This window comes from Corvus kubaryi, unplaced genomic scaffold (assembly GCF_017639235.1).
Source record: "Corvus kubaryi isolate FWS band 111438036 unplaced genomic scaffold, C.kubaryi_AGA036_p1.0 37264, whole genome shotgun sequence".
Taxonomy (NCBI): domain Eukaryota; kingdom Metazoa; phylum Chordata; class Aves; order Passeriformes; family Corvidae; genus Corvus; species Corvus kubaryi.
In genome coordinates this window covers 535878-680056 of record NW_024581079.1, presented here as the reverse complement: position 1 = coordinate 680056, position 144179 = coordinate 535878, and the positions used below count along the sequence as shown (strand labels likewise).

Below are 144179 nucleotides of genomic sequence, written 5' to 3'. Positions count from 1 at the left end.
CCTACTTGTGCTGAAAGAATGAATCCTCCTACTTAGCTGATCTAAATGTGAGGCTTAACTTTGGCGGTGGGACACCTTGCACTGACTTGTGAAAAGCAGTTTGTTATCCATGGGAAGGTGAGGGCTGATCCTACTCACAGGGAGGAGTTACCTCCAAAGAGGACCCAAACAATAGACTTTTTTAAAAGATACTCTTTGCTAAATGAGTCTACACCAACCTTAATGTTATTTTCCAGGTAGAATATTCTGCCTGATCGGTATCACTGAAGACCTCAAAATGGATACGGCCGCTCTCTGGGAGTGCAGTACAGGAAGGATTTGTGCTGGTAAACTCCATGCACAAATGGCAGTTGCATAATTGTAAAACTCATCCTTCTTATTTTGCAGACCTGTGGTTGTTTCACTTGTCCTCCAAGTCATTGACAGGCCAGCTCTAGTAACCAGCTCTTTTTCAACGAGACCATGAAGCTTCAGCATGCAAGGTAAGAGATTTCAGATATTCTCCAGGAAAAGTAAATGATCAGTCAAGATGTGCTTCTCATATTTTAAGTGGAAATCTAAAGAAAACCTGAAGAGAAGTTCAGATTCTCTGAGTCTGAATATTCAAACTGACTGAATGGTATAAACAGTCCCAGTGTCAGAGACATAATTCTGAATAAGGGACCTGTCTTAAAACACACTTGGAGGCGATTCCTTAAAGACAGAGGAAACTTAAGCAGTTCAGAAACAAATAAAAAATGTACCTCACTGAGATTAACCAAGATTACTGATTGTTTTGCATTAGCAGAAAAGGATTGAAATCTAGGCTGGAAATCATAAGAAGAATCTGAAATCATAGAGGGGGGAGTTGAGACTGTCATTGCAGCTTGTAATCTGTAGTTAACAGGATGCTGGCAGAAGTCTATGAGCAAAAATTCCTGTGCTGAATGGTCATGGAGGTCAGTCTTAGAGGACCTAGGGGATGTTACCAAGGTGCTGTCATCCTAATGAGGCCTGTTTGTGGTATAAAATAGAGTACACACTCTTTTCTACAGATCTAAATTTATACAGCTCTAGTCACATCAAAGGAAGATTGGTCCGTAACCCTTCGGGTCTGGTCCTGTACACTGTGTGATAGCTCCTTTTTTCTAGTGGGCCATCCACTTCAGTCCATCTTTCTGGCTCTGAATAACCCTCACAGCTTTAGCACAGCAACACTGCATAAGGCAGGATCTACTAAAATTGGTTTTCTCAATTTTAGCAGTGCCCCTGGACAGGTTTCAGCTTCAGGATTGCCAGTTTGAAACACATGAATCTCACAGAAACATTAGTAGGGTACAGTCTCAAACCTGGTCTGCCAGTGTTGCCCTCCACAAGCTGGCACTGGGAGAACCACCCAGAAAAGATCAGTTCATTAAATAGGAACCAAGGGGGTAATGCCCCAAATGAGGGTTCAGTCGTGGGTTTAAGTTTAGGAGTATCAGAGATTGTGGTCAAGACACATATCCTTGTGTCCACAGAGGTGTGGAAGAACTTCAGGGCCACTGAAATAAACTTTGTCCTTCAACTCTCCCATCTATCTTGTGGGAAAAAGGAGACAATACCTCTCCAAAAGATTTTCAAATAATGAATTTGGGAAATAATTTCCAAAGCCCTGAACTAAAAAAGTCCCTGCCCTTGGGCTGCACAAAGGGCACTTTTTTCCCATAGTATTCTCTCCCCTCAAGTAGGAGCAGTAAGCAAATCCTCTTTAGCCAAGCCAGGTAAAGGTGAGGAAATGGTGATAGTTTTTGTATAAGGGAATCAGCATACTGTAACATCCAAAGTCTCAGGCTGGCATCTGTTCAATTACCTGGCTGCTTCTGGAGTCTTAGAAGAGCCTGGGAGAGCCTGAATTCCCTTCCTGCAGCTGCTAGCATGCTCCTGTTGCACGGTGGAGAAAATCATCTGTGGGCAGCAAACACAGTGAGGCTGAACCTCTAACATTGCTTATTAAGCCATGGGGTCAGGTGGATACAGGAGGGGAAGGGAAACAGGAGGCTGACTTGAACAATGTGAGCTGAAGTGAACTTGGAAAGGGAAATTTCATCTTTAATTTTGGGTCTTTAATCAAAGATGTAAGTAGACATATATGGAAGGTACTTGTAAATGGAGGGCAACACCTTTTTTAGCAAGTGAGACAAGTTTCTCAAAATCTGAGCATGAGTGTTCTTTCTGTCATTGCTGTTGAATCCCTTTTAATTTCACAGACTCTATAGTGTTCATCAGCCTTTGTAAAGACATAGCAATTCATGAAGCACTACTGGAATGATGGAGTCACTTCAGCCTAGCATTTTCTGATTAAAACCAGAAGAAGAAGCAGAACAGTCTGAGATTGGATTTTCTTGAGCAAGGGTGTTGCTGAAGCCAAATAAACACTCAAGACCCTAACAGGATTTTAAACAGAAAAACTCTGAACCAGAACAGCTTCATAGCTGTGAGATTTGATACTTTTCTGAACATCAGTAGCTTTGCCTTGGATTTCATCTTAGTACTGTGCTGCTTTCTATTGCCAGGTCACATTTCCTCAAAAAGTGTCCTCTAATTAGCTGCTCAGAACCCACTACATGATCCCAACTTAGTGTTAAAAGGAGCTTCAAGTACAATCTGTACAAATATGTGTTGGGATGGAACCCAAATTTATGTTCAGAAGTGCTGGTCTGTGAGAACAAATGGTTGCAATCAAGGAAGGACACGTTTCAAGACAAAAAAGTCTTGCTGTGGAACCTTAATTGTCCATGTATTTTTTCAATGCCTAAACACAGCTATATATGCTTGTGATTAATAATACTTTTTCTAGGAAGTTATTTGATTATTTATATTATTTGACTATTTAGAGAAATCACTGTATTCCTGGCAACTGTGCTATTCCCCTTCAAATCTATGTAAAACCAATTAATAGAAAACACATCATTAGAACAAAATGGGAACAGATGTGTTTCAGAGAGGCAGTGTGAAGATAGATCTCCATTATATTGCTTTCATTGGAAGGAGTTTTCGGGAAAAGAATAAATATGTGACTGAGAGTAATGACAGACGGTTAGGAAGAACTTAACTTGCCTTGGGAGGGGATAAGAGATAAGGACTGGTACAGGGAAGAAAGAAATGCATACATCACAGAGAAAATTGGCAGTTAGGAAGAGATAGGAAATTGAGATTTGCAACATCTAAGTGGATTTAGAGGAATAATGGACAAGGTGAACTGTAAAGAAGAGTTCCTGGAAATAAGGGTAGATTTCAGCTCTGGTTAGCAGTTGCTTTCCAAGCCTCAGAAGTAGCATGTGTCTGATGTTCAAAAGGCTGCAAATGATTGAGGTCGCTGCCTATCAAAACTGATCCATGTTAACCATACTAAACAGTCTACTGAAAGTCACTTAAAGCATATTCTAAATAAGCTAAAAGATTAAAGGAGACCTGTTGATTGGATCCTTGAATCTGAAAACTATTTGTAGTTCTGAAAATGAGTTGTGTTCAGCAGCCTGAACTTCTAGCTGGCTTACAACTACTTGTGTGGGAAGGCAGTGTCGTACCTCCCCTTTTCTGAATGCAAGAAAGTGCTTTAGTTTGTTTCTTTCAAGGTGGCACCTCAAGTGACCTCTACATACATGAAGTGGCTTTGTCAGGCTGAAAACCACCACATCTCCATTGCCATTCCATGTGTTCTCCCTGAATATACCTGTTTATGGGCTAAGAAAACTGCATGGGACAAAGTGCTAAACATGCGGTATTTGAAAGGATGTGCAGGAGTGCACATTTATCTTTTATTATCTCCCTTAAGCAGTCCTGTTCTTCAGAAGCTCTAACAGCCATCCATTATTCATCAGCTCTCTGTCTCCTCAGCTGATTGCCAAGCAGAGTTGTGATGTGGAACAGCAGCCTTGCAGAGTGTGAAGTGGGATGGATACTAGATTATGCAAGGGAATTATCTGTTCCAGTAAAGGTCTGGTTTCCAGGGCTTCTGACATAACTAAGCAGAAACAGTAAGTGCAAATGTAGGGACATAGTGTTATACCTGAACAGATTAAGATATTAATGCCATGAGTAACTCCTTCCTGTAGAACTAAGTCCAAGGCAGCTTTTGCTAAGGCATTCTAATGTGAACGAGCCTTCATCCTGGTTTGGAAACTGCCTCAACTGCTCAAAACACCAGGAGTTCCAGCCTATTTGACCTGAAGCTGGGTAGCTCCCAGAGCACAGGGTGGAGCAGATGTGCTGCCAGATGCTGGCTTTGTGTGCTGGAGGTGCCAGATCAGGGGATTTGCAAGAACCACCTGTCTACCCTTTGTCTTAAACTTAGCTAGCAAACATTCACCCTATAGCGCCAGTTGAAAATGCCTTTCTGGGAAAGAAAATGTAGGAATTATCTGGATCCCTTGGCCTGTATGTAAACACTTAAGGCTTTGGTACAGTGATTAATTTACCTACTTTCTGAGGATATCCCCATTCAGGGATGTGTAGTAGCCCTTCTAAACCCTTCCAGATTGGTTTCCCCATGATGATCACATAAACTTCTGCCTTACAAAGCAACCTACTCCAGTTCCTCTAGTTTTCTGTAGGGGAAGCCTAACACTTCAGGACCTTCCACCACACTTTTGCTATATGTGGGGCTTTAAACCCCAAGCATAAAAAAATTGATGTTCTGTGCATGTAATTTACCTTGTGTGCCTCAGGCATCAAATATCACATGTGGCAGATCAGCGATTGAAGTAATTGATAGTTTTGCAGGAGATTGGAAGAGCTGTAGGATGTATGATGTAATGAAACAATTTTGACTTTACTCAAGTTTTCAGCCTTGAAGCAAGAAGGGGCACCAAGACTGTGGTTAATTACAAAAATGAGTACTGTCTGTCAAAGTGTTTGAAGCCCGTGTCACACAGCTTTGTGGCATGAACTGTGATTAATATCAGGCTCACTTGATAGCCTTAGAACTTCCCACCACCCCTACAAACAATGCAGACTTGTTGTGCAGAAATTCATTTGTGTTTCAATGTTTGTAATAATGTGACTGGTATGAAAATAACACCACAAAGTAAAATAGCAAGAACAGGGATTAGCTATTTAAGGTCGAAATCTTTTGTTTTCTAGAGGTACATCGAGATCTTGCATAAGAGCCAATGATTTCTCTGGATAGTGCTCAAGCAGAATTGTATTTTTGATTATATAATCAACTCAGCCCTAAACAGCTATAACCACCTACTAAAATGGAAGTGTTTTATGAGAAATCAGCTGTAGCAGGAGACTTCAGAACATTTTAAAGCAAGTGGATTTTTTACCCCTTTTTTTAGCTGACCTGTTATTATAATAGTGCTTCCTTTGAGAGACCTTCTAGGCAAGGCTGTCAGCAATAGACTTCTTGGCTATGAGTGCACCAGGTCAACCTCTGTCGTCAGGGCAACAGGCAAGAAAAGTGCAAACAGATCAGACTGCCAATTCTTGCAAGCTGCAAATAACTCTTGGTTCTGCTTGTCAGCTTTACAGATCCTACATGGCTGCAGGATACTGTGCCAATAGCAATATAAAGGTATCTTGTTTCAAATACCTAATATGTGGATCAGACTGTAGGATGCCAACAAAGCTGGTTTACAAGGAAGGATGCTCCTTTCTTTTGTGCTGCTTGAACTTCATCACCCTGCTGTGATGCTTAATGAAATAGTTGTGCAAACTGTGAACGCTGATTTTTGTTATAAGCCAAATACCACAAAGAGTTCTGTGTTTTCAACCAGCTGTGAGCTGATAGCAGCCTTATCACACTCCATCTTTGGAGGCAGCTAAAGGACAATCCAAGCAGGCATTAATATAACATAACATAACATATTTATACTCATAAATAGGAATACGCTAAAACTCTCTACTGAATTAAACTCCTTAAACTGAATGGGATGGCCTAGCAGCAGCTAATTTGTGCCAGGACAAGGTTAGGACAGCTAAAGGGACCTGCACTTTGATTTAGATGCTGTGTTCACATACTGTGGCCAAAGTGTTTTAGGGACAGAAAAACCTCATGCTAAGCAACAAACAAGGAGGGCCTGAGGAGCTTGAAAGGACTTTCTCCTAAAGTTATTTTTGCAGATCTGTACAAGGCCAATATCTATGAAAATCATGAATGCTTGCAGCATACTTTGCTTGGCCTGCAGCAGATATGTCCAGTGGCAGTGAAATGGCAATCAAGACCCATAACACCCCAGAAAGCAAAATGCTACTTATGGGTGGAGGATATTACAGGGGTGCCACTCACTGTGAACTCTTCCAAGAAGAGCTTGAGAATGAGCTGAAGAAGCAATGTCTGAATGGTGCTTCACGGCTGAAATAAGCTGTATGCTGCAAAGTTCTGGTCCTGGCCTAGCCTAGCATCATAGGAGGTGCTCCATCAAATTCAGGGTTTTTTAGTTTATAGCAACAAGTGTAGATTTAATAGCAATATACTCAAGGTAAACTTGCATCATCAATATAAAAGGATACTCAGGTGAGGTGTCTGCAGCCTGAATCTCTCAGGTAGAGTGTGCTCTAAATTAAACCTGCCGTAGAGCACTCAGAAGGAGATAAATATTTACTACAGCAGGAGATCATTTTGGGATTTAAACCTAGCATCAAGTTCCCAACCAGCTGCACATACCTTGCAGGTCAGAACTGCTGAAGAGCTGATGAGTTCCCCAGCTGTTTGTGCACTAACAGTCTGTTGTTATTTACTTACAAGACAAGCATAATTTAAGATCTAGAAACCTATCCTTACCCTCTTTGCAACAAAACTCTGGGTGTTTGGCATGTTTTGTGAAAGCTGACAGCCAGTCCACCATGCAGTTCTTAGTTGCTACTTAAATATCTCTGCAGAGTATTGTGACTGAGTGCTTTTCAAAGGCAAGTAACATCCCCTCCTTCAGAGCATGATTCAAAGCCAGCTGAAATCAACACAGATAACCTGATTGGAGCTTTGCATCAGGCACCCTCTGCCATCCCAGATGGTATGAGGGAGAAATAGATGCAAACTGAGAGTTTTGAGCAGCTTTTCACATTTCTTTCTTGAAGATGCTAGGGAATAATTACAGTCTGAGACAACTTCTTTTTCTGTTTGATGTGGATTTAAAAAGAGCTTTTTATTAATGCAGCCTCCTGTCTAAGGGGCAGTGCAAAACTTCTTTATATTCTAGAAACCTGCCTATCCAAAGGATGTGTCTACATTCTCTAGTACCAGGAGACAACAACTGCAAAGAGGGGAACTCTGGTGATGCCTAAATATCTGAAAAGCTTATCCTATTCTGCAGAAGAGCTCGAGTTGATTCAGCATTTAATTTATAAGGTTAATTTGTCATACCTTGGTAACAAATTTTATTATGAGTGCCAGTAGTTAATCTTAGAAAATTTACAATCTGTTGAATGTAAAAATATTGCAGCACTGATATTTCCAGTGCAGGTGGAAACCTTGTGTCCTTGGCAGATACTATGACTTTACCATTGTGAAGCCATAAAATTAGGTATAGTGTATCCAGGCCAGTGATGGTATGTCTTTCTGGATCTTGGAAGTCAGAAAGTTTAAGTCAAATATTTAAAATAAGATCTACAGTTTATTTTACTGTTCTGTTTGATCACAGTGAGTGCCTTTTGTAGAATGCCAGAAGAGTCCCTTTGCTCTTTTATAGTATAAAGGCAAATGGAAATAGGAAAACTGGAAACCTAAAATGCAATAGATCATATTTCAGATTTTCCAACTCCAACATGTCGACTTTTAATATTTCAAATGAAGCACATTACCATCTTGCAAAAATAATATTGATAAATGTATTCAATTCAGGGTTAGTTTAGCCACAAACACGTTGATTGATTTTTCAGAAACATACTGGTGTGGTGGCAAGACCTTCTCCTATTCTTGAACAGTCATAGAAAATTCAGGTGTCTTCTATGATTGTTTACCCAAAGTTTGTCTATAAATATTAAAAATTCAGTATGATGAAGTCACAGTACAAAAACAATTTGAATTTTTTATGCATAAAAACCTACTGCAGTTTGTGCTTGACTAGTGTTGAATGAGACATGAGCTGAAATCCAGCTGTGGCTGTTGTGATTTTCATTCATTGTTAAGTTGCACGTCCAAATCAACCAATCCTCAAGGGTATGTCAGTCTATCCCAGCAAACCCCATTGCATTACACCTTCAAACGCTACCTGTGCAAAGGTGGCAAAAGCAGAGACTTTTTTTCTTTGGAATGTGGCCCCGTAAAGCACATGGCACGCAGTTAAAAACCCCCTGCAGCCCCGAGAACAACAGAAGATAGATGGTCATTTGAATCATAGCGAGCAACTGTCAGAACAGGAAAATGCTTAATGATTGCAGCAAATAGTTTGAATGTATTTGTATTTTAAATTTAGCAAGTCAAAGCAGATCCTGCCATTACACAGCTTTGGCTCCAGGAGCTGAGAACATTTCCAGATGAAGGAAGGACAATTATGGAATTGTTTAGGTTGGAAAAGCCACTCTGCCCCCAGCCTGTAGCTCTGCAGAGGCTTGCTGTGACCCAGGGGCAGGACCTGGTACTTCAGGTTATTGAACCTCGTGCCATTGGCCTGGGCTTATCAATCCAGGCTGTTCAGATCCCTCTGAAGAGCTTTCCTACCCTCCAGCAGGTGGACACTGAGCCAACTTGGAGTCATCTGCACGCTGACTGAGGGCTCGATCTTGTTTGGATCATGGGTAAAGATACTACACACAACTCACCCCAATACTGAGCCCTGGGGAACCCCATTTGTGACTGGCCCCAGCTGGATGTAACCATCCACTCTCTGGGCTTGGCCATCCAGCCAGTTTTTAGCCAGTGAAGAGTGCTGCTGTCCAAGCCAAGGGCTACCAGCTCCAGGAGCATGCTGTGGGAGTCAGTATCGAAGGTGCTACTGAAGTCCAGGGCAATATCCACAGCCTTTGCCTTATCCACTAAGTGGGTCTTCTTGTCAGAGAAGGAGATCAGGGAGACAGGCTCAACCTGCCTCTCATGAATCCACACTCTGTGGGCCTGATCCCCTGGCTGTCCCCTAGGTGCTGTCTGATGGCACCCAAGATGATCTGCTCCATAACATTCCCCAGCACCGAGATCAGACTGGCAGGACTAAAGTTCCTGGGATCATCCTTCTGACACTTCTCGTAGATGGGCATCATATTTGCTAACCTCCAGTCAACTGGGACCTTGCCAGTTAGCCAGCTCTGCTGGTAAATGATTGAATGCGGCTTGTCTGTGTTTTATCCCCGTGCACTATGAATGTGGTCTGTTGCCCTATTTTCCTCTGCTCTGGAAAGACATACGTCGTGAGACTGCAGGGAGCATCTCTGTCAGTATGGGCTGCACTTCCTGCTCAGCTGGGCAAGGCATTCCAAATCACCTAACACTGGCATCTGGGGGAAAAACACCAAAGCTCTATAAATTAAATATTTAAAGTGCATATTTATACTGAAGTGTTTGGCTTTACTGCCTGCCCACATGTTGTGTATCTGTTAAGGTTGCCTATAGATGCCACTTGAGGCAAGCTTACACTGTCCTATTTAGATGTTTTTTTCTCTCAGAACTGCAGTCTTGTTTCTGTTTGGGACTAAATGTAGTGGGAGGTCGAACAGAAAGCAGAACATTCTCACTTCACAAAGGTCAGGGCTGGAGCTGTGTTTGACTAGGGATATACAGAGTCTGTCATTTCAGTGGCTTGGATGTTGACTTGAAAGCAAACCTCTCTTAACGTTGATAGTCACTAAGGTCAGCATGTAATCTATCATTACAGAGTGACTGTTCTTTGTAATCATGCTATTTATCCTGAAGGACCTGGAAAGACATCTATACTTTACAATTCCTATCTCTCAGGAATTATAATCCCTTGCTGAAATTGCTTTCCTAGGAGAACTATCTTGTTGTTTTTTCTGGTCCCTGTTTTTGTTTTTTCCTCTCTCAGCCATGATCTTTTAGTGTCCTGCCTGATGAAATCAGTTCAAGGTAATTTCAGCCAACCCTCTACAGAACCTGTGTTCTGGATCAGCTCCCAGCTTTGTTTCCTTTTTATAGGCTGAAAATGCTGTGACTACCAACCAACTTGTGACAAAGCGGAACCTGTCAAAAGAGTTTTCCAGTGCTTTAGCATTTGAAAAATATTGCTTCCTAGGAAGAAAGTAGAAAAGAGGGCTATTAAAGCAGCAGAAATCTAGTCCCTGATAGTGCAATCTGTGCCTTTATCTGCTTCTCCAGATACTCCCTTTATATGATTCAGGGAAGAACCTGTGCCATTTGTATTCTTGTCATTGGTGTTGTGCTTCTTTTTGCAGAAAAAGGTAAGAGTGTCAGCCAAAACAATGTAGAAGCTTGAGCTCACCTCTGCAAAGCTCTTTAAGATGAGAAACTTCCTTCAGAGCAAATTAACTGATAGATGCAGAGTGGAAATCTCTCACTTATTTAGATCATCAGGTTGAGAGTATGTTTATTATTACATGGAATGATTGGCCAAGGGAGCACTAATGTCTCTGGCACTTGGAATCTGTGTTCAGTATTCCAGAACCCTGTGTGATCTTGGATGTACTGCAGTGGTGGTGAAGTTGTGAAGATGGTACTACAGAGAGGGAGCAATGAGGTACCTTCAGCCACATGCTCTTTACTATGTAGAGTGTGTGTGTATGTGCATAAATATATAGTGAAGAAAAATTTTAAACTAACTTACAAAACTAGTTAGAAACAGTTTTTTTCAAAATCTTTGATAAACCTTTGAAGTGAATTTCAGGTTGAAATTTTGTTTGGGTGTTTGCATTTATCGTCATGTCATCCAATTCCTAGTGAAGAAAAACAATGGAAAGAAAGAATTCAAAAAAGGAGAGAAAAAATAACAAACCAAATTGAATGTAAATTTGTATACATAAGTTTAGAAAGCACAATGTTCTTTGAAAAGCATGAAGGTTTTAACCAGATTGTGTGATTAAAAACTGGGTCAATCATTTTCATTAAAAATCTAGACATTTGGGCTAGTCCTGATTTTAGCATCAAGCATGTAAATATGCCATTAAGAAACACTTTCAGTCTAGCATTAGAATTTCCAGAAACAGTGCTTAAAAATCCTACTTTCCTGTAATTTGTGGTGAAAATCTTGCGACTGAGTTTTTTTTCATGGGCATTAAGGAGATGTTTGTGACAGTGAATTCCTGGACTGGCAGTTAGTGTGGAAAGCACAGGAAACATACTTAGCTCTTAAATAGATGCAGTTTAAATGTGTGATCTCTTCCCAAATCTTTTAAGGATTGAATTTTTTTTTTCCAATGACACTAAAAATAATAATAAAAATATTTATGGTTATCTACTGAAGTATATAGGAGTCTATTTGAATTGAGGAAGAAGCAGGGTAAGGGAAGGAATTCTGAGCAGAGATCACTAGTGTTGCCAAACACTTCACAAATGTGTTTATAAGCCAGGAAAGAAGGCTGCTTCTCTCAAGGCTAAGAGGAATGAATCACTGATGTGGGAGGTATAATGTCATCCAATAAAAGAGAAACTCTTCTCCTTTGCACCCGAGCCAGCTGCTTAAAAGGTTAAATAATACTTTCAGATACATTGGTGTGTTGCAAAGCAAGGCAAATCTCCTCAGCTCTTCATGTTCCACTACATCAGTCGCTGGTGTTTGTACAGGGCTTCACTCCCCTGGAAGGGATGTGTGATAGATGGAGCTAGGATTGCAATATATGGAGCAATCACTTAGAACTTCTGCTTAACCCATTCTCTTAGCTCTTCAGCATGCATATTCTCAAGTCAGGGCTGAATCCCCCGCAGTTGGTGACCTCCAGTTGCTAAGAAGACACTTACAATTTTACCTTCAGCATCGACAAGTCAAATCCATTAAGGCCAGTCACACTGCTGAATGAAGCACAATGTTGTCTAAGGTATCTCTCCCAGGATTTGGCACTTGGTAATTTTAGTCCTAAAGTGCTAAATTTTGCATTTTGATGTGAAAAAACCCCAAACCCCACATTTACCGATATTCTTCTGTTGGTTCTGGGTTCGAAGCACATGAAAGTATGTTTCCATCTCCAAAGCAAGAAGAATGTTTACATTTATAGCCGTTTCTTAGTTTCACCTTAAACACTAAATAAGCTGTAAAAAAGTTCTAGCAAAATGCTTTCATGCAACTGGAAACCCATAAATAATGTAATTTAGAAAGTCCTTGATTCTAATCCTTCTTCCTAGTGCTTGCTTAGGATTTCTCTAAGACTTGTCTTGAACCTTGAAAGGGAAGAACATGACATGGTCATGCTCATTTTTGTTACTGCCCTTCATAGAGGACTTCAGAGCTATTGTAAGGACTGGCAATCAAGCCCTTGCTCATTTCCTTGCTCGGAGCTTCTGTGTGGCTGCATTTTATTTTCAGGGCAGAATTTCCATTTGTCTGTTCTCTAACTTTTATATTTCAAGTTTTCACTTGTCCCATCATTTCTCAGACGCTGAATTGCCATCTTCAAGGGAGATTGAAATTAGTAAAGGTCTTGAGATTGTGAAATGTCCTGTAAAAGTGAAAAATGTGTTATGAATAAAAAAGCTTCAGTACAATGATGTTCCCAGCAGCAGCTCAGTTCTTTATTTGCACTGACAACCAGCTGTCTCTAGGAAAGGTGAGTGGCTGCCACTGGCGCAGTTGGACTGCTCCTTGGCTGGTATGTTTGTAGAAGGACAAATGAGCTAAAACAGGGTCATGGTTCTGAAGCTGGGAATGACAGAACAGGGCTCCTTTCCTCTCCCTTGCAATCTGGGCTCAGATACCAAGAAACTGAGTGCTTCTTCATTAGAACACTTCCAGCTAAGCTTTTCTGAAATTCAGCAGTGACAAACTCATTAGACCTAATGATATCCTATGTGAAAGCATTTGGTACTCAGAAAAAATTTGGACAAAAAGGGTGAAAGGAAATTTTCACTTGTCAGTCAGTCCAAATTTTTAGAGCATAAGCTGTCGGGTACTATCTCTTATATGCCATCCTAAATCTATATTCAGTGCTGGAACAGGATCTTCACTAGAGGCAGTAAGAGGTATTGGCCACTAAAAAGTCATATTATACTGCACTAGAAAATGTTATATGAGGAGCCCCTGATTTAAATGGGAGTAGATGAGCTTCCTTTTTTATTTACAGCACTGTAATTATGGAAAGCATTTTTTTTTTTTCAGACAGTTATAGAACTTCTACTAGTTCTTTTAGCATCCTGACCACCTATTGGCCATTGTACTCTTGGTATAATTACGATGTTACAGTGTACAACTGATTCATTCCAGCATAGTAGTTGGAAGGCAAATAAATTCTACTAAAAAATCCTCTGAATCTTCTCTGCTTTCATGAAGCATAGTGATCCACACGCAGAAAGCAGAGAAATAGAAATTCTAGATTTAATATGTTTTAGATTTTAAGCTCAAATTTTTTCACCTATTAAGAGTCATTTCATCAAGCTCTTTACCATAGTAAATTAGTTCTGCAAAACTCTTGACAGGGGATCAGTGATATACTTCGAAGCTGTACTGTTAGACTAGTGCTTTTTAACTTCCATAACTACTGTTTGTAAAGGAGAACTTTTTGAAGCTGTGCTCATTGAAGCCAAAATTATGGTCCAACATTGACTCAAAACAGTTCTTAACCCCACTTTTCTATCTCAGGCCTCAGAATTTTCTGGGCCTTCTTCATCTGCAGTCCAATTGTAGAAAATAACCATTAGGGTTAGATCTTTATCCTGATGTTTTTACCTGAACAAGCTTCTTCCAGATTATTAACCTGGCATAATGGATCAGCATACCATAATGGGCCCTAGGGCACATCCCACCAAGGCAATTGCAATACTGAGTGGTTGCAGTGCCCAGTTTTGCAAGGTGATGAATAGAAATAATATTCTGAAGAATGTGTGTACTTTGGATTCAGCACAAAGAATGTGTCTGGGAAACAGCCATTCTGTTGCTGGCAGTTTTGCACCTATTTCAAAGGGTATGAGAGTGTTGGTGTACGAGCTGTGTAACTTCAAGCAAGAAAAAGAAACCACTAGTGGTTTTTCTCAATATCCAGTCTTAATCAAAGGGTATTTTGGCAGATCTAGAAATGCTATTTCCTGTTTGGCTTCTCTCCAATGTTATTTCTAAGGACGGATGTGAGGAACTGAATTAAGATGAAGGGGTAACTATTCCAGTGGACTGCAACCACACAATACCAAAGCATTCTCAGTAAATCAATCCTCTTATTTAAACAAGGCATGTGAAGTGTTCTATCCACTCTCCTCGCAAACAGCACTGAAGCACTCTTTCCTGAATGGTAGCTGTACATTGAGACTCCTTGTTCTGAGCTCCAAATGCCCAGAATGGTTGGTAATCCATAGCTGTCCCTCTGAGTCCTCCTCCTTCAAACTACTTTTGGAAGTTAGTATTTGAGTACTCTACAATTTATTTTCAGCCTGTCTAGTTCTGCTCTAGATTTCTGAGTAGAACATTGGTGCTAACTAGTCAGAGTAAGCCAACAGTGCTGTCCCAAAGCTCAGGATGTCCAAAAGCACTGACTTACAACAGCTGATGGGGGGAAAACCACTTAGAAAATATGTCCAAAGAAAATATGGCAGATGAGTAACATAAAGGAGATCTAACATTGAGAGAAAATGTTCTGAAATACTGCACTGAAACAGCCTACTTCAAAAGACTAATCCCTTGAGGTGGGCTTTGTATGACAGATTATAAAAACTGGTTTTTAATGTATGTCTGGGAAACCAAAATACAGGAAATCAGATCAGTGGCTCAGAGCTGCCTTAGACTTTGCCCTTTGTGTGAGCTCTGCCTGGTTGTAGGTGTCCAGGACTTATTTTCTCTTTGTAATTGTCTGTAAATTGAAGAGATCCTGCTAGTTTTAGCCTGTATGCAAGCTTGTGCAGGGAAGTGTTGAGAGGAATGATGTTTAGCCAGGGCAGCTGCTGCACACATGTCCAGAACGTATCTAGCTGGTGTTGGTGGTTTCCAGACCCCTGAAATCCATTTGTGAGGTTACAGGGCTGCTACTTGTGGTGCTCATAACTCTTCAGTTTTGTCCAGACCAGTGGGAAAATGTCTGAAACACCTCATTTAGGGAGGACTTTTGTGAGTCTCTGTGTCAATGTCATTCACTCCTGTGAGAGCAAATAGTCTCCAGGTGGTTTTGCTGCAGTAGGCAGAGGAAGCAAACAGTCAGAAAGTGGGAAAACCCCATTGCTTTGCTGCTGCTGCAGGTAGTTCCAGGAGTGTCTTCAGACTGTGGAAAGAGTCCAAGGCTGGTGCAAAGCCTGTGTTCCAGCCATCTGTGTTGACTTTGGTCTCTCGAAGTTTTCACGTTAAGTCAATCCTGTGCGTGTGTCCAGCTGGGTTTGCAGCACCACAGTTTGCATCTAACACAATAAAGCACAGCCCATTTGCACTTGTGGCCTCTCTCCCTCACCCTTTGCATGACTGACCTCCCTGGCTCTGTGCTGCAAATGCTGGTTTACACAGATGATTGTGATTTGGTCTCCTGGAGCTTAGAGGCTCTTGGCTCACTGAAAGCTGTAGGCTCTGGTCTGCTGGGGGGTTACCTCACACTCCTCGGATAATGGCAGTGTTCTCTAGACCTTGTGGATCTCCTCATCCGTGGGAAGCTGTGAGTCAGAAGGCTAGAATCAGCTGCTGCTATGTCCCAGTGAGCTCTTGGCTGAATTCTAATGTACTACCATTAGGTCCATTTAATCAGTTTGATTTTTGGTTTTTTTTTTCTAGGAAACTTTGACTATCACGGAAAATCACTATTCCAAAGGGCTTTTCCTGCAGTAATTGTAAATCACTAGTAAATCAGTGAGAGGACTTCTGCCTTAAAGCAGATGTTATTTCTCCCTTGAAGTGTGCTTTTCAAAGCAGTCTACTGACATTTGTGTGATTTGATAGGTCCTGTGGACTCCAGAAAGATGAACGCCCCAGGCCAGGATACTGGTTGTTGCTTGTGAGTGGCACCATCACCCTGCAAAACTCAGATTGGATGGGACCTCTCTTCTAATGGGGCCTAAACACTTGATAAATAATTAAAATGGTGAGGTGGAAATACAGTGTCCTCATGATCAGTAGGTGCTTTGAGCAGCAGGAAATTAAGAGCCACTTAAAAGTTGCTGTTTTGCCTAAACAATGGTGGTAGCATTTGTCTTTAACAAGTAGTTGTTGAATAACTGTTATATCAGGATCACACACACATATAAATTGTTTTATCCCTCTTGCAGTCCTAGACTATTAACCTGAAATAAATGCACTATTGGAAAAAGCAAAAAACAAAAAAATTGCATTTAGTTTTGCATTGTCTGGGAAATGAACTTGCATATTCAGTGTTGAGTTTCTGATGACTTAAACTGTTACTGTGAGGCATGGAAAATTTTGTTTTTAAACTATAAATCCTATTTAAATTCCTTATTTGACATTGAATTTGGGTGAAGAATTTGAATTTTGGCTCCAATTCCAGAGATAATATTTTTACTGCCTTTTAATCTTCTTTATAGCTTAAAGAAAGATGTAAAAGTCTGATCATGGAACTGTTTGGGAACAACATATTGTCTTCCTGGCTGGTGGAGGTGGATATCCCTCCAAGCTCCCAGCTCATGGAGTGCCACAGAATGCTTTTGGCATTCACGTGGTAAAGGTGAAAAGGGCACATGGTGACCTGTGTGCAAAATGGAGAGACCCACAGAACTTCAAACACTTTGAATTACAGTGACATTAGAAAAATTTCAGTGAAGCAACTGTGTATTCTTCCAGGTGACTTCAGTAGCTTCTGCGTTGGTGGATGTATATTGTTGAATTCTTCAGCTTTTAAACTCTGTTTTAATGTTCATGCATCTGAATAACATCATTGGCACCACAGAACACAGCACATGGAATTGCAAGGCTTGTATTAACCATGCAGAGACATTCCCTAGTTTTTTTACATGAAACATCAGAGGAATAAAACCACTGCGTAAGTTAACCTGAAAAAGAAATAAGCAAAGGTTAATTTTTCCTAGGAGCGTATCTTTCTGAGGGAATGGAGAAGTACTGCACAAATCAGATTTTAACAAGACTGATAGTAAAATAGTTTTTCTTGAAACAAGGGTGAACAGTGCTCTTGTACTACCACAATACAGTGAGAAAAAAAAATAGTGAAAATGGCGTCTTTCCCTAAAGTACTGGCAGTTTTCCCTGTTCATATGGGGGAAAGGATTCTTTCAATGGTAGGATTTAGAAAACACTGATGTTTTTTAATTTATTATTTTTTATAAAGACAGTAAGAATTTCTTATGTGGTCAGTAGTAAGGTATCATAATTTCTGTCTCTCTGGGAGCTTAGATTTCTTTCTGTATGCTCGCATTCCACTATTCCTGCTAATGTGCTGTGCAGGAAGAATTACATTACATAGCTCTGCTGTGCAGCTGGGACTTCCTGGAGGTTTGCATTTTTAAGGTTTTCCCCATCATACCCTGCAACCAAGGCAGTAAATAAATCTTGCAGGTCACATACTGTAGAGCACATGGCATTTGTGGTGGGGGAGGAATTGCTATCTGTGCCCTGTGGAAGCCAGACTGTTCTGTGTGCCCCAGCACTGCTCAGTTCTGTACTCATTCCAGTGATCTTATTGACATCTCAGAATTTATCCTTGGGAATACTGCAGTGTAGTGGGAGGAAAATAAGATGCAGTTAGCAAACTGATAATTGAAAGTAATAAAAGCCTTAAGCAAATGCATAAAACTCTTCCCAATCATGGTATTTATGGGCCCAAACTGTTAGAGAGATATTTATAGGTTCGAAGGAAATACAAAGCATATGGTATTTTTATCCGGAAATATTCTTTCAATTATACCCTGCATGGGTCTCATAAACATCCCTCTTTCATCTAAAAATTCTTCAGTACATTAGGTAAGAAACATCATTCCATTTTTTAGGGGAACGTGGTAAACAAACATCTTGTTCTAACAGATGTTGAAGTGTCTTACAGATTTCAATCAGCAAAAGGAATATTCTATAAGTTTTGGCTCTGGCAGCTCAAAGTACTGCAGCTGTTAGGCCACACATCTTGTATTTTGCTCTTCTATTTGTTATATTGGAGAATGTGTACAATCAGCGTATTTTTTCCCGATTTTCATCTGTTGAGCATAAGCATTTTAATCTGCTTTTTATTTTTTCAGTGTGCTAAATCTCTCCTGCTTTGCAAATGTAGCAGGCTCATACCTTAATGCTTCCTCAAATATCTCTGTGCAAGAAATTTTTGAGAGCACCTTCTCCAGAGTTTCAGTCTCTGGAAACTGTGCTTATAGGAACTAGTCTGGTCTCTCCATTATGCATTGCTGTTTCAGTGCAATCCAGTGTTTACTAGGCAAGTGATCTCTAGAATCCACAACTGGGCTTTGACCTAAGCCTACTGGGAAGGAAGACACTCTAGGAATAGCTGTGAGTGTCAAGTCAAAAGGCAGTTTTATGCTTCATCTTGACTTTGAGTGAAGCCTGGTCCCAGCTAGCACAGCTGTTGTCTCTGTCGCTGCCTTTCCTGGAAGGAGGGATTAGAACTGGCTCACATCTGTCGCTTGGTTGGGAGTGGGAAATATTGTGCAACCTTTTGCTGAAGTGATGATTTCCTGAGGTGGGGTCCAAAAATTTTGTGCTTGTGTTCGTAATGGGTAGACAGGGAAGCAGACCTGGGTTTTTTATTGGTTTTTTTTCTTCTTTTATAATGCCTTCATGGATCTTGGAAAATTATACTTTGTCTGAGGAACTGTGCCTGCCAGGTTATTTCTGTACCTATCTTGGTCTTGCTGGAGCTGAACTGTAATGCAGTGCACACACTGTTTGAGCTGTTCAGTGGAAGCCAGCTCTCAGCTGGAACAGATGCGTTTGATGAGTGCCTAAGCATGTCACTATCAAACTTGTTTCAGATATTGCCATTTCTTAAGGAAAGTTCCCATCCAGCCTCACTTGCCATGACTGCACCTTGATTCCATCAGCCCCTCTTTTGGTAGAACACAAGTGAGTCCGTCAGGCAGGCCTCAGGTTAAATCGAAATCACCTATTTTTATTGTCTTATCTGTACTGGTCTTGTTGATTGCTGTTATTTGGAGGCATTGGGCACGCCTATCTCTGCCCAAGAGGGTTTGTAGGAGGATGTCAGCCCATGGGATGGCTAATGAAAGTTATGGCTTTGGTACTTGCCTCAGGCTTTAAAAACGCTTTATATAAGTTTCCTTCCCACATTTTCTGTCTTTTTTTCAGTTTTAGTGCTACCAATCTTCCATCTGTCTCCTGGTTTGACTTCAGTATTTATAGAACCCTTCTTATTCTGGGTCTTTGAAGTCACAGGATTTCCCTCAATGTCCTTCAGAATCCCTGTTGCCCATAAGGGTTGCATACAGTTAAAGCAAGTATCACAGGGTGTAACCCTTTTCTTCCTCAGCTCCTTCTCTTTGTTCAGTTTATTCCATGACATGCTGGAGAGAGAAGTGTCTACTTTGGAGTTGTTAATTTTTGTTGTTTGGTTTTAATTTTAAATTACAGCACCGTGTGAGTAGGTGAAAAATACAATTCTTCCCATCTTCTTGACTCTTACTGGATTCTTGTAGGGAAGATGAAATTTATTGGGATGTTTAATGGGTGTGTCTGTATGGCTACATCATAAGTGCGGATCATCTTGTGGCTCCCATTCAGAATCTCTTGGCATGGTACTTCTCTTTATTCAAAATGCAAACACCAGAGAAACAATATAATTGGATGGGAAAATATGTTCTCTTAGAGTCAGGGAGCACTAGAGGAGCTAATTTTCCTGATTCTCTGACACGCATCACTGATCACTGTATATAAATTATTCAGATGTTAAAAGGATCACAGTTGTAAATACGAAAGGAGTTTGTAGCAATAATCACAACAAACCAATGCTGCTAAATTACTGAAACAAATTATTCATGTCATCATCCTGCAATTTTTTCTGTTTGACCTTTAAACTCTGGAATATGCTTTGGGTGTAGAGCACTGTGGTAGGAGGGGAAGCCACAGCGATTGTGGCAGAGGTTCCTCTGTGGATTCTCACAAAACAGAGCAGCACAGTGGGCAGGAGGTATCAGCAGGGCTCCTGGCTCCTCACTAACCTGGGCACCAATGATATTTCTGCATCTTCCATTCTCCAAATGTGAACATTGCTTTAAAAGCATTTGAAGTGACTTTGGCAGAAGGTCACTGTTGAGCTTGAAGCCACACTGTTAAAACACGGCTGGAGTGACAAGGAAGAGTATAAAGGATACTCATGGGCTTATTGACCCTAGTGTGGAGTGGTGACAGGCATGTGACTGGTTGGACTTTAGTACTTTTTGCAGCCTTCCCTGTGGAACTGGTTTAGCTGGGACAAGGTTATCTGTCCAATGCTGTATGAAGCCCTGGCCCTCTGTCCCAGCTGCCTGCTCTGTGCTGTATGAGCTATGCAGAAGAGATTGTAGAGTCTGGCAGGAGATAGAAATATTGAGAGAAGAAGATTTTTTTTTTCTTTTTTTTTCCCCAAACAGGTAGGAGGACTCTGTGATGATCTTGGGATGCACTTGGAACTTCATAACACACAGGATAAAAGTCAAATTTTCTTCTAGATGTCTCCCTATGAATAATAAATTCATCCTCATAGCAGGTGAGAACCATCTTTCTTCCTTCATGCTTACAAAGACTGTACTGCTAAGTAGTGATGCAGCCCATTGTTTGACTTTTTCAGGTTGAAAAAGTCCCCTGTAGAGACAGTTTTGTGAAGCTGATGTCGATGGATGCAGTGTCAGCATTTCTGCTTTTACGTGTGAATTAGTGCTGTGGAAAACCAGGGAAGGGAATTACCGCTCACATTTGGCTGCTGCTGCTTCTGACAGGGCAGTGCCCGTGCAGTGCTGGCCCAGCCAACTGCCTTACAGGCTGTGCAGGGAGCAGGTGCTACCTTAAAAGGCCTGGCAGGATTCTTCTTCCAGATTTGATTACAGTAGCACCATCTTGGGAGATGTTATTTCATGTTTCTGACAGCCCACTGGGAAGCCTGGGAACTCCTGAGCTCTTTGTTGCGCTGTTTGTGGTTCACCTCATGAAGGCAAAACCTTAATAGGCTGAATGCCCACCTTAATTTAAAGCAGCAAATAACTAACACGGTTTCTAATGTTCATTTTGAGATAGGAGAAGTTCTTCACATTGAGAAACTGGGGAACAATATAAGCATCAGTGATTACCCTGTGTGTTCCAGAGAACTTTTTGCACTGAGAGAGCAGGAGTGCCATGTTAGGCCCTGGTGTAGGCTATTACCTCACATCAACTGCCACATCTTCTAGAGGTGTCAGAGAACTGTGAAACCACTTTTGGGAAAGAGGAACAATGTATTTAGGGGACCAACACTTGAAAAAATATTGCAATTTCAGCATCTGACTGGTTTCTAGATAATGAGAGATGACTTTTCTGCTCCACAAGAAGGCATCCACTGCTGCACTCCTCTATGGAAGGTGATAGGCTACCATCACCCTGATATCAAGCAACATGCAATTCTTGGTATAAAAAACAAGTCCTTGAAAAATCTCTTGTTCTTGCCAGTTTCCACTAAGTTATTCCCCCAGTGCAAGCACATGAAATATTGCCTTGGAATCTCACAGCCTTGCTTTGGTCAGTTTAAGTGAATAATGCAGCTACCTTGTGGCTGTGCATTATTTGTTTGGGGCAGGTGGACTAAGCAAATAACAAGTTTGTGTGAGCAAATCCCTCCTTGCTCTAACTTCAAAAACCTGTAGTGGTATTGCACCAAGTGTTGGCTTGACCCATTTTAATCTGAGAGCAGAACTCCTGCCAAATTTGAGGATAAGCATGACAAGCATTACACTGATTTATCAGAGTGAAAGGGGAGTTGCATTAGTGGTTTTGGAATTTATTGTAGTGCATAAATGGCATTTCCATCAGCAAAAAGATGAGAAAGTTGATTTATAACAGATAACTCCAATAATTTCTGAATTTCCATATTAATAGAAAAGTGGTACTTCCATTTTTGCTATTATCCACATATGTGCCATCTTCCTATAAATATGTAAATCTGGCAATTATCTGAGAACGACTTTATTTTCAAATTATACCATAGGAGATAATGAATGGATTTTTTTTTTTTTTACTATCATATTTTTAAGTGTTTTATTGGATCTGGACTACTGTATTGAAAGATAAACTCTATTTGGCAATGTTTGATATTGTATCTAAAACTAGATGGCTGCTAATTCGTTAATTTTCCTTTAACCAAAAGCACAGAACTGAGCCATACTCAGATTAGATGCTATTGATTTGTTTCCTTCTCTTTTGTGACTTTCAGGGTAACGTGCTGACTAGGAACTTGCAAAAGATATATTGCTCATGGAAAAGAAATTCATGTAAACAGTATTGATGGTGAATAAAACTAATGCTAAAACTCTACCTCAGCACCATTATGTGGTGACAGGGTAAATACCAACACCTGCACAAATGAGTCCTTCCATACATGTTAGTGGTTTAGGAATGTGGTAGTGCCAGCCATATGAAAGGAAAAAGCCTGGGAGTATCAGGCAGGACACATCAGAACTTGATGGATCGGACAGTACCTGGAAGAAGCAGCAGTGTCTGGGGTTCAAGTGGTTCAGAAGGAAAATTGCCCTGCTTAGGGGTTTGATTATGTGTAATCACACAGCTTTTAAACCCTGAGAAGTCTTGACATCGGAGTTGTCCTGTAGTTTTGGGACCGCCCACCAGAGATACTCAGCTGTTGCACATAACCACATGTCTCCTTTGAGTCATTCTTTAGTATTGACGCAATAAAAACCAGAGTGAAAGTTATGGATATGGGTTTATTTCCAGTGAAAAAGCAAGCTTTTCCCCCTATTACAAAAGCCATCAGAGCAGGTATCTGCTGATGGGGCTTTCCGCAAGGGAGGAGTTCTGAACCAAGTCAGCCAGTGAGAATTGGCCATGTGAAAGTTGTTCTTGTTTCTGTAAACCTGAGGAGTCATGGTTGTTTTAAATTGTGTATCTAGGAGCTTTCACGATGAGAAGGTAAAACTTCCTCCTAGATATCTCACTTTGATTTCTTTTGTAAGTGCAACGTTCAGTTCAGGGAAAATAGATTTCAGAGTAAAGCACCATTTACTGGGAGAAGCCTTTTTCCTTGGCAGCAAAACATCTTAAAAAATGTGCTTTCATTTGATCTTTCTCTTTCAGTTAGAGGTTAGACACTTTACACTGGCCTATATTTACATGGAAGATTAGCAGTCTGTGTATCACAGAATTGTTTCACTTGAAAAGTTGACATGTATGACATTATTCCATACCTTTTTCTCCATTTAAACATGAGAAATTTATGGTGAGGTCCTCGTGAGCTTTTCTCATTGCAAGCATTGCTGACAGATTAAGCGATGGTCCATTTCATATAACGCCTGTGTTGTGTGAATTGATAGGAGGAGAGCTGAGGCTTGGGGTTTAGTATACCTTGTGCAAATTTGGAGCAAGTGTCTTAACACTTGGCAGGGGGAAATATTTTTTGTAAATTTTCTGTGTCAAAAAAGGAATTTGTGTGCAGATATCAGCAGAGGCTGAGAGTGCAGTGTGGTGACTGGGATGGCTTTCATGGTGAAAAACATGGAGGAAATAGACCATTTGACTTGGACACTGTGTTAATAAGGAAAAGAGTTTAGAAAAGGATTTGGCATCTTTATGTGTATGAATGTAGTGATGGTCCAAAGTTAGTTACCAAAACACTGATTTTTTTTTTTTACCAGAGTGAAAGTGGTACCAATCTGAATGTTATGAAGATCTGGCTTTCTCAGAATGTTCTTTCTGCATCACTTGCAAGATCTATGCTTTGCTTTTTGTCTTTGTGCAGTTGAAAAATGACACACTCACTGAGCTGTGTTGTGCGGAAAAGCCACATATGGAATGTCAAGGACTGAAGCCACGCTCATTTACAGCACTGGCCACTCCAATCACCACAACGATTTCATCAGCCTCACTTCAGAAAACAAGTGATGTTTGACTTATCTGGGCAAATGATATTTCAGAGCTGGCTTCAGCAATCTTTCTGTGGCTTGACAGTTGGTCTGCAACACATGAAACAGAGTAAACACTCTTTCATATTTGAAATTCGAAGCAGGCACCTTGAAGCATACCTTGAATGTGCTTCTGTTCCATATAGAATTATAAGAGAAGATTGATTTTTTTAATGTTTCTATGGCATTCCTGTTAAAATGTAAACTCACTCTGGGGCACTGGGAAGTACAGAGCTTGGATGCAACAATAGTTACACAGTTCCAGAAATTTTTCTGCAGCTGATGTCCTGATATGTTTTTAAGGAGTCTGTCTTCCTCTCAAGCTCAGCCACTTTTTTAACCATCCATTAATATTTTCTATGCACCTGAATAACAGTGCATGGAAGTCATCTTTCCATCCTCTTCAACTGCGTTTTAATCAGGCTCAGGATATTTTTTCTGAGGAGCTGAGTTTCTCAGGTGTGAGGCATATGTTTTGTTCCACATAGAATGGTAGAACAAGTAAATTGGGAAAATGGGAGGATTATTGAATGCATTTGGTTTTCTGACATGTCATTGTCACTACCATGCATTTTGTTTTTTGCTGCCTTCCTCTTGAGATAAAAATGGGTTTAGTCCTTGAATTTATGAAGTTCGATTCTTCCTTTATGGATTCACAGCCTACAGACTTGGCCTTCGACTGGCTCCTCAAACAGAAGTGATTTGCATGTTTCTTTCATTTTCACTCTGCTGCAGAAACATCTGTCCACAGGCTGGTGACCTTACCTGAACTTAATTCCTTGGGTGCATGCAATGCTATTTCACCTGGCTTCATGGTAAGTTTTTCCTATGAGTCAGCACAAATTAGTTGATTTCCTTGGACTTCATTTAGGGATGATGGCATGGTGTGGGTAAAGGTAATAGGCCATGAGTTCTAGCTCTAAGAGTTTTTCCAGCTAGCATCTTAGGCTGAGGAAAAAGAACACTCACTAATTACCTGATAGCTTCAGTTTTCTCACTCATTTTAGTGGAATTCACATATTGCCACTCTGCTCAGTCAGACGTTTTGGCCTGAGAAGTTCCTTTCCTTTGAGAGCGATTAAATGTAGCTGTTTGGAAGGAGATGGGAAAGACTAAAGCAGCACTCTTCAATCTTTTTGCACACTGGGCAAACAGATCAGTATTCAAAGGGACTTCTCCATAGGTGCAGAGCTGCCCCTCTTCTGAAGCCAGCTTTTAAGCTCAGGGTGGAGCAGTGGGTCCCAGTTCACAGAGCCTGCAGAGCTCTGCCTTCCCTAAAGCTGCACTGCCAGTCAACATGTGAGGCTGGGACTCCAGAGATACGTCTGTGCGGCTGGACTTGAGACAGGGCTTGGTGGCTCCGTGCCAATGCTGGTGTTGCTGTGCTGCTCCTGATGGTAGTCAGCTCATGCAGTAGATTGTACAAAGTCACAGGCTGGGACAGGCGTTCAGGGAATTGCTGGAGAAAATGAAGGGTGAAAGGCAACAGTTGCTTAAGTGTGCTGTTTCAACAACTTGGCAGCTGGACATTGGCTTTCTCTGCAGAATTCATTAGAATGAAGCCTTTTTGTGCTAGCTGCAAATCTGGCCTGGTACACCTGTGGTTGATTTTCAACTTGAAACTAGAGAAAACATCCTAGAACCTAGGGCTCTCCCCCCTTATTGCCAGTGATTACACAGGCTTTTTGTTCCATGCCAGAGACCTGGAAGAGATTGCACTTGGGATGCATACAATTCAACTGGACATTGCTTTGTTGTGCTGGCCTTGCTGTTGATGCAAAGCTTTCTGCTTTTGTCCTCACATCTCTGGATTTACATTGGCTTCTGCTAATGAGACTTAAAAGGAATTAGAACTGACCTCAAATTAAGACTGGGCTGTTCCTGCAGAGCCATCCAAACTGTTTATTATATTGATCAGTTAAGCCCCATGAATTCCTCAAGTTAGTCAATGATGTGAACTGACAAGTTAAATTATTACAGTGAAAGCCCTGCTGTGCTAACTTAATTTATGTTGTAGGGCCTCAAACCAGATTTTTATCTGTGTGCTTCTTTGGGTTTTTTTTTTCTTTTCTTTAAGACTAAAGTGAGAATTTTCTTTTTGAAAAACAGGTTTGCTGTGAGGATAAATTATATCAAGTCAGTTGTCCACTGAAACTACAAATAATGCTGCTTTTATTTTAAATTCAATAATACAGGCATCTGGAGCTATAAACACTTTCTACAAGTTGTGTGGCCCTGGGAAGATACAGACAACTTGCATCTGTATTGTATTGTATTGTTACCTTACCTGACTTGATATATTCAAATTAGGGGCATGCTTTTGATGTGAATGAGAAATTGGAGAGGAAAGCCTCATATAGAAGAGACAAAAACCTTGTGGATTCTGATGGGTACAGCCTTGGGAAAGAAGAGGGAAAGAGCTTTCTGCAGTGCTGTGGTCAGGTCTCCATTCCTCACTCAGAGCATCAGGGCTCGGGGCCATGGAAATGCTGCTGGAGTGCTGTGCTTAGTCAGCCTGAAGTGTATGACACAGTTGTGTACTCACAAAGCAATGTCGAGGGAGGTTTGGTGTCATGGCAATGATGCTGATGACAGCCTGAAAGAGAGGAAAATGAAAAGGATTTTTGACTCTTTACTGTATACTTATAAGCGCCCTCAAGTGAGACAGCTTAAGGAAAAAAACTTTGCTGCCTTGAAGAAAAGGAGGAAGAACCAGTTTTGGCAGGTTTCCTTTGCATACAGCTTGCCCTGGTGTGTTACTGCATAATTTCTTCCTGCTGTTGTGTTCCATTTCCTTTGAACAAAGAAGTGACTTTTAAATGGTGCCTGTGAATGTATTTATGAGGAACTAGGGTTAAAAATAGTGATAAAAAAAAAAGTCTCTGAGCTGATAGTAGATTGTGGGCACTGGACTTGCTCTGTTTGGATAAGGAACAAAAGCTCCATCCATGCAACGTGCTCTCTTTGCAATCTTTACATGTGGGTTGAGCTGCAACAATCTGTGACTCTGGGCTAGGTGTTCATATTTGGGGATTGCTGGACCATGGCACACTGGCAGATAGATTCCAGTTATTCCAGGTATTCTAAACACTAAATATCCATTAATTATATGATTAATAGTACAGCCATTAGTAGTTGGGACTGACTTGCTTGACTCCTCATTGTGTTTTGGTTTCACTCCTTTCATATTTTTAAGGGTTTTATCAAAGAGATCTGCAACTTCATATTTAATTACTTAAATACTATTGTCTTGGCAAATGGCCTTTTCTAAAATGCAAATACCTAAAATTTGTGAAAGAGCAAGATTTTTAAGTTAAAGTATGAGTTGGTGATGCAGTTTTTAAAGAAACCTGGGAGTAAATCCTCGATTTTCACTTAACTGAATGGATATTTGTTTTTCTTTTTCAAGGACGTTGTCCTGCAGTGCAATCAACCTACTTACAGTCCTCTCCACATGCATCTCCATAGATGTAGTGTCCAGCCCTTCACTAACAGATGCCATGAAGCTGAAGTTCAGCAGGAAGGAACCTGCTGTCCCAGCTGCAAACCCACAGTGCCAGGCAGAAGAGCTGCTTGAACATGCTATACAAATATCAAAGTCTCTTAAAGTCGAGTGGATACTTTCTATTGCAGTCTTCCTAGTATATGCACCTTATTTTCCTGCGTTTTTTTTTTCTACTGCAATTATCTTAACTCAACAATATAGTTATCCCTGCTCATCATCTATATGCTGCCCTTTCAATGTTGTATTTGACTGCTGAGTTCTAAGAATTGGGCAGACTTAGTGCGTTTATACGGACTTACATTTCAAAGGTGTTGACATTTCTCGTGTTGAGAAAGGGTTGAGCCTTGAGGAGTAGGGCTATCAGCCTAGGCTCCACTGTCAGCTTTCAGCAAGGGTCCTCTGACTATTGCAGACTTGAGGGTTTGTGAGCTCTGAGAGCATCCTCTCACAGAGATGCTGGTTGCAGCCTGCTGCAGTCCAGGAGTGTTCAAGGTGCCTCCTGTAGGACCCCTGTTTATAGGGTCACAAGATGATTGGTTTTAGTCACAGTGAAATTCCACCCTGGCCACAATCCAGGCTGGTAATTACTGGTGTTTGCAAAGCTCCAACATCAATGTTTTCATGCCAGTCTGGTTACAGTTCAGGTAAGGAATGTTCCAGGGCTCTCAGGGTGTGACTGACTATTCCCACTCTCATCCCCCACCTTAGCCAGACACCAGGAGTTCCTGGTACAGTCAGTGCTGCTCCCACCTTATCCATGCAAGGGTTCCCAGTACAGTCATGGGCTGCTTCACCCCTGAACCCACTACACAAAGATCAAGGCCTGACAGAAATTCTTGAGATCATGGAGCAGATCATATAAAATTTTTCTTTAACCAAGGCAGAGTTCCTGCAGAGATATCTTTGTGTAGGGGCAACTTTCAAGGCAACTCTTTACGACAGTGAGCAGCATATGTAACCAAAAGTATCACCATTTATAGTGAGTCGTTGGCACTAAATGTAGAGCACTTATTTTACCACTTCTGGCTCATGCTGAGCTAAATTTGGAAGACAGAATAGGCAATTCCAGTTCTTATCATGGGTGCTGTGCTTTTTTTGGGTATCTGAACTGCCACATGTCCCTTTTTGCTTGAAAACTGTGGCTTTTGTGTTGTCTTTGTTTAGTTTTCTTCATTCCCCAGTTATTATCAGGGGTTCAGTGAATACTGTACATCACAGCCTGAAAGACACACACTGGAGTCTCTGGTCACACTTCCTCTTCTCTCTCCCTTTCAGAAATGTTACATGTTCCTTATGTTGCCCATAACCTCCCTCTTCCCAAGACACTGAGGCAAAGATCTTGAGCAGCATCTCCCTGACTGAATACCTCACTGACCCTGGGGTTTGTTCCTATCTCTTCATGTTCTGGGTGCTTAACTAACACATCTGGCTGTTCAGGACATCAATAGGGTGTCTCAGAGTAGGAGTTAAAACAGACTCCTGAAGGCCCCTTTCCAGTGATCTCTCTCCAAAGTGGATTTCTCCCAGAGGGAAGATTTCCTCTTGCCTATGAGGACATCTGCTCACCAAAAATTATTTGAACGAATCCTTGAAGGCTAGCACCTTTTAATTTACTTCAGCTGATGATTAAATTTGTGTTATTTCCAAAATATGCTTTGCTTCCGCATGCTCTCCTGCCGGCTGCATTCAGACACTTCCATGTCAGTGGATGATGTCTCTGGTCCTGCCAGTCACCTCTCATATCCTGCCTCACTGAGCCCTACCAGAACTGTGGCTAGTCTGGCTGTTGGGGAGCAGATGCCATGGCAGTAAAGATGCTGTGCTTTATTCTGTATTTTAATACTTGCTGTGAACAGGGCCCTGAGGGACTGCAAGTCCCAGTCAAGGATGAGCTACCTTCTGCCTTTCAGTGCCTTGCACATGAAAATAGCTGGACCAGAATGCCTAATGCTTTCTAAACTACCTCAGACTTGGACGTGCCTCAGGCACCAGTTTCAAGCCACAGAACTATCAGGACAAGCATCTCAGTGGCAATCACTCCTGCTCCTTCAGTCTGTTACTTTGCCTGCAGTGGGTTGGTTTGGGTTTCTGTGAGCACATTTCATTGACTAAAAATTGGTCCCTAAAAAAAAAAAAAAAAAAAAAAGAAGAAACTCTGGAGTGGGGCAGTGCACCAAACTCCTTGTGAGCTGATAGGACCCATTTATGCTGGGCCTTGCAGAGAGCACACATGTTGACAGAAGGTAGAACCTTTTAGTTCAGTCTCAGTTGTCATCACTGCATTTTACCTGTTTTCACTCTGAAGACTTCCTTGGAAAAATTCTTCCTCTGACTTTTGCAAGGGTGACTGCTAGAGGGCATTTTGAGACTCTCCTGCTGTGACAACTCCCTTCAACAGCCCCTTCATAAAACCAAAAGAACAAATGCATTGGAAAAGAGCTTGTTTTACCTGTTTCCTTTGAAAAGTTTGTAAATGTTACTTTTAGTGTTTAGCTCCTAAAGGTCAATTATTTCTTTTCTCTTATAAACAAAATTGGCCAGCTAGGGAGAACAGATGGTATAAAACTGGATATGGGACTTTGCCACTTCTCATTTGATGGCAGGACCTCCAGGCCACTGGTTAATAGCTTGCACCAGCAGTCTCTTCCTTCTGAACCCCAGCATTTGGCATCGAGCTATCTCACCGGTTCCCACTGCCCTGGTATTGCCTCTGCTGAGAACACTTGATAGAAATACCTGGAATTTACTTCTACATCTTTTTCCAGAGGCTCCTGCCATCTTTGAGGATTGTCAGTTGTGTTATTCCTTCTGACAGCTCTCCTTTATCCATCCTCAGTGGGCTGTTACAAGTTTGTTTCCCATGATAATCCTTTCTAGTGACATTTTGCATGCATATTATTTTCTCCAAAAGTTTGCGTGCAAATTTTCATGGTAGATTGAATCTCTGCAGCTGAATTGGTGCATTAAGCTGGGAAAGTAGAGTGTATAAGGAAAATGCACTCCTAGGAGTTGACTTTAACTGGTGTTATAACTGGGTGCTGCTGTCTTTCCATTCACAATTTACAATACAAATGTCTTTTGGTTCTGCAACCCTTAAACACATAGGAAGGAGACAACTAATTTGCATGGGTAATCTTACGAAAGCCATCTTTGTAATGAAGTGCAAACTGTGATTCCATCCACTGTCAGTGTATTATGCTACTTCAATAGGCTTTCATTTCATTACTAGAAGTCAAGATTCCCTTATTAAACTTTTCTATTAAAACAGAGGGAGAAGGAGCTTCCAAAGTCCACATTGCTTCTGCTATGTCACTTTTATTATAATGTAATGTACATAGACAAATAAGATATCCCATTGTATTTGCCTATGGGTGTTAAATATGCCCTTGAAACCAAAGGCAAAGTGAAGCATAATAAAAAATACCATAGCAAGACAGCCTGATGGCACAACTTCCATTATTGGCTCTGTGAAGCAAGGTATTGAAAACTGAAGGACTTTAGGAGGCTGAGAACATCCTTAGCAAACTGCCTATGGGTATAATCCATTCCTGGGCCATGAGCTGGGCTGAGTTCACTGAGATAAGCTAATAGCAAATCTCTCTCCACGGGTGAGCAGGCTGCTGTCAGCCATAACCTTGGGACAGAACTGCAGTACTTCAGGTTGCCTAGGAAGCTTTATCCTAAGACTTTCTGTACTTTGACAGCTTTAGGAGGAACGGGTATTTCGGGTATTTTGGTGGGACTGTGTTTATCTGCTGGAACAGATACTTCAGTGGTGATCTGGTCATTGCCTGAGGTGGTGTGCTGAACACTCCTGGTGCTCTTGGGAAACACTTGGGAGAAAGTTGGAATGGATATGTCAGGCAGACGGCTTAAAAATGGGAGAACAAGAAGAGAATATTTGCGATGCAGGACAATGCAGGTCAAATTCAAATAAGCTATAAAGATCCCTGTGTTTCTCTCTAGAACTGTGTGGAAAAGAACTGTTCTGTGCCAGGGGTGGGAATTACAAAATCTCTGAAGTTGGAATAAAATACAAATGATTTGAAGTGCCCACTGAAGGTGAATAGTGCTAGTGGCGGGACACCTGCTCCTTGGTACCTGGGAGCACGTGAATCAGTGCCCTTCCACATGGTGGGCTCTGCTAGAGATATGGATTCTTTTTTCATCCCATTTCACTATTCTTGGCTGATGACTAGTGATTAGGATTAGTGAGGTCCTTTCAAACATTTCTCCTGCCTTTCATATCTCTTAAGGAAGGTGGAACATCACATTCTTTTTTTCTTGTAATGTTTTACCTCCCCTGTGTTACTTCTTCTTAATAAAGCTAGTGCAATTAAAAGGTCATTATTTGATCTTTGTGGAGAATCTCTACTGTGCCATATTTCCTTGTGGCTGCCAGGAATGATCAGCCTCAAGTGACTGGAAGTTGGGCAAAGCTGAGGACAGACAATAGCAGAGATCCTGATGTGGATATTGTCGATCCAAGGCTTGAGATGCAGCTGGAATTTTCCCATAATGCAGAACAGAAGCACAGATATTTCCAAGGATGACAGAGTAGCTTGCTGGGGTTCTTGAAAATATTTTTCTGCTAAATGAACGTTCTGTCCTCTGTGGACTTGACTAAAAGAACAGATCATAATATATCCTAGAAGTAAAAAAATAAACTTCTTGAAGCCTGTTTGTCAGCAAAACTCTAGAAGCAGCAATTAAATATACTCTAAAATGTTGGGGGAAAACTCTAGACTTGCTGCTCATGACTGGACTTTAATTCATACTTTTTTTTCTATATTGAAGAGGTGGGACCTTTCCTAGATTGATTTTTTTCCATTCTAAATGTTATGGAATTATTAAGCAACTTTTGAGAGTGCACTAAATTTATGGCCATTATTTTCTAATGAATTCTGGTTGAACTGACAACTTTAATCAATTCTACCTTTCAGAAATATAAATAGGAAGGAGAAAGAAATAAATAATGTTTTGACCACAAGGCAATGCAGCATTTGGAAATGAAGCTTGAAATGTCCAACTAAGTTGCATTAATGAAATATCAGGCCTCAACTTTGTAACCCTGGTTGGGATGTCATGGAACCCAGTGCTGGCATGTGGAGGCTGTCTTGCAGATTTCCTTTAATCTTCCAAGCTGGCAGGGTATGAAAGATTAAAATGCTCTGGATCTACCAGACTTGCCACCTCTAGTTCAGGCTAGTTATTAATGTGCTATGTGAACAGCAATTCTTTATTAATTGTACTGCTGGCCAGTGATCAATGTGACAAGCTTAGCAAAGAGCACAGTTATTCATCAGAGAGTTGTCAAGTAGTAATTGCCCTCATATGCATTAGAATAAGGCAGTGTGAGAGTCAGAATGGGCAAGCTTTTAACCTTTTTTGGGGCAGGTGTCAACAAAATTAAAATCTGCTAAGGTACTAGTAAATAAATAAATTGGAAAGGCATTTATTTGCTCTGATACTATCACACCACTATAAAGCAAGACAAAGGGTCATACTTTAGCAGCATTTATATTTTTAAATGTTTTTTAAAGTGTTTTCAACAAATTCTCTTCTGTATACACTGTTATATGTTACACTTTTGTAAGGGCAGGCACAGGGTTTGCAGTTTTTTCCTTATAAAGAAAAATGGAATAGTTGAGATGTAATGTTGTAACTGTTCTTTAGACTATAAAATGTACAATTGTGCAACCATTGTTACAAGCAGAATTTATTTAGACCTGCAATGACATTCTTTCACCTTTTGTGGGAAAGCACATCAGTAATAAAATGTCAATGCTTTTCTTTCTGCAGAGGTGAAGACTTACACTTTTCACCAAAGACTGCTATTTTTGGGGTTGTCAGAAGCCCTGTGGAAGTGGCAAAGGTAAGGCTGAATGTGTAGTCTCTGTCCTGGTCCCTGCTGTACCTGACAGTATTAAACTTTCTCACATTATGTGTTGCCCCCATCATCCAAGATAACTGTATGCTTCAGCTGTGGTGCTTGCACAGGCTGTCTGCTGGGTGCAGTGCTGCTTTGCACATGTATGTGAGTAAGTGTCTTGCCTTATAACATCAATTGTCATGGAGCTTTGTACTTCAATTTATGTATAATACATGCACAGACAGGACTCATCTTTTAGAATGCACGCTATCTGCGTTTTGTTTTGCTTTTACTGTGCTTACTTTGTTTTCGTGAGTTCCTGTGAACCTATTGAACTGAAGATTTAGAGTGAACCTATCCCAGAAGTTAACGTTTCAGAATACAGCTGAGGCTAAACCTGGCTGTAAATGATAGTTTATTTATCATGCACCTTAGTGATGGTGTGTTAGGCTGGTTCTCTAGGCCTTCCATCTAACACATTTCAGATTGCTAAACTCAGTAGAAGAAATCACAGAATCCTAGAACGGGTTGGGTTGGAAGGGACCTTGAAGGTCTTGTTCCAACCCCTGCCATTGGAGATGGGGCAGCCACAGCTTCTCTGGGCAACCTCTGCCAGGATCTCACCACCCTTACAGTCAAGAATGTCTTCCAGTTATCTAACCTAAACCTTCTCTATTTCACTCTCCCTTGTCCTTTCTCTACATGCTCTTGTAAAAAGCTCCTCTCCATCTTTCTTGTTGGCTCCCTTCAGGTACCAAAGGCCACATTTGAAGCTTCCCAGATGGAACAATCCCAATTTTCTCAACCTTTCCTCATAGCAGGGAAGCAGGGTGTTCCACCCCTCCACTCGTCTTGGTAGCCTCCCTCATAATAATGGATTGAGGTCAGAGATGGGCCGATTGTGGAATAAAGTTAAGATTTGTTGAAAAATAGAGCACTTTGGTAGGAAAGGATGAGCAAAGGACAGCCAGTATTTAGGCTATTGAAAGGAAAGCTGACAATGTATATAGTTTAGACTTGCTCATGATAGTCCATAGCCTGTGTGATAATGAGACCTGTTCAGATTGGATTTCCTTGGCATTCAACAGCATTGTTTTTAATGATCTCATCTGGAATTTCTGCTTCTGCCTTGCTAGTCAAAATGATCTCATCTAAATACTGAGGAAAATGCTGATAGAGACCACTTTATCACACTCCTAATGCATGTTATCAAGATAAGAAATAAAATGTTCTGAAAGTAGGTATGAGAGATTCTTTGTCCAATTTCAAACCCACACAAATAGACAAGGGTGAAACCATTAGTGTGATCAGCTTAGAAAGAAAATGAGCAGTGAACATGAAGTGGGAGGAAGGAGAATTCATTTATGGAACACACTGAAGCATCAAGCAGAGGACTGTTTAGGCATTTCTGCTCTTTCTAGTAAAATGAGGCACAACTGCTGGAAACTGTCTCATGCTTTACAGTATAAGTGTATATTTTTATTGCACATGATACAAGGCAGCCAGTGTTTTATTACTTAAAGAACAAACTCAGACAAAAATCTTAATCCACGCATGTAGGAGGGCATTGTCAAGAAGAAATATTCTGAATGGCAGAATCTTGCAAAGACTCAACTCAGTGTATAAATTAGTAAAGCCTCATCTCAGCTTCCCCAGCACAAGTGTGAGCAGTGCTCAAGGCACGTAGTCATCACTGCAACCTGTGGCAAGACAATTAACTTGAAAAAAGTATTCCTTGCAAATTCTCTGCAATGTGTTTTTTCTAGCAACTCATTCAAATGCAACTTGGTTTAGCCAAATTCTGACATCCAGCCTTGAAACTCTTTGCCTCAATGCCTGAAAAATTTTGTTGACAGCCTTATAGTCTGCTTTGACAAGTGTCAGACCGGCTGCTACAGTTTCTCTTGTTCCCTGATTCCTCCTCATCACCATGTTTACCTACAGTTTTTGATACTCTGGCTAGTGTTGGTGTGGTCTTCAGAACACAGGAATTTAAGGCTGAGTATCCTGGCTTTTGTATGTCACAGTAAATTAGAGGATTTAAATCAGTGCAGTTCTAAAAATAAATGTTCCATTTATTATTAAAATAAATGAAATAGGAGAGTGAATTTGTTTCACCATTTGTTTTCTGTAGACAGGTTTTATTCTGTTCTCTATTGGGTTAAACCGGGGCCTTTGACCCTTGAATAATGGAGCAGTCATCAAAGAGAGAAGAGTTTTGAGGGATAAACATGGTAGCTTGATAGTAATGCCTGAGCAGTTAAAGCTTTCAAATCGACTGGTGCTGTTATCTGTTTTAATATTTCATGGAATGAGGGGGAGATTTTCATACCCTGTGGACAGAGGCAGACCCCAGCATGTTTGTGCTTGTGTTGTACAGGGATGCAAGCAGGGGTGAGGAAATGCTATGTCTGTATTCGAAATGTGCTGCCTTTCCTGAATAGCACAGAACTGTGCTGAGTACTGAAGGTGAACAAATCAAAACTAAGTGTATTTTTAAGAGTTAATCTTGTGTGTGTAATATCTGCACTGAAAGCCTCGTTTTTGGGCAGCTCCCTGCAGGCAGGAGATACAGAGCAAAATTCCTGTCTGATATTACACAGGAGATCATATTGAATTTATCATCCCTTTGCTCTGCTCTTTTGATCCTTAGATTTTCTTTAGCTAAAGGTTATGGCTTTTAATGATAAATTTAGATTCTATAATACATAGCTGGAGACACCAAGCAGTCAGAGCCTTGAGTACATACATGGGGATTACAAGGTAATATTTTTTCTGTCAGGATATTTTTGACTGTGTTTTTTTGTCCTGAGATAGAGACGAAAAATTCTCCAGGTACTGTTCTGTTCCTGGACATCAGGAATTGATAACATGCCCTTTGAATAGTGAGCCCCATCCAGACATGAGATGAAATTCAGGGCAGTCCAAGATGCTTCACTTAAAAAAATGAAACTCCTGAACTAAAGGTGGGGTGGAGAACTGAAGCCCTGAAAATGACAACTGTGTTTTATTTCTTCCCACCATGCACAGGTTGCAGCTATTTCAGTGTTCAGCGTCATGCCTGACCATTGTAGTGCTTGACATCAAATAACCTTCCAACCCAGTTGGAAAAAACCAGCATTTGATGGCATTTTCCTTCATAAGCAGAGGGAGCTTGGTAGGCCACCTGACCAGCTCTGGGTAAAGTTCAGCTAAGGGACTTTTGTATGATCTTTCAGTTGGAAAGCACAACAGAAGAGGAAAGGTTGTGTGCTGTCAGAAGTCCTGTGGGTCAGGCAAGACACCAAACAAGTGGCTGAATGTGTTAGTTGTAAAAGGTCAGATTTTGATCTGTTAATCTGATGTGAGTTAGAGTTTTTCATAAAATTAAATTCTTACAAACATCTTACTCAGTTTTCTTAATTACATGGAGTTTGAGGTATATTTGGTAAATATTTCTAAAGCAGTATCTGCTCAGATAGGCCCGATCCAAACAAACTGTCAGTTGCACTTCAAACCTTTTCCCTTAGTCTGCCTCCAATGTCTTTTGCAGTGTGGACTTAGTGTGACCCTCCAGGTGACAGCAACACATGGCATGGCTGTCCACAGCCATTCTGTCTGGCGTTCCCTCTTCTGTTTTCTTCTGCTAAGCTTCTTCATCTGTTGTTACTAAGAGTTTCAGGTTTGGAAGAATGGAACAGTCTCCAGGAACCTAGGAGAGTATGGGTTCATTCTGCCTCTAGTATTATACACACATGCTCCTATATGTGTGCTATATAGTTTGGCCAAAATCCAACTGGAACTCAATCAGCCTAGTGCCACAAAAGGCATTAAAAAGTAAATACATAGCAGCAAAAGGAGGGCTAAGGATAATCTCCCATCTTTATTGCATGCAGAGGAAAATATAGTGGCAAAGGATGAGGAAAAGGCTGAGATACTTAAAGCCTTCTTTGCCTCAGTGGTTAGTAGTAACTCCAGTTGTTGTCCAGGTACACAACTCCCCAAGAGGCAAGACAGGGACAGGGAGCAGAATGAAGCACCATAATCTGGGGGGGAATGCTCAGTGACTTCCCACACCACTTAGACACACACAAGTCTGTGGGGCCATCTGGCATTCTCCCAGGGGTACTGAGGCAGCTGGTGGGAGTGCTCACTGTCCATCATTTACCAGCAGTCTTGGCTACTGGGGAGGTCCTGGCTGACTGGAGGTGGGCAACTGTGATCCTTACCTACAAGAAGGGCCAGAAGGAGGCTCTGGGGAACTTCAGGCCCGTCAGCCTGACCTTGGTGTTGGGGCAGGCTGTTTAGTCTGGAGAAAAGGAGGCTCAGGGAGGACCTTACTGTTCTCTACAACTAGCTGAAGGCAGATTGTAATGAGGTGAGGGTTGGTCTCTTCTCCCAAAGAACAAGTGACAAGACAAAAGGAAACAGCCTCAAGTCGCACCAGGGTTTAGATTGGATGCTAGAAAAAAATTCTTCATGGAAAGGGTTTTCAAGCATTGGAACAGTCACCACCCCTGGAGGGATTTAAAAGATGTGTAGATGTGGCACTTGGGGATATGGGTTAGTGGTGAGCTTGGCTGTGCTGAGGGAATGATTTGACTTGAGGAACTTAAAGGTGGTCTCCAACCTAAGGATTCCCTAGCTCTGTATGTGTGTGTATGTACATATACATATGAATGAGACTTATTTCCTCATACACTAAGTTTTGTGCTTCCCTTTTGGAATATTTCTTTCTATTTTGCAGTGTCACAGTGTATAGATAGGACAACTGAGATCAGGAGCTGTCTGCTTTGGTACTTTGCAGGAATCCACAGCATATCTTGAGTTCACTCCAGGTGAGAGAAAGAACACAGTGAAAGGAGTGTAACCCCTTGTTAGGAGAGTAGAGGTTATGTCAGGGAGGAATAAAATGCTCTGTCCAGATTTTTAAAAAAGACAAACAATTGTCAGATGTTTCTGTCCCATCCTCATGCCCAAGCCACAAAAGAAGTCTTCTTAAGTGTCTTGTTTGATCCATATGCAGTCCTACTTGGTATCTTAAGTCATGCTTATATTAATATCACTCTAAGATTAGCAATTTCCTGTAGGAATATTTGAATTGCATATCATAGACAATTAATATAAAAGTCTTTTTGTGGTGCCTTTTGTCTCAAGAGTCTGAGAAATTTTCAGTTTTGAAAAAAGAAGATGAAAAAATGTTCTTTTTCTGGTCTTTTTAAGCTTTACTGTATTAAAGAGCTCTTGTGGTTGGCATCACACCATTAAAAAGTCAGAAGCTGATAGCCACGATATTTCATGTGTGGTAGGCTTTACAACAAATTACAACACTGACTGCTGAGACTATCTAAGTTGCTGGAAAAATGGATTTAATTGTCCATTCTGAAACTATTTCCAGGATCAAATAGAATTTCTTTAACTACACATGCTCTTTATAACCCTGGTTCAATTCCGTTGCAGTAAATCTGAGGGGAGAGCAGAACGGCAAGTTAAAAACAGCACTGAGGTTTTATAGCACCAACATTAAACTATATGTCATCTTGAAATTAAAGTACTGGGCTGAAAGGTTTTCTACTCACAATGATTTGTTACTACGTGGATATCTAATTTGCATTTTAAAATCTCTTCCTGCCCAATGGCCAGGAGCATGGTGTGTATGTGTGGAGCGGAGTGTGTGTGCCTGTGTGGAGGGGTCTGTTTCTTTGTGACCTCCATTGGCCTTTTGAATTTTGTCTTGCTCAAGTTTGAAGAAGTTCCTCCCATTTTGTGAGAACTCTGTTTTGTTGCTGTCACCAGCTACATAGGCTATTAAATGACTAGTGGGGACAAAATAAGAATTAAGCACAAAATCATTGAATATCAAATCCAGTAAGGACTGTAAAACAGCAATGTGTGTTTATATATGAAATTAGTACAGACACTTCCATTTTGTCCTTGTTTAAGTGGTTGCTGGAGATTCAAGGCAATGGAAAATTCGGCCTCTTACACTGATTCTGGAATATATAAACATTTTGACACTTGATATTTGTAAAGTCCAATGGTAAAGGGCATTGCTCTCTGTAAGCTGTATATGCTTGCATGTAAGTTGCCTGGAATGGGAAAGGTGCTTTCTTCCTTATGTCAAAGGAGCCTGAAAAAATGCTTTTCTGCACCCTGGCTGATTCTCTTTCCAGTTCTGATACTCCTGGCTCGTTGCACCAGCCTTGGGCAGTGAGCTGCTCCCCATGTCGCACTCAGGTGCGTGTCTTGGGTTTAACTGGCTTTTAGCTTGTGAGTGCCCAGCTTGGTGGTGCAAGAGGTCTTGTTCTCCCTTGCTGCTTACTAAGGTTGTCCAGTTCCTAAGAGCACTTTTGTGGTGAGACCTTGAGTCTGCAGGTCTGTGACAGGGGGCTGTTGCCCCCACATAACCTACTGTTGTACTCAGCAGTGCTCCGAATACGTGCAGTGGCTCTCAGCATCATGCACCAAAGTTTTTTTCCTGAAGTAACTCAAAAATGAAGCATCTGAGGGTGTGATTTTCTTTTTTCAGCTTTGGAATGAGCAGGGTGACTGAGATGTATCACAGAATGGTTGAGGTTGGAAGGGACTTCTGGAGGTCATTTGTCCCCCAGCAGGCAGGCTGAAGCAGGGCCAGCTGGAGCTGGCTGCCCAAACCATGTCCAGATGGCTTTTAAATGCCTCCAATACTGGAGATTCTACAAACTCTGTGGGCAAGCTGTGCTAGTCACCCTCACAGTTAACAAAGCATTTCCTTATGTTCAGCACCTCCTGTGTTCCAGTTTGTGCCCATTGACTCTTGTCCTTTCACTGGGCACCACTGCAAAGGGCCTGGCACCACCTTGTCAACACCTTCCACTCAGGAATTTGTATGCATCAGTAAGATCCCCTTGGGCCTTCACTTCTCCAGGCAGCACACTCCCAGCTTTCTCAGCCTTTCCTCATATGTGATGGGCTCCAGTCCCTCAGTCATCTTGAGGACCCTTCATGGGGCTGCCTCCAGCACGTTCATGTCTCTGTTGTACTGTGGAGCCCACAGCTGGACCCAGCACTGCAGGTGTGACCTCAGCAGAGGGGAAGGATCCCTCCCTCAGCCTGATGGTGATGGTCTACCTAATAGCCCTCTTTGGGCCAAGGGCCCACTGCTGGCCCATGTTCAACCTGATGTCCACCAGAACACCCGGGGTCAGTGCAGAAAGGAGCAGGTTTGAAGCCAGAGGGTCTCACTCTTGGCTTCAGGCATTGCCTATACCTCCCTAGGGCTGGTCTCTAGGGAGCCCTGGCACTGCCTGAGCTCTTACAGGGGAAGAGCACAGGAGTTCAGCCCATGAGAACAAACAGATCTCCTCCCCTCAGTCCCACTTGGAGCTGTGATAGGCTGAGGTGGATTGCCTGGCCTGCAGGTCTCTCTGCACGATCGCCCTTGCTTAGGAGGGTAGGTAAATGTTTGAACATCAGCCTTGTGATTGCTGTGAAGGGCATTTGATCTCAGGAAGTGCAATTGAAGGGATCAACACAGGATTTGGAGATGGGATGTGAATTTTTGACTGGCAGTTCAGACCTGTGGTGTATTTTATCAAATAGGAGGGTGACTATTTAAAAATATTTTAAAATAGTTTAAAAAATATTTAAGGTAATTTTTTAAAATTATGAGCATAATCACTGCAAAGCCCATGCTCATTCTACAGTATATTTGTAATTTCATTATTTAAAGAGCTTTTTATTTTCATGTTTATGCCCTGGGGACTTTACAAACTGTGATCTAGTCTAAAAATGTGAGATTCCTTCTGAGAATACTTGCTGTGCCAAAATTTGGGGTTTTTTCCTTTTTAAAGAATGAACAATGTTCAAATTAGATAATTCCAGCATTTAAGAAGCAGTGTGGGGAAAAAAGAGAGGAGGAAGTGGCATGGCAGGGAGCATCTTCATTGTGTTTTTTTCTTTTGAAGGGAGAAGATTAGTGAATCAGTGTAGTGTGTTAACAAAATTTTTCTGCAGTTTTGTATCATAAGTCATAAAGGACATGAATCAAATGTGGGCTTATTTAAAATACATTAACAAGGCTTTTGCAAAAAATTAACTTGTAAAATGAACAGAACAATTTTCTCCTATATTTTTGATCATTCCTTTTTAAGCAGTGAGCATCTCAATTCCTGGAATGCGTGAAGAACAGGCTTTTTATTTGGAGATGTAGAGAATTTCGCTGTCAGGAAACTGAGTTATGTTATAATAGAGTAACAGTGTATTAGGCCTTGGTAAACCAGCTGTGATAAATCTAAAACTGAAATTAATTAAACATGACTCTTCCTAGATTTTTATTTGTTGCTTTTGCCTGTTATTTTTAGTCCTGTCCACTTAAGATGGAGTCAATAAAAAGCCAAAGCGCTGCAAGAATGTGACTACTCTTTGCTTACGTAGCACCTCAAGAAGCATGGCAGGATACTTGTGAGACAGCCTGTTCTGAGAACTTGATATTCTGAAGAACTAAAAGATTTGGGTAGCTTACCTAGCTGTCAATTTTTCAGGCTTTTCAGCCAAGGTTGCTACTGCATGCCAAATCTTGCAGAGGCTTAATTTGAGATACAGCACCCAGCTCAACAAAACTGTGTCTGTCCAAAGCAGGACTGAAGGTGATAAAATTAAATGAATAGCTATGTTGTTTCCAGGGTAATCAAATTCAGTAGTTAGGAGTTCAGTAATATGTAGTCTTTTATATAGCCCCTCAGTGTTATAATTAATTCAGTCTTCAATTTGGCAGGTTGTGGATTATGGTTAGATTATCACCCTGATGTGTGCCAGCTGGACTTCATTGCACCTTAAGGCCTTTAATTTGAAGATTATCTGGAGCCTTGATCCTAATGCTGGTGACCTCTGTTATCTCTGGTCTTCAGAAAGTGTTTCTTTGCTGGTCCATTTGCACTGAGGAGCACAGCAGGCAGCCATCCACAGTATTTGTGGAGGTTCTGCTAATGACTTAGGATCAGCACCTACCCTCCAATTACAGTTTACTAATCTGTAAGCTAACAGCTGCTGGGGTCTCTGTGGTTTTTCAGAAATGTGATATATTTTCTGTACCTAAATGAAGAACTGTGGAATGGTTTTGATTAGGAGTTAGGAGAGCTACAGGTACAGTGGTGCTCTCTGCCTGATTAGCTAAGTCTGAACCTTTAAAGTAGCTGGCTTTAGAAGTCAGTCAGACTGGGAATTGAGCAGGGATATGTTTTTAGGGCAGTCTGTGAGCAGAGAACAGAAGAGGTCTATCTAAAAAATAAACTCAGCTGCTTACTGTTTATATGACCATATCCTTGATCTAACATGAAGTTGTTGCCTCCCTTCTGTTCAATGGAATTAAGATTAAAGGCTTGTTTGAGTTTTAAACAGCTCCATGGGTAAATGCAGATTTCTAAGATATAGACCAAAAACCTTTAAAAAGACCCTTTCAAAAACCAGGTATTGGAAACCCTTTTCAAAATACTGCTATTCCTATAAACTTCCCTTCACACAATATTATGTCAAACAATTCACCACTTATGACCCCACTCCGGAGGATTTGGGCACTGGGGCACTGGTTGTGATGGTGCTCTTAGATGTATCTGTTCCAAACTCAAACTTTACCTCAATTTTTCGCCACTGTAAATAAAAGTCAGACTACAGGCTGTTAGCATTAATTTGTTTCTGCTCTGTGCAACTTGCTGGAGGGTGGAAAGAAACATTCCAAGTTATGTGGCATTATTGACAACAAATACATTCATGGAGAAGATTTAAACATGAAAGGAAAATAGTGCCAAGGGGCTGTGTGGCTCTGGCTTTGAACCATAGCAGGAGCCTGACCCTATATCTGATACAGCCAAACTGTTTGCTGCTGCTGTTTGTAATGTCATCCATAGAATTACTTTGCAAGTGGCAGATTTTAGGTTCTGGCTCGAACTGGGATGTCGTGCACACCCATGAGTTAGCATCTCTGCTGATACAGTAGTAGATAAATTTCCTCTGTGTTGTGCTCTCCCCATAGCTCACATTACTGGTAATGGGAACTTAATGAATAAATCCCACGGCAAGCACAGCACTGAACTTAATTCAAACTTGTGAAGAATCTGAACTAAATATTTTATTTTTTTTTTTGTATCCTCAGATAGGTTCCTTGAGTAGAGGCTTGCCCCAAACTTTCAGATGTCAAAATGTTCTAGGAACAGCACCTTTTTATTCAACTGATACAGTCATAAGAATTCAAACATCCTTTGGGGAGTGCACAGCTTACACCTAAAGATTATTCCAGTTACAGGAGTTTGTTTTAAAGAGGATTTGTGTATTCAGCACAAGCTCTGGATTTACAGCATTTAACTTGCAAGTTTCAGTCAATGGGCTCTCTGCCCAAAACCTCTAAAATACTTTTCCAAACCACAAAACCAACAAGACTCCTTCTGAATCAGCTCTCAGACTCCAATTTCATTACTTATTTACTCTGAGCCTTTTCAATTAGTCTGGCAATATTTCTAGGAAGTTACCTAAATGGGGTACTGAGCCAATAAAAAAAGAAAAAAAGAATCCTTTCTGTCATGGGATATTTGTTGCACAAAATGTCCAGAAAGTACCTCTGAAGCTGCTTCAGTGCAGTGACTTCACCTGCTCAGAGCCTGAGCACTACACAGAGATATTCACAGGGACCTGTGAAGCTGCCTCCCAGCAGCAGGGGTGATGGACAAGTTGCCAGTTCTATTTATGGCTTTCCTTGTAGGTAGCTCTCCTACAGCTTTTCTCACAACATGTTTCCAAAAATTATAAAGTGCTGTACACAATTTGTCTTTCTAATCCACATTCTTTAGTGCTATTGAAATAACAGGATTTTTTGTTCTTCTTATTTAGCTATGAAACTGGTGGATAATCCTTTCTAGTTAATCCAAAATATTCAGACATTAAAGAAATATTTTAATTTAAAACATTTCCTTTAATTTTTGAGGTATAAACAGCTTTGGGAAAAGTATCCAAAATGTTTTATTGAGAATGTTAAAAAAAAAAAAAAGAACAAACTTTTGAACTGTATTTTTGCTCAAACTCTTTGTGTTCAGTCCAAATATACAAATAATTGAGATATCAAATTATGGATTTTTAAAGTAAATGCAATAAGGAAAAAATCTTGGCAAGTTCTACTAGTCTCATTTTCCTTTGAGCGCAGCAGAGAAAATTTGGATAAAAAGCAAGCAAAACTTATTTTGTTCCTTTCAGTACAGCCTGTGCCTCCTGACCTTCTCAGGTTGTGCATAGAAACGCCCTCTACAGCCTCAGATGGAGTTTTGGGAAAACCTTGCAGAGTGTGATCCCTGCTACCTAGGTGTGGCTTGAAAGAGCAATCTCAAAAAATTCAAGACAATTTTTGTTGCAGATCAGTTCTCGTGTCCAGTATGTGAGGCTTAGCACCAGGCTGAACCATTGCCCAGGCCCAGCTCCTCCTTAGGGGCTGCTTCCCTTCCGCTGTCCTTACGGAAATTATGCGGCTTCGGGCCAGCTCGGGGTCATCTGCTGAGGGAGGACCCTTTGGCAACTCCCGGCTCTGAAATCTGAGAGCATCCTTTCAACCTATGACAAAGCAGGGAGGATGTTCCACAAATACTGCACTGATGCTGTGGAAAAGCCTCTGTGAATAAGTGTCCTCCTGTAGCTGCCACACCTCTGCATTGCAGGGAGTCAACGGGGAAAGACTTTTGACTTCATCTTTTCTGCTCCTCTATGTGATCTAGAGTCTCACAAGTGTTTGAGCCTTTTTTGAAGAGGTGGGAGATTGGGCAAGGGTGATTTCAGCTTCAGGAATGTCTCATTGAAGGGGTTTTTTGATGAAATGAATAATTACTTTTTGTCAAGAAATATCTGTGAGGCAGAGGAAGGGAGCTCACAGCTGGGATCACTTACAAGTAGCTTCCTCACCTGGAAAAATTAATGCAGATTGAAAATGTTATAATGCACACCCAAATGAGCAGTATCCTCTGTGAGAGATTCTCCAGAATTTTCCACCACTGCAAAAACATTGCTTGCCATGTGACTTTCTATGGGGAGGAGTTCCAACAATTTTACTTATTAAGGAAGTTGTGGATCGGAAAACATCAGCTCTTTGTGCAATTTGCCATTTTGTTTTTATTGATCCTCCAGAGTGTCAGACCTGAGCTGGATTTCCATGGCACCATGGAATTTACTGGATAGCCTAAGGTACTTGGAACAACATGTGTAACTCATATTTAAGGGGATAATTGTTTGGTGCTCACCTCTAAAGATGCTGCTGGCATCGTGCTGTTGAGGAGATAAATGTTTCTGCAATGACCTGTGGAGAGAAGTCCAGCAACATTAAACGCTGAAGTCCCGTGGAGCATCTTTGGGATGTCAGATCCTGTGTCATTAGTGTAAAACAACGAAGTATTTAGACTGCAACTGTGAATGTCTGTCTGATATTCAAAAAGGCCAGAAAGGTGAGGGCTTTGTCTGATTCATTGCTTAACACAAACACTTAGCATTTTCTTCATCTGCAGTTTAAAGTGTGATTAGCTTCACACAGAAAAATTCAATTTTCTTTATATAATGCTATTATTTCAAACTTTGAAGACTTGATTCTCTCATGTAGGCAGACCTTGGAAGCTTTCTGTTCAGTTCTCAAGATTCCGTCTCCAAATGCTGTTGGCCTTTAGTTCAGTTTCTTCGGAAGCTGAATCTCTTGAGGAAAGCTCATTCTGCTTTGAAGATGTCGGGTTCCAGGCATCTGAACTCCTCAAAACCAAATTCGTTTTCTCATTCAAAGCACCTCTTTGCAGCTAGGGCCCTTTGTTTTTAAAGGGATATTGCCAATTAAAATTGGCCACTGAGGGTAGATATATCAGCTTCAGACCTCTAAATTCTCATGGAAGTGTTTTCTAAGAAAACAAATATTCTCTTTGCAGCATTTAGAACCTGAATATTTTAGCATCAAAAAACTTGTGGTGAAGTGGATAAACAGAAAGCCCTTTTTTCCCTACCCTTCTCAAGCCCCCTAAGTTCTGAGGTGCCAGCAAGTGGCTGTACAAAAAATGTTTGCTTAAATTAGCTTTTGCTTAGTTTCTAATTTTCAGTCCAAAACCCAAATGAGCCATTAAAGGAAACCACACTAATGAGATGCACTACAAAGCGAAACACGCCAGGGGCAAAAAGCAGGCTTTTAATTTGTTCAGCTTAAATCTCTAACATCTGTCTGTGATGGACCATGTCACTAAGCACATTAAGAATATCAGAATTAGACTTTTGCGATCAGTGCCTCCTCTGTTTGCCTTTCTCCATTTTCTCACTCATTTTCTTGGCACGCAGTGGTGCAGGAAAATACTTTAAAGGGCAAAGACTCTGAGCTGTAAGTTGAACTTTGGTTTGGATGTGGAGCATTGGGCCTGGTTGCCAATTCCTTGTTCAGTCAGCTTGTACCACAGCTGGAACACATGCGCAAGCACTCTCTCTTTCCGTAAACACTGAGTACCCCAGTGCTGCTCAGGAGTCAGGGATGGGTACAAGCGTCTCTTAGAACAACAATCTCAAGAAGGCAGGGAGATGGAGACTTCAAGCAGCAGTAAATCAGAGCAGTTTTGTTGTTCTTCTGTGTTCAGAGGCCTGGTGGGTTTCCTGGGGCTAGTGTTCCTAGGGCTAGTATTTGTAGTCTGAGCTTCCGAAGACAGAACTTAGGGGCACAGCTGGACTTGTATGGATAAATTCTTCTGTTGATCACAGGACATCATCTTCTTGAGAATGTCCGGCTCGTGGTGGCTCACTGAGAGCATGAATGTTGCTGGCAGCTGGTAGCACTTGGCAAAGTGTGCCAGCACAGCCACAGCCAGCCAGGCTCATTCATCTGGTTAGGACAATTCTCCCTTTTCTCTTTTCCTCCCAAAAGCAAATGTCTATTTATTCACATATAGATTGGTCCCAGGGAAGAAATTTAGCACTTTACCTGCCCTGCCATGCAATGTGGTGCCTCACTATGTTTCTGTTTGCACTGTTAACTGGATATCCAATCTTAGAATTGCCCAAGCCAGAGAAATAGGTTGTTTGATCACCAATCCTTGTAAGCAGGCTAAAATGGGATCTAGGGGACCCTAGTATCAGTTGTTGTCTGTAAAACTATTCTTGATTGCCTTCACTGAAGTTGTATCCTGACAAAGTGAACCGTGAGCTCTGACCTGCTCCATTCAAAGTGGTGGAATCCACCCAGATTGTTTGCAGGAGCAGTTTGTTGGGTGGCTCCCCAGTCAGGTCAGGTGTGTACACTTACAGTCTGTTGAAAGAGGGCTGTAGTAAGAATTTCTTCTGTGCAGTCACCCTTGATTGTGGGTTCCCTTGTGAAGCACTGTAAGTTTTATCTTCATGTAGCAGCAGCCTTTCTCCTCTGCCTGGTAGTGACTGTTCCTGCTGAGGCTCACTGCCCAGTGGGAAGTTCTGCATCCTTGGCAGGTGACCAGTCTGTGTGCAGAGCTGGATTTGTGGCTGTCAAGTAGCCTGACTTCACCAGCTTCCTCTTTTGTGTTTTTTCTAAAAAAGAGTAAATATATGTGGAACAGGACTACTGTTCTGTCTTGCAGAAATACAGGTTTTGTTTTGCTGAACTTTAATTTTCAGAGAATGTTAGAAAATGCAGGCAATTGTTTCATAAATATTTTAAAATGAAGTAGTATTCACTCTTCACAGCTTCTGCTCTGTGGATCTTTAATACTTCATTGTCCTTTGAGCATTTTCATGTGCTAATCTATCCTTCTGCTTTGCATGTACCTGAAATGGTATCTGTGTAGTCCTTTGCTAAATATAGCAAATGTCAATCCACCATTTTTCTTTACTAAGTTACTCTTTTATAATACTTACAATAAAAATAGGTCTGCATGGAGAAACTTGTGTTTTTAATGTATAAAACTTAATGATGGGAGAGACAAGAATTACTAGCACCATCTATTCATTGAGAAGCAGTATGTGTGTGTATTTGTGCACAATTGTGCAAACCTCAACAGCTTGAACTATGAGAATTGCTCCTTTTGCAGTTTCCCTCTAATCCCAGGGCACTCTGTCAAGTGAAGTATCCCACCTTTGCTGATTCATGTCTAAACTCTAAGTAACAAATTCCCATCTTCTCCACTCAGTGCTTCCAGCAGAATCATAGAGAACAGAAATTCCAAGCTGCTTTCTGATTCTTACTGTTTGAGAAAAAATAATATGGTCAGCTTTAAGGGAGGTGACTGAGAAGTTGACTTTGATTTCTGTCTGGAAATGCTGATGGCAAGACCTCTGCTCTAAGAGCAGTGGGGGGCCCTGGCAAGCCTTTTTCATTGGGGGATCTAATCCATCTCTCTTAGGAGGTTCGCAGAAGGCATAATCAGATTGTCTAGTCTGATCCACTTGGTGTCAGAGGTCACTGAATTTCATGCAGGTTGCTCTGTAATGAGTCTTATCTGATATTCTCAAGCATTGACAACATCCAAAAGGTCACAACACTGGCAGTGGAGCCAAGACCATGAAAAACTTTCCTCTTGAGTGGTTTTAGCTTCTGCATTGTCCTAATTCGTGTCTAAAATTTGACCCCAGTTCCATTGCAGTATTTAAGTGTGCGACTCCATCAATTCCAGTAGTTGCTATCCTTCTAAATATGTCTTGACACCTGGGTCCTTGTGTGTACAGCTGGATTTTCATTCTGTAGAGTAACAATTGCATGGGTGTGTTTGGCAATTGCAGAGCATGTTGATGAAGTGGACTGTAAAATGAATCCAAAGAGGCAAATGGTAATCTGAAGTGAAATGCAAGCAGCCTCTTTCTTATTCCAAATGTACTTTCCTACCAAATTGTTTGGAAATGTCTCCAGTACTTAGAAATTTGGGATGAAATGTTTCATTTGTTTTTAATTCTACAGCTAATACCTGTGTAGGGAAATTAATCCGAAACATACTTTCAGTAGTAGTAGGAGGGAGGAGAGGAGGGAAACCTATAATCAGTAATGTTAGAGCTGGGTATGATGGAGGACAGAATTTGGAGCTGAATTTGTTATGTGAGAAGGGAACTTGGCCGGTCTGAGCAGTTTTGTTTTAAAGGGGCATCGTGCCATATAACAGGAAGGTATCAGACCTCTCTGAGGCACAGAAGGGGGAAGATTCAGAGCTCTGTTTCTAAATGCCAGGTCTAACTAATCAAAGGAAATGGGATGAGGAAGCTGGGAAATTACTGCCTTAGAAACTCCCAGAAGTTGAAAAAGTAACCAACATCACTGGGTCATGAGTTACAATATCTAACTGCAGTCTATGACTATTTTGTTTTATGAAAGAAGGGAGTATTGAAAAGTAGGTAGGGATAGTCTTAATACTTTGAAGAACGATCCTGTGCTGGCCAAGGAGAATCATCCCCATGAACAAAAGGCTGGTTCACAAAGATATTTCTATGTGGATTCATCAGATTCATCTGGAACTGAGATGCTTTCAGTCTTCTAAACTTAATTAACTTAATGGTCTTGCACTAATACAATTGGATGAGAGCCCACAAATGAATGGTTGAGACAGGATGGACTAACATAATTTTTATCGAAGATCAATTGCATGTTGCCTGAATGTCCTCTTCATTTGGTTGTTTTAACTTGTAACATGCAGCTTCCTTTGATGCCCCCTTCTCCTGCACTGAGAGACATGGTGAGCAATCGATTACTTTGTGGGATCAATTAAAGCTGTTGTGGCTGCTTTAAAATGTATAAATACGTTCTGTTTCCCTGTTGGCAGCCACAGTGTGGCCTTAGTTAAAGTTGCCCCTTGTCGCCCTGCCACTGGCCACCAGAGAACACTTACATTCTCATTTGGATGGACTTTAGGTTCAAAGTGCTCTGAAACAGCTGAGGTGGCATGTGGTTTGTGTCAGCAAGTGATAGATATTTTGATAGAGATGCTGGATATTTTCTTTTTAAATCTGATATTCCTGGAGGTGTCAGTCTGCTGGGTCAAAGTTTGTGGCCCTTGGAGAGCTCTGCAAAGGAATAACAATCTGTTTATAAGATGCAGTGTCTTTTTTATTAGATTATTTATTGTTGCCAAGGAGAAGAAAGCCCATTTCAGTGCATATGGGAAGCTGTAGATCAGTCCAGCACGTGCTCTTACAGCCTGAGCAGTGCTTTGGAGCAGTAAAAGCTAAAAACCATCAGAGGAGAAGTGGATGCTGCAGAGCTTGGAACCTGAGTCTTGGAATTTTTGTGATCTCTCTGCTACAAGTGGCCAGAAAACAAGCTTTTCATCAGGCAGAAATGCTAAGAATAGCAAACCCCACACTCAGACACTGCAAATAGAAGACCAAACTTGTGAAACTGAAACATATGGCAGAAGGCGAGATGAAGTGCTACGGGCTTAGCTTTCAGTTTGCAAATGGGAGAGAGATTTTTGCCAGCTGCATGTGCAAAAATGTGAAACCAAATATACTGAGTAACTGAGTTCAGAGGAATGTAGGAAGCTTAGTTAGTTCACTCTGCACAAATACAGGTACACAGTCTGGAATTATATCAGGTTACCTGAGTTAATTTATATTGGACCATATTGCTCTTAGTCAGAATTTGACCAATAGTCAGTTCTGTAATATTAATTTTTTTTGAGTTTTATGTGATTCATGTGATTCTCTGGACCTACTATTTGAAGTAGTGAGAAGCCTCAAGATATGCTGAGGTTTCAAAATTAATGGGAAGTTGCTGTGGTGGGCATGATCCTTACCAAATAGGAAATTAGAGAGATAAAAGCATTCTTCTGATGTGAAGAACATTTGAATTTCCTATTTAAAAAAACTTGAGGTTAATTACCCTGACATGTGATTAAGTGGGCCAAAATATATTAATTTGTTAAGGGAATAACGCTGAAATATGAGATACCTGAAGGTACTTAACCAGGAAGGACAGTCCAAGTCTCTAGAATTTGTTTCCATCCAAATATACAGATAATTTATTTGTTCTCTTGGACTTTGTTAGTTCTGGATCTCAATCAATCTTCTATATGTTTATGTAGAATTTCATTGGGCACAACAGGAACATGATGTATGTCCAGCTGTAAAAAATACCAGACTTCAAGGACATCTAATCTTAAACTGGAAAGAGACAGTTTGATATGTCATATGCACTATTCTGCTGAATTTTGGTATATTGACAAGAGTGGGACAGAATGAAAAAATAATCCAGTAAATCTTTACAGGAAGACTGAAAGGACAAGGCTGACTTCATGGTTCAGGCTTTGCCTCTGGAGTGAAAGAATCAGAGAAAACTTGCAGTAATGAATTTTTATATGTCATTCTCAAAGTGTGGTGCTGGGAGAAGTGGGGAGCTGCCTTCTTATCTGCTGGGACTTTCTTGAACTGAAGGATATTTGTTCTGCTGAGGAATCAATGCAAGAGCTATTTCAAGGATATATCCCACAGATCCCATTATTCAGTAGACCTGAAATTCAAATCCTGATTTGACAGTGAAAATAGAAAGTTAAGCATACAAGTGTGTTGCGGGTTCAGTTTGTAACTGGGCAGAAACACCAATTTAGTGTAGTGGTTTGGTCCAAAATACTCATTACTGTTTACCGTCTGTGAGATAAGAATTAGGAGAAAAGCAAAGCAGGCACTAAACTTGAAAGAATATAAATAAGGTTATTAACAGACCTAAAAGAGGGAAAAAAAATTATACCACCTTCAGAACTCTTCTCCTCCCCCCACCTTCCTCCCTTCTCCAAGTGACAATGTAAAAAAGACAACCCTTAAGATGTTCAGTCTGTTTACCACTTCCATAATAACCGTGTTCCATTTAGAAAGAGAAGTCTCTTCTTGCTCATGCTATGAAAACATTATCACAACGAGACAGCTGCCCACTTCCAAATATTGTTCAGTCCATTTAGGAAGAGGAGGAGTCTCTCTGCTCACATGTGAGTCCCTTCCCCCGACTTCCAGCTTTTCCCACAACTGCTTTCGAGGGTCCACTCTTGAAGTTTTTTGGGGTACAATTTTAAGGTTGAGCCGTTCAGAAACAAGAACAGAGGCCCTTCTCCTTCCCTGGGAGCAAAGGGTCTTCCTCATCTTCATCTTTAGGACTATCTCTGGGAGCATCTCTAAGAACTGAGGTTTTCTCCTTTCCCATTTGGAGCAAAAGTCCTCATCGCTTCCATCTCTCCTTGTTCAAATGTCTCATGAAATTACAGCTGCGTCAGCATCTGCCTATCTCAGTGCAGGTACTTTTGCTTACAAGCACGAGTTGAACACTCCACCCCCCATATCTTCATGAAATTACAACGGGATACTCAGATATATCATAGCTTCACAACAGAATTTCAGCTTTAAGCATCTCCTCTTTCTCTTCCCTCAGGTTTTCAGCTCTTCACAGGAATAAAAGGGTTAATCTCACCTCAGCCTTGCAGCTGGAATGTTGCTTATTGCAGTGGAGAGGGGGGGGAGCTGAGCCTCTCAGGCTGCCCACAGCAGGGCTGTGGGGGGGTTCCGCGGGTGGAACAGGGCCCATCAGCTCCAGGATGGCTGTGGCCTGGCCTGGCCTGGCCTAACCCAAGCAGGGCCTGGGCCGGGCCCACGGGACCCCGCTCGGGCCCCGCAGCCACCTGTCCCAGCACTGGAAACGAGAGAGAGCTTGGAGGGGGAGTTTGTCTATTCTTAAGTGTGGATCACAGAGGTGGTCACAGCTTTAAGTGGCTTAAAGAATTGTCCATATTCAAACTGGCAGCTGATAGGTTCTGTCAGGTCACAGAGGAAGCTGTAAGAAGAACATCACTTCCAAGACTCAGCTTGCTAACCTATGACAAAGTGCAATGAAGTGCTTCAGCATTCTGGTGAGGACACGCTGTATGAACTGGTTGGTACTGCCTGGTAAGCAGGTGGTGATAACCTGTCACACTTTACCTGCTATAAACAGCTGAAAACTAACTGAAGGTAACCTTGTAAAGAATGGAAGGTGTGTGTGTTTGTGCTGTGGTAGGTCACAGAAGGCTTAGGATCCCCATGACACAGGCTCCTGACTAAAGACATGGCATACCAGGAGGATAAAAAGAGGAGAATGTCCAATTTGCTGAGTGATGTGTTGAGTTGCACAGGGAGCATAATCTGTCTCCAGTCCTGGAACTGCAGCCAGAGCTGCCATGTACAGGCCCACTGTACCAGCTTCATATTCTGTGCTGCACAGAGAGAGACTCTCCATCACAAAACAGAGCTCATCTTTTCCACACCAATCAGTCCTCACTGTAGTTTTGCAGACAGTTTATAGGTTTTTATAGGTGTGAACACGTAGAGCAAAGAGCTAGCAGTGCTGAAGAGCTACCCTGCTATCCAAGGTACTTTACTCTAAAGTGGGTGGTTTGTTTTTTCAATTCTAACTGATTTACCCAGGGGCAGGCCTCCCCAGACACAGAACTGCTGTTTTCCCCCAAGTCTGTATTCCCTACTGGCAAATAACCTGAAAAGTTACAGAGGCTGGCAGGGATCATTTGAAAAAAATGCTTTTTACAAAAGTAGAACTTTGCTTCTCCTCTAGTAAGTACCTTGAAGCTTCATCAGCAGTGCTGCATTCAGTTAGTTTGTATTAACATGAATTGCAGTTACGCTGAGACTTCTTTTACATACAATGTCGAAAGAATCAGAGTCAATTAATAGTCTTAAAAATTTTGACATAATATTAATTGCTGTCAGCTCTAAAGTGCAGAATCCACCTATGTTTTTAAGTTTAAACAAAAAGCAATTTGGACAAGTCCTGTGGGCTGTCTTGTGTGAGCTCAGACAAGCTGATCCAAAGCAGAGGTCTAGGATTAGCTGTGCACAGAAGGCAAAAAGGCCAGGTCTTTCAGTATTTCTTGTGTTCCCTATCAATAAAAGGATAAATGGCTCTACAGAACAGCAAAGCAATGTTCCTGCCTATGGAATGAGCGCATCCTTTGCCCTACCCTGCATCAAAAATATTGTAATCTAAGTCTAGTGTTCTCACCTCCTGAATTAATGCACAGTTGGCTATTTTTAGGGAGTCTTAACTATCCCAGTTCTTTTTGCACTGGGACATTGTGAACATCCTTGGAGTGGAAGCTGATCATACTTTTCGCTCTGATGAACCAAGATGTTCAAGTTCACAGGCAGGCTTTATTCAGAGTTTATTTATTTTGAGTTTGATTCTCCTGTTCTTCATATTGTAATGCACATGTTCAGAATTGTTACTTGAATCTGTAGTTGCATAAAATGGTGTAGGAAGGGATGCCTTCAAAATACATAGCTGCTAAATTATGCAAGTTTATTTCCAGTAGATGATGTCTGTGTTGTGTAACTGTAGTGGACCTGATTATTTCTTGAGCTGACATAGGTTAACTCTCTGCACTCTAGCTCTGTTTAATCATATTCAGATGTTAATCTGATGCACATGTTGTAATTTAAGATTGTGGCATTGGCTTTTTGTCCGTTTATCCAAATATGGTAATGGTTTTTGTTTTGGGTTGTCAGGTAATAGTTGTTCAGGCTCTGGCCACTAGAGTATGCACTCTTCTGCACGGGCTGGAATATCAGCCTTCTCTTTTCACTCTGTAAAACAGGTGGAGGGTGCCAAATATGCACATGCACCGAGGTCTCCTATTGGTTTCAACAATAGTTCACTATTCCTTATTTGAAAATATGGTTTGTGTGTTGATCAGGGTAGTTCTTCCTGAAGCAGTAAAAAAAGAAAAAAAAAAAAAAGTTGAATGAATTTGGGGTTTTTGGTTTGCTTTGGTTTCCCCCACACACCCTGTTCTTCCCCATCTGGAGACTGCAGCTCTAAGATGTTCCAGTCTTTGTTTTGGGAAAGTTGCAGGTCAGTGCAGGAAGTGTGTGACTGTCTGCTGAAGTGAGGGCAATCCCAGGGGTTGGAGCAGGCTGCCAGTGACCCCCTGAAGCTACTCACCCTACACACAGGCTACTTGTGCCTTGGTGTCTTCCGTGCTTCAAAGGTGGAAGAGCTTTCACTAGCTGAGGTTACACCTCCTGTTCTGGTATTAACTGGGAGATGACAAAGAAAGGCTGCCAGCGTGGGTTATCAGTGCAAACAGTGCATGTGTAACAGGACCTTACTTCAGGAACAAATGCTTCACTTTTCTGAGGCAGGAGGTTTCTTGTCTTGTTGGGAACATTGTCCAGGAGCTGTAGATAAGAAATTCCTAAAGTAAAAAGCTAGACCCTCCCATTAGTTTTACATTGAATAGCAAAATTTTTATGGGATTTTGCTGACTTTACGTGATAGTTATTTATCACCAACAAAATCCTGTTTGCTTCTGAAACCTTTGTCTCACACAATTACCTGGCCACCCACTCACCATCTGCTAAACATGATGCTGCTTCACTAAAGAAAGAAAGAAAGAATATGATGTTTTATGGAGGAGGTATTTTGCAATTTGTATGTATATAAGTGTTGATAACAGAATTAATGGTCTCCCAGGACCTTTTCTGCACTGCTATTACCTCACCAGCCCATCCCTAACTGTGGCAGTACCTGGGGTTATGTCTGCAGTTCAGCATTCTGTATTTGGCTCTGCTGAAGTGTGTGATGCTCATCAGCTCATTTCTGTTTGTCAAGGCCCCTCTGAACTGCAGCTCTGCTCTGCAGGGCTGTGCTGGTATAACCTTGCTCTGGGCCCAATGTCCCAGTCCCTTTTCACAAGTAGCCCCTGATGGTTCTAAGTCTTTTGGGGCTATTCTTGCTCTTTTTATAGCCAGCTGTCTTGTATTTTTAGGGCCCGACAGATTACTGAAGGTGCTCTGAAAGGGTTTTACCTAAGTCTTCTAAGCATTGCAAAGGGTTGAATAAAAATTTAAACACCAAATTTGATATTGGCATCATGGGCATTAGTAACATGCAGGTCTCTTAACTCTGCTCTGAAAATGAGCAGTCTGACATTGAGTTATGAAAGAGTAAATTGGGAGCAAGCAGCAAATACCTGTAAGTGATTTTTTTTTTGTATTAGCCCTGTATCATGTGTCACGGTCTCCAACATCTGTCCTCAGAGTCTGGAACCTTGTTAGCAAATCTCTCTGTGGCAATTGCCTCAGTTTGATGGTGAGTCATTTCATGCACTTCAGCTATGATTTCTGCCTTAATTCTTGTCTAGTCCAAGTGATTAAGGGAAGCAAATACTGTAGAGGTTAGGTAGAAAGCTTTTATCTTAGTCAAAGGAATTGGATCATGGTCTATTTTATCAAGCATCTTGAGTCTATAATTTTCCATGATTCTTCCACTAGATTATTGGAGGCAATAGTTAACAAGAGGTATGATGTAAAATAGGACATCACAGATAATATCTGCTACTAAATGTTCTGGTTTGGGCTTATGAAAGCGGGTGTAAAATGCTATTTTATGAGACAATGAACTGAATCTTGTTAGCATGAGAATGTACAGAAAGACCCCAAACCATTACAGTGCCATGGAGGTTGGTTCAAGAACAGACAGGTGTACCTTAGGGGAGGAAAACCCCATAAAACCAAGCAATCCTGACTGGGCTATAATGCAAAGCAACAAGAAAGAATTCCATTGTAGCAGAAGGAAAAATGAACTCTACAGAGAGTACAGTAACTGCCATGACTGACCTCTGCCATAAACATTTTTGGGCATGATTTGGTAAAATTGAAAACAATTGCATTTCCAAGTGTGACTATTGATTTTTCTTCTGGGTTGGCATGAAGTTATAGAGACCACAGTTTAGAAAATTTGGGCCTGATCTTTTGGAAAACCACTTTGTCCCAGTCGTCTTGTAGTACTGCTAAAAACGAAGTTCATGTTGTTCAATGGTCTTGTGCACAATCAGGTACAGATTTCATAGCTGCTTTTGAAAACCACTTTTAAAATCCTTTTGCTTGCTTATTGCTCAGATGGGATATGCCCAAGTTCACAAGAATTATGTAGAGCTTAATTTATTAAAGGTTTTAAAACAATTTCAGGTCTTCTGCAAGGTTCTAAATAAGTATGAAATCTTAGAAGATAATTTTGTGCTTGATCTTACATTTGTTTGAAGTTAGTGGTGAATTTCCCATTGATTTCATTAGTGTGGCATGAGGCTCCTGGGGCAAAAGTCCCAGTGTATTTTGGTCTATTTTTGGACTTACGTTTGCAAGAAGAGTGGAATGAGTGCAGGCATCTCTCATGAGTCAGAGGAGAGAATTCTCAAGTGGGCATAGTTATAATAAATTTAGCTCAAATTGTTCAGCTGATAATTAGAACTAAGGCAGGGAGGAAATAGTGAGGACCTTGTCAGAGGTAGTATAATTCCTCCAATAAGCTGGAAGTCCTGTGGTAAAAATAAAAATATTTTTTAAATAACTGGGATGACTGTGATTTCTGTCTGATTTGCCTCTTTTCTAGTGAACATGATATCTGCTGCAACTAGATCTGACAGTAAAAACTTGGAGGTATATTTTATTAGAAGCTGATGCATTCTGTTTTGTTCAGTATATTGCTAGGGTTTTTAATGAATTTTATTAACAGTTTGGTTCTCTTAAGTCTACCTAGGTTAGATTACAGGGTGACTATATAGTCTAAATCTATTTATATATTGGATTAAGCATTACCATCTTGATTTTACAGATAGTATTTCTAAAGCAGACTAATCTGAGCTGTGAAGAGCTGCCTGGTTTGCCAGGTAGTAGCTTTTGATTAATAAACTCAGATTTCATTCTGATCTCACATTGCAGCACAGTCAGGTGGCACTGCTGGTGCCTCTGGTGCAGGCAGTGAAGGAGATCAGCAGGTTGCTATGAGTAGTCAGAAATAAAAAGGCCAAACCATAAAGCCATTCAGGTGCTCAGCTCCTGGCATCTTTGGATTGATGGCTGCTTGGTGTCTTGTTTTTTGGTGGTTGGTGTGTTTTACTTTTTTTTTCCTGCCTATATTCAAATTTCTATACTGCTCTTGGTTGCATTTTTCATGGTCAGACTTGGTGCATGTTCCAGCTAAATGGGGTATATACCTACCCTGCTTCCTCTCCATCTGGGGAGAAATTTTGTGCTGCAAAGTCTATTCCAATAAAGATCATAAAACTGCCTGTCTCCTTTGTTTCTATGAACTGTGGGAAGCCTTTTAGCAGGAAATGTTAAATGTGGGTTCCCACATACCACCAAGACTATTATTATCCATTGCAAAAGGGCACACAGCAATTGAGCCAAATTTGATTTGGCCTTTACTAACTTCATCCTTGATTCCTAGTAGACTGCCTTATTTCTCTGTCAATTCATTTTCCATGTAGCTTAAGAACTTTTATATGCAATAAAACTTATAATGGTTGTAATTTATTTGCCTCAATATAATTCTGACATCGTTCTGTCCCTCTTTGCTAGATGCATTCTCCCTAATGGTCAAGAAGACGAACATTTCTGGAATTGCCTTAGGAGGAGTTCCACTGGAGAATAAAGAGAGACTAAAGTCTCCTAGGACTACCAAAATGCCTGCCCATGAACAAAATATTATATGGACAAAGATGGATTTTCAGAGTATAGCCTGTTCACTTTAACAGGAATTGTGTTGTATGATGGCATGGACATAGTTTTGATTGAAAACTCTGAACTTATTTTGCATATGTAATAGCTACTGTACAGAACTGATGTGATCATAATTCATTTAATTGGAACCAATAAATCTGCCCAGTCAGAGGGATTTTTTTTTTTTAAGTGACTGTGGTAGAATGTGAAATCCTGTGCCTTGGTTTTAGAGTGTCCACAGCCCATTCCCAGCAGTATAAGCTCTTAAGGAATTGAATGAGTCCTAATGGGCACACACACCTACCCTGGAAATGCTGTTTGTGAGGTGTCTGGTTTATGTGGAAGTGGTGGCTTCCCACAGATCTTTCAAGCCATGCTGTGAGGCATGAAGAGGTCAAATGACTTACCAAAGTCTTGCAGAATGCCAGCTGAAATTAAGATCTAATGTGCTTCTGGCTTGATTGAGGTTGCTACTTAAGCCACTGGAACACAAAGTGGGTTAGGCAGGCTGGGAGGGAGCCCTGGAGCAGTTGGCTGAGCACTTGAGGGGTTGCAGTTGAAAATGCTGAGGGATTTGCCCGTTTTTCGGGATTCCGCATGGAAACATAGCTCATTTAGAGAGGGGCAGGAAGGTGTTGCTTGTTCTTAATGAACAGTTCTTGTAAAATTCTAATTACTTATCATCTCTGGAAGTTTTTAATGATAAAGCAGAGTTGTTACATGAAGCCTGTAATGATGTGGGGAAGTGGGTATGAATTTTCTCGTGCTCAGCTGGATTCCCATTATTGCCTTCCCTATAGAGCAGCCTGTCCCAAGCAGGACATGTTCCTTGTCTCTCAGGGAAGAACAGCCTCTAGAGGAGTGAGTTGGTCCCTCCAAGCACAAGGGCAGTGCTCTGGGATTAGAGGACTTCTCTAGGTTTGAGCTGCTGTGCTCTGAGTTTATTGAGGAGGAGAATGAGAAGTTTCTATACAAGAGGAAGAATCCTGTCACTGAGCCACTTGTGAACACAGATCCTTGGTGATGGGCTGACTGTCAGACCTGGGTTCTCAGCAAGAAAAAGGTGCATTGGCCTTGCTAATACTTAAGATTACAGATGGAGTAGTAGCATTTTAAAAGAACTCCTTTTCCTTGGACTTCTCCATTTTACTATACTGTTCTCCTAAGAATATTACCTTAGCTTACCTCTGGAAAATGGCCAGTGAGCCTCGTGAAAGTTTTATGGCAGTTTATTACTGCCTAATTCACCTTTCAAAGTGAGGGTGAGATTTGCAATTGCTTTCCAGAGCTTTGTCCTTGCTTGCTGCATCTGAGGGCCAAAGTTTACACCAAATATTGTAATGTCTGAAGCTGTTAAGCCCGTGTCATTAATTTGGGGCTTATATTTAATCCTACATAGACAGTGATTTTGTCATGTAGAAAAAGGGCTAATTTTGGAATATTAGGCTAAAATACTATACAGAAGTGCTGAAAACTTTTCCTTTTTGTGATTTCTAGTTAAGGAATTTTGTCTTTGATTAAGACACAGCTGAACATGCAGTTGGATGTATCTAGAGAGTTTATATTCAGCATGGCAATAAAAATATCCATTAAATATCAAAAGGAAAAAAATGTTTTGAAACACCTTTAATATTTTGGAGGTTTTTTTGTTCTTTCTTGCAAGTAAAATAGTATAATTTTTAAAAAATTCTCTAGTAAAACATTTTACTATGCTCTTAAGACTTAGCAAGTTTCTCTTGTACTCATGAACATGTTTTGCTATGCTTCACTACCAAACCCTCATTAAAGAAGAGTAAACTCTGGATTGCCTTCCCTTGGAATGGCAACTGATTGGTCCAGTTAAAATGCTAGTAATGTTCTATGAAAAGGGAGATCTGAAACTAATCTCATTTTTCTCTGCTTTCGAAAACTACCAAAAAGCCAAAAATTAATTTTTACTTTCTTTCATATTTTTCAAAATGTTGCTGTACTTTAATACATATATAGAATTTTCTAGGTGCTTTTTCAGTGGAATTAATTTTACATCTAACTCCATTATTTTAATATGGTATTAAACCAGTTTTTCCTGTCTGAGGGACTGTATTCACATAGCAAAGGTGTGGCAAGGGTATGGAAGCCTGTGTTTGATTAGCAGTGTGATGTATTTCACCTGTAATGTTCTTTATATCAAGAAAGGAAAAGATGATGTCTTTTACCTGTGGTCTTCTGGAGAGGAGATGTTGCACACAAACACAGCTCCTCAAAGTCAGATTGTCACATCAAACAGTCAAGTTTGAGTCTGTCATTTGAGGAGATGTAGTACAGAATTAACCCACTGTTAGGTGAGTTTATGTAGTGCTGTTTTCATAGGAGTTGTTAAATTTGTCAGGGACTAATTTTATTGTGTGCTGGCTTTCCTCTATCCTGTCAACAGACAGAATTAGACAAAAGCCAAAATATTCAAACTTCCTTTAATTTTGGATGCCCAATTTCAAATTCTAGGCAGTGGTTTTGCAAAATGTATAATAGTTCTTGGTCACTAGGGTGTGGCAATGGGAAAGTGGAAGAAATTACCTGATTTAAAAGGCCTGAGTTTGTTTTGGCCCTCAGCACAAGTGATCTCTGAGGTTCATGCAAAGTAGGAGGAAACAAATCATACGTAACAAATGTCAAACTTGTGATAAGATCTTATCAAAACAAGATCAAATAATTCTCTAATAACAATTCTGTAACCTTTAAAAACTCAGGGTTTGAACCCCATGAGCAGGGATTTGGGTTTGTGAGCAGTTGCTCTCAGTTACACTATTGGCCTATGATGGAGCCTGGTAGATCCCAGGCAACATTACCAGCATTCTCTAGTGTGGGTGGTTTTTCTTTTGCTCTGGTTTCTTCTGTTTGTGTTGGTTTGCAGTTTTTGTTGTTTGTTCTTTTTCACTTTTTTGTTTTTCTTCTGTAAATAAAGTGGAATCTATTTGGCCTGGAGGATTCATTCCAGTTTTTCCTCTTCAAAATCTGTTTTGGTATTTTGATAACAAGAGAAAATGAAACTTGCAAAGTAATCCAGTCTACTTGAGACAGGATTATTTTCAGAGGCCATCAAATGAAAGGATCATCACAAACTGAGGTCATTTTATGCTATAGAGCTCTCATGCAAAGTTTTGATGTAAATGGGGTGCCAGATTAGTTCAGCTGAAATTGCACAAATGCTCTAATGTGTTACAGAAACAGCAAAGTGCAGACTTTCCAGTCTAACTAATATAAAATCAAAGTTGTAATTCTGTAATCTACTAGCAGCCAACTATCTTCAAACCACTCTATTTCTAAAAGAAGCAATTTGGCTATAGTGGCCCATTTTCTAGTTGTATGAGTGAATAAATGCTTTTAGTGGCACAGCCTTGGAGTGTCACAAATGCACCTCTTTGGTTTTGCACTATAAATTTGAAGATAATTTCCTGCTTTTAGTTGTGGGGTAAAAGGAAAATCATAAGTTTCAACTGTTTCCAATTTCAGAATTATCCGTCTTGCATTTGCTAAAAAGTGTCATTTAAAAGCATGTATTGAAATGATCAGCTTGGTTGCTCTGCTTCAGCCCTTTATTGTGTCGGTTCTGTTTTCAGGTGTACAGGCAGGATGGGCCTAAAAGAAACAGTGGCTTCTCTTTAGTTCTGACAGTAGCAATGCCAAGTTCTTGGGTTCAGAATGCTTTCTGTGGTAGCTCCTCTGTGGGATATTTTGCCCTATTCTGAGCTCTGGCATGATTCAATTCCAGTGTAATTTTCTGATCGCTCCCCTGTGTGCTACAGAGCTCATCACTTTATCAAACATTTGGAATCTTCTGATTTCTGCTATCCATAACAATTGCTGCACTTACTCATGCCTAGCTTGCCTTCAAGATTTAGTGCACACTGAATGTGTAACTCATTTATCACAATGTGGTGATGAATTTACCCCATATTCCCCTATTTGTCTATGAAACATTTCCTGCTTCCAGAAATCATGCTGCAATTTGAAAATATTGTGATAATTCAGAAAAACTACTAGAATTTTAGTCTGTTAGCTGGTATTTCTCAGCGTGCTCACAAATAATGGGTAATGGAAGTGGATTTAGCATGTTTAATTGCAGAATTTCTTGTGCATCACTTTGACTAAATGTAATAATTTTTACACTTGTGCCAGGTAAAATGTTATAGAGCTAGTGAAGAATCTGCTATGTGTATTTCATAAGTGAAGATTTTTGGGAAAAGTGGGTGCTGATCTCAGTGCAGGTTTGCTGGCATCTTTTTTCCCGTCAGAAAGGCTTGGGTAATTTATGGCAGCTTTGCCTTCTTATGATCATTTAGCTTATTTCTTCTGCAGGGCAGGGTAATGCTGGCCACAGGTACAGACTGGGGGCTGTGAGTAGCCTGTGGGAAGGAGACAACCTTATTGCTCTCTACAGCTTCCTGAGGAAGGGAAGTGAAGAGGGAGGCACTGAGCTCTTCTACTTGAGATCCAGTGACAGGACATGTGGGAATGGCTCAAAGCTGTGCAGGGACAGGGTCAAACTGGACGCAAGGAAGCATTTCTTTACTGAAGAGTGGGGTCAGACCCTAGAACAGGCTTCCTGGAGAGGTGGTCAATGCCCCACGCCTGTCAGTGTGCAGGAGGCATTTGCACAGTGCCTTTAATAACAAATTTCAACTTTTGGTCGGTCCTGATCAGGCGGTTGGATGAGATGTGATCGTTGTCAGTCCCTTCCAAATGGAATAGTCTGTTCTACTTTAACACTCAGAGTGTGTTACAGTGTCTGTCACTCTCAGTGCAGCTGTAGCAAGCAGAATTTCTCAAGAACTTTGTCTTGTTTCATTCTCAGACAATCTAAAATATGCTCCTACCTCCAGGATCTCAGCCATGCTACTGAACCAAATGAGGATTATTGGGGTGCACAGAGTCATCTGCATGGCATCCCGAGTTGTATCTTGTACTGCACTTGGGACTTGGGTCCTGATTTGGGGACACAAGCTGAAATTAGCTGTAATAGATGATGACAACTGCTGACCTTGGAGTTAATGGGGGACCTTTCATTAGTATGGTTGGTGACATGCATCTGTCTCACACGTGCTTTTCCATCTCCTGGAAACTGAGCATATTGCTTTGCAACATCTCCACCTTGTTCCCAACACAGGCTTTCAGTTCCCCTGATGAGCAGTGCTTGGTGGCATATTCTGCATTTAGAAAATGGCCCAGTAGTTGTCAGTATTTTAAAATAACTGCTCAGAAACTATTTGGGACAATAAGGGTAAGAGTCTGGAGACATTTGGGAGTGTAGCTCTCCCAGCAGTAATCACTAGGAAGGTGGGCTGCTGGCCTGAAGTGCTACCCCATTCATCTTCCTAGAAAAATGATTATGTGACAGTGTGTGACAACTGATCTGTCACTGAAAAGAAATGCTAATCCACATTTAGCAAACCTCTGCAAGTAAAACCAAAGCCTTATGTGCAGGAAGAGTTTTAAAAATAGAATTCTAAATTAATATGAGACTACCCTTCTGAATCAATTTCTTCTCATATTGTATATTTAACTGCACAATGGCATGTCAAGTTTGTCAAGAGACAAATCACTTCCTTGTTTATAAACATGGCTTCCCTTCCAAAGTCATGTCATGAGACTGGACTTTTGAACACTGGGAATCAAACTGTGAAAGATTCTTGGAGAGAACATACAAAGAGATAGCTCTCACAGCTTTGCATAAAATAGTTTTTCTGTTGTTAGCAATAACTTACTTTTAAGGTCCATTATTTCAGGACTCTTGAGCAAGACTTGGCTCTAGCAGGAAATGAGTTTTTCTGGGCTTTTTTATTTTATTTTTCTCCCAAGTGATTTATGGCTCTGTGTGTTACTGCTGAAGCAATGCTGCCCAATATCACAGGATGGGTACAGATGTCTGCAGAAGTTTTCTTTCACCTATTTCATATCTTTTCACAATATAATTTTGGACAGACCCTAGAAGGTTCAGTGTTTCAGCTGTACTGTTTTTCTTGCTGGTAAAAGTAATACTGAGCATTCTTCTTTCTGACACCAGTGCCTTTTACCTTGCTAATGCTGCAGTAGCTAAAAACTGAGAATTGGAACTGCTGGATAGATGGCCCTCCTAACTATTCCATTAATCTCTGGGGGGCCTATTTTACTTATAAGCTGCCCTGCCACATTCCTATGCCTGGCCTCCTTTAAGCCTGGCGTTTAGGTCCAATTGTTTAAAGCAATCTCTTGTTGTAGCTGGTTGGGGTGAAATGGAGCTATCTGTCAATTTGAAAAGGTCACTGGCTGTGTCAGAATGACAGTGATTCCAAATTATCCATTAATCTCCCAATTTAAAATTGTCATCCTTCTTATTACAGCCAGCCAGCCACAGAGGCTGAAATAGACCTCTTCTCTTACACCCATGACCAAGCAGCTTTTTTATTAGCTGGCAGATAAAATTGGCAGTACGTTCCAGCATTAAATATTCATTGACCGCTCTCTTAAAAGAAATGTCTGCTAACAAGTTGAAAATATATGAGAAAACAGCCAAAGAAATTACAATTGATTTTCTTGTCTTATCTGCCAAGATTTGGGCTATTTGATTAGTGTAAGACACTCAGCATATTCCTGTACTGGTTTGAGTCAGAGGGTGATGTATGCCAGAACTTCCTTGCCCACATTTTGGCATTGGTTTGATATTGGGGACCTACACAGTGTGTTAAATGGAGGGTAAATTAGAGAAAGTGTAATTCTCTATGGAAAATGAGACTTAATAGCTTTTTCATTGTCAAAGGAATAGCTCTGGAAGATGGAAAATGTTCCAGATAAGGGGTTCAGGCCTGAAATATGTTTCGTTTTCTCACACAGGATGATGGTGTGGTGCTGATGTGGTTTAAGAAAACAGGGGAGAGCTCTGGGCCATCTGCTGCTCCTGAGGGGAATGAGGGCTTAGACTCCTCTTTTCCATGTCTGTCATCCATCACCTGAGCCCCAAATTCACTGCTGGTGCTGTTTGGAATTTAATAGTTGTAACTTAGGGGGCTTTACAAAGTGGTTAAATGGTGGGATCATGGCAGTGCCCCCCTTGTGAACAGAAGTGTAATCATCTATCCTGGCAGTGAAAATCCAGACAGCTTTGGGAGGTTTTTTGATGTGGCGTTGTTGTGATGTGATGCCCATTTATACAGAAAAAGGTATAAGCCAGGGAAGCATAAGGAAAGGAAATCCAAGGCACGTGGAATGGCAGAAGGCACATGGTCATTTCGTGCTCTGAGGAACAAAGAGTCTGCTTGGACACTGATAACCAGGCAAGACTGAGTGCAAGTGGCGATGGATTTACCAGCCTCATCTCAATCCTTGGTTATGAAAAACTTTTGAATGTGTCCAGAACCACACATACACAGAGGACTTTTTTGTTGCGTCTTTGCAATGGCCATAATGTATTAATTCATGGCAGACAGCATGGCAGGTGTTGTCTGTGTACCTCAAATAACTGTTGTACCCCATGGAAGGGCCTGCTAAGACTTTCCATTCAGGTATATCAGATAAAGGATAAGTTTATTTTATAGCCAGCCAGAGATGCACAAGCTGCAGGTTGACTGCAGCTTTACCAGTTAAACTTTCTTTTCCAGTGAGCATCAGGGTTGTGTGCAGGTGCCAGTTCTGCTCAGCTCTCCTCTGACTGCTCTTATATGCAGTTTGTTGGGATTGTGGAAAGCAGAAGGTGAGAAGAAAGCGGGGTGTCTGCTGTATCGCATATTTTGTCTGTTTCCAGTTCAGAGATATTTGACTTCCAGGAGACAATGTGTGTGCAATTTTTTACTCTAGATTTTTTCCCCCTCTGTCTTTTGCAAGTTTAATTGCTCATTAAAAGTCACAGAGAAGCACACACTGGCACAATGTTTTGATGAAACACCTAATGACTTTGAGCATTTGATTTATGGACATAGCTTAAGTTACACAGGGACTTGTGTCAAAACAGGCCAGAGATAAGCTTACATTTATCTATGGAAGTTAAGGGATAATTATGTTAAAACACTGCATTTTAAAGGAAACAAAGACAGACCTCTGGGAAGTGCATTTTCACAGCATGTATTAGCAAAGCCCAATCAACCTCCTTGTGGGAGAACAATTAACAGAATTAAAAGTTGGAATTTTAATTATCATACAAATTAGAGGGAAATTAATCAGCTTGTATTTTATGACTTGACTTGGCTTTGAGCATTGCTGCTCGAATTTTATGGCAAAATTTTGATTAATTGAGACACTGCATGAAAGCATAAAATCCTGACTTGGGCAGCATTTTAATGCCTGGCTCAATTTCCACCTGCTACCTACAGTATGGGAAGCAGCAACAATGAGTCAATGCAGAAGCCAAACATTTGTTTTCCCCAGTAGAAATGTGCAAAACAATTTCTCTGCCAGTGGCCAAACCTGCTTTTTCTAAAAAGCTCCTCTTTTTGCTTTCTAACTACATAACATGTTGGTTTACACCTAGTGCCTTGCTATGAACTATTCAAAAGTTAAGAGGTTTTCACTGACTGACTGGAAGCACCTTTTCAATACTAATCAAAGCCCAGCTTCTTCTTTGGTTTAGGGTTGGGTTTTAATTTTTTTAATTCATCACAGCTGAACAAAATTTTGTACAGCAGCAGCCTAAATAACTTTGAGAGGAAACAGGGTGAATGTTGCTACATTGTGGGTTGTCAAGAGTGAGTAGTTTCATGTGAAATCTAAAGGCACCTACAGGCCTGTGTGGGACCTTTGGAACTGCTACCCCAGACTCAGCAATGCCTTGCCTTGGCAGGTATTTGAATCTTGTTTTGAGTTGTGCTGATCAGAACTTGAAAGCAGTTAGAGCAGTTTGTGGCACTGTGGGAGGATGGCAAGTTCCAGTTCAGCTGCTGAAAATGTGGGTTTGATAAAATACTTATTTCTTTTTGACTGTTCTTTTTCACCCCAATGACTTAATTTGAGGTTTGGTTCCAGACAGATTAAAGAGTCAAAACTTTGATTGCTCCTCTACTAGAAAATGGGAATCTAGATTCAGATTCCCTACATAGAGAAAGGTATTTGGTATTTGCACTTTATCTTTCTCTTCCCTCCTCTTCCTCTAGTAAATATCTGTCAGTAAATATCTGCAAACCTGAAGGATAGTCTTGCCATATTTGACACTGAAAATCAAAGAAGGGCTAAAGCTAAGCTCAGTCCAGGAAAAACGAAATCAAACACTTTGCACTCCTTTCTTTGTTTGGGTTGTAAAAACAAAATTCAAATAACAAAGTCTCAGAAAAGGCAAACCTATGCTTCAGTCAGAACACAAGGCACAAACAGATTGCAGAATAAACTAGACTGCAATTTTATAGGGTCTCAAGTTAAAAGAGTAGTTTAGTTATGATGCTGGATTTAGTTTGGGCTCAAGTAATGATCTAGGAAGCTGGAGAGAAGCACTGGAAATGACTGTGTGCTAATGAGGACCCCAGCCACAGCTTTCTGTGCTAGTTAATTTGCAATCTATGTGGAGATCTGTTGGCAAGCCTATAAAAATGAGGTTTTGCAAAAGTAATCGCCACTTCAAAGTCTAGAGATACAGCCTGAGGAAGCAGAAGCATGTTGATTATTAAATTTCCACTTTGAACATTGTTTGGAAAGTTGACGTTACTGCTTCCTACCTGCTAAAGTGAGGAAAGCGTATTGTCCTCCACACCAAAATAGATCTGGAGCTCACCATTTCAAAAGACAGCTAACAGGAATGGGTTTTGGCAACTGTGCCAGATATGCCAGCTAACTCAACATTGTCCATTTAGAAACAATAATATGTTTCTAAACATTTTATCTTTGAGGATGTTTGGTTGAAGTGCAAAGGTTCAGTCTGTTTGCTGAAAGGCTATGATGAAAGCATCCTCTTTGCTGCTCTGAATGTGCTGCTACTCAGTACGTTCCTGGATTAGTGCTGGGCATGATATAATGTGTGTTTTAGGGTGAATCCTTTGGCCACCTAAAGGTCAGCAAAGCCTCCAAAAGAACTCTTTAAAGCATGCCCCTGTGGAATAAGGTGGTGAAAAAGCCTGAGGCAAGAGTGCTGTGTTATGTTCCCTAAGGAATTCCAGTTTGGTTTTGAATGGTTAAATATCGTAGGTAAGCCAAACATGCTACTTCAGACTCCCCTGAGTAGAGGCAAGCTCTCTCCTCTCTCCTTTCTCCTCTCCAAAATAAGTCTCATGGAGTGAATTCCACAAGGCTGCAGTGTTAGAGGGACAGAAGAAAGTCAATGAGCTGGTAAAGGTCCAAGGATTTATTGCAGAGCAGGTATTATGCAAATCAAACTAATTACTTCATAGAACTGTCAGGTGGTCTGAATGGATGTGGCCATCAGGATCTGTACAATGTCACAGTTTCACTTACCTGTCAGTTTACTTTGAGTTAGGTTGAAAACAAAATGTTCTTCTGTCAAAGGTACAAGTGCAACAGGACCTTTTCTTTTCCAAACACGTTGATTTTAAAGCTCAACCAGAGAAGTTGAATAAGGTCCTGCAGGGTTTGAGTACAACCTCAGCGGAGGCTGATGGATGTTAAATAGATCCTTTCAATCAGAAGGGACCTACAGTGGCCATCTAGTCCAGCTGCTTGAGCAGATGTGGCACAGAGGAGTGCCAGAGATCCACAGCTGGCTCTGAACAAGTTACTGCCCCAAGTGAGGTCAGTAGCTCTGCCTAGAGAGCTTGAGACCCGTGAGCTCAGGGGGGGCAGTTCTCTAGCTGTGTCCCTCAAAGCTGATTTGGGAGGCTCCAAACCGTGTGCTGTGCTTTGCAGTGACACTCTGGAGAGGAGCTCTGCTTGGCAATGGGGGAGGCATCCTGCTCTGTGGCAGCACTCACAGTAATCTCTCTGATCTGAGTAGTACAGGCAACAGGTTGCAGCCTGGGCCCAGTGGTTAAGGGAGGGAGAGGCTTCCTTTACAAGGTAGAGTTACGTAAATGTCTTAGTCAAGGCTTCCATAATTGGATTTTTTAGGAATTATTTTGCCAGTGGTGCTTGCCATAATGTTAAATCAATTGTCCCTGCCCTAAAAATAAATTGAGAAATCCTGAGCTGTCATCCATTTTAACTGGGGAAACGGACACGTTCATGACCTCCAGCCTTGCAAGTGTTTGCTTAAGCATAACAGAACTCTGAGTTTTCCTCCAGAGTTTGAAATAAAGAAGACGTTAACCCCTGTGTGAGATGAGGGATGCCCCCATATCCATGTGGTGAATGGAGCTCTGTGCAGGCGACTGAATAGCAGAGTAGGGAGGAAACCAGGAAACTCTGAGCTGTCAGTGCTATGTAAGGGAACTTTCAACAGTATCTGAAGCTCGAGGGTGTCATTCAGAGCACACCTGAACTCCTCTCAAAGGCTCTGCTGTAGCATATGGTCCCTGGCATTCCCTTGGGAATTTGAGTTCCCTGGGGGGCTCTTGGTACCTTGCAGCATCCTCCCTGTGATGGCCCGGGGACACTATCTGGTTGTAAGTCTGGAAATGAAATGCTTACACCATTTGGCATTTGTTACTTGAATAATTTTTCCTTTTAACTTACACACACTCTTAATTTTTAACATGTAGGGTCACTTGAGATGTCCTCTGAAAATGAGGGGGTAGCTGACTCCTGTGACTTGATTTAGCCCAGCTGGCAAGCTCAGTTACAAATGAGGAACTCTGTTTAAAAAACAGATGCTGCAATTGAACCTAAGTATTCTGTAGTAAATGGAAATGCTTTTTAATTTTCTTTTAAGTACTGTTTTGTTTTGGAAGGATCTGGAGTTTGTTTCAAATAAGATGTGTACCTAAATGCTAGAAATTTTTAAGTGTGCTTAGAAAATGGAAAACAACAATGGAAAGAAAGCCAACATAAATGTGAAGTTAAATGGTTTACCCTCACTAGAGGGTAAATGTAGGATAACTGTGACAAGAATTTCCCAAGCACAGCATCCATGTGATGACTCGGCATCCCAGCATATGGCTTACATTAAAGTAAGCCCTCCAATTCTATGCTCCAGATAATGAAGTCTACTTTTCCAATGATTCTGGAAGTAGTAATTATCTTATCTAAAACCATATGTTAGAGGGAAAAGAATTCCATTCTTGCTAAGTAATTACTATTGGTAATTAATTAAGTACAGACTTCCCAGTCTAGAGTATCATTTTCTAACATCACATTATTTGACAGATGCAACCCACATTAGAGTTATGTTTGTGAAGCAGATCATATGGGGTGCCTGGTCCTTACCATTCTTAGCATATCAGATTAATTAGGCAGCCCCTAAATGCACTCAGGATTTCAGGTGTTCTGTTCCTTGGCTGTTCTTACTGTTGCAGATACGTGGGTTTTAAGGCTATGCTTTCAACCATCGTGAGCAGCACTGTGCAGTCAGGCCACATCTTGAGATCTGAGACCTAGTTTCAGATTTTTAGTACAATGTCCTTTTAACATCCAGGATGGTTTAATGGGACACTCACTGGAGCAGATACTGATGGGAGAGAGTCTAAACTTGAGAACAGAAGCAATGAAAACCTTGGCTGGGTAAGAGGGGAAAGTTTGCATGGTGCCTGAGTTCTGACAAGAGTTTGCTCCATATGTCAAATGAATTCAATTATCATCTCTTTACCAGAAATCCTGTAGAGTTCGGTTGACTTGGGGCCAGCTGTAACTATTGTGAAAAGAAGACTGTTCCATGCCCAATTCAGACTGAATCTCCAGCTTCTGAACTGGAGATAAGGTTTGAAATGCTCTGCTTTCATCATGTTTAGTTCAGGTGCATCAGTACATATCTTCTCTCCAGCATAATTTTTAAACAGCAGCCACCGTGCACTGTCACTGAATGGTGGCATCAGTGGTCAAAAGCTGGCCTGAAGGCTGGCAGTTTTCTGTCAGTGATAGGGTCTGTTTCTGCTGTTAGTCATGGAGATGTTCACAGCTGTACACAATGGCTGGGGTTGTGCATTCACTTGGAAGAGCACCACTCAGTAAAGACAAGTGCTCTCCTGGCAGGTGTGGTGACCTTTATATTTTGGGAGAGTATTTAGAGCTATCCCCTCCAGCTGGGCTTGCCTCCACAAGGAGCTCTGAGCACTGGGCTGTGTTACAGGTATGTTATATGCTCTTTGTTTTGTTCATCCTGTTTGACAGGGGGAGAGCAATGTTTTAACTCAGGGAAAATGCATTTGAGGATGTCTCTGAACAACGTTTACTGTGTGAGGCCTTCTGTCATGATTGGCTGTTGTGCCAGTGCCTCATTTCACTGGGATTAGGCCAGGACTAACAGTAACTCAAAAATACAGCTGCTCTTAGAGTTATTTCATTTGTCAGCTCTCTAGAACTTCACTTGTAAAGTTATTTCATCTCAAGCAAGATCAAACCATTGCTCTTGTGATTCTAATGGACTATATTTCTAGTATGGTATATAATAGGTGGAATTCCCTGATACCAAATATTGGAGGTGCACTGCCTTATAAAACTCCTGCAAAGGACTAATAAAGTCAGGTCCTAAAAGTGCAGTTTCGTCTTCATGTTTCTTAAAAATAACCAGTCCCTATTGTGTCTTACAATATCTTCCTATTAATCAAGGACATAAACCTTTCTATATAAATATTACACAGTTACAAAGACATCCTTTTTTCAAGTTTGAACTTATATAAAGGGGAAAGAGCATGGATGAGTGAGCTTTGTATTAAGTTAGAAGAGGTAATTATAGGTTTGTGATGCGAAAGATTTTTACTTCTTTGAAAACCTGTGGTCCACTTGTTCGTCCTGAGATCCACATTCCTACTACCTGGAGGCTCCTAAATACACACCTGTACACTTTTTCTCTACAGTAATGGATGGGAAGAAAATATGTTGCATTATCTTCTAATACTTTAAATGCCATGGATTATGGGGAGAGCTCTATGCTGAGCCCTCAGCCACCCTCAAGGAGGTATTCCACCAACAGATTTCTGAGTATTAGGCTGCTAGATCAGGCTGAAAGGGGAGAATTTGGTTATGTGGGGTACTGATGTGGAAGTAATTTTAACTCCCAGAGGTGAGCAAGGCATTGTGTCCTTGTGTTCCTTCTTAGTGCTACAAATGAGCAGGCAGCATGCCTTTTGCCATTGCCTCCCAGCACGCTGTAAACCAGGACACACATCTCCTTTGGCTGGGGAAGCCTCCACATTCTGTGGGCAGTAACGCAAGCTGCCCCCAGACTTGGTGCTGTAGGTGATTCAGCTGTGCCACTGAGGCTATTCTAAAGCAGCAGTCTGCTGCTGTTATGCTTGAAATTGCTTCTGCTTTCTCCACATCTTGCTTTTGAATCCCCCTTCCCCATTCTGGTCATGTTTTTCCAGCAGTATTTAATCAGTGGGAGCTGCTGTCCCCTTGGCTATTACTGCACAGTGTGGTGACCAAAGCTTGCTTTGTGAGAGGTGCATTTGGGAGCAAGGAAAAAGGCAAACCAAAATTGTGGAGTATGTTTTATTCAATGGTGTTTGAAGTTGCAGTTCTCCAGGGTGTGCCAACTAGCATATTTCCATAGGAATCTGAATCTACTGTGATTTTAACGGAAGAAAACTGTATTGACTTCAAGCAACTTTCTCGGTCTCATATAGCCTCTGCCATTAGAAATTATGACTTTGAGCCATATCCAGGTATGAGTCCATTCCATGTTGATTTTAAGGAATTGCTGTGTAGAACACAACTGTTCTCTATTTCAGACAATCTAGTATCTCCAGACTGATGGATAGAATTTATTTGCATCTTTTTTTTCCTACGAGTTTGTTCTTTGTCCACCTTTGATGTTTTGCATTTGCAATGCTTGAGAGCAAATTGTGCTCAAGGAGGTATACAGCTTCCCTTGTTCTTGAAAGGATTCTTGCTTATCTGGCTGATACTGATAGGGTTCATCATAACTTCAGTGTAAACTGGATTGACTTTGATTATCTTCAAATATATGCTCCTGTCTTAAAGGTTTAGGTCAGTGCATGCTACTTTTGGCATACTACATGACTTTCTAAAGCTAATGCTTGTTCCTTATCCTTGTGCATTAGAATTCAAGGCCTTCTCAAGTCCTCCAAAGGCAAACAACTTGCTAACAAGAGCTTTCAGTGGCATCTTGGTGCTCAGGGCTGTAAACATGAGAAGCAATTCAATATCATTTGTGAATTCTGTTCTGTTCTCTGTACCGTTACATTCACGTGTGGCTGCTGTGATGGGAGTCCTGCTCTCCTTCCTGGAGTCTGCATTGCCTAAAGATGTATATTTACTAGTCCACATTTTTCATAGGCATAAAGTTTTCAATGCCTTTCCTAAATGCTGGAATATGTACCTGAGCTAGTAACACACGTGTGGTGTCTGCCACTGTGAAAAATTGTGCATCTTCCGTTGTGTAGCCTTAAGTGATGAAAGTGAGAAGAGCACTCTTACCCTTTGCAAGTTTTTGAGTTCCAGCAGTTTTTCCTTGGATTTTTTTTGTTTGGCTCTGTATCAAACTGAGGGCAATGTAGAAAGGCTTGAATCTCACTGTGCTGATTATAAGCTCACTTTAGCATTCATTCAAACCTAGAGAGAATGGATATGTAGGCCCAGAACTGCTCATATAACCATCACCTGGTGCTATTAACACTTACATGAAAAGTCTAGATAGTAGATGTAGTGGTTTTGTTATAAGGAGTGTGTAGGAATTAAAAAAGATTTTCTGGTAGCTGTGCAGATGAATCTGCTTCTGCCTAAATTAAAAAAAAAAGGAAGCACAGCAAAAGGGGGCAAGTAACCTGAACTAGATTAGCCAAAAAGAAAGAGGAATTTTAAGTCAAAATTCAAGTTTCTCCTCACTGGCCTGCAAGGCCTCTCAGTTCTCTCAGTGGAATGAGAAAGAATAACTTATTAATTTATACTTATAAGATTTTTATTGCAAGCTAAATTATCTTTTTTTACTCTAGAGAAGGTCATGTGTAGCAATTGATATCATCAAAAGAGAAATCTGGGAAAGATAGCTGTGTTAACTGTTAGTTAAATTTTAGCATTTTAAATTAGGAAAAAAACCAAGCAATTTTTCCATGTGGAGAGAGGAGATTTTGCTATTTCCACGTGTGACTGTCTTATGTAATTTTGAATAACTTATTATTCCTATTCTAACACTCTCCTTCTTCTTTCCCCACATTAGACACCAATACAATACAGATGGCAAAGGATAGAACACTTTCCTGGATAGAGCATTAGGCTGCTTGAAGATCTTCACAAGCTGGTGGTTTCTGAGCAGTCAACCCAGGGGTGAACTCGAACTGACTGAAACCTGCCTTCATCTGCATCATCTGCTTGCTTTTTGGGTGAGGACTTCATCTTGAAAAGCCACTTCCTATGGTGAAAAACAGGAGAGAGTTATGCTTTCAAACTGTAGAGAAGGCAAATATTTTGGATTCTGGCTTCTGTATTTCTGCAGAGATTTGTGTGATCTCACTGAATGCTGAGTGCTTGTGAAGACACTGAAGATATCCTTTGCCAATACTTGTAAGTAAGTATCACATTGTGTTTTACTGTGTGCTTGGTTTCTTCTTTGAAATTCCATGTTTGGGATAGGAGAGCTTATAAACTTTATTTGCTAAAAAAAAGTGTGTGCAGGCTTTAGTTATGCTGCTCGCATATCTAGAAAAAAGTCATACCTCCCCAGTTTACCCTTTTAATGAGGTCATGCCATTCTATCTAAAGAACTATTGAGGAAGAAGCCTCAAAATATGTCAGAACCAAGCTGACAACATATGTTGCATTTAGGCAATCCCATTTTACATGCTCTGTCCCGATTTTATTTAAATAATTGTATCTTTTTTCTTTCTTTCCCTCTCTAGAGTTCCAATAACAAAACATTTTGCTGAATAAAATGACAAGGGAAATCTATGCTTAAATTCACAAATTAGTGTTCACTCTCCAACTGTGATCTGAATTATTGTCTAAATAATGTGGATGAAACACCTATTTCAAGAGCTGGCAGGATTTCTCCTTTATTTTGTCAGTGTGTATTTCAGTGTTTTTAGCAGAAGATTAGTACATATAGGATCTGTCAATAGCAGTAAATTGTCTAATGATATGCTTGCCATCTCCACATGGGAGACAAAATGTTCCTTTCTCAACTGCAGATCTTAGGGGTTATGTTTCTATGGTAAACAGGACATTAGTGTAATTGCCAATTTTGCTTGTGCTGCTACGCCATAGAAAATGGCTGGATTTCCAATATGGTTGGGAATTGAAATATTTAACTGAGGAAGCCAAGTGTGGCCTGCTTGCAAGAGCCAGAGACAGCAGATTAACAGCAGTCAAGCTGGTGTTTGAATCCAAAGTGTCTGAGACTGAACATCCTGGAATGCTCTTCACTTCTGAGAGCTGGTTCAAGTGCAGAAAGGATCCATTTCCTGTATGTCATGGTTACATGCTTAATGCTGGGCATCCAAAATCTGGATTAATTGCTTGGCAGGATTTTTTAAAGTCAGGCTTATTGACAGGAAATTACTTGGAAAAATCTCTGGGAAACTTAGGACAAACACTGAACTGTTGGAAAAAGCAGTGTTACTCCATGTGTTACTTCTGGTTAGAGAGTGGCTCCCACAGCATCGGACTTTGCACCGTGGCAACCTAAAACTGTACCTTAATATGGAAGCAGCATTCCTGGTGGTACTTGTGTGAAATGTAATCTACAGATTTTTCAGGTTTAGACAGAAATATGTGACAAAAATCAAGCTTCCCACTGTTTTTCAAGGTATGTGGACAAAAACAAGGGTTGAAAATTGATGTCTCTATTGTCTTAGTGGTTGTATAAAGGGTTGCTCCAAGCAGTTCCTTACAAAGCAAGGATTATGAAAAGGGCTGCATGGAAACACACATGAACAGCTCTGAATGTTTCCTGCTGTGCAGTGTGTGCCCTGGGGAAACCCACGGTGCAGTGTTCCAGCAGTAACTCCTCTCTACTGGGAAAGTAGGGAAAGCACTGGTGGTACCTTTTGATGCTCTTGTATTTACCTGAAGTAAAGTAGGAAGGTTTTTATCTGTGGATCCTCCTGAAGCTCTGTGCAGCTCACTAGTGTCCATGTAAGCCAAAGTCAACTCCAAGAAAGGATGCCTTCCACGGTCATTAGTTACCTCAGGGTTCATTACAGTCTAACATATGGAACTTCACATTGTGAAACACAAAAAATTAGCCTCCTAATATGGAATTTAAATTACTGGTTTTTTAAAGCTCTTCTCATGCCAAGTATTTTTTCTGAGTGCAACTTGTAGCTGGCGCATAGAAGGGGAGAAAATACGGTGATAGAGTGGTCTGATTTCTTTCACAGGAGCACCCAGGGATCAGTCTGACTTCTGTTAAACAGAGGTTTTGATTCTTTTCATCTCAGACTGCTCCACATCAGGCAATCTTTTCAACTCTCATTTGTCTGTCAGGCATATCACTTATCTTGGAGCTAGTAGAAGGCTTTAGAGCTATGAGGGTTTGTTTTTTTTTTTTTTTTTTTTTTTTTTTGGTGGTATAATGCTATTTCTAACACATTGTCTCACCCTCAATTTGGAATCATTTTCCTCCCTCTTCTGTAGGTGCTTCCTGGAGTTTAATGGTCAAATTTTGTAAGAGATATCTCATCAGTACTTGTCCCATCTCTTCCCTAAGTGATTGCATCGGATGAGCAGAAAAGGATGGATAATTGCCTATTGGATTCCGGTTAGTGAAGGTCAAGGTAGTCTCTGCCTGGCCTACCCTCTGCTTGTCATACAACTCTGTTATTACAGGGTTTATTCAAGCCTATAATCAGCTGAATTGCACTGAGATGGAACCGTCTGCTTCACTGAGTAGTTTTTTTGTGGCAGTGTGGTTAGGCTTTGTCTACCCTTGACAGTATAGATGAAATGTCCACAGATTTTCCACTCTGGACCCATTGCATTTTTAGTTCTCTGAGTTTTCATTTAAGAAGCTGGTTTAAGGAAGGAAAGAAAAAGCTGTGTAGTGCAGTTGGCATGCTGGAGGGAAGGGATGGCATCCAGAGGAACCTGGACAGGCTGCAGAGGTGGGCCTGTACAAACCTCATGAAGTTCAGCAAGGCCAAGTGCAAGGTGCTGCACCTGGGTCAGGGCAACCCCAAGCATGATTACAAGCTGGGTGGAGAATGGACTGAGAGCAGCCCTGAGGAGGAGGAAATGGGGGTGTTGGTGGGTGAGAAGCTGGACACGACCCAGCAGTGTGTGCCTGCAGCTCAGAAAGCCCCCGTGTCCTGGTCTGCATCAGGAGAAGTGTGACCAGCAGCTCAGGGCAGTGATTCTCCCCAGCCACGGCAGGCAGCTGGAACAAGAGGATCTTTGAGGTCCCTTCCATCCCAAGCCATTCTGTGACACAACTGTCACTTAATGAGTACATGGCTAAGGATGAGTTCTGTCCTCATTTCAATCGACCTAGCTACAGGAGTCTAGTGCAGCCTGGATATGATAGCATTTTGTGCAGGATTTTTAAGTGTACTTACTAGCAATATTTTCTGTCAAGATTCTATTAGTCCTGTTACAAACATGTTATCAAGTTTGCATAATAAAATTAGTTGTGCCTGCATGGAAACTGGTATGAAATTGAACCATACTGTAGAATATCTTGAGGCCTTGGAGAATTCCATACATTCTAGTAATGAATTTCATAAGCATTAATTCTTGAAAGTTGTGTTTAATGTCTGTCTGGCCTTGGCCAAATCAAAGGCAGACCTTAGTCTTGCCTGTTTAAGCTAAAAGATCTCTGGGGAAGAGAATATAAACCATTCTCTGCATGTGCTTTTGAGGCTGCTTGAAATTCTCTTTGATGCAAGTTTTAGCCTGGTCTCGAGGGTCTGCCTTCTGACTAGTTCAAAACCAGCTTTGCTGCTTTTTTGAGGTTTTATGATAAAGCGAGGGAAAAATCTGTTAGGTTATAGAGTTTGTGCTAAGGAACTTAAAATTGTGGCACAAAGGCAGGGATGCTTCAGAAGTATAAGAGGCTGGGTGACCACCAGTCCTTTGGACCTTGGCTGTAACAGAATTTTCTAGAAAAATATCTTCTGCTGTTTCCTCATACCATGATATTTGAGAAGTACTAAAATAGGTGGATGGGGTTTTAGAATTTTGAAATAGTTTCAGTGTCAAAATGTCTGATACAATGCTCTGGGAGCTGGTGAGACCTTGGGGTGAGTTTTCATGGGACTTTCTGTGACACATCTGGTTTAGTCATACTGACTTACACATGGGAATTATTTTCTCTTTATCCAACTTAGAAGTGCAATTCTCTTTTAAAAAGATTTATCTTGAGTCTTGGCACTCAAGAGGCTTATACAGGTTGGAACTGATCTGTGTGGAGGAAGTCCTTAGTGTTGCTCTTCCTGACCTGCTTCTGGGTGACAATTCCTGTAACTGGAATTGTGGATTCTGAGTCCAGGTTCAGCCCATTGATTTCTTGAAAGTAGCTATTTTATAAGCTAGTGGCTTGTGTCATAGCCTGAAAAGAATATTTTTGAGAGGTTTTTTTAGGAGAGGTGTATTCTACATCTGCCTTTCACCCTTCTGTCCCTGGGGCCTTCTTGATTTCCCAGGGGCAGTGTCTCAAGTGTATGATATTCAATGCATGCATTGCTTCAAGAATTTTATATTGGAAACTGTAAAGAAACACTTTGGTTGATCCACGGAGATGAGAGAAGTAAGGACAAGAACTAAAAATTATTCTGTGCCTGTGTATAACATCTCTTGCTGCTTTAAGTAATCAGATGGAATAAATTAAATTATGTGGGTTTTTGTGAAAGACAGCTTAGCTGTCTTCAAATACAAAACTCCTCTTTAATTAATGTGTTCAGAGCCTTTGTCAGTGTGGAAATACTTTGTCAATGTGGAATGAGTATTTAGTTGGTTATGAATTTATATTGAAGAAGAGAAAATGCAATGTTTTATCTGTGTGTCTGCTTCAGCTTAGTTTGAGACCTCAGAGCTCTTACTTCCATTTGGAGCTATTTTAATGTTGAAACTTTCTGTCATGAGAACAACTTAGAAAATGCCCCATCTGAACAATTCATACCACGTCTTCATATGTGGTATTCTCTGCAGATACAGTCTCTTTTGAGAAGGGGAGAGAGATATATTCCCTGCTCCCCAGCTGGAGGAAACAACTGTCTCTCTGGAACAAATCAGTGGTTCAAGGCTGAAATTGCTTGATGATGATGCCTAATACTTTGTTAACATCCCTGGTTTGGGGCTCTTATAACTAAAAACAAGAAGGTCATGGTTTCACATCTGGCTTTTCCTTCAAAAAACTTCTCTCATGGTTATGTGAGTGAGCTGCCCACCATTAACAAGTTGCTGACTTTTTTTATATGCTCAACTGAGTGTGAAGTGACAGTCTCTATTTTCTGCTCCCCTTTAACAAATAAGCTGCTTACATCTGGAACTGGAGTCTGTTGCTATAGAAGATGCTTTCTGCATATTTTCCTCCACAGAAAATGGATGCTACATAAGCCAGTGGCTCTGGGCTGCTCCTTCTCGCAAACAGGGTGTAGATGAAGTGCACCTTTTCAGAGTCTGGGGTAAATTTTTTGCAAAATTTTCATAAATTCAGCAAAGAAAGGACCTGTCTTGTGGACTGAGATTGCTGGATGCTTTGAACTCTTTGACCTCTGCCATGGTGAACTTAGAGTAGAGGAAATGGCATTGGTAACTCAGTACATTAGAGTACTGAGCCCTCCCTACATAGACATCACTTGTGTTCACTGCAAGAAAATTCACTATCTCTGCAGGGGATTCACTTATTCATGCTTGGAGAGGAGCAGAAGAGGAAGGGAGGGAGTTAAAACAGTTCAGTGTGTACAGAAATCAATGGAAAGATTCACATTAACTTCAATGGATTTTGGATTTGGAGCTTAAACTCTACTGTATGGTCTCATCAATAAAAGACCTTCTGTTTTTCTACTTAAGCAAAAGTTCTTGAAGGCTGAACTGAACTTTCCCCTCAAGGTGCTTGCACTGTAGATTTATTACAGCTGCATTAAAGCAGCCATTTCTGTGCTTTTAATGCATTAACAGGCTGCCAGTTGAATAAGATTGTATGTTTGGGTGGAAAAGAAATCTAGAGACATGCTACAGATAGTGCTTGGAATGGTAATGAGAATGGCAGCTCATTAGGATTAGCAATGCAAAAAAGGTTCCAGTTAATGAACAATGAAAACATTTTGGCGGTTGCAGGGTTGATTATTGCAAGGCTGTTTATGCTGCTATAATTTAAGCATCTAACGTGACTGTCCATTATCAGCTCAGATTTTGAGAGGTTTATTATTCCATCAAAACATTAATTCTGTGCTGAGAGTTGGCATGGAAGACAGGCAAGCGACTGAGTTGCATTATATGCGCTATTTGTATATTTGATAGAGACTGTAAATGAAGCAGGAGCCAAGTTTGTTAGGCCCAAATTAAAATGCCTGTTATCTTTTTCTTATTAGAAGGGCTTGAGAGAGACTGCATGGGCAGGAGCAGATGATGCTGCTGGAAAGGGTCCCATTCAGTTCATGGGCAAGCATGCCAGCTCCAGCCTGCCCCCACTGTCCCAAGGTCTGGCTATTGGAGACGAACCTTTCTGAGCACCAGCTGTGGTAAAGTGGCTCTGACTGAATTTGCTTTCGATGTAGAACAGTAGAATTTTACTGCTACTGAAGATGGTGAAGTTTGACTTCACTATTCCCATGGAAGACAAGTGCTTTGCCCCTGACATTAGGGAAAGGCCAGTTAGCACTGGGCTAACCTTCATAGGAAAGTTGCTCAGGAGAAGAGCAGGGGATAACAGGAGAGACGAGGAGAGTAAGTGCTGACTTACGGTGTCCTCTGCAGGGTAGTGCAAACCGAGGTTCCAGTCTGACTGAAAGGCACAGGCTTCAGGCTATTTGCTTTTCTGGGCCTCTTATTACTTCGGTTTTAATCTGATGTGAAACCAAAACTACTTCTGATTTCCCAGTCAGTTCTAGTCAAAGCTGGTTTCTCAGTGTTGGCAACTATTGTTGGCAATCCCTAACAGAGTAAAAATGACAAGTACCCAAAAATAATGTTTTGTTAATAATCCAGGGATTGTTCTGTGGGACTTGGAAGATCTTGAATTTGGAGGGAAGAGTTCCCTTGACTTTTATTTTCCACTCTGATTATTTTTAAAATTTATTTACTTCCATCTAAATTGCACGTCTTCTGCCTAATGGGGCTTCCACCGAGCAATCCCCAGTGCCTGGCTCCCCTCTGTAGCAGATGGTGTGAGTGACCTGGCCCAGTTTCACCATCAGTGTGCAGCAGAAGGTGCTGCCAGGTCGTTGGATGCTGTGGATGCCTTGTGGTGGTTACAGTTTAGCTGTAGAAAATTATGCTCCCTGACAATTAAGTAGCACAGTTGGTATTAAGAAAATGTGAATATTATTGTCTAGAAAATGGTATGGGGCTCTAATCAGTGTGATTTTCTTATTGCTGTGAAATTATCTGTGGAAAATATCAGCTCAACCTGGTTCTTTGGTAAACTGTGTGCATTATTCCATGGGATGGCAAAGTCTGGGCAGAGGACCTGCTTTCCCTCTGGTGTGGAGGGGCTCAATCACTCCCTCACCAGTTCTGCCATACTAATTACTATGGAGGGGGTTATTTTATAATCACATTTTGGGTTAGCGTTGGCAGCATTGTCACTAGATGTAAGTCAGGTTTGATGTGGTTTGTGATGTTATGGTTTTGGACCAAGGAGATGGTCCGGCAGTGGGCTGGGTCCCTTCTCATGCTGATGTTGATGGGAATTTTGGACACTAACTTTTTGCAGGATCTTAACCACCCTTGTAAATTAATGGGCACCAAGAAAAAGGTGCAGCCAGAGTGTATTCATTAGGGTCTGTGAAAGTAACAGTTTTGCAATACATACATCCTGAAACTCTTTTTGACTATTAGTAGTAGTAGTAGTAGTAGTAGTAGTAGTGTTAGTATTATTATTATTATTCAGGCTGCATTTAACCCATAGTTTCTTTGGGCTGAGGCCTTTCTACAAAATATTGTCCTGATGTAGATGGTTTGTAGCAGTTCAAACCCTGGTTTAACTCCTCCTTTCATTTCATGGTTGTACATGACAAGGGGAGCTCTGAGTCTGTCATGGCCCTACAGACACTTTCTCAGCTACCAAAGTAATTTAAAAATACCAGCCAAACTTCCCCAACCTTCCCCAAACTTAGGAACTCAAGCCATGAGCTAAAAACCTCAGCAATTCCAGAGAGGAAACACTGCAGTGGTGTCATAGTAAACACCAATTCTGATTAAAACACCTGAATTTATAATGAAGGCTTCTAAAAAAAGTTTAAAAATATTTTTGGGCACAGCTTCTGCGCAGAAGTCCTCTTCCACAAGAGTCTGCCAACTACTACAGAGCTACTCAGGGTTTAAAGTGTTACTCCAGGTAGTGTCTGGGCCAGCAGGGCAGGGGTTGGAGCTCTGCAGCAAATTCTTGCCATCAGGCAGCCAGGACATAAGGGTTGGGAAAAGAAAAAAAAGAAAACAAACACAACAAACCCCAAAGCCCCACTGGCCACATCTCCTGAGAGTCAGAGAACTTGTAAAATATCTCCTTTGTCTTCCCTGATGCCAAACTCCTGATGGGAGGTTCAGAATAAGGCATAGGGGATGTGGAAAGAAGAATTTAACAAACCTAAACCACAAAACTTGTCTTGGACTTTCGAGCGTTTTGCAATTTTGGTCCCAGAAAGTAATGCAAGTTTCATGAAACTTCCAGGAATTGAAATAAAACACTTAAGCTGTAATTTTTAGCCCTCTCTCTATATAGGCAGTAACTGCCTTTTGTATTCACTGCCTGAATTCCACAGTTATGAACAAATCCTTTGCATGGATAATTTTGGGGTTACTCTAGTGTTTGACTCTTCAAAGAGGCTAGATGGTACCAAAGTGAATTAAAGTGAGAGCTAGGTGTGCTCTGCCAGGCAAATTACTCTTACATCTTCTGCTCCTTTTCTAGGAGAACCACACAGTCTTCCAGCAAAATTGGTTTAAATTAACACAATTACAGTTGTTTGCAGGAAATGAAGGGCTGGAGTAACCCCAGGCTGTGAGAGGGCTGCCCTGTGCTCTGCTGGGGGATGCAGTACACTGAAGCAAAGACAACTTGCTCCTGCCAAGGCCACAGTGCTCTGCAGGTGTTTGCTTTCCATTGAGCCACGCCTGCCCATGTATCCTGCAGCCACATGAGCACTTGGAAGCCCAGTCAGGTGCATCTCAGACTCACTAGTCAAGGCTCTGCATTAGTTACCTGTGCCTGTAGACCTGATCTTTCTGGCCTGGTTCATGTCCAACAGGCTGTAAGGCACAGCAGTGAGCCTGACTTGGCTGCCCCTGACATGGCAATGCAGCTCCTGGGACTGTGAAGACATTTCTCGTGATTATAAATTGCTTATCAGGATGAATTCATATTTTAAGTGTGTTTTAATACTAGACACAGAAGGATTTTCTAGGGGCACAACTGGCTCTTCGTTCCCATACAGAAGCATGTAAAGGTGGTGCAGTGATTTGCAGCAACATCTTGAGTCGGTGCCTTCAGGCACGAAAACCTGTTTCTTGGGGTTGTTCTCTCAGCTGAGAGACAGCAAAACAGATTAGATGACCACAGCATAAAAGCTGAGTTGTACTGTGATGGTCCCAGGACTGCTGCAAGTAAGGGTTAAGCATCTCACAGGTAGGGATTTGGAGTGATCTAGTGGCAAGCAGGCTGCTTGCCAGGGATATTGGGCTGCTGAAGGGTAAAGCTGCTCCAAACTGTAGCAAAACGGTTGCAAGTGGGAAATTTCCCTGACCATTTTTTCTCAATTCATTAGTGCCTGCTCAGCCTGTCCCCACAAGCATAGTCAATGCTTCCTGAGCAGCTGCAGCTGGCAGGGTCGAACAAGCACTTTCAGCCCAGGTACACAGTTTACCAATTCCCAGTGCTTGTCCTGGAACAAGGCAGGTACTTTAGACAAGACTTACCTACTTTACACAAGACCTTTGGCTGAATACTGTCTGCTGCACCTAAGGGTGTGCCTTGTGTGGCTGGTTTTCTCACTTCTTGCTAACCTTTCTGACAGGACTGACTTGCACAGGAGAGGTTCCTAAAGGGGCTCCCTTGCTGCTGCAGCTCCTGTGTAGCTCAGTGATTTTACAGCAGAGTACAAGCTGCTGAGTCCAGGTCTGATCACTGCTGTACAAAGCAGAGCAGCTTTTGAGGTGCAAAGGCAGCCCAAGTTAGGGACAGGACAAGGTGTGGCTGGGGCTGCTACAGTCTGGTAGGATGTTTTCACCAGAGGGGCTGTCTCCCCTGTGAAAGCACCACACCTATTCCATGGTGACAGCACAGCTACTCTGCTAAAAGCTATTGCCACATCTCAGGGAGTTAAATATTCTCCCAGATGGCTTACTAAATTGTTGTGATATCCTGGGTGATTCCCTTAATATCTTCTGTGACAGAACTACACATTTGCAAACTGTTTGGCAGAAGGTGACATTTGACTCTCTCCCAAAGCTTTTCACAGCAGTGACAGGAGCAAAAGATAGACCCCCCAATTTATCCTTGTCAAAAAAATAACTCTGGAACTCATTGACAGACGTGTTGTGTAAGGAGGCACTGTTTTTAGAGTTGCTTTCTAAAATTGAACTTGTGGTCAGATTTCCTGAACCAGCATTTCAATGCCTAGTGCTGTTCTAGAAAAGCTATATATCAGCACAGCATTCTGCTGACCATTCAGAACACCCTGTACATCAGAAGAACACATTATGACTACTTATCTCAAGTCAGAGCACTGCCAGTGGGAATAACTGTGTGATAAAAAGCATTCCACGCTCAAGGTTATGTGGTTACCTGGGGCACAGGGAGGAAGAGTGACATGCACAGACACATTTTAGATCATATCCTGCCTTGGAGCCTTGATGATTTTTATAGACCAGACAAAGATATTTTGAAAATAGAAGGTATCACACAGCACAAGACAGCCAGTGTCAGGTGTATATTCTGTGGCAGCACTGGAAAAAACAGCCTCTTATAGCTCACTGTGTCAGAAGCAACTCTATTCTCTCTGTTTCCATGAAGTCATTTTTATCAAAAGCCCAGTTCCTGCTCTGGGTCTTGCACATGCAGATTGTGGTCCATACAGTGAGTGTGCTGTGCATAACCCAGTATTTACTCAGTCTGCCTTGCTTTCAAACCAGGGAAACAGTCCCTGGAACAAGAGTTTACCTAATGGAGATGGATTTAGGCTTGCTGCATGATTTCAGGCGTTAAAACTGGATGTGGGTTTATTTGTATGGTTTTTTCCTCTGAAAGCTTGGTTCTCCTGTCTGATAGATGTTCTTCATGTGAAGGGATGGGTAGGAGAGAGGTGGAAACTCAGGCCAGTGAGTACAGCTTCATTCAGTTGCTATGTTCAAGTCAGAATAGCTTCTGATCCAGAGGTGTATGTGTATGGGTATATCCTGCCTGCAATCAGGGTTTTCCAGTTTTACTGGCAATCTTGAAATAAACCTCTTGGGAATCTGAGCCACTTCAGCTCATTATGTTCTTTTGTTCTTTATGCTATTTGTGGTAGTTTGGGGTTTTTCCAGCCATTATTTACAGTAGGCTTCTGCAAGCTCTGGGTGAATTTTTAAAATGCCTTTGAAGATCATGATAAATTGAAAAATACACGAGGGGAGAGTTCCACCTTGTTGGACCAGAGCTTCCGTAATGACCAGGGAGGCCTAGTCTGGAGGGCAGTTGCATCTGCTTGTGTGCTGGGAGCTGTATGTGGAGGGGCAGAGATTTAGAAATGTAGCAGCTGCTTCTTATCTGCCTTTGGCATTTCTGAGCTACTGGAGTTCCTTGAGGAAAGGGAATACAGCCTCCACCAGGAAGGAGGTTTGTGCTTCCCAGTCGTGTTCTTAACTTATCTGAATTCACTTCTTTGGATTTATATTGGGTTAGGAATCTGCTCCACCCATTATGTCGTCTTTTTAGGGATGCCAGCTCCAGGGATTGGAAATAACAAAATACAGAAGCTGTTAACTTTTTGAGGCACATCGGGGGTGGAGGGGCAGTTGTCAGAGAAGCTGTACTGAAGCAGAGACCTTGGAGCACTTCTAGCTGAGGAAATCTGGGGGCTTTTGGGAGCTGCTTTCAACATCCACATGTCAGCTGCTTTGGGAGATTTTTATCGTGCAGCAAAGTTAATTTGAGTTTGCTGATTGTGTTTGCAGTAGCTGCTGCACTCTGGCTAAAGGAAGCACTATTGAGACATCAGCGTATGTACCAAACATCGTGCACAATCAGTGGTTGGTTTGGGCTTTTATTGATGAGCCTGGTTCTTATATTTACATTTGGACATATTGGAAGGTTCCTCAATATCCTGTGGGTGGGGGATAAAAAAATCTCCCATTGAGTGTCTTAGTAATTGTGTAAATAATTTAGCATAACTGTATGGCAGCATAGAATACTCTCCACAAATAGGTACTGAGTTTCAAGGGATCCAGCTATACCCTCTTCTGCAAAGTATTTGTATACCTTAAAAGGAGGTATACAAATTGACTTCACAGGAGCTACGAATAGATTAATACTCAGTGCATAAAAAGTGGCATTCATCTTTGAAATTAATTCAGCTTTGATTGTGATCTTCTCTTAATATATTTCTAAAAAAAAAAAAATTAATTGGGTAGCATAAGTATTCAACAAACCAGCTGATTTAACTTAATCTTGCACTGTCCTTATTAATAAAAAAAGCAAATTTTAATTTGTAATTAAGTCTCGCTGAAAGTCTGACTCTTCATTTGAAGAAATGTGATATGTGGAGGCAGAGATAAAGTAACCATTTCCTGGTCAAATCCAAATTTCCCCCTGGAGCAGCCTGCTGTCCTTCATCCTTTATACAGAGACCAGGCACTGAACTTCTTTCTTCAGGGCAGATGCTCAAAGCTGTGCCATATGAATTACCTCTGTCAGAGAACATGTGGCAGGAAACAGTCCTTGTACTGGAAAGATTGCTAGAATACTGCATAAAAGGGAATAGACAGAAATGTACAGGCTTTTAAAAGAACCTGGTTCACATTAATAACTTGAGTGGTCGTTTAGGCTCTGATTGGTCCAGGAATCTGGAAAGCTTTCCAGTGTGCAAGGACTGAGCCTAAACTGAGCTCCATGTAATGCCTCCATTCACCAAGTTATCCTTTCAAGTGACAGGGTGCTCTATACAATGGATAGTATTGCTAACCTTGGGAATAGCTCACGGACTTAACTCCCAGCTAACGTATATCTGTTGTGTTCTATAATGTGTGTGAGGAACAAAAGCAGTCAGCACATAATGGGACCAAGAGAAATGCACTAGGAATTCCAAATCTGATATATGTGTTGTAGAGAGAGCATAAAACCTACTCACCAGACACTGACCTTCTCACCACAGTATATGAGTAGTAGATCTTGCGCTCTCTATAGATGCTGGGAGTCCAAACTGAATTGAGATGTACTGATACTGGCCCAGCAAGAAAATTATTTGCTCATTCTCTGTAACCCTTTGTCATAGTGTATGAAGAACATTCTTTTCCATTGCTGCTAATAAGGTACAGCACAATGGGCAGGGAATGGGCTGGCAGAAACCCCAGCAAGTTGCAGTTGGAAATGATGGTGCATCAGGCAAAGGCATCCAGTGATGTTGCTGGAGTTCACCTTTGCCCAGTGTGATATATTTGACTGCAGTCAGTCAGGAATTTAGCAAAGCAACATCTATGACTCCTCTGTGGGCTGCATCGAAACCAGCAATGTTCCTGGAAGCTGAAAAATGAATCATTATTTTCCATGGTTCCTACTTTATAGTTCTACAGAGTCTTTCCTTAGTCACAAAGGGCTGTTTTATATAGGAGTCCTTTACAGTTCATTAGATGGTTAAGATGAAGTTATGCAATGTCTAGAGTTTAAAAACTTCATGAGATTTGGGAATGCTGAGAGCAGGAGGTGGCAGTTTGGTATGAACTCAACAAGGAGCTTTAGTGAAATTAGCAAAGACAACATAGTACTGAATTAGCCTATGAAACTTGTTGCCCAGGGAGCTGTAGATGCTGGGAGTCCTGGAGAGCAGCCATGGATGTGGATTTGGGAGTACAGTCACTGCTGTAGCGTTAATTTTTTCAAGAGGGCTGTTAGGCTACAGACCTGGGATTTTAATGGTTGTATGAGAACCACTGAAAGCAAAAGATTCCTCATCTTCCAGTTGAAATTTCTTACATTTTCTTCAGAGGATTCCAACAAGGCCTCTGAAACCTTTAGGTGTAATGTAGCTGGGCAGTGCTGTATCTGATGTACGTGCTTTGTTATATATTTGTCCTGTGAGAAGCTCTTATTTTTCCTGAAAATTTAAGACTTTTTTCATTTCACCTGATTTTTTTTCCTACTTTATTGACAACCTACTGCAGTTCCAATGGAGTATCACAAGGCAGTGAACATGAAGTATACTTTTTCCAGTATCCATAAGTACTGGATTTGGGAGCTGAGAAGGCAGTGCAAGCCAGCAGTTTGTTTCAACTTCCCACTAGATTTAATGGTATAAGTTAATTATTTTTTCCTTTTTTTCCACTCAGAAACATTACCGTATCTCAAAGCTAGGGGAAATTGGGATCAGCTTTAGTGATCACTTGAATAGTTTGTCCTGAAAGTCTGTATTTTTTCAGGAGCAAAACATTAAGCGTCTCTAAGACATTTGTGTTTGCCAGACTGTGTTGCTACCTGCAGTGGCTACTGCTTTTGGTTTTCGGAAATGGAAAGAACTACTACTACTCGTATTTTTTTAAGAGAGAACTAATAGCTTTAATAGGCACTCAGGAAAATATTTTTGTAGGGGCCACACGTGAAAAAACTTGCAGAAATCACTGAAAAATACTTTAGAATACATTTTTCTTTGTTAGTGAGGCTACCTTGGCCAGATATTTGTAGTGATAGGAATGATGGAGCTTGGATGTTGGAGGAGTGAATAAGCCTAATATTGCATAAAGTTCGAATTTGGCAGTTATTCTGCAGTACATCTATAATCCAAACACATTTGGGGTGGATCTTAGTGGATCGGGTTTTGTGGATCTTCTTTTGAGATTTTGGCTTTTGGTTTTGATTCAAAACAGGGCACTGAACTCTGCTTTTACAGGTCTCTACAACGTGCTTTGAGTTGAGTGTGTCAGGTGATGATCTGCTCTTTTAGGTGCTTAAGTGAGTTTAAAATAATAAAAATACCCACTTTTGTGATGATTGCCCCATCCCAGCGAGAACTGTATGGAAATCTGAGCCCCCCTAGAATTAGCTGTAGTGAAGCAGACTGGGGGTGGTGCTTGGGAGATCCAGCAAAACCATAGAACTTGTGCAAACCTTTACATGGAAGTTCTGCCTTCAGCATCTTTGCCCTTTCAGCCTGTATGTAGTTCTGTGGTGTGATACTGAAAGTGCTCATTTTGGGACCAAATCGAGAGCAGCAACTCTCAGCCCCTTGTATTGCAAAAACTCATTCTAATTTGCTTTAAGATGTGCTGCTCCTTCTACTGAAGTCCCTATTGCTAGCACATGCAGTGCTTGTTCTGAATGCCTCTGGCTCGGGACTGTCTGCTCTTGAAGGCGTGTTTGAATGCAGTGGGCACCACATTGGCGTTCCCTGCAGGATGGTCTGTGGTCGTGGAGCTTTGCTGTAACAGCCTTTCCAGCACTGACCTGGTGGGGAGTATGCCAAAGCCTCACAAATATCTCCAGTTATTTCTCCTGCATTAGTGTCATCCCCCCATTATTTCTCCTGTGTGTTCTCAGAAGAACATGATTGATTTCTTGAGATCTCATTCAGTATTTGTGCAGAGTTACATAACAGGCTCTACATGTGGTTTGCCCCAAGGCAGGCAGCTTGGGTTTCTCCAGTTCCCTGCCCTGGGTGCTGGGAACTGCTAGCCAAAAGCTGGCCTGTATTGCATCCTCTTCCTAACCCCCCTCGGGATCACCTCCCTGGGGTGTATCAGCCATACGGTCACAGAAGGTTCTCCTTCGGGAATATCTTGCCCAATTTGTATTGTTAAAACTTAATGAGTTCACAGGATTGACTCTGCTGCAATTATTTCTTGGTGATGTATAACAAGTAGCTGTTCTTACAGGCTTATAAAATGTTCCAGAGCTCCATTAATTTGCCCTTCATTAGCTGTGTAATTTTGCTAATGACCCGAGATATTTAGAGGCATTGTCCTATGAGAATTATGAGTTTCACGGTGAGGCCTCATAGAAGTGCTGCACACACAGCTCCAGCCCATCTTACTACCAGAAATATGTTCTGCCCTGTTGCATCTAATTGTATTTTTTACTTTTGAACTGAAGTAGTCATGCCCTATTGATAAATGAATAATTATTTCATATATGAAATTACACATTTAATGGAAGTTTGCTTTTGTTAGAGTGTTAAATGATTAAATTTGTTAATTGTGTAATGTTACTGGATATTATGATTCATTTAACCATTAGCAGTTTTCCACTGCATTGACTTTTAAATTCTTATGTAGTGCAATATACATTCTTGTTGCCTTTTCATCAAGTGTTAATAATAACGGAAAATAAAGGTTAGAGTCTGGAATGGAAAGTATCCCAACTGTGAAAATTGAAAGAAAAATGATACATGTTACTGGAGACCACTGGAGTTGGTAAGGTGGTGGCTGAGGAGTATGTGGTATCTGAAATAGTCAGAGAAGTGGACTTTCTCATTTTCACAGTATAAAATAGCAAAAAGAACAGGGGAGTTTGTAAAGAAGTGGCATGAGGGACAATGGCTGTAGTTCCTACTTTACTCTCTCAGTGAGATGAACAGCTCTCAGTGTCCATCAGCCCTGAAGACTCATACGGGATTTGTCACATTTCCTTCCTGTGATAGAACAGGAGGAGAACCTTCATGAGGCCTGGACTCTGCTATCCTCAAGAGTGTACGTACTTTAATTCGCTTGGAGAAAGGAGGATTGGTGTCTCTAATTAATCGGGTGTGATGGAGAAAGGGAGTCCTGTGGCCTGTGTCATTGGACTGGTGCTTGTAGAGGGATGAGCAGGATGGCTCCTTCAGCCTTGGCCACTGCTGCTACCCAGGAACATGGCTGTTTTCTCAGCTTTTCTGGAGTGAAGGCAGCAGCTGAACCACAGGGGCTGAATAAGTAGCAAAATCACAGAATCATAGAATGGTCTGAGTCAGAAAGGACATTAAAGATTATCTCATTCCACTCCCCTGCCTTGGGCAGGGACACCTTTCACTATCCCAGGGTGCTCCAAGCCCCGTCCAACCTGGCCTTGGACACTCCCAGGGATCCAGGGTGGTCTACAGCTTCTCCGGGAACCCTGTGCCAGGGCCTCAGCACCCTCACAGGGAAGGATTTGTTTCCTAATATCCACTCTAAACCTTCTCTCCATCAATGTGAAGCCATTCTCCCTTGTCCTGTCACTACATGCCCTTGTAAATAGTCTCTCTCCATGTTTTTTGTCAGCTCCCTTCAGATACTTGGAAGGCCCAACTAGGTCACCCCGAAGCCGTTTCTTCTCCAGGATGAACAATCCCCTCTCCCAGGCTTTCCTCAGAGCAGAGCTGCTCCATTCCTCTGATCATCCTGGTGCCTCCTCTGGACTGGCTCCAAAGGTCCCTGTCCTTGCTGTGCTGGGGACCCCGGCTCTGGATGCAGCTCTGCAGGTGGGATCCATCCCGGAGGCAGTGGGGTCTTGGCCCAGCCCCTTCTCTGGAAGTGGGGGGCTGCACATGACCAGGGAGGTGTGAGGGGTGGGCAGCAGAACTGGAGAGAAATGCTGCATTTGTGTCCTGCAGCAACCACTCATTAGACCATGCTTTCAGTATTCCCCCTGTCTGCAGCTTGTACCTGTAAGAAGCTGACTGGTCTCTGTGTTTTGGGTACAAGATGAAGGTTTCCAGAAGGGTTACCTTTACTGATATTGAAGTAAATCACTTTCCATAGATCAAGCAGATCAGGCAACATCATATCACTGTTAGACTAAAGTTGAAACAATCCCTAGGAAAGCCAGAAAAGCTTCAGAAACTGACTTTAACACTATCTTTGAAAGCAAAGTCGTTTTTCTTCAAGATTATCATTGCCATTTAGATGCTGTACATTGTAGTTGGATAAAGAGGGAATTTGGCAGATGAGCTTTTGCCTCTGGAGCCTCCAGATGACTGGAACGAGCTTCCCTTTCAGCTTAAATCAGCAAACAGCATAATCTCCTTTAAGCCTGGGGTTTAAATGGCTGTTTGAAGGAGGATTGTGGAAAATCTATTTCCACAATAGTAATATGGTTACTGGAGCTAAAGAGAATGTGTTGTTTTCATGAGATTTTTGGATGGCCCTGTAGTGTGCATTAAATTATTGCAAGAATGATGCAGTTGGTGGTTTTCATTTAATCTTTAGATATATGTTGCTATTTCCCTTAATCTTTAGGTATCTATCTATCTATCTATAGATAGATATCGGGCTCTGGTAAAGCTGAAAGCAGCTCTTAGTTCTTGGACATTGTTTTCACTGCAGTAAACAAAGTAGCTGTCATTACCCTGAGCAGTCCCTCATGCTGGCTGTAGGAAAGGTGCTTGTGTTTGTTGTGTCCATCAGGAGTCAGTGAAAGGTCCCTCTCCTGACATGTAATGCCAGTGTGGGGGAGTCGTTGATCGAAGCCAACAGCAGCAACCTTTCCTCCACCTGTGTGCTGGCTGTAGCATTTGTACCTCAGGCAGTGTCCTTACTGCTGTTCCTGTTTGGAGTATGTATGTCTGGTGACAAATGCCTTTCCATTCTGGCTGGTGCAGTTTGAAGTCCTGACTTCTATGAAATCAAGGCCAGAGTATGCTGCACTCTCCCTGTCTAGCTCAGTGGAGACTGGGAGCCTTGAGCCTTCTCCATTTCTTTGGGCATAGTGTTCCTGAAAAAAAAGCAAATTCGTGGGCTTCGGTGACCGAGTTACCTTGTTGAGAGATTAATTATGTGTGAATATTTATTAGGAATATGAGTAAAGAACTTTCCTGCAAAGCTGCAGGCAACACTCAAATATCTGAATTAAATCACAGGTTTCTGCAAATAAAACACTGCATGTTCTCTGCCTTTGCTAGAGGAGCTGACAGTGGTTCTGCCAGGAAATAAATACCAAAAGAATATTTCTTGCTAGATTTTCCTATCTTTATTGTTTTTGTTTTCAATGTATTGGAGTATTTGTGGGCTATTCTTCCTTCTTTTCTGCCTTTCCCCCTGTGAAGGTTGAAGGCAGAAGCTGGAACTACCTTTTATAATTTTCCAAGGGAAGAAGTAGCAATTAATGTCGAAATAATAAGATAATTATCAATGGGGGAAGAAGATTATTTTAAAACAAATGCTATTTCACTCATGCTCTCATGGGCACCAAGATGCATGTGTCCTAGTGGACAGGCCAGCATCCAGGCTGTAAGGCAGGTTTCCCGTGTGGATTCCTCGAAACAAAGAAGAGGATAAGCTATGCTGGCTCCCTAGTCCTTATTATGTACCCTGCAACCTTCCTAAGGTTGATTAAGCATGTGCCAGTTTTGAATGTGCCTGGATTGTACCCCTCAGGAGGTCACAGTAGCTGTGATCCTTTTGTGTATTGTGTCCCCCTTCTCTCCATTGTCAGGTTTTATTTATTTTCCTGTCTAGGTGTTGAGTCATCTCTCCCCCTACTCTGTGTCTTCCCAGCACTGTCTCTTCATGGGTTTTGTTTCTGTTTCAATATCCTTTATTTTCCTTATCTGGGTTGTGTTGGATCCTGACCTGCTGTCAGCACCTGACACCTTGTATCCCTGTTCCTGCTGTTCCTTCTGGTGCTCCCACACCCACACCTTCCATTTGCTCTCCATTCATACTGCTCTCAACATTGTCATTAGCAATTTCTACAAAGTGGCCATGTGAGTTCATTCTGTACCATCTCACCATGCTGTGGATCCCTGCATTCCCCTGCAGTCTGCTCTGCGAGTATGGCAAGTTGCATGAGCACTTAATTTATTTATCCTTTCATATTTCAAATAATTAAGTGAATTGCTGGCACTGCAGAGATAATATCTGTAGATCTTAACAACTGATCATGTATGGTTATGGTAATCTGGAGAAAATGCAAATGAACTATGAAAACTGCTTCGTCTATAAATAAAACCATTTAGCTTCAAAGCACTATTGCCATGGAAATTCTTCACCGATAAAGTATGGGAGTGAGGCTTTTCTCATTTAGATTTCCTGAGCCTTTTTATTTTATGCTGACAAGATGCCAGAGGGAAAAGAGCTATAAACTCAGTATTGCATATTTAAAAGATGGTATTTTATTTCATCTTCATTCCAAATCTTTCCATTTACAGTATACAGCCATGAACTGAAATTTATAACAAATGAGGAAAAAGGGATAGGAAATACTGTTGCCAAGCTAAACCTGGTGCTTACTGAAAACTTTTGACTCTGTTTGGAGGTGGCTTCCATCCTATATTTGTAAATACTCTTCTAATCAATATTTCTCAAATGCATTCAGAAAGCTTTCTCTGAACCACACACAAGATGAAGAGCCTCTAAGGATATCTGAGAGAAAACACACTTAACTGATCCATGAGGTGGTGCACATTAAATCCAATCTCCACGAATGTAAGATTCAGTGTGTGCCTGTCTTGCTAGGATTTGCTTTCTGCTGGAGCTCTGGGTAGGACTGAGTTCCCTGTGACATCAGCCTCACTGCTGTTGCACTGAGGAGGTAGAAGGAGCTGGTTAGAAGCTATCTTGGATATTTCTGTGCAGCTTCATAGCAATCTGAGTCTCCTGTGCCTTGTGCCTGGTAATCCCTGCATAGTAGAGTTAGCAATTGTCACCTGGTTTTGCTTTTCTGAACCTATAATTCTGCTATTACTACTGTATTTTTTTTGATGGCAGTTGTGTCTAGGTAAGGTAAGGGTATATTACCGTATTTCTGGTGGGTTATTCAAAGCAGTTTATAGAGTTTCTTCTGACAAAGTTTATGTTAAATTATGTTGTGCTGGACTGGATATAAAGTTGACATAAAATCACCCATTATTTTCTTTTTGTATGTGAGTTGGCAGAAGGTGAACCAAGCCATACCAATGCAGTGCTTTGCTTCTCTGCCTACCACGCTTTTTGATTTCATAGCAATTATCTGTAACTGCATATACCCTCTCCTAGAATGACAATTTGATATTGAGGTCTCTAGATCCTACCAGACTTTGGTTTCTGAATCAAACACAGAGGCTGCTGGATGAAGAACTAATATGGAGCTATGAAATGTTGTATCACACCTTTTATCCTGTGTCTCTCTGTGGAAACTTCTTACACAGCTGCACAATCTTCAAATAGATCTGGATGTAGAGTGGTGCAGTGATACGAATGGAGCCATCTAACAGCTTATTGCAAGGTATGGAGAAAGAGCTTTGTTCAATTTCCATTTTTTAGCATACATTAAAAACAATCAGGCAAACCAGCCCATCAGTGTTACTGGGAGAAGCCTGGCGTCTTTATGAGTTAGTGATCAACGGTCAGGATAACGCTTCCCTTTATTGATCATAGACTGCTACATTCAATTAAAATGAGAAGTAATTTAATGGAATTAAATTCAACTCACTGGGGGCGACCAAGCATGCCATGCACATTGTGAATGTCACCCAAAGGAAAACTTCACACTGGTAATGCATCCATTGAACATCCGCCTGCTCGCAGCAGGAGCTGGCTGAGTGCCCTCTGCTCCCTCTGTGCACACACAGATTGCTGGTCCCTGTGGCCTCAGCTCAGCACTGGAGGAGTGCAGTTACCTGCTGAATGTGCACCTTATTTTATCTCCCCATGGTAATGGGACGAGGTGTTACCTACTTTGGCGAAGTGCATCACTGTCCTGTCATGAGGCCCTCTCCAAATCTGTGCTGCAAACAGCAAGCGCCCTTGGCTTTTGGATCGCTCAGAGTAGGAAGGCAGCATAGATCCCCATGGCTCCTTAGCAGAACTGAAGAGTCAATTTGCCATCAAAAGTGCAGGTTCCCTTGAGAAGGTCATGTCTGACAGTTCAAAGGAGAAAGCTTTGTTGATAAGACAGCAGACTTTAGAAGTATCAAAGTGTTCAAAATGGACCGTTCCACTTGACACACAAAGCAGGAAGCGTTTGGCTCCTCTGTGATCCTGGGAGCTCTGGATGCTTTCAACACACCCCTTTTGGCTGGCTTTGCCTCTCCTCAGCAGATGGTGTTACACGTTCCTTCAGCCCCCCTCAGCCAGACATAGAGAGGCGCTTGGTTTACTGGTGAGCCACAAGGTTATTTCACTCTGACAATGCGATTTCTCTTTTTCTCACCTGCAGAAATCAAAGTATTCCCATACCTATCACTTAGCAGTTACTCCTCGGAACAGTTTGTTCCCTTTTCAAGTGGAAATCTACAGATTTGTCACCCTTTGAGGATTAGATGAGTGATCACCAGCCTCTTGCCAGAAGCACAGACAGCTTTGGTTCTGTGCTTGGCTGTGCTGTGCAGCAGTAAATCAGACCACCACTATCTTTTGTGGGGAAATGCCAATATGACTCCTCTGGTGTCCCCAGTTGCCCCAGGAGGGAAAATCATCAAAGCCAGATTTTTCTTTTCTCCTTTTTCCTGATAAGATGAATTGCAATAGTGAATTGTCCTCTAGCTTGCTTTTTTTTTTTTTCCCCTCCCTGGAAAAAAATGGATATATTTTACCTATGATAACTTGTGTTGCATTTTTTACTACAATCTCGACTGAACCAGGCCAGTTGTGTACTGAGCTCTGTGCATACATGTAAAATGATCCCTGGCCTTGTACCTGTGAAGGTCAAATAGCAAAAGCAAAATCTTCTTTGAATGTGTGGAGAAAAGAGAACATGGAAACAGATGAAGTATTTTCTTCGTCTTCTGAAATTAGTTCTTTTGATGTGGTAATACTTAATTTTCTGGGCAAACAGGGTGCTGGCCAGCATGTTCCCTACTGCACTGGGGGCTCCTTTTTCTAATGAGGATTTAACCACAGCTCACATTGGTGTAGTTTTGTATTTGGCTGTGAACTTCAGGCAGAAGCAGCTCACATTTTATGATTCTTTGATTTGTAAAATGTGTAAAAATCAGCAGAGTGAAGATTGTTTGCTTTGCATCTTTTTAAATCACAGAAGCACAGTTTCTTTGGCTTTGTTTAATCTTCCAAATTCATGGCTTGACTTTATGATACATTCTTCTCAGGAAAGGAGCTGTAATGCTTTAAAGGCTTATGCAGATACAGGCTTTACCTATTGGAAACAACAATGTTGTTTTGAGGGCAAGATAAATTGTCTGTACATAGTAGTTCTGTGTTGGAAGCAAGAGGGTGGGGAAGAAATACAGGGATGTACACTGAACTAGTTTAAAAATTAAACTGGACAAAGCCTTCCCTATAGATAGAAGTGTTACTTTATCTGCTGAACATTGATTTAATAACGTAGGGCTTCTTCTGGCAGCTAAAGCTGCCTATAAAACTTTTATGTCACTGTTATTACAGAATCATCACCTGAAGTGTAGGTTTTACTTAGGGATTTTTTAATCACTAAATTGCCTTCAATGATTTTCTAACAACTAAAATTTCCAAATGAGCTTTCCCCTTTATTCCCCGACCCAGCTGCCTTGTGGAAGCCAAAGGGCTTCCCATGTCTTGAATGCTCATTCTAGTGGCAGGAACCTGCTTGAAATATATTCTTGCCTATATATTTTTTTATGTTTCTTTGACCAGAGGAGAATTTTAAAGATTCTAAAGAGGATGTTTCTATCTGACACAGCTGTGGCCAGATGTACATCACATCTGACACCATAGGAATGGTATGCTCAGCAATAATAGACCACTAAATGAGGAAACCTCTTGAGGGAACTGAGCAGAAGCATCTGCAGGAAGTCCTGGGTGAGGTAGGGGTGTTTGGAGCACTGCTGTATATTCTGTCTCAAACCATTTGCTTGAAGAACCTCCAAGGCTGAACAAGTCAGCTCCTGCTGTCACAGGCAGAATTTTACTTTGGGTTTCAATTTGGAATTAAAGCATTCACCTGCAAGTTAGTGTGTGAATTTTACTTCAGTTACTTTAATCCATTTTCATTACTTTTCTGTCGACAAAGCCGCAATTCCTTATTTTGACCTTTTTTCTTTCCTCTTGTATTTGCTTTATGGTAGCAGGATGTGATACTTAGGCATCAGACACCAAGTTCAACCTTCAATGAAACAAGAAACAAGACAAAGTGAGGAAGAGAATTAATTTCTCTGGTTCTAACAAGAGTTTTCCTATTACACATACACTGGTCTTTAATGATGTTGATGATTTGGGGCTTTTTTTTGAGGAAAGATTAGACTTCTCTTTCTGTGAGAGTCATGGGATTGCTGAATTTGGATGGGCATAAGAAGTGAGAGAAGAACATGTTGCCTGCAATAGTATCTCAGGAATGTAAGGATTCTTTGTATATCAAATCCTTTCCTCCACACCCAGCTAAACTGTGTGGTGCTGGGAGCTGAGTGCCAAAGAACAGAGGGAATTGCACTTGCCAGCCCAGCTCAGCCACCCTCCCCTTCCCGTGGTGACAGCACATGGGCAGTGCTGTTTGGGAGGTTTTCCTACTGCACAGCTTAGAGCAGTGGTGTGGAAGAGCAGTGATGTGCTCCTGCCAAACAGACCATCCAAGCATTACAGGAATTGGCTTCAGCTTTCTGGAGCTGCTCATGCAGAAACTTGTTAAGGACTCCAGAGGGTGAGTGCTATCTGCCTGGTGTTACATGGCTGCTGCTTCTGTATTCAATCCATGCTGGGTCTTCATGGGTTAATTGTTTACAAGTGTGAGGTTTCTTGTGACGTGCTTGGCCAAATTTAATGTACAGACTTCAATCTGAAGTGAGCAGAGCTTGAAAAATGAAATGTTTTTGAAAGTTAAATTGTAGTCATTTATATGAAAATGCCTTAGGTAGTTCATTCCCCACCGCCCCCCACCAAAATATTCATTTTATAGCACTTTAATAATTCATGTGCATATTGGTTGCAGACATAAAGCACAAAAATATATATTCTTCATAAAGCACAGATTTTTTTTAACAAATAAGAATTGCTACCATCTGATGATAGTAATGCTTGATTAGCTCCATACTATTTAATTGTTGATGAATGTTCACGATTATTCTGTGACACAAAGAAGAAACAAGATCCTCTGCAGTGGTTTGCAGGAAGTCCCCAGAAACGCATCTCCTGTAACATCAGATTTATAGGCACAGCAAGATACGTGTGAGGCAGCCAAGTTTAACCCTTGGCTGCACTCATGGCACTGATTAGCTAAGCCAATGCAGGAAGAAGATATTGAATATATGGGATAACATGGAGAGACACTTCCTCTGGGCACTAAAATAGGGATCTCCAGGGAGTTCTGGATTTGTGATGAGTCGTTCTCTGTCAAGAGTCAAGGAGGAGCACGTCCTACCCCCCAAATCCTGCAGCATGAGCATTTTATAACAAGGACTAGGCCATTAATGGTCCTTTGGCACATTGTTGTACTAATATTGCCCTTACTACTGTACTGATGTACAGAGGATTTTTTGACTAAACATCCTTGTGCCATTAAACATTAAAATATTCTTTATCTCCTGTCCACAGGTGCCTGTTGTATACAATAGTAATGTCCTGCTCACACATGGCTGAGTTTTTCTGGTGTAAAACAGACCAACAACCCCCCTCGTGTTAACGTTGTCAGAGATGTTGTCTTACAGAGCTGAGAAAACTGCCTTTCACTGCATTTGAAGCTGGTGTAGATTCTGCTCTCCTGCTAGGACTTGAGCTATAAAATGTGTTGGATCAGGTGAATACCTGATGCCTATACCAGCAGGAATAGGAGAGTTGAGTGAAGAAGGCCACAGGTACCTGCACAGCTCAGGTGTGTTGATGGAGCTCAATTTCTGCTGTTCTGGAGCAGGATGCAAGCCACTGCTATTGGAATGAGGGACTTGGGCAAAGTGAATTTTACTCTGGGTCCCAGGTTTGAATTTATGCATTAGCTCGATACTGATTTTTCAGAAATGCCAGAAGTTAATGACTTGTTTGCTTGATTTCACTTCAACTCCCGTGATTGTAATTAAATATGGCAACGGAAAGCATTCCTGCTCCAGGGGATGGACTGTGGAAGAAATGGTCACTCTCTTTCAATCCTGCTTACCATAGAAGACAAGGCCAAAGCAGTTTCATTTTTATCAGGAGGGTTTCCCAGTTATTTATCCTTTTGCATTTTGGTGTGGACTTAGGTTACCTCTGGCATGGGACAGATGTGTCTGGTCAGGGGAGTGTGGGCATGTCCTGCCTGGGGCTGTTGGGGAGAATGATGGTGCACACGTGGGCATTAGGATGGGGCCCCAGAAGAGTGTGTGGTGCCTCTTGGTATGCAAGCCCAGCTGCCAAGATAACTATCCCTGAAATAGTGTGGTGTGATGAATCGACTCAGAGGAAATTGCTGGAGACAGGAGAAGTAGCACATGAAATATGGGAATGACTTTACATTGCAGGATGATGAGGACTCTTCTGAAAAAAGATGAAAGCTCTTTTGCTGCAGGTGAGGCATGCTGGGAAGAATAACTTCCCTGTGATTACTCTGTGAGAAATTTTTAGGATTTTTTAATCCATCAGTGCATTTTTGTCAGCTGTTAGAGACACTAGGGTAACTTTATTCAGAGATATCTTGAAGATATCAGCGTACTATTAGAAGAAAGCAAGTCTGAGTTTGTCACCTCTGATGTTGTTGATAAATATCAGCCCATTCAAGGTGCTCAACAATTTTCTGCAGAAGCTTTAAACTTTTCATTAAAACTCTTCTTTAAAATTATTTTTCAGTAAAATAATAATTAATATTTACCTAAAATTTACACTTAATTTGACCAAGCTTGCATAAACACATTTCAATAAAATTCTTAGACATTATCAAAAAATACTCAGTTTTCCTTGAAAATATTTCCAGTTATCCTTCCCAGTCTCTAAACAGCTTCACTAAGGGACTTTCCTGATCAGGTCAAAAGAAATGCACTGGGAAAAAAGAGCAGCATGAATGTGGAGTAACAACGGGAGAGATTAAGTTAAACAACACCATTTTGAGATGTTCAGTTCAAGTGCCTGTGTTTTGTGCTTGGATAGGTGTTTTAAATAAATCGTTTCGTGTGTAAAGCCAAACTTTACAACATCCCCTTGGTGGTGAAAAGCTTAGGTCTGCCTTAGTAGAGAAGCTCTGTTTTAGAGGCTTTTTCCTTCAGAATTCATTTCCTCTCTGGCTTTGTATATATTGACTGCAGGGCATGGTGTACAACATTGTATTTGCAAGCATTTTTAAAGGGAAAGTTCAGATATTTAGGGCTGTAGACAGAGAGGTACTAATCTGAATTTTTTACTTGCAACACCCAAGTATTCTTACTCTTAGAAGAAATGGCCAAGGGAAGTTTGGCCAAATGCAGCAGTTTCTTATATAGGTTATTTCATGGGTCTGATTTTTAATTTCTTATGGTGCCATAGGCTAAGTGATACAGGCATTTTTAAAAATAGAATGATAATGATGATTGCAAGTGTTGGGGAGTACATTTTAGAGGAGAGGACTGCAGTAGTACCTTTAAAAAAGAGTTCTTTAACTCTGTGCTGGGTTTTTGCTCCTGTGGTCTTTTAGTGAGGTGTATTTGGTTTTGAATATGCCTTTGAGGACTCTTGAGCAGTAAGAGAGTATAATCAAATCACTTAAGGGTTGATATGGCTTTTTCTGTGGATTATCTGACTGTGGCTGCAATAAGAGTGTTGTTTTCCTCTGGCAAATCACTGCTGTGTGCTGCCATGAAATGCCTGCACACTTAAACTTTATTGCAAATTTAAATTACGTTATTTTGTTGGACAGTAATTCCCTGAAGCATTATAAACCAAATCATTAATTGCTGTTTCTAATGTGCACGATCCATTGGAAAACATTAAGCAACGTTCACGGTTCCCTTTATTGTTATTGCTCTTTCAATGCCTGAGGCAGCAGATCATATGGAAACTCCTGGGCAACCTCAGACTGACATTCTGTGCTTCTGACAGGGATGGCTTTGGGCTGCAGATGTTCTGGGACCATATGGTATCTGCATATTGTCTTCAAGAATTATTACGAAATAGACTATTTTGGAGAGGAAAGATAGCCTGACCATAAATATTAATCACCACAGCTGTAGTTTTGAATAACTGTAAAAGTGTCATAATGGAATTCCAGACTTTTTCTGTTTTTACTCACTGATGTATATTTTCCATACTGCTTTATAAGTAAAAACCTATTTTTCAAAGAATTCTTTGGTAACCCAGCAGATTGTCTGTAAACAAGCTGAGTATTTTCTTGACAAGAACATCTGAACTAAGAGGCATTGTACACCCAAAATGCATTTCTCATCAGGAGATCTAAACCAGTGGTTTTCCCTGCAAAATCCTGTTGTCACATTTTACCTCCAAAACACTAAGAATCCCAACTGTAGAGCTGAACACTGCTTTTCTGCCTGAGTTCCACTAACACCAGGGCCCCAGTGAAAACCTGATGCAGTCTCATGATTAAGCGTGAGTGCAAGGTCTTGTTGAATTTGACCTTTTCTATTTTTCCTGCAAATAAGTCTATTTCCAATACCTCAAGAACATTTGTTTGAACAAAGCTACCTATTACTGGGTCTGCTAGAGTGCTGTGTAATGCTTGCTTGGATGTTGCTCTCTTCCTAAGGCCCCTTGATGTCAATGACATCTACTGAGGGATTTCTTTCATGGGGTCACAGTCATGTGCTTCACAACTCACATCACAGGGGCCTCTATTCTTTTGGGCAGTAGCTTGGTTATGATTGTGCGTGGTTTGCATATCTCAAGTGAGCCCATTTCTTGCATCCATGAGGTGCAAGAGGAGAGTGGCACTGACCATCCAGCTAGGATGTAGCACATTCAGTGCAGATTGGCTGTCTGTAAAATTTATTGCCTAGAATCATAGATACAGTATTCCTGGAGGGATCTCATGAGGGTGGAGCAGCAGAGGAGAATTAACTCCCCTACCCTGCTGGCCATGCTGCTTTTGATCAGCTCAGGACAAATTTGTCTTTGCTTGTAGTGGGCTTCTGGGCCTTCAGCACTGAATCTAAACTAAGGCTTTTGGCTTAAGTACAGGTAAAAAGACTGGGGAGAGGGTCTAAATCCTTCAGTGCAGCTGATCAAATTTTCTAAATAATCTTCTTTCGATTTTGCTTGTAATTTGTGACATTAAATGATGGCTCTCTGTGCCTGCTTGTAGAGAATTGTCTGCATATTCTGTAGTGCTGATCAAATAAACCTCAGGTGTTGTGTTGGAATGATGCTCCTGATGACAGAGCCCGTGACTGCTGCCTCATACTGAGGGTGGTAAAAGCACTTATGAGACCTTGTGCCTTCTCAGCTCTATTTTGGTAGAAGCTGCCATGGTACTCTGGGCACACTCACCTGCTGTGAGTGGATTAGGAGGGATTTTCATGCTCTACGTGCGAAGGACCTCCTGTACATTCGTAACATACTAAAGTGAGTGTCAATAAGTTGTACAGGAAATTCTTCAGAAAATTATTTGACATATATGGCAGTGACCTCAGATTAAACTGCAGGAATTAAGAACAGGAGCAGGGCTGAACCAGGACAGAGTCTAAATGCCTGCCCCACATCAGAGCAGGTGTGGGAACCCATGCACCAGGCTGCATGTTTTGCAAGTACTGCTTTAAATCACTGTTTTTCTGAAAGTGAAGCTAAAAGACCCTGTATCTAAGAATCTGAAGCTCTTTAATTTATGCCATTAAGAAAACCTGAAGATATTTTAAATTGCTTCAAAAGATTTAGCATGGAGTAAGCAAAGGAGCAGAACAGAATTCTTCTGTTGGAGGAGCCCAGGCAAACCAGTCATGGGTTCCCTGTTCCCTGCCATTAGTTTTATATTGCAAATATAAATGTGGTGACAAACACAGTGATACTGATAGAGTGGGGTGCAGAGCCCAGTCTGTGGAACACCCCTAGTGCAATGAGGATTTTCTTAGTGTAACTCCCTTCAATTATTGATATACCAGGTTGCCCTGATTTCTTCTGTCTAAAGCTACTGCCATTTTGCATGTTTAGCTATTGGACTTCTGCACATTCATATGAGTCACAACTACAATGCACGAATGATGGATGAAGTACTTTGAGTGCTAAGAAACTATATGTTATGTTTTACAAAGCACAAATATCACAAATCACAACCCTTCCTAGGAAGATGTAATTCAGTTTAATGGCCTTCACCAAAGCTGTGAATACAGCTCAAGAGCTGGCTCAGCCCCTCGTGCAGTATGAGCCTCTCACTGCAGTCCTACTGCTTTGCAATTTGCCTCCTTGTTATTTATGTTCTTTCATCTTGACCTCATCCTATTTTTGTAAATGCTAACAAGGCAATAATTGATGCAGTCCTGCCCAGGATCAAGTACTGATCTCTGTTTTTACTGTTGATTAAGGGAGAAACGTAGAGTGTGTGTATGAATATGTTGAATACTTTATTCTTCAATTTCTGCATTGTCTTACATTAGAATTTTTATATGTGGAGAGCTTTGAAATTTCAGGTGTTAGATTGTCTGCCGTAGTGGGATTGTACTGAGACAGGGTCAGAAGGCTGAATACATGCAGTCTTCATCACAGATGGAGCCTGGATTCCTATTTGGGCACCCAAATATTTGTGATGGAAAAAACCAATTTCTTGGAGTCTTGGAATAATCAAGCTTTTTGGAATAATTAAACAGAAAAAACCTGTGCAAATCCTCTTTTTTACCCCAAAATAACTGCTTGCTTTTAGTAATAGGAGTGAATTTGGAGGATACATAGGGTTTTTTAAAAATGCAGGATTTTAAAACATGACTTATATGTGATACAGAGTATTGAAAGGATACACAGAATCCAAACCTCTTCCCCATTACAACTCTACTGGTTAAACTGCAAAAGGCCCCCTCTGTGATGAGCAAAACTATTAGAGGGTGAAGTTGCAGGATGATGTGACATGTTCAAGTCAGATATTCTGTGACTAAAAACTTCCCCTTAGGAATTTTCACTTCTCTGGGGATTTTTCTGGCAGTCTCCAAACTCCTTAGCAGAGAGAAATTTATTGGAAACTTTCAAATGGAGTGCTAATTTCAAGGGTCTCACCCTGCCACAGCACAGATTTCTGGGATGAAAATCCTGTAATCTTTGCCCTCGTGGCAGTTCCAGGGAACACTGATTATATCAGCTCCTCTGTTGGACCCTGGTGTTTGAGTAGAGTGAGACATACAGAGAGCTCTGATCCAGAACTGAGTTGTTTGCTGGATTTGCCAGTTTTCAACTATTGTTCCCACAAGGATATGCTGGAATAAATTAAGATGGAACTTCTGGAATAAATTAAATTTATGCATAAACTCTTATATTTGAGGTTGGATGAGGGGAAAAAATATTGACTTAAAAGTTCAATAATCTTTTTCCTTTTTCCCTGAAGGCTTGCTCCACTGTTAAGGGTTCCATGGAGGCCACTGAAAAGTGCCCTCATATGTACAAGAGGAATGTTCTGTGGAGTCATGGTGGAGTGTGAGAGGATCATGGACAGGAAAGCAGAGATCAGCAGTGGAATCAATCTTTTTAAACCTTGTAAGTTCCCTGCAGTGGGATGGGATGTGCTCGTTAACATGTGTCATTGTGCTGGTGAGTGGGTAACGGCCTCTGAGGTTTCTTCTGCCCATTCCAAGCACTCACTGTAGATTGACATTTCTTAGCAGCTCTTCCCTGATACTCTGGAATTTCCCTCTTGGATATTTTTCTTTTAGTGGAAATATTTTTAGAGACTTGGTGATTTTAGTGTGATCAGCTTTTTTGGTACAGATCAGGATTCAATTTTGTAACTTTGGTAATTGAGTTATTCTTAGTAACTAACTGAAAACTAAATCAAATTTGCTTTGGCTTTGGAAGCAATTGCAATAGGAGAGCAAAGGCATGGATTGCAGAGCAAACCAAGTGGTGAGTCCTATTTTGGTAAAGTATTTCCCAGGGATGTGCAGAAATCTTTTGTACCATCCTGCACTCCTATCTAATGACATTGGACTACATTTGAGGAAAAAAATGAGTTTACATTCAACTCATTTCAAACTTTGGGGGAAAGAAGGGAGGGAATGTATTGAGATTATGCAATATTTTGTTATCCCTCTGATTTTGACATTTCCTAGAGCTGAGTGAAGTAAAGCACAAGGAGGGTAAATGAATTCTTAATGTTTCCAAGTGAAAGTCAGTGCAGTGTAACTCAATGTAGGAGCTCAGGCCATCTCCCTGTGTGCCTTAGAGCACCTCTAAGGACAACTTACCAGTCATTCCTTGTTACAAGGTTGATCAATAGAAATGAAAGTGGCAATTCAGTCGGGCAGGCCCAGGGTAACTGCTGGGTTCATTTAAACTCCCAAGGTATCCAGCTCTTCCTGCAGAGTGAGATTGAACGGGCATCCGAACACTTGAAGGGAAAGCAGGCTTAGGAGCAGAGCTGAGTGTGTGGAATAGTAAGATCAAGGACCTGTTGTGAGAAGAATGATGTGGTGGCACAAACCACCCAGCATCCTGTGTGTGGCTGTAACTGCACTGAAAAAAGGTGGATGTGAGCCAGGATTATCACTGGAGCTGAGAAGAACAAGAAAAATGTCATCTTCTTTTAGTCTGTGACTGGCCATAGTAATTGGCCTAATAATGTCATCCTACAGTTATTTATATGCAGCAGTTCTGGGCTCGATTTCATTTATTTATATGCTGTAGAGACAAAGATAAGAGAGAAACCATATGCATTTTGATAGATACCATATGACTCTGGTTCTCATCCCCCAAATTCTTCCCATTCTCCTCATTTTTTATAGGAGCAAGAAATAATAACAGATGGATTTCTTTCCATAGTTTTAAATTTTGAGGTTTTAGCCTAGTGCTGTTCCATCTGCTTGATACCATGAACTATGGGAGCGGTGCATTTTCTTGACACTGTTCAGTGTATTCTAAAAAGAGAGAGCAGTTAGGAAAAATTAATAATTAAAAAACATATGACACAAAGCAGACATATTTCCCCTCCACATCCCAAGTGTGGATCTTGGGATACTCCTGTACCTGAGCAGGGGGATGGCTGACTGCTGGGCACAGTGGCAATAAAGACATCACTCCAAGAGGTATGCAGGAAAGAGGATACACACACTGACTGTGGACCTGACTGCAGGAAGATGTGCTTAATGTGGGGCTTTCTATGGTCCATCCAAGCTGGTCATGGCATCATATATTCTGAATAAGCATCCCAATACCTGGTGCTCGGTTTTGAATCTGTTACTCCGTAAGAAGTAATAATAAAATGCATGGAAGTCCCAGTCTCAGGGGAAATACAATTAAAAATAAGTATCAGGTGTGGGAACTGACCTGGTATGAGAATTTTGGCCCTTCTACTTGCAATTCCTTTCAGGATTTTGTTTATTCTCTTTGTCACCATATCTAGTGGGGAAGGACTGGCTGAAATCAAAGACAGATTAGCAGGAGGGTCACAATCCCATCCTTTCATACCAGAAAGGCAGAGTTTAGCCACTCATACTTTTGCTACCAGCTTTGCTGTCCAGCATGGAATAAATCACTAGCCTCAGTCTGGTCAGAGGCCACAATCCCAATTTCATCAAACTCTCTTCATCCTCTTTGGATCAGACCCTGCTCAGACAAAGCCAAACTGGCACAGGTACTGTTTTACCAAATAATTGATATTACAGTAATGTCACAGGAAAAGGCTGGTGTTTCACCTGAGCTGAGCTTGTGAATTCTGACTTTCTAACTTACATTTGATCAAAGAATTGTTCTCCTTGAGCCACTGTCTGTGGCATTGTGTCAGAACAAGAAAACACATCTGCAGGCATTCCAGCACCGTTGTTTGTAGGTTGGACAAATGCAAAGATGATTCCATATCTTTGTTGTGCAGATATTTGCCCATTTTGCACACATTTTGAGTGATTGGGGAAGCTGTGACATAACTGGTCAGTGACAGTTTGCACCCTTTTAAAAATAACTCCAACTTAGTAATTTTGTTAAAATGATAATACTTATAATTATCATCTGCACTTGGAAAATGTCTCTAATTGATAACAGGGAAGCACAAGGAGTTTATGTAGGGGAAGATTTGCTGAGCCCTTTATGAGTGTCTAAAAATATACTTAAAAATAAAACTACTTTGTGACCTACTTGCTAACATTAAAAAAAAAAAAAATCATATAGGGTGGCTAGCTCTCCAGTAAGTAGACAAAATTTGATTGCTGATATTTTTAAAATGTGTTTTTATAGACCAGTGAAGTAAAAGGAGTTCTTAATATTTTTTGAGGGAAAAAATAGCTTGTCATTGGACTCCTCTGTATATGAGGTATGATCAGAGGTTTTCTTTTTTATACATATAATGTATCAATTGTTAAAGAAAACATTATATCTAATAATACAGTATATATGTATATCATTTATATAATAATATATGGTTTTAATATATAAAAATTAATGCAAAGCATTTTTCCAAAACTGAAATAATCTGTAACCAGAGTAAAGAAAATGGAGTTTTCTGGATGGCCACAGCTCTGGAGCACAGGAGGAGCTGTCGCCGAGGGGACTTTGGCCAGGCCCTCAAGCTCCTTGTCAGGTCTGGCTGTCCTGTCCTGGTTTGCTGTGAGAAGAGCTGGTGCTGGGTATGTACAACTGCAATGCTTTTCCCACAGTCAGGATCCAATCCAGAGCCCAGGGAAATCACTGACAGCGCTGGGCAAGCTCCTCTGGGACATGAACCACCCCAGGAGTGGATTTCAGTGTTCACCCTTCTCTCTGGCTGTCTTCCCAGTGATGTGAAAGGGAGTTTTGTCTGATTTAGGACTGCTGAGCACCAGGGGATTTCTCTCTGTTCCAGCCAAGAATATTTTGTGGGCCTGTTGAAATCACTCTGTATTGGCAGCCTGATTTACATTTTATTTTATTCCAAAACACTAATCCTGAGTTAGGAAGGGCTGAAGGAATATAATGTCTAGGAGCACGTTGCCAACACCACTGACATTTAATGACACTGCCCTTGGAATTTCTTTTTAGCTCACTTTTTCCTATCCCTGTCTTAGAGCAAAAAAAAGCAGGTAACCATTCCTTTGTTGAGGCAGAGCCACAGACACAACCAAATAAATACCTGAGCCACAGGCAATGGGACTGCTGGAAGTGCCCTAGCTGGGTACAGCCCATTCCAGGGTAAAAGGGTCAGTGGAAGTCCTTCTGTGCTGCTGCTGGGCAAGTCCCTGGGCAAGAGTTACAGTGAGATGTTGGTGCCCACCCATCCTGTGACTCGGAGAAACTGGGAGGGTTGGCATGTTTTCCTCCTTTTTATTGCAGTGCTTTAAGGTCCCTGAAATGGCAAAGCAGTGCTGTGGATGAGCAGGGGTTGAATTGGTAGAGTGAAAGCATTTACTGAAGGAAAACTTCAAGTGGTTGCCTGAGAAGTGTTTGTTCAACTTACAGGACAGGAAAAATTATTACATCTCAGCACTGTAAGAACACAGAGCTACTTCATGGATTAAAAGGCAAATCCCCCAAAACATACAGAAATGGTTAGACACTTGACAGTTTGTCTGCAGACCACCTAGCATGGGTAATTTTGAGGAAACAGTTGTTTCAGTAAGGACAACTGTGGGTTTGAACACTTGTCTGAGACTTGTTTCTAATCTGTAGCATTTGCAGCAAATCAGTTTGGCGTTTTTAAGTGTTTTAAGACAGTGCTTCTTTGTAACATCTGTTAGTATACCACCCATGGGTTAATAAGCTTTGCAGAGCTGTAGGGATGTAGATGATCTCTAGAATACGTTTCCAGTTGCCAAATTTTGGATTATGGAAATCATTGTCAAAGTGGGGAGTTGTGTGAATTCATTGAGAGTTGAATTTTCAGCAGAAGTCAAAGGAGATTCAGGCTTGTAGTAATCTGAAGCTTATTTTTGTTAATTCCCCATCAGTAGGTAAAAATTTCAGAAGATCATAAGTACTATGCACCTGGCTCATTGCTAAAACCTTTTTATGTTAAATGAGATCTGTAAAATTCCCAGTTCAGTAAAATGTTGAAGTACATACTGAAGTCAATCCTGCTAAATCCAGCAATTAAATCAGTGCCAGTGAGTTTTAAGCACATACCTAAAGCTAAAACATGCCCTTACCTTCTTTGTGATAGAAGTGTTTCATTCCTTAAAGTTTTCATGTGACTCAGGAGCAGAGCTGTAGTCTGTGCTATTTTATCTGAACATGGTTCGTCTTCTCCATATGCTGTCCTAGTCTCCCAGGAAAACTGTCCATCCTCCCAAAAGAGGTTGTGTTATGATCTGGTACTGCATAAAAGTGCTCCAGAAGTGAGGAAACCACATCTGTGCTTTGTTTGGCATAAATGCTGAAACAAGAAAGCCACAAAACTGGTCCTGAGAAGAAATTGGAGGGCTTTAATGATGTTCTTGAGCATTCCATGAGCAGGCTTGTTCCAGTTACTGAAATGCTAAACTGGAAGGCAGTAACAGAGGTACCACAATAATTGTAACCAGTGTCAGGAGGCCCATCCATTTGCCAATAAAATTAATGCCAATAACTTAACTTCTACATAGTGACTTACAAATTCAGCCAGGAATGCAACTCCTGACCATCTCAGTAGTACTCTGGAATCTTCATCTGAACACAGATCAAAGGAGCCCTCTCAGCTCTCAGATGGTGGTGCTGCCCTTCAAATCTGTGTTTTAGTTTGTGTTAAAACAGGAACACAACTGAAAGCTGTTGAAATGCTGCCTTCTCCTGAATTATTTGCTGGCCTGAATTTTAAAAATGAGTATTTAAAAGTGAGTATTTCACTTTATCACTGTTCCCTCAGATAAATGCTGCCTCCAGCCTTCTTGCCTTTTATGTTCTGGGTGCTGTATTAAGTCCCTGAGCCATTTTTGTTCCATGGCAGCAAGGCTGCTCCTTCTCTCACCTTGTCTGCTTGCAGAGGTTTTGCCTGATTCTGTGGGAGCTGGCATGAAAACCTCTGATTTTGAATATTTTAATGTGTTACAAAGTACAATAAATGATGGAAATCTCACTTAAAGAGGAGGGAGTGAAGGATGAACCATAAAGTCAGCCTCTTAATCTTCTAATCTGATTTTATTACAGCTGTAATGGCAATTTCAGTTAAACAGCTCTTGTCAGACAACATAACTGCAGGTTACAGCTGCACAGGAAACAGTCTTGGTCAGAGGCAAATCAGAAATTGCTCTGAAAAAGTGATCATTTGCTCAAAGCTCCCTTCCACTTAAAATGACCAGACTTTAGTCTAATGAGCAATAAAGAGAATGAATTCACAAATATTGCTATGCTATTAACTGATGTTTCTGATAAGAGCAAAAAACTTTTCTGGAGGATTTATGTAAATTAATTTCACTAGCCACATTTCAGAATGAGGCATCTTTTAAGAGGCAAATTCCCCCATTACTCTCCAAACCCCCAAACTTGGGTTGAACTGATGTTTTGTACTGAATGTAGTTCCCTAATTTGCACTCTCTCTTTTAATATCTGGATCGAAGCGATTCACTTGTCTAGAGTACGTCAGGGGTAAAATGGAGCTGAGTGTGTAGGGTGAGCTCATCAGAGAGATGTTACTGCATGAAATGGGAGCTGTATGAAGCATTTGTCAGGTGTGTCCTGCTGCCTTCAGAGTGAAGGCTGGAGAATGGAGTTTGCAGTTTGAATATTGGGATTTCCCGGTGGCACTCCAGAACTACTAAGCCAGTCCTCTCCAGGAAGTTCTGTCCCTCTTTGCCTGGCAGGAATATTTCAGTGTTGCCCTGTTTCTCTTGTCTGACCCTTCTGTGAGCAAAGCATTGTCTGCCCACAGTCTGTCCCATAGAATACAGAGCGACCACACTTCTGGAACAGAGGAGCCACATTTCAAAATCCCAGTATGGAAAGGAGTCTCCCTTTCAGTCCACCCCTAAATTTTCCCTAACAAGAAGGCCATCCTCATTTTCCAGCTTTTCTGTTTTCAGATCTCTGCTCCTTGTTTTCTGAACACATGCTTTGCTCCTGTATTTCCAGGATTCCCCAGCATCTCTGTATCTCCAGGATACATCTCTGTATAGCAGAGTCTCAAACCAGCTTAGGTTCTGTCTCAACTCCTGCTGTATTGCAGATGCCTCTGGGATTTTATTGCTGGTCATACCTTAAGCATTTATATCATCTTAATATGACCACCAGAGCACTCAAAGAAGTATAGCTTATTGCATTTGTTGCAATTAGCTACCTTCTTTCCCTGCTTTGTAAAGAAGAATAAAGGAAACATGGAACGATTCAAGGTCATGGAAAATTTTTCCCTGCTTTCTGCATCACTCTGAAAATATTTATTTGGACATCTTTGTCTAGGGATTATAGAGGAGCTAAAAAGTTGGACATCTGCTGAAGCATGCACAGAAATGCAGTGAGAGCTGAGTGCTGAAGTCCCTAAGAGGCTCTGGAACTCTGAACAGTGTGAAACTGTGTTAAATGCTGTTTCTGATAGAGCCAGAGTGCTATGAAGGATTGGCTTTACCTCTGAGTAGACAGAAACTGAACTTGATGAGAGATTCAAGTTCTGTTGATAATACACTGCCTGTCTTAAGGCACTCCTTATAAAGGGACATATATAGATTTTGGCTTGGTAGTCACATGGTGGCCACAAGCTTTAGGAAACCATTTCTGAATGTCACATTCAGCAAGTTCTTTTTGCAATGCTGGGGCTCAAATTACCGGCCATTGTTGTAGTCCAATTGTCTGAACAATTGAATGTGCTTTAAAATAACTTTAAAAATGTATAAATATATTTTTCTGACATTTGAGCTTAAGTAAGAGCTCTCTTGCATGACAAGTTTCATTCTGGAGTGAATTTTTACTGCCGAGTTATAAACCCCTGGAGTAGCAGTTTCTAATAAAAATGCTGCCAGACCCATAATGATAACAGCACAGTAGTGCTGCTGTAATAAAGAGAAGAAGGGAATCATCAGACTTGCTGCTTAAATTATTTTTTTTATATAGTAGGCATTTGAGAGAGGATCCAATCTTGATGATATTCATGGAGTACTACTAAGAGCTATAAAATTGTTGACAAATATATGGTCCTTCTACAGAATACCAAAAAATGAGATATTTTTCATTTGGCAGTTCAAGAGTTGCTGGTGACAAAGGAGCCAGTGAACATTAAGTCTTGAAATTATTTATTATGAACACTGCATCTCACAAAAAAGAAAAAAAAGCAGAAGCAATATTAGAAAGCATCTGAGTAGAAAAACTGATTATTTTGTTGTTCAGTGCCTGCGTTGCAGGACATTTTTTATGTTAGTTATCTGTAGTGCGACACACTGCTCAGAGAAACTGCTTTTTCTATGTTGAAAAGTTGTTTATAGGGCACGATGCTAATCTGATGGAAGTGAGTTGAAATAATGCTCATTAGGCTTAGGCAGACGTGTTGAGGCTGTCTTGATCCCTCCAGAGTTTCTGGGTTTAGTACTGCCCAGCACCTTCCAAGATGTGGAAGGCAGCAGGGGAGAGGCAGCTGCTGGTTCCAAGGAAGGCAGAGAGGTGTGGAGAACCTCAGCCATGCTGCCCTCCCTCCACACGTCAGCAGCACTCCTGCAGGGATACAGAACTGCCTCCTTGCTCTGGCTGGCTTGTGCACTTTGGGTCTGCTGGCCATGGGTTAAGGCAAGAAGAGAGTTTTGGATCTGGCACTGCTGAGAGCACTTGCATGCAAAGTCTTCCAGGAAGAGCAGCTGTGGCCCCTGCAGAGGCCCTGGTTCACCTCTGCACACCTGGCAGGCAAAGTGTGTCCTAGGGGAAAGGCCAGTGGGAAGTCATCAGCCCCAGACTGCCTGCCCAGTGCCTCCGAGCACTCCAGCTCTGCCCAGTGTAGGGGCTGGAGGTTGGTGCCAGCAGCTGTTTGGGGTCTGTAGCTGCAGCTCTGGGTGCCTCCCTCTCTTCTGCAGGGCCGGGTGTCAAGGGGGATGCGATGAAGATGGGAGAAATGCTGTGGGCACAGACATTCGAAGGAAGGCAGTTGGTGGGCTGTGGGTGTGAGGAGGTCCCAGGAGTGTCTCAAGGGACACACAGGAGCAGTAGAAGGCACTGCATGCAGTAGCAGTTACACCCTGGAGTGAAGTTCCTGGCTGTGAAGCTCTTTTTGTACCCTTGAAAGTGAGCTACAGCACTCAGATTTCATTGGGTGACAGGTTTCTTAAAGCCTATCACAAATAGTGCACAGGCTTGCTCAGATCTTGTTGTTTGGGAAATTGATAGAAGGTAGAGCAGTGGTTTAACTATTGAAATGACATCCTACTGGGAAACAAACCTGCTGTTTCTAGAGATGCAGCTGCTCAGTGATGCTGTGAATATGGCCAGCTTTGTCTGAAATAAGGGCATAGCATCTTTTTGGGTGTTTATTTTTGAATGCTTCGAAATCAATCTGACATGACACTTGTACGTTTTGGGTTTGGTTTTCTTTTTTTTCATTTTGCCATTTGTTGTGGGTACCTGAACAACAGAATTGTATAACCAGACCTGTTCTTTCTGTCTGCCTGGGCAGATCTGCATGTCTGAGCCACAAAGAATCTGGATGTCTTGCAAGCATTTCAAGTCAAAATTTGTTGTCTTCTCTAGCTGCTTCTGGTCCTAAAAGATTATTGGCATTATTGAGTGTTTTTTCTTAGGTGTTTTGTGTATGCAGCAGCACTGTCTAAGGAATGCATTCAGGCAGGTAGTGACCTATTGTACTGCTATAGCTTCTAATAAGTTCCCAGAATCAAACACTTGTTTGGAGGTCCTGCTCCTTATGATAATGCCCAGTCTGTCTTCAGGTTCTCTGTCTGCAGGCTAGTAGAAGTACTCTAAGCAAAAAATGTTGAACCAAGTGCTCAGTGCTTGTGGAGGTTGACTGGATGTTGGTTTCCAGCCAGACCAGTAGCTGAAAGGCTTTATTAATGTTCAGAGTAGGTGGTTTCCTGCAATGAAAATAAAGAGCAGGTTGCTTAATGGGCAAAATAAACCTTATTTTAATTACAGCAGCTCTGGCTGCCAACATGCTTTAAGTATAATTATTTTTAGTTTAAATATTCTCCCTGGGTATGCCAGGTCCATTTCCTTCTCTGTCTTATTCCATTGCCTGACTTAGATCTAATATACCACAGAGCTTGTGGGAGTGTTGTTGGTTACAAAATGAGTGAGCTGTGAGACAGAGACCACAGTGAGCTGTGAGACGTAAGGGCTGAGCTGAGCTGAGGTGTTGGCTGAGGGGGCACACCTGATCTGGGCCTTAAATACAGAGGAGCAGTGTATCCAAGTGTATTGGAGCAGAGACTAATGGAGTCTGAACCTTGTTGTACCTTAAAGACATCTGAATTTAAGGTCTGCTGTTGAACTCTATTTATTTATTTCTTTATTTGATGTATTAACTCTGGGAAATTTCCTAGGGAAGGGAAAAAATAAGGCTTTGAAATTCAAGGCTAAATCTTTGGCAAGGGTCTCCTGAGAACTATTTTCTAATACTGGAAAAGGGGGACACTTTACAGAGTACCTTCAAGCCCATTACACATTTACCTAAAATATAGTGGTTTGGGTGGGGGTTTTATGTTGGAATTTTTCTTATAGCACAGGCTCATTAGGCAATTAGCAACTCCACTAACTCTACCAAAGGGTTTGGTATTAGTAATGAGTCTGAAGGGATATAAGAATCTTGTTACGTCTTGGTCTTCTCTAAGGATTGCTGAAACACATTTCTGTTGAAATGCCCCTGAGTTTTATTTCCTCTCTGGCTCAATTGTCAAACATATGCATGTGGCAGCACAATGGGGAGCCTGGGATGGAACATCCATTTCTGGGCAGCTCAGAGGCAGGAAGCTCATTCGATCCATCATCACCCTGGAACAAAGATACAAGGCCAGTGTAAAAAGAATCATCAGCAATGTTTGCTCAAAGAATGGAAAAGGCAAACATAGAGAAAAAGAAAAACCTGGTGAGAAGTAGCCCTGGGCTATCTGGAGTCACATCTACCCGCATGCCCTATCCCCTCTCAGCAGCAGAATGCTCTGTGGATGTGTCACTCTGAGGACTGGCCCAGGGAGCGAGGGGCATTCTGGGCAGCGTCACAGCATCAAACACTGACTCAGACAGCTCAGTCTGAGTCTTCAGCCTTGCAGCTTGAAAGTGTTCATCGTTCTGAAGGATGACTTGAGGGGTAGCTTAGCATCCCATCTAGGTTGTCTGCACAAGTGCTGATGCCTGACATCCTGAAGTAGGCAATCTGAGATAATTTACCTTAGCAAACTGCTCTTCCTAAATGACGTATTTTCAACCCACTGGAAATTCTCATGCAGGAATGTTTCTCCTTCTAAAGTTCATTACTGGTAGAACTGTTTGTAGAAACTTGCACTCCAACTCATACTAAGTTCCAGAAGAAGGTTGCTCCATCTTATGCCTGGCTTGCAGCCAGACAAATGACAAGGAAACCTGCTTCCCTCTGCAGTGGAGCCTTTAATGACATGAGCACACAGAGGCAGCTCTGAGCGCAGTGAGATGATGCAGTTTAACACAAAACACTTAACCATAGCTTCAGTCCTGAAATCTTGCACTTGGTTTAATTATAGCAATTACAGAGGTGATGAAAAGGGGGGAAAAAACCATCAGTTTTTCCTGAGAAGGTAACATCAGATGCATATGTGCACTCTGCTCAGCAGCAAATTCCTATCTCTGAAAGCACTGCTACATGTGGAACTCTCTTATTCCATTGCAGGACTTAGATCTAATATACCACCAAAATTCATTCCAGGCCACCCTCAGAGGTAGTGATATGCATAGTATTTCAATCTGAGAACACACAAATGACCTCCAAAAAGTGAGAAACCAACTAATTAAAAGCACAAGTAGATGCTCACCATGTGTTTGCAATTGAGACCGCAGAGGCGGAAGAGTATTTCAGGGTCAAACTCTGGTCAGTCATGCAGAGCTTGACTGTGTGAAAGCAGCAGCTGTCTATCAGGGAGGGGGATTGCCACCTGGAGGCTTAGAGAGTTAAAGTGGAAAATCAGGGGTAACTGATAGGCCAATTTCTGGGGTTTTATTTACCCTCTAGGTTTTAATTCCGCAGCTCTTTACTCACCTGAGTAGTAGAAGGAGATGTTGTGACTCAAACAACTCAAACTATTTCTTTGGACCTGCCTGATGTGCCTGAGCATGACCTTGAACCCATCAGCCAAATCCAGTTCCCTGAGATGGTTCTCACTTCTCTAACTGCTCATGAAGTGCAGGAAGGAACCATGCCCATTTTCCTGGCCTGCCTGCTGTCCAACATGCAGTGTAAGTCTTCAGTCCTAGCAGTACATAGGTATCCAAGGAGTACTTCCAGCACTCTCCAAGTATTCAACAATATCTGTTTCTAGAAGATGACTTTTAGGGGAAGGTGACAACTCCAGCTCTGGGTTTTTCTGCCAGTCTGATTTCTCACAGGCAGCTTAAGCCAAAGTTAAAGTCATCTTATCTGGCTTGCTGGCAGGAAGGTTATAATCTGCACTCAGTGAATTTCACATTTATTACATTGAATTTCATCTGTCATTTTTTTAGCCCTGTCAAGTCTGCTCTACAATGTTATTCCACAGTTGTTCAAGATGGTATCTTATTTACCATCTGGAGCAACTTAGGATGAGCAAACTATTCTTTTGTATTCACATTCTTTTGTAGAACTTTTATAAAGTTTTGAAGGACCTGGACCTATAGGTCTATGTCCTTTTGGAGAACTCCTGCTGATGTCCTTGCTGCAAATAACTGGTTCCTGCTCAGTTTTCTGTCTCTTGGGCAATTATTTATCCATGTGAGACCCTTGCTTCTGATCATATGGCTGCTTAATTTCCTTAAAAGCTGCTGCTAGGTGGACCTTGCTGAGTGCTTTCAGAAAGTCCAAGTGTACTGGAGGAACTTGATTTCCCTTTTCTTCCTGACTTGTTCAGGGAATTTTAGTCGGGCTGCTAAGCTTGACTCCCATCTATGAAGCTATGTTTGTTTTTTCTCCAAATGCTGCACTTGTTTGTATATCACAAAATGATTTCTTTATTCTGTATCTATTTGCCTTGGAGAGTCATTGGGCTTGCTAGTCCCTAGTTTCCTTGATTTTTCCAGGAATCATATCTTCACTTCCAGCACCAGGGCGATTTTGATTAAGGGGTTACATATCATAACTGAGAGTCAGAAACCTTTCATTCTTAGTTCTTTCAGAACACCTGCCTTAAAGCCTCTTCTCCAGTGATTTGTTGGCTTTGCCTTCATCTGCCTTTATAACATCTTTACTCACAATTCAATCTTGGAACAATCCTGAAATAGCCTGGTCCTGGCAAGCTGAGCTGTTTGCAGCAGTTCTGTCTGATGTCCATCACAGACAGATCAGCCATAGTGACCCTGGTCAATACTTGCAGGTTTAATATTGGAAGCTTCTGCAGTTCCCCGGGGGGGCTGTGTGTGATCTAATGGAACTGACGATCATCCCAGTGAGCTGCTCCCTTCTGACCTCCATTTGGTCCAAGCCCTCTACAAATGCTGCATTACATAAAAGAAACGTGCCCATCTCTCTGCAGGTATGAGGGGACAAGTGTAGAACCTCACCTCATGTGAGCAGATGCTCAGAATAAACAGCTCAGCCTTTGATAACCTCCTATTAGCTTTAACCTGTGGCAGTCAAGATCATGTTTGAGGCCTTAATTTCACGTGACTCAAAAAACTCATCAAAATTAAACCACTTCATGGAGCAGGTAGAGACTTAATTTACATCTCTGGTGCTTTCATAACGGGATGTTCCATTGGGACAAAAAGATATTGAGTGTCATTGAATCTTTCATGTGTGAATAGTGTTTAAATAATTGATAAATCTGATCCTTTGTTGTAGACTTACTATTTTTTCCATGTTTTTGTACCTTCCATTAAAGGAAGCAACATTAATCAGAAGTTAAAAGTTTAAGTTATCTCTTTCTAAAGGCTCAAGGGAAATGAAAACAGAGTGATAATTCCTTAGCAGTAGAGGAAGAATTCCCTGAACACTGTGACATGACAAATTACTGGATCTCTGCCATATGGGGAAGGAGAACATTCCTGGATAGGAATCACCGGTGCATGAAAGATAAGGATGGCATACTCCTCCTTTATAATTATCAAAAAGGGCAGGTGGGGAGGCACAATTATGCCATGCCCATAGAAATTTGCACAGGAGAAACTGAATCCTGAAAGGTGTGTTACCAGTACCAAAGGAAGAAGTGAATAGAGGGAGTTGTCTGTAGTCTAAGGAAAAGGGTGGAGGGTAAGTATTAAATCAAGACATGCAGGAGATATGTTGAATTTACTCCACTAAACCATGCATCTTTCAGAGAGTTGTTGCTAAGCATTTTTCTTCAAACATGGAGCTCTTCATCCTTCTTATTTACTTCCTAACATGGGAGAAGGAACTCCACCTACTGAGATGAGGGTTTCCCTCATTCCCCTGCTCTTGACTATACTAGGATGACACCAGGGAGCTTTGTGGTTGAAGTACGGAAAGACATGACCAAAACTTGTGCCATCGAAATTGCTTAAGAGGGGATTGGGGTTTTCACTACGGTGTGCTGTGATAGGAAGTGATTTAGCTGCCACAGGTACAAAGAGCAGCTTTGCTGGGGTGCTTGCAGGGCAGGAGATGCTGTGTCAGCAGAGCATGTATTTGGAGACAAAATGTTCCTTATGCTCCTCTGCATAGAGAATGGTCGATGAAAAAGACCTCTACAAAGGTGTTAAAGAGGACTATGAGACTTCTTCCTGTATTTCTTTGATGAGTATTTATATCAGCACTTCACAGCAGGAAAATAAATCACCTTGACAAGAGATAAATTGTGCTGTACTAAACCCCCTGCCCATGGTGAGAGCCAGGAGCTCTGTTGTTTTTGCTGACACATTTTAAGTCAAAAGAGTTCCTCAGTTGCTCAAGATGACCTAGAGGAAGCAAAATTTGGATCAAATGTTGATTAAATTATCAAATGTATTGATTAATTTTGGCCTTAGTTTGGGACTTTGACAGACCCAGGGGCAGGGCTTAGGACCTCTGAAGAGTTCAGGGCCCTTGCTATAGATGCTTGTATATGGTTAGGCCTTATTTAGTCTGAAAGATAAAAGGCAGGAGTTGTGGTCAGGGAGGGCATGCTTTCGTCTGATGTGTTGTATCAGTGGGGTGCTCCTCCAGTGAGAAATCAGGCTCTTTGCTATTAAAAATTACTAGAGTGATTGATAGTGCACTCACGTGCCTACTGAATCCTCAAGTGCCACTTGTGGACAGACATCGAGTCGCTCTAGAGGAGGAGGATATGCAGAGGTATTGCAATGTTTCCTCCAGGAAACACTCAGGTTAGTTAAACAGAAATCAGATTTTGAAGCTGTGCCTGACCAAAACCACTCTGGTGCGGTTATTCCCACATGGATTCTGTGTCACAGGGTTTTAGATGATTGCATGCACACAGGAGCAAACTGCTGTTTGCAACTTCTGCACAACTATTGAGATATCCAAAGGTAATCTCCTCTAGTTCTACAGATTTATGGGCCCCTTATATAGAATGGCCAATCCTGCGTTCTGCACACCTTGAAGAAGTTTATTCCTCTAACCCATCGAGTCCATTATTTTTGGGCTGTTGTGTGCAATATTCTTGGGTGTTTGTGGCAGTGGAGAGGGAAGGACATAATATCAGACTAAAGGTTGGAAGTAATGATGTTCTTGCAAAAGTTAGCCCAAATTATCTTGCAAACCCTATCTGACTGCTGTGTTGAGTAATGTCCCTTTGAATGGACAGTGAAAGTTTGACGGTTATATTTTAAGCAGAATTGCTTAAAAGATAAAGAGTTGTATAATATTAAACTTCTGAATTGGCTATGAAAATGTCTGCAGCTAAAGACATTTGGTTTGCTCTTAGGAAGACCTATATATATTTCTTATATTTGTTTTTGGTATCCTGTAAATGATCTTCCTGTGAGGTGTAGGAAGAGGCAAAGTTTAAGGCTTTTTGGCTGGACCAAAGACACATTTTTGGAAGAGTCCACAGCAAGGCCCAGCTGTGATCTGTCACCACTGGACACAGACATGCACTGTACCTCCAGTTGCTGTTGCCATATGCAAAAAGTATGGATGATTACACGTCCTGCACTGTCTTGTTGTTCTCAGTCCCTTTCAGAGCGAAGACTGCCTTTCTGTACGTGTAAGCTTGAGAACAGTGGGGCCTGGAATTTGGTTAGATATATTAGGCAGAGTTGAGTCTAAATACTAATGTAATTGGGGGAGCATTTGCTAAAAGGTGTCTGGCAGATCTTTTCCTTCAAATAAAAGAAAGCATCCTGGTTATACTTAATCCAAGTGATTTTGGGGTTTAGATTCTTATTTGATCCGCTTTGTTGTTTGGGATCCAGGTAAGTTAACAGCTCTCTTTTTCTTCAGTATATTAAACCTCTGTAATTCTCTCTTGTAGTTGGTTTGCCAGGCACTCATGAGCCAGTCACTCATCAGGCAGTCCCCAAGGTGTACTGTATTGCATGCCATTCTTCTTGTTTGACACTTGCTCTCATCAGCATTTAGAACTCTGATATGATGGTAATTAAACCCTGGATACTCTCCAGCTTTTTTTAGTGGCTTAATCATACTTCGTGGTTTTGATGAAACTTAGTATTGAATACCAACAGCCACGCTGATTGCTCACAAGCTGTAAAGACAAGGGCAAGCCATTCTAAGCCATTCCCACCCTATAGCATTTTCCATCTTCCCCTGTATTGTGAAGAAATAGCATCTCTTAATCCTTTGTGTGTTGAGTTTTTCTTCAGCCATCGTACCGCTGCACACTGAGCTGAATAGAAAGGCCCAGGGGACTCTGTTATCTAAACATCAAAAATGAGACAATTTGAAGCTGCATGAATCTGGAGTTACAGTGCAGTTCTCTCCAGTTGCCTATGAATAGCCTTTCCCCCAGCAGGGAATTTGATTCTCTCTTGAATGATTTTATTTATATGCTTAATAATGTTGGACAGTTTGAATACATGGACTTTTCAGTCCTGCCAATAGATAGTGTTTCTTTGCTAGGTTTTGTTTGGACACTAACAACAGAGGGCAGAGAGCAAAGATGCCTTCCCTGCAAATCTCATGTTCTGGGGCAGATCCAGCCTTGCCATGAGGAGACATAATCTCCTCAGACATCTCAGAATTTGGAAGTTCATTATACAGAGTTTCAGATGTGTAGGAGACGGATATAATGCCTCCCACTCTTCTTTCAGTGCTTTGTAAGAACAATCTTTCCTTTGAAAGTTATATAATTAGCCAAAATAGCAAACAGTAAGTTAGCAGTGCCAGCATGGAGCGTGACAGTGCAAGTATAAGCAATTTGGGGTGAGCTGCATTGCAGATGAATCAGCCTTTTCTTTTTTCACTCTGCATGACTTTTGCAGAATGAAATGCTTCTCTGGGGTCAGAATGAGTGGAGAGGCCTAATACTTTTCTCTTTGGGTAATTCATTAATATTTATCCTGAGTAAGAATCACAAAATCCAGGGTATCTAGAGCACTTAGGTGAGGAAGGTCAAATCCACCATGAGTACCAAAAACCTCACTCTAAACAGAACACCACCATCAGAGACTTTTGCCGTGGTGGCACAGCTGGTAAGCTTTAAACACAGTATTGACAGGGCTGTGGCATTCCCTGGGGCCGATTTAGTTTAACCCTGTATGTGCAGCTCTTTTAAAGTTCTTTATATGTGTGTGATACGCACACAGACACGTGAATCTTTTTTTTAAGTGGGGAAAGCTCTGAAAACAGTCAGAGCTCAGTTACACCTCCATCCTCTTTATAGTGTCGGTATCTAAACTGTGTATTTAAAAAGTAAAGACTTTTGGCTCTGGATGCTCAAATATTTTCATTTCTTTTAACAAAAAGCCTGAGTAAGGTTGTGTTTTCAGCTTTGTGCCCTTTTCCAGACATGCCAGTCAGTTGAGTTTAGAGGGCTCCCTCTCACCCATGACTCTTCCTGATGGGAAGATGAAGCTGGGAGTGCACCTCAGCCTGGGAATACCATGTGTCCTACAGCTGCTTCCCAACCAGCTGTACCTTCACTGCTAAGGTGCCACTTCAGGATACGATGTCTCCCAGCTCAGCAGGACTCTGTGTTTCTAATGGAGGTCATTAGTTGCATCACTCAGTTAACTGAAGCAGGGATCTTGTATTTTAGGTACTGCCCAGGTAACTGGAGGAGGTATCAGGCAGTGAGGGAGGTGGCAGGAAGCCTGCTTTTTACTCCAGGGCAGCTGGCTCGTGACCACCAGCTGGCTTCTTGGGCAGGCCTGGGGACAACAGCACTGCCCCTGCTGTATGGGGGCACTTCTAAAACAAGTACAGAAACCACCCACCACACAGGGGTCCCAGGCAGTGAACTGCCCCCAGTGCTGAGCTCAGAGATGAATTACAGGGTAAAGCAACAAGGAATTAAGATTAACATGTGGCATGACTTTTTGTCCCTGATCCACCCTGTGAAGTTTTGTAAAACGCTTCTCTTTGTGCCCAGTTCTGGTTTTTTCCTTCCTTCTGGACCCTGGGGAGCTGGAGCAATATGCCTTCAGAAGATGACAAACCTTACTATAGCAAAACCCCGCAATCATATCTCTGTTAGTATCATGGTGTTTTTTTAGGTATTATAAGATTAAAAGAAGTGGTTGTCCTGAACAATTTAAATTCTAAGCAAATCAGTCAGCCAGACTACAGAATGTTACAAATGCAGGACCAGAACATGTATCAATCTGTTAACAGCAAAAGAGGATGAAACCTCCTGTATTTAATAAGAGAAAAATCAGCTCCTCTTATGCCTAGCTGCTGCTACAAAAGCATTGTCTCTTCAATCCTGATTCAAATAATGTGTCCTCTAACACAAGATATCATCTCCTTGCTGAGGCTGTAATTATTATTGTAGCCTCTCTTGACCCCAGAAGCTAACAAAAAAAGTCTGGGGAGAGACATTTTCTGTCAGTCGTTCCACTTAAGATGAGAAATTGGTGAGTTAAGTGTGACTTTGATGCACTCCTGCGTATTTTGAAGAATTTACAAAGGCCTGTGTCCCTGAACACAGCAGGACTCAAGGAAGCTCACTTAAAAGCTGTCCTCTCTGGCTTTTCCTCGGGCCATGTTGTTAGTGCTTGCTTGCTGTCCAAGACTTTCTCTCTTCTGGCTTTTCAGTGCACAGTTTTGCTTTCTTTCCTTTTTGATCATTTCCACTGATCAATGCCTTGTCCTCTGAATGTACATCCTGACATCCTTGGGAAGGGCTCCATGGAATAATTAGTTCTGTTTGCTAGGGGATTCTAACAGTTTCCTTGCTTTGTTTTTGCCTCTCTTCTCTCTGGGCTATAGTGTGCATCAGTAGGTTTGTACCACCTAGAAGAGAGGTGGGTTTGCCCTGTGGTGGTGCCTGAGCCTCAGAGGTGCCCCTGCTATCTGGCATTTATGTGCAAGGCAACGGGAACCTCTCCCCACACTTTGTTGTGGAGAGAGGGTACACAGGAGATCACTGAGGGTACAAAGGAGATTGGGTAGCTTTTGGGGGGAGCTCCTTCCCCATGTAAGAGGCAACCTGGCAGAAAGCTATAAATATTTTATCTGAAAATGTGGAAGATGCAGAGCTGGCAGTTCTGAGTCAAGGCTTTTCCTCCCAGACTGGCAAGTACATCCATCCAAGTCAAGGTATTGCAGTGTCCAAATCACAAGCCTTATGGCAAGAGAGACTCTGTCATGTGGGTGAAAGAGTTTCTGGTTGTGCAGCTGTTGAGCTTCTACTGGCCCTTGGCCACCTCAGGAAGTGATGTAAACGAGACTGGCTTTGGCAGGAGACCAGTTAGTGACCCTGAGTGCTGAAGCAAGAGTCCATTTGTGATGTGTGTTTGTACAGTTATGTTTCAGCCTGAGTCCCACAGCTTTTCTTCTGAAGCACTGGGCATCTTCTCGTAATCCTAAGAGCAGCCCTGAATATGGAATGCTTCTGAGGATCTTGAGGAATCTTCTGAGGATACTGAATGTCAGTATTTGCAGTCAAATGGATCTGGCCAGCTACCAGACACAAGCAAATGAAGTTCATGGTGCCTGGTAGCAATAGATACCAGAATGTTGCCATGGGCCTGATATTTACATTAGAGGTGGGCTCAAACCCAAGCTGTAGTCTCAGTGCCTCCACTCTGCATGTGTAAAACACCTTTCCTCTTTGTCTCTTTGGATTCCTAGCACAGAAGTGCACTTGTGCAGGTCTGGAGTGCCATCAGTTCTTCAGGAAGGCTCTGTCTCAGATGGTCTTTCACAAAACTTGGGTGGGAAATTAAGAGCGTCCTTTGAAACATCCCACCATGCTAAAAGGGGCTTCTATACTACACTTGACTTTGCCACAGACAGCAGTGTTATTTCCTATTGCATTGCCCATGTGAGGCACCCATGAGTTGGAACAGAAATGAAATTACTGATGGAAGGCCTAAATGTGCCAGTATCTCCTGCAGCCACATGACGATGCCTGGGATGGGAGGCACAACAGCAGTACCAGGGCGCTGTGGCATCCTACAGCATGCAGTCCAGATGTGATTTGAGGATGTTGAATTCAATCAGTGGAGTTAAGCATTTGAGCTCTTTATTTTGATAATGCACAGCTCTGATCACAAATGATGGTTCTGGCCCTTGGTGTTTTCACATATTGACTCTAGTTAAGTATCTCTGTGGCTGGAGATGAAAACTGTGTGTTGCACAGTTTTAGCACTGTCACTTCTGTTTAGTTTCAGGCATGTTGCTGAGCACATGATACATCCCAGATCTGAGATAAAAAAAGAACAGTTTTCCTTTGCTAATGGAATAAGTTATTTTCGTATAAAGTACAAGCTAGGAATTGGTGTCTGTTTCCTGTTTGAAGATAAACAAGGTCCATTCAATGAAATTCCACTGTGAGGCAGCTCCTGAAAAGCTAAGGAAATGGGGAAAATCTGCGGATTCTCTTAATGTAAGTTACTCTAGATGCTTTTGGAATACAGAATCAGCAAGGACAAAAAGGTATTTTGTGGAATAGATGTGCTGGTTCATTGCAAAAATCACAAACAGACAAGAACAAGCAAAGATTTTTCAGATAATGGTCTCAACTGAGAACAGCTAATCGGGCCAATTAGCCCTTATGATGTAGCTGCCTTATGACTAATCTGAGCACCTTATAGTGGGGGATGATTTATAGCACTTGTGTGAGCAGAGCAAGCAAAGGCACGGGCTGCAGAGTTGTCAAGAAGAAAAGTCTAGGAGGGGAGCTCAGCTGCAGCACAAAACTTTTCAAATCAGGATGGCAGCAGAGAGGTTTTGGGTCTCACACAAAAGCCAAAGCTGGAGGGCTGTGGTCTGGGAATGTGCTTGAGAAGCGTTGGAGCTCACTGGGAGGGTGCAGAGGCCGCTTGCTGGGTCAGGCCTTTCAGAGGAGCAGGAGGAGATGGGAGGTGGGAGCCCAGTGACTCTATGGATGTCTTTTCCCTGGTGGAAGCAGTGGGAGAGCAGCTGTATCCACTATCTCTGATTTAACAGGGTTTGAGACCCTGAAGAGTGTAAATAGTATCCCATAGCCAAATCCCAGTGAATAAAGCCAGGTTTGAGAGAAGTCTGTCTCGCTGAATGCTGATCTAGGTTTGAGTGGGGCTGGAACAGGAACCTGTTTCAATTAATTTGCTGAGTTATAGCCCTTGGAGATTAGTTTGAGTTTCAGAGAGGTTGCTAATGATTTTTAGGTGAAGAAACTCTGTCCCTGAAAGGATTTCTGGTATTGAGAGAACTGCAGAGACCATGAGGTCTAAATGTGCCAGAAAGTGGGAGAAAGCAGGAGAAAACACAAGCCCCTAAAATCAGCAGTATGAGAGGAAGCTTTCCAGTGATACAGGCTGGAGAGGAGTGGAGAGGAAGCCTCACCTTTCTGAGGGACTTGCTAATCCCAAGTGGGATGTTGGTGCATTGGTTCTGGTTGCATGTTGTGTGCTATTCCAGACTTCCTGAACAGCACCTATCTCCAGTATAGAAAATCTCTTTGTCTTCTTTCCCCTTCCTACAAGACTTGTCACTTTCCTCACAAATGTTGTAGGCTGCAATTTAAGGGATTGACGGTAGGAGGATGAATATAATTATAATGGATGTAATTATGGAAAAGATGATCACATGAAAGATTAAAGAGCAGAGTATTAGGAAAGATGGCTGAAAGCAGGCATTTGCCACAGTTCATGCTTATTTCTGTGTTTAATGTGTTGCCACTTTATGAATGACAGGGATGGGAAAGGTCTTGCTACCCATAACTGGTAAAGTTAATAAGGAAGATGGATGGCTCAGTGCATGTGCATCTAATTAGAAAGGTGGCTGCAGTGCATGTTTTGGACAGAGAAAGGGAAATATGGGAAGCACTACTATTGTACAGAGAATGGGTAATTATAGTAATGGGAAGTATGACAATACTGTTCAGGAAGCAGTGAGAAATCATTCCTTAACCACAAAGACTCTTGGCAGAATATCCAGATGTGGGCAGATTGACTTTATGCTTGATTTCGGGAAATGCTGAAAGGCACAGGTAGGGAACATTGAATTGTCATTCCTATAATGACAAAAAGGTATCAGTAATCCTGGTTTAGATTACTGAACATGTTATCTAGGAACATTTTAAGAGAAAACTTGGTTTTTTATAGAACAAAAATTTAGTAAAGCAAAGCTTTGGCAGTTAGAGGAATTTCTAGAGACAAAGATCTGAAGAGGACATGAGCATCCTTGGTAAGGAAAATACAGATGACAGCCTGCAAAGGGAGAAGGCAGCCCAAAGCAGTGCTTTTTTGTTTCTTCTGTTAGAGGATAATTTTATACAAGACCAGATTAAAATGGTTTGAAACAGCCTGAGTAGCCTTTGTGATGGGTGGAGGACAGGAGTCTTTCATATTGAAGCCTGGATGCTACTTGATATCCTGTCAGCTTCAATCTTTCTGTTCATGGTTTAAATGGCCTAATTGCTGTAGTTTCATTTATGTAATTTAACTTCCTCTTGCTATAAAGGAAGTTTAATTCAGCATTAACAGATTATTTAAAGATTGTTTTTATATTTGTATCATCTTGGTGCTTTAAAATGATTTCAGAACTCAAACTTCTGGAAAACTACCTGCAGGTTCCAGCTAAAGCATGTAAGATAACTTACAACCCATTAAACTGAAAAGAGGAAGAAATTACGATAAATCCAGCACAAAATTAACACTTTGTACTGGATGGTATCTGTGCTCTTCTCTGGCACCTCTGTGCCCTCTTCACCTTTTTATGGCCCATGGGTTTGCCTGTGACATTAGGCTGAAGGGAGGCTCTGTAATTCCCCAGGACAAGAACTGCTATGGCCAGGGACTGCTGCCTCAAGTCTTTGGCCTGAAATGGTTTATTTCTATGGCAGTTGTTCACCATGGCAGTAGCTTAAGTGGGCATGAACATTTCCATGAACTCTTTGTACATATTTGTACTGATATTTCACTGACGGGCACCTCTGGCACTCCTGCTAGTTATGTTGCAAAGTATAGAAGGAAAAAAGAAATGGACAAGAGAACACAGGTGTGCAAGTACTGTCCCCTCATCTTACTCATGAAAACATAAAATTTTAGATCTGTTCTCAAAAGAACTACAAGTATGCCTGAAGAATCTGTTCTTGTCCTGTCCCTCTTTTGCACCATAACATTGTACTTATTATTCCAGAGCACACATACCTGCAAGGCCTATTCAGCTAAAATAGTTCCTGTGATTGTTTGTCTCCCAAACAACGCCAAGAACTCTGGAGTTCTGCCAAAGAAAGTGAGTCCCATGTGTGACTCTGGAGTGAGAGCAGTGACTACAGCCCTGGAAAGTGTCTATTCCTGCTCCCTGTGCCCTTAACACATGCAGATTTATTCTCCTCCCCACCACTGAGAGAGACTAAGGCCTTTGTAACATCTGAAATGAAAAAGCACATGAAAATATTCTGCAGAGGAGTTAAGATAAAGAATTGCCATGCAGTAGTCTCCATCTCAAATAAGTTTTGAAAGTATAGCTGTCTTTAAGGTCAGGAATATCCAATAGTATTTTTATCACATCCAAAAGCACACAAAGGAAGAGGATGTTCATGACAGCCAATGGAGGAGGGAACATGTGGGATGCCTTTGACCATCCATGTGCTCTTTAGTTGTGTGTGCTCCTGGAGCCCTGGCTTCCCAGGAGAAGTCACTGAATAAATGATGCTTGTAGCAAGGGGGACTAGAGGGTTCATCTTCTCTGGTCAAGAAGATGTATTGAAGGTGCATTTTCACCTGAACAGAGTGAAAGAACAAAGGAGGTTTTTGGGTTTTCTCCAAGACAAGTGCAGTCCACAAAAAGCTCTGTGCCTGCTTGGAGGGGGTTGGAGTGCTCATGAGGGAGGGATGTGGATGGAATCAAGTTCACGAGCAATCCAGCACTTGAGCTGAGGGAGCTGCATCTGTTTGCTGCTCACACGCACACAGGGACTCAGCTGACATGAGCAAACCCCCTTCAGCTCAGCAGGGAGTGTCTGAATAACAGAAACAAACTGCAGACATCCAGGGGGAACACTGGGATTTAAAAGTTTCTGGTGTGTCAGCCTGCAGGTCAGGTGCTGTTCTTTCTGTACCAGAGAGCCAGAAGGGAAAGAAGGTTGTTTGGAATCACTGGGATTGTTGTGGTTGCACATGAGCACCGCAGGGCTGAGGTGATGTGGCTGATCCTTAGGCACTCTGTCCCTGGGGCTCAGGGCAAAGGAACTAAAGCAAATGGAGCTTTGCCCCTAAAGCAAACAGAACTAGTGACAATGCTCTAAACTCTCAGACTTGCTGAACAATCAAGGTGTTTGACTCCTCTGCTGTGCCATTTTGCTCTTAAGGGCAGGGCAGCATGAAAGCACAGGCTGTACTTGAGGGCTTGGGGCTGTATTTTTGCCACTAGCCTGTGGATTATTTTCTATTTGAGATTTGCCTCTGAGGGGCAGTTCCTATAATAATGTTTCCTGCTGGCTTTGTGCCCATGTTCTTCTTCTACACATGCAGTTCTACACCTACAAAGCACAAACAATTGAATAATACATTTTTCAGTTCTTTTGGGACACAGTCTTACGAATTTGCAGAAATGTTTTCCTAAGGAGGTTTTAGGTAGATTACTGTTTTCTATAAATTAACATTTTTCTGCAGATGTGGGCTTAAATCGCTTTTCTTGCGGATTATAAATCTTGTGAATTGTTTCAGTGATGCTTTTAGGAAAATAAATAGATAAAACAGAAATAAGAACTGTTTGTGCCAAGGCTTGATAGATGTTTTCTTGTTTCTGGGAACACCCAGGCAGCTGGCTGATGTTTTCTTCCTTTTTTTTTTTTCCCAAAGCTACTGAGAGGTAGTCCGGCACATACTGCAAAGATGAAATTGATTTGTTGTGTGCAGAGCTTAAATACAAATACTGTAATTAAAAATGATTACCTACCTGGAAAGCTGAAATGGAGGTGTATGTTATGGCTGAGGTATGGCACTTCAGTGCAGTGTTTCAGTAGTGACACTCCAGACCATCCAGGGGAATTCTAAGGATGGGTGGCACACTAACCTTGTGCTTCAGGTTGTCTTGACAGGCCAGCTACAGAGGACCACAGGATTTAGGTTGCTGTCTCCCCTGCTGTTTCAAAATGTGTTAGAAACATGACCATTTAAAATACCTCCTTTTAATAATGTAGGCACTGCCCTAAGAGTGTTCAGTATCCAACCCAATGAGCCAATTCCCACTGGAAACTTGTTCACAGTGTATGTCTAAAATCACTTCCAGGAATCTTTTCCAAAGGCTTTTCTATGAGTCTGCCCTGTGTGCAGTGTCTGTGGTTACTCCAGAGGTGCGACTGGATGGGAATTAATCTTGTGGCATTTCCCTTGGCCAGGTGCAGAAGGGACCCAGAGCCTTACTGGGAATGCATGACCTGCAGTGTAAGGAAGTACAACAGCATTGTCATCCTCAGCTGGCAGCTGCCAAAATCTCTGAGTGTCAAAGAATTTAGGAGTGTCACATCAAATGGGTGTTTGCTCTTTAATATTACTCAGTGGGTTTTTTTGCAAGTACTTAAAAGAACTCTCCTGCATAAGCTGAAACACTATTAAATGTGTTTGTTTTTTTGGAAATTTTCAGCCTCACAGCTGGAATGGAGCTGACTAATAACTAACTTCAGTAGAAGGGGTCTGAAACCTTCCCAGTGATCACAGGGATAGGCAGAGCAGCAGTTGATCTGATGAGGTGATTAAGAATCAAGCATCCATGAGAAATAGCCCTTCAGAGGAAGTTAGCTTTCGTGGGAGCAACTTGAGCTGACCCTGAGGTAGAATAATTATGCTGAAATGACATGAATTGCCGAGCACACTTACATATATTTTAGTTTCTTGCCCTTCTGATCGTAATTGAGTGCCTCTACCAGATCAGAAGCTGTTTTAACTCATTTGGAAATAAAATTACTATGTCTACTGTGCTGTGTAAAGTTTAGGAAAACCTTAATGAAACAAATTCTGTCAAGGGAGGCTGTTTTACTCTCCCAAAGTACTTAGTTTAAATCAAATGGAAATGGATTCCTAACTTACATTTATTCCATGTATTGTGTGAAATCTCTTTGTGGGTAATCATTGATTCAAATAGCACTGAATACTGTAGTGGTGGGAATTCAGTTTTTCTCATCTGAGACCTCTCTCCTTATACAGGTCCCTGCCACCAGGACTCACCTCAGCAATCTTTTATTTCCATTTACCTTCCAAAGCACATTTCATTAGAGGGTACGTACTCAGTCAGGGTTTGTCAGTGAACTGATAGTTCGTTACAGAACTTTAGGACCTGAGCTGTTTCCCTGGGAGAATTGTGCATCAAACCCAAGAAAACTGCTCACAAGCTTTGGTTTTTCTCCTCCCTCACAGCCCTGTCCCTAAGGATTGCACAACCTTGAGGCCGCACACTCAGGAAGGGATGGGAGAAACCAGGAAAGCATTGGAAAGAATTGAAACAATGACAGAAAGGCAGAGAGGAAGCTCTCAAAGAGAGGTAACAGGCCTCTGGAAGAAAAGAACTGCAATGATTAAACTTTAGAAAATAAAATTTGGTATTTGAAAGTCATAAATCAACAGTGACATTGAATCCTTTGTGTATTCAACTTAAATAAAATTCCACAGATTCAGAGGCAAAAGATGGAGTATTTGACAGTATCTCACAGATTTCTGTCAGTCACATGTTGCCGGTTCCCAAGAGCAGACAGATGCTGCAAATTTTAATGGCACTGTAGATTATCCAAGGAATGGGTATCAGGCCTAAAACCCCCGTGTTACAATTCTCTCTGTTGCTTATCCTTGCTCTGAGAAATGTGTTGTTGCAGGTAGGATATTCATGTTTAGTTTTTACCCAAAGAGGCTTTGGAGAGCTGGTAGAACTGGTGAATTTTGATTCTAGTAGGTGGAGACCTCTTGAATTGCTTGGCATTGTCAGATTCAGTTGCAGCTCTGGCAGAGGGGGGAGGTGGAATTAGCATTAAACCATTTTAAATTGTGGCACTTAACTGAACTAACTACAACTACAGTAAAATGCCTTCTAAAGTGTCTGATTATATCTTTCAGTCAGAAGTTCTAAATAAAATGGATAAACATATATTAAGAAGGAAAACAAGAGTGAGTGTTAAGTAAAGAAAACAAGAGAGATTGCTAAGGATAATTATTATATGCAACACCCTGCATGAGGTGTTAGTGTTTTGTTGATTCTTTGGTGTTATATATTTAGAAAAGGAGGCTGAACTGTCACCTTTGTAACCAAATCGCTTATCACTGAGTGCATTAAGTAGGAAACAGATCACTTATGTTGCATTTACATGGTTAATCTGTCTACCACATTCTGAGTTTCTCCCTAATCAGTCTGAGGAAGATTAGAGCCTTTTTTTCATAATTGCTTTGTTAAACCACTCCACTGAAATTAGCATTTAAATAAGGGTAAATTGAGCACTGAACTGAATTTCCATAAAAATACGATAAACCCCAAGCCTATACAAGGTCTATAAGTGGAGGTAGCTGCAGCATGTGCAGGCTTTATGTTGAGCATGAAAGCAGCCAGGACACAGCTGCCTTCTAGGACTGGGGCAGCATCTATGTGGGTTTGGATGGTTTGTAGGGCAGGGAATCCTGATTTACCTGGCATCTCTAAATAGCACAAAATATTAAGACATGTGGAAGGCTCTTTTTGGTCTGCTAAAATGTTCATGCGTGTGCAGCCTCAATTTGAGATTCGACTTAGTCATTTCAGGTGCAATGATGAATAAATATGAGGAAGAAAGGGGGTTTATCACAGCAGAGTCCTTCAGATCTCTGTCCTTTTTTCAATCTTCCAGATGACAGCAACTGAGTGAGAAGGTGATTTGTACCTCAGAGGTATTTGGCCAGCCTTTAGGGTCAGTGCTTAACACCCTGTGTGACCAGGGCTTGCCAGAAGCACTCTGAGATTTCATGCCCATTCATTGCATTGGCTTTCAAAAGAACCGCGTGAGCCAAGTGTGTGGATGCAAAGCCTGAGCTCCTCTGCAGGTCACCTTCAGATTTATTTTGGTGGGAAGCCCAGGCCAGCATCAATGTGTCTATTCTGATTTTAGGATAAGTGCAGAGGGACCTAGTAGAGTCTTCCAGGAGGACTATTCTCTCCAGGAGAAGGATATTCAGTTTCTACGCTGGGTTCCAGGTCTGGTCCTTTGAACATTGTAAGAGGCACAACCTTGTAGTGTAATTTTGGATAATGGCATAGCCCCTTTAAGAAAGGGGGTTTTATATCCATCCCTTCCAGATACTTGAGAGCTATTCCTCTCTTAAGATGTGGCAGAAGGGGAACATGGTACAAAGATGAAAAAAAGTGTAGGTAATGTGATGACAAAAGTCAGAGAGTGGAATGCATGTAAGTATGGGAGGAGGAGAAAAAAGAGAGGACATGAAGGCTGGGAAAGAGACTCCTGCATTGGCCAGGAATTGTATTTTTATATGTCTGAGCATGAAGTCCACCCATCACTAGCTTATAACTGAAGGGATTGTAGTTAAACTTGATCTGCATTATTACATCACTGTCTTAATTTAGGTGATTATTAAGACACAACCTTAAAATTTGCTTATTCTGTCTGTGTGTTGGCGTATCTGGCATGGTAGATGTGTTTGGGTTATGATGGGCATGTGTTTGTCTGACTGTGTATAGATGTATATGTCATATGTGTACATATTAAGACCATTTTGGTTGGTCTGTTTTGCCACTTACTATTTTAAACAAAAGGTGGGAGGGATCCAAAGTAACTGTGTATAGGTGTGATAGCTCACTCCTGATGCTTCAGTAAATTCTGGCATATGTTGAGGTCTGCACCTGTAAGGATGACAGCAAGGAGCCCTTTCTAGTTCAATTGCACAAGAAGGCTGAAAATAGAAATGTGTTTTTTATGATGCAATGCTGGAAGCAAACGGAAACAACCATAAGAAATCCACCACATGGCAGCATCTACATCAGTTAGATATTTTTTTCCCCCAAGTTTGCATCATGGCTTTGTTCAAAGGCCAGGGGAAGCTCATTTTTAGTGTTGGCTGTTTTCTGGCTGGGGGCAGGATCTCACCCTGAAGCAGCTATTGAGCTGGCTAGATACAAAGCAGTGGGCATACATGGTGCACCCAGGCTAGTTTTTTAAAAGAGGAATTTACTAATTGTTAACAGTGCAGTTATTAAAAAACACAATGTGTACTGCTAATGAAGAATGAAGTTAAGGAAATGTATAACTGCAAACAGTGGAAGGGTTTCCTGCTGACATTCACAAGTGGTCACCTGGGTATTTGGGAAATGATGGTGAGTCTGTTTCCTTTTTGTTTTATGAATATCCTAATATGTAGGTTAATACATACAACTACTTTGAAATAATTAGACACAGTTCTATTGAATTAAAGTAATTGCTGATTTGGGGATTCACTGGACTCACTGTAAAGAACGTCAGTAAAATGACTCTTCAAACACTGAACTCCAGTGCTGGCCTGAAAGAGAAGCAAGTGGGAGTGATGGTGATGGGCTACACATCACAAAAGGAGCAGGAAATGCTCCTTATCCTTATAGGCTGAATTTATGAAAGTTTGTTACAGTTGTAGGCTGCGTTTATAAATGTGAGTAGATGAATATTTCTCTTTTCTAATGGAATGAGAAGAGAGGAGAATGTGCCATGAATGCTTTTAGAGCCTAATCAGTTAATTAAAAATTCTTTATGCAGAGGTTGTTTTCTAACTCAGGATGCTGAGCCAGCTCTTCTGATTGAGGATCCCAACCTTTTGGGCAGCATTGGCCTTGATAAGAGATATTTTTTTCTTTTTGGCTTTTCAAACACCATAGGCTGTGCAGTGCTGCCAGTGTGAATGAAACTTTCAGGAGCAAATGAAGCAGCTACTCCAGACCCAGTGAACACTATGGAGTAGAAGCCAGGTATATGGCATTTTTATTGGTTGTCAAATCCTCCTAAACCCAGAGCAGTGTCCTTTGTGCCATGGAGCTGAGATGTGGAGCAGAACAAAACCTCAGCTGTCTTTGCCTCTCAGCCAGATGGACAACAGACTCTCTCTCCTCTCTAAACAAAGGGGGCTGGAAGCAGCAGTGTAAGGTATTTTAAGAATTTCCACTCTGGTGAAACACCTCATTATCATGGAAGGTCTGCATTCAAACTGTGTACACTTGGGGGTTTTGCTCAGAGGAAATACTTGCCCTGGGCCTGGATGTTGCCTTCCACCAACATGTGAACATGTGAATTTTAAATTGACCTATATTCCATTTTATTTAGCTATTTTTCACTAGGATTTTCAGTAAAGAGCTGAACTTGTTTTTACTGTTACTGTGTAGGTTTCTCTCTCTTTATCTCCTTCTTTTTTTTTTTTTTTTAAATATAACTTCCTCTGGTTAGTTTTTCCTACTCTACCACTTACATATCATCACTATACAATGCAGTTGTTGAACATGTGTCCTGTCAGCCCTATATAGTGATGAAAGGAAGCAGCAGTAGGATCCTTCATAAAGGTGAGGAGCATGGTCACACCACGGGGCTGTGCAGCACAGTGCTTGCTCAAGCAATGTCTTTGTATAGGAGGAAGGAGCTGGGATTTGTCTGTGTAAGGAGCCAGACTACAAGGAAATGTAGGTCTCTCCAATGACCTTCAGTTAAAGGACCTTGACTTGGAGATGGGATTGAACTCTTGACAGAATTCCCCAAAGAATCTGTTTTATGTTAATCTATTTAGTAATCTCTCTGTTGACCCGTATTTGCTCCTGGCCTCCAAACATCCTGTGGCAATTAACTCCACAGCATAATGATGTGTTATGTGCAAAAACCATGACCAAGGGGAAGGAGCATCAAAAGCTGAAATTGATAAAAAGCCTGAATAATGCAGGTATCAGCTGTATAAAACCTTTGAAGATCTGCTTATTTGACTCCAGATTTGATCAACATTCTGCTCTCACTCTGATTTTTATGCTAGTCTGGCATTGCCATTTTTAGGTGAGATCAAAATTAGGCCAAAATACTTCTAAGGGAAGGCAATATCTGATGTTTCTAATTAAAAAAATCAAATCTGCTCTTAACAAGAAATAACCCAATGCTTAAGAGAAATGGCTTCTTGTAAAATTTAAGGAACATCTGAAATCTATGAAAATAGTGAAGCTTGTGTTATTTCCCTCTCATATAGGTACCCTTGTGTTTAATTAGGAATAACATTGAAGTCTTGGAGTGCCGCAGTTTTGATAAGAATTGATGTAATAGGCTTTGATACTGTTAGTTTAAAGAAATTCAATTAATAATTAAGGTGTTTGCTGATATCAGGCATGCAGCACATTCAGAGTCAATTATTGCATTCTACATATTTGATTTAGACAAAAACAAGTGTATGTCTTTGCTTTAATCCCTTGTTCCATAGACAAAGGATGTGGGGTGTCTGATCAGAGAGGGAGGGGTGAGAGACAAGAAATGCTAGCCCAACCTTATGCTAATTTAAACATGGTATATGGTCGCCCTGTTGGCATTGGGCTTGCTCAACAACTGCTTTCTGCAAGGTTATTTTAGTCTTTTTTCCCCTGTGTGAATGAATTGCAGTCAGAAGCTTCAGATTGTTTGCAGATTTTATTCCCTTTAAGTAAGGGTCTTCAAAATGAGCGAAAGCCCTCTCAGTGGGTATAAAACATCAGAGTACCACTGTGGTCAATGGAGACATGCACTTTATTTTACCAGGATGTAACACCTTCATTTTTGGTAACTGATTCAGTTTTAAACCTCGCCACACATTTAGTGTTTTATCCAAGGTGCAGGCTCTCCACGTGCTTTCTCCTCAGTTTGAGAACAAGCATTTGGTAGTGCTACCTTGCTGCTGTATCTTACCTCAAGCCCCACACATATTTTTTCCTCTTTCCATCCATCATCTGTTTTCCCTTGCCTTTGTTCCTACTCCCAAATTTCAAACCCAGGCTATGCTTCCTTTGTTGTTCAAGCTGAAAACATGAGCTTGGGTCTTAACAAGACCCATCTGTGCCGGCTGCAGCAGCCAGGTCAAGGTTGGTGTTGTGCTGGGCAGGAACGTGGCTGTTGGATCCCTCACCCAGGAGTGGGGCACAGCAGACGTTCTGCTCTCTGCTGCTCCAGTGCTACTGCACAAGATTTTTTGGTAACATAACAGAAACAAATCTGAAGAGGATTTCCTACTGTAGGCACAGAGCAATGACCCCCTACAGCAGGTACCCACGGCCCTCAGGAGTGTTGGGAGACAGAGGCAAGGGTAATGCCAAAGTGAGCACCCAATAATTGCTTCCTAAAGTGTATGTGTACATCCTGCCCCTGTAAAATACTGAGTTGCCTATCTTGTAACTGCTGGTTAATGAGTCTCTTGACCTCCCACTGTCATGCTAATGCGACTGCACACTTGGAACCCCCATGAGCCAATAAATTACTCCTTTTCTAAATACCCTTTTACAGATTGCTGCTATCTCTGCAACGGAGACTACCTATCTCATTAATTTGTAATTGTGCTGAAATATTGGAGGCTTGAAAGTGGCATGTGAACTGAAATACAAATTCAGTAGATATGCTGCTGCCAAAAGGCTGTATAAAGTCAGTTAAGCTATATATTACTGGAGATAAGGAAATTATCTTATACTTCAGGCTCTGGTATTACTTGGATCCTTATTTATAAAACTTGGATAAATGAAAGGGTAAGTGCAATGAGGATGTGGGGTTGTATATGTGAAATACATAAACACACACACTGTAAAATCTACAGTACAAGAAGTTTCTCATGGCAAACAATGGAAGAAATGCTGTTTCCTCTCATAGAGTTTGACATATGTGGAGATAGTCCCAGGCGCACTTTTCTCAAGAATTCTTGTATTTTAATAACATGTGGCTTGTGAAACAAAGATCCAGTGCAGAGACTCTTACAAGCATAGGAAACACTGACAGCTTTTCAGTTGGATTAAATACCTATAGACATATGTAGCGACTTTACATAAAGGACCTGAATATGTAAGAAACCCTTTTGCAAGAATTCTCTGGGAAACCTATGTGATTTTTTTTTTAATGGGTAAAACATGCAGTTTTGGGAATGTGCCATAAAAGAGGGTGAATCATGTAGGAAGCCCAGTTTTCACAGTGGTTTTGGGACACATGTAGTTTTGTTGTAGCAAGCACTAATAGGTGATCTATCTTTGCTCAGTGCACATTTCTGAATAGCACTTTTCACAGGAAGTGAATGCTCATTTTTCCACAATGCTGAGGGAGGGAGGCAAAGGACATCACCTGAACCAGGGTGGGAGAGCAGCTGCAGAGCAGGGTCTTGGCCAGGGGCTGCAGAGCCTGTCTAGTTCACACTGATTCTGGTGGGTTTAAATTTGGTCGTGGGCTTGGGATTTTTTTAATAATAAACCCAGCAAGATACATTTTGTGAATGATGTAGTAGGTTATGATTGAATAACCCCCCCCACCATCAAACTTGTGTGCCTATTCATCACTCACTTTGGTTTAAGTTTTATCACCGAGATTTTTTTGTGGGGACAGAAAAGAATGGAAGACTTTCTAAGTTTTTTTAATGGCATTAAACTACTTGAGTGTCAATGCCTAAGTTTGGGTTGTCAGGAGAGCCAGAGCATGAGCTATCAGAACAAATAAAGGGGGATGATTTACTTATGTCAACATTTTTTTGTTTGGTTCCTTTCTTGAGTGTTAGGAATAGTGTTCTTTCATCTCTTGCACACTTTTTTGTACATAATCTGTCAACTTTGCCACAATATTTTTAACAAGTCTGAAAATATTCAAAGTCAACACTTGAAAATATTTTAAGGCATTTTACCTTTGTCTAATTTAAATCTGGGGTTTTTTTTAAATGAAAAGTAAATAAATTTTATGCTGGGGAGAGCAAGTATCCCTTTACTTTTTTGGCATTGCTCCTAAATTGCAAAGCTTCAAAAGTGAAGGATATAAGAAATGCAGAGAATTAATGATGGAATAGCATGTGGTGCCATCTACAACAGGGCCAACTGTGACCATGTGCTGAACTTTCAAAGGAAAAAAAAAAAAAAATCAAAGCCTCCTCCAGTTCCAATCTGATCCAGTATCCTTGAAGCAAAGTCTCCCACTGACAGGGAATAAAACTGGGATAGACCCTTAGGCACATCAGATGTGACAGCATTCACAAAATCTCAGGCATGAGAGAGAGCCAGTTTAATGGCACATCTAATATTCTCTCCATTTCAGAATGCTTCTTTTTAATTCTGTTAGTACTAATTGAAAGCAATCCAACAGGCAAATGTCATTTTATAGCAAACAGCTGATTAAACATTATGAATTTTTGCTCAGATGACGGTACATATCACTCTGTCAGTCGTTTGCTTGTGTTTAAAATTACAGTAAATAATCATAGTCGTATTTCCTACTGGATAGAAAATAAAATCTATTTCCCCAGCACTACTTTTAGCAGAGTAAAAATGAATCCCAAATACAACATTCTCCATAGCTTACAGATATTTCCCCCCCCACTAACTGTTTATTATTAATTATCCAGACATGTCTGTATTATGCTATTGAACTGTCTTTCTTCCTCCTTCCTAGGATAAATCCACTTACACTGGTGGTTAATTGCTCACAGCACTGTGACTTTTATGCAGGAGATATGGAGCTGGCTAATGCTGAAATTGCTGATGGCTGGCTTTGCTACATGGGGAAGGGTTGCATCCGGACAAGTACTCAAGAACGGCTTTTGAATACTTAAACCAGCAAGAACTTGTTCTGAATTCCAGTTTTACATGCCTTTGCATGGAAACTAGTTAGTGCCTGGCAATGAGATACTGCAGAGGGTCTGCCATACGCAAATTCATTTTTACTGTCCTGGGGCTTTAATGATTTACTGGCAGATGTTATTCTGTTATTTAAAGCAGCTCTGTACATGACTAAGAAAGTGTCCGTGAGTATGGACAGGGACAGTACTGCTGAAGAACAGGGCCAGATTTCATTCCCAAGCAAATTACTTTGTGCCAGCTGACTCTCACAATGAACTCATTTAAATGGCTTGGATCGAATTGCACACATTTAATGTGGTTAAATTGAAAATTGCTTCTGCGATTCCCCCAAAATTCGTAAGCTTCCTCTGAGTATTCAGTTAATTTCCTATATTATAACCTGTATGGGAGCAGGGGAGGGAGAGGACAAGGTTACCTCTTGCTGCATTCAGTTGAGTGCCATTCCTGAGCTGTGCCGAGTTCAGCCAGAGCAGCTGGATGGCAGCACTAATCGATGGCTCTGCCTCCGTTCATTGTTTGCAGTGGTGCAGCCCCGTGCCCGCACGCTGGCAGATGCCTTTCATCTCCCCCAGTGCTCTGCCTTCACAAAATTGTTAACAGCATCCCTGTCTTTGACAGTGGTGTAAACTACATAACCTACACAAGTTTATTGAATTTCAGTCAAATGCAATGAAGACACACTGGTGTCACTGCTTGACCTCAGCTGTGTTGTTGTCTACCAAGCTAAGTAAAATCTCTGGGCAACTGGTCTTTTATTGCTGTGCATGAATTGAATGAAGGAAGGAGTATTTCTCTATGGTCTGCAGATCAGCAGAAGTCTGATTTAAAGGTTGTCAGATTGATTTCAGGCTAGTGATAATGCTTTTTAATGTGAGATCCTGCTCTGCATGGCCTCTTTTTTGTTGATCTATGTTCAAATATTTGCCTGAATCTGAAAAATAACCATTTTGTCCATCTTTCCTGGTGCAGAAATCATTAACATCACAGGCCCTGATTTAATGAAGTATTTTGACATAATGAAGTATATCATGAAGTTCTAGAGGAACTTCAATGCATGGCAAAATTATTGCTGAATTAGGACCTCCAGTCTCAGTTTTACAAAAGTAAGGTGCTAAGGAGACTGAAGCAATGGAGAAGATGGACCTGCTTTATGTCTTACTGAATTTTCTTGATTGAAACAAATGAGTTTTTGTCAGGTCTGTAAGCTAAACTGGTCTGTTTCTTAATTGGTACAGACTCCTTTACCAAGAGGTTGATGGCATGGAACAACATGCATTGGAGAAGCAGTGAATCTTGGTTTTGAGTACAGTGGGTACTTTATGTTTCCAGTGCTTCTTGAAATCTGGCCACCTATTCAGGTGTCTTGTGCCAGCATTGAAGTTAAGAAGCAAATTTAGTTATCAGTATTAAAAACCAGTGTACAGTTAAAGTGAAACTTTTTGGAAGAAACTTCCGTAAAACACTACAATTAAAATCAAGCAGATGTTTAATGGGCATTTTAGTAGGATTAGGTGGCTTTTCAAAGCCATTTCTAAAGGCAGTTGCAATTCCATCTTCTGAGCAGGTAAAATGATAGTACACGCCTATTTGATCTGAATCCATAGAACTAGAATAAATACATAGCAAGAGTAAATGCTAGTAATGGTGCTGATCCTTGACTTAGCCAGTTGTATTCTTTGAACATATTCTTTTCAGGTGCTCTGATTTCACCCCTCCTTACCCAAGTGGGGAAGTCGAGTCTTGCTGTTCCTGTGTGCCCACAATTGAGGAGCACTGCCTCCATAAGTGACCCTACTGAAGCTCCAGTAGGAAAGAATACACCTCACCCATAACAAGGAATATAGAAGAAGCTTCAGACTGGGGCCAAACATTCCGTTCATAAGTTTCATGTCCTTCTGAAAGGTAAGAAAAATGGGGGGGAATCTTTGTCCTCTTTGTACTTTCATGTGGTACAGGAAGACCATAGGGAGGTGGTGGAGTCAGCGTCCCTGGAAGTGTTTAAGAAAAGCCTGGATGTGGCACTCAGTTGACAAGGTGGTGTTAGGTCATAGATTGGACTCAATGATCTCAAAGGTCTTTTCCAACCTAATTCATTCTGTGATTCTATGAAATGCAGAACCCCAACACACTGATATTCTCTGCCTCTTTTGTGAATGTTCCTAGTACTTCTCAAAGACTCCTAGTAATATAATAATAAAAATACCCTTGCCCCTTGCCTTCTGCTACAGCACAAACAGACTTTGGAGGCAGTGGGAGGGGATGGACAGCTCTTAAACTAAAATGCTTAGCACTCAGTGTGCTGTACACTGCCAGGCTTGGGAGAGGCAATGCCTCTCTGCCTCCTGCTGTGTGAGGTGATGACGTACTGTGCTGGGTACTCTGCAGGGACCGTGGCATTAATACCAGTATTTTAGTGAGCTAGAGGAATATTTCAGTCTTATAAATTCTTCAGAGCTGTGCAGGGAATGCTCAGTGACACTCTGATGTCAGTCACTAGGTGACTGCAGTAAGTATTAGGGGACTCAGGCAATGTGTGCCCCTTAGGACAGGCTGGGAGGGACAGAGGTACCCTGCAAATGTAGGCCAGAGGGAGAGGGAGTTTCTTCTGCCAGGGAGATGCCCTGGGGTGTGAGCTGTAACTGCAAGGACTGCTGGCTGAGAAATTAAGATTAGAAGCAGCAAGTTTTTGCACAGTGGGAGACAGGCTGGGTCTGAAGCAAGATAAGGGCAGGAATTTTTATGCACAGCAAAGTGTAATTCAGGGCTGTGAGGGAAGCAGTGGTGGAGGGCAGGGAGGAGGGGGAGACCTTGCTGATGAACA

General features: G+C 41.4%; 1 long non-coding RNA gene across 2 annotated transcripts; it reads left to right on the top strand.

Annotated features, from left to right (window-relative positions):
• The first annotated feature begins 24706 nt into the window (after nt 1-24706).
• On the top strand, nt 24707-143258 carry LOC121662868. 2 transcript variants are annotated; one of them, XR_006015461.1, is made up of 4 exons: nt 24707-24861; nt 33354-33426; nt 75014-75357; nt 143054-143258. It is a non-coding gene; the product is annotated as an uncharacterized LOC121662868 (long non-coding RNA). The 2 variants fall into 2 exon arrangements; XR_006015460.1 differs by having other exon boundaries at nt 75014-75361.
• The last annotated feature ends 921 nt before the right edge of the window (nt 143259-144179 follow it).